This window comes from Equus caballus, chromosome 15, assembly GCF_041296265.1.
Source record: "Equus caballus isolate H_3958 breed thoroughbred chromosome 15, TB-T2T, whole genome shotgun sequence".
Taxonomy (NCBI): Eukaryota; Metazoa; Chordata; class Mammalia; order Perissodactyla; family Equidae; genus Equus; species Equus caballus.
The window spans coordinates 22,363,236-22,507,414 of NC_091698.1; the positions used below are offsets into that span (position 1 = coordinate 22,363,236).

The 144,179-nt window shown below is 41.9% G+C and overlaps 2 protein-coding genes across 7 annotated transcripts; one reads left to right on the forward strand and one right to left on the reverse strand.

Annotated features, from left to right (window-relative positions):
- Positions 1 to 3,424: 3,424 nt before the first annotated feature.
- MFSD9 (major facilitator superfamily domain containing 9) lies at positions 3,425 to 25,882 on the forward strand. Of its 6 annotated transcripts, none has more exons than XM_023618498.2 (6): positions 3,425 to 3,685; positions 8,156 to 8,243; positions 9,442 to 9,485; positions 14,905 to 15,112; positions 17,882 to 18,091; positions 20,997 to 25,882. In XM_023618498.2, the coding sequence occupies exons 1-6, from the start codon at positions 3,509 to 3,511 to the stop codon at positions 21,785 to 21,787; spliced, it is 1,518 nt and encodes a 505-aa protein (XP_023474266.1). In that variant the 5' UTR covers positions 3,425 to 3,508; the 3' UTR covers positions 21,788 to 25,882. The 6 variants fall into 6 exon arrangements, with proteins under 6 accessions (XP_023474266.1, XP_023474267.1, XP_070092109.1 ...); XM_023618499.2 differs by having other exon boundaries at positions 3,426 to 3,685; positions 17,939 to 18,091; XM_070236008.1 differs by having other exon boundaries at positions 3,427 to 3,685; positions 14,983 to 15,112; positions 17,939 to 18,091.
- Positions 25,883 to 33,786: 7,904 nt separating this feature from the next.
- On the reverse strand, positions 33,787 to 121,155 carry SLC9A2 (solute carrier family 9 member A2). The gene is given in 12 exon segments (NM_001163960.1): positions 33,787 to 34,157; positions 35,776 to 35,866; positions 37,098 to 37,229; positions 39,139 to 39,235; positions 46,531 to 46,692; positions 52,620 to 52,690; positions 53,641 to 53,730; positions 64,205 to 64,407; positions 64,895 to 65,112; positions 81,657 to 81,907; positions 88,463 to 88,926; positions 120,861 to 121,155. Coding segments are annotated over 12 exon segments (2,445 nt in total).
- Between the last annotated feature and the right edge of the window lie 23,024 nt (positions 121,156 to 144,179).

A 144,179-nucleotide genomic window follows, 5' to 3' on the forward strand; every position in this document is an offset into this window, starting at 1 on the left:
AGTTATAATTCACTGTTATAATACTGGAGCCCTATTGATATTTTCATAAGATGTTGGGGAGGGGAAAATTTCTATCAGCTTGATTACATCTTAGTATTTTAGTGTGTTTGAGTCCTTGTATTATGACTTCCAGAAGCATTTCTTAGCCTTTTTTTCTCCCTTAACGTGAGAGAAAAATGGTTACAGACTGCTGGAGTGGTCTAACTGTCCTTTTCCCAGGTCAGATAAGACTCTGGTAAAGTAGTTTCCCTTAGAAAGTACACCTTTGTTATGGAGAATGCCCTGGATGTATCCCAAAATAGTTAATTTTTCCTGGATGTATTTTCAAATGGTTATTTTTATCCTCTCCTTGCTGGAAACATGCAGGGCCTTTTCTCAGATCTTCACCATAAGAATCTGGTGGAGCTTCTGGTGATAAATATAATGAAACCAGGAGCATCCCTAAGACTGGGCCACCAAGAAGTTTTAACTCTCATGCCAGTCCACTTTCAGCCTTCATGAATTCATCAAAATCACCATGGAAGTGTTCCCACTGGTTCCAGTAACTTCTGCTCCCGTTATGCTGACCTCAAAGGTAATTCTCTGTATTTGTCTGTCTCTCGAGATTTCCAGATAATGGCTTGCCCTGTGACCTCAATTCTCTGATGCATCTAAGAAAGTTGTTGGTTTTTAGTTTTTCCATCTTTTTTTCTTGTTGTAAGAATGGGAGTAGCAACTTCCAGGCTCTTTACATATTGGAGCCGAAACCAGAGTTCTCTAAAATTTTTATATGAATGGAATCATACAGCATGTATTCCTTCTCATTTAGCCTCTTCAGTCAGCATAATTATTTTGAGATTCATCCATGTTGTGGTATGAATTCATAGTTCTTTAGTTTTGTTGCTAAGTGGTACTCTATTGTATGGATTTACCACAATTTGTTTAGCAAGTCACCTGTTGATGGTATTTTGGTTGTTTCCAGTTTGGGGCTATTACAAATAAAGCTTCTATGAATATTTGTGTACAAAACTTTGGGTATATGCTTTCACATCTCTTGGGTAAATATCTCAGAGTATAATTTTTGAGTTATACGGTAGGTGTATGTTTAACTTTTTAAGAAATTTCCTATCTATTTTCCAAATTGGTTGTGTCATTACACACTCCCACTAGAATTACTATTCCATAGCCCAGCAAATCTTGGTAGAGTTTTTTCATCTGTAACCATCCTAATGATAAACAGTTGTATCTCAACGTAGTGTAATATAAATGAGAATGATTATCTTAATCATATTCAGTCTTGCAGTTAATGATCATGGTATCTCTCCATTTATTTAGGTCTTTTTTCATACCTCTCTGCAGTGTTTTGTAGTTTCAGTGTACAGGTCTTTCTTGGGTCTTTAATTTGACGTTAGCTTATCTAAAAATTAAGTCAGCACACTACACTTTCCTAAATGTCAGGAGAAGATGCACGACTCTTGAGTCAGAGACAGAAGACCTTTATTACTCATGATGCAGTAAGCAGCGTAAACATCAGCATGTTTGCCTCAGTTTCTCTTGCTTCTCCATCCCATTGGAGTGATGCCATGGACCCATGTGGATCCTGCACACGTAGCAGTTTTTCATTGCAAGTGAGGAAGACTGAGCTTGGAGCATTATCACTTTTGTAAGCTGTAAGTAAGCTTTCTCTTTGACCAGTGAGGACACGTTACCTCAGCTTGCCAGGTTACCAGTTATATAATCAGTCCTCAGAAAATGGCACAAATAAAAGAATGGTTAGAGGCCTACCATCTTGGCATACTCACTGAGAAGCATAAGAGTTCAATAAGTCCAAAGAGGATAGTTTCTTTGCACATTTTTTTGCTCAAATGTATCTTTATTTCATATTTAATGTCTTCAAAATGGGTTTCTTTTTAAACTCCAATTTCTAATTGTTTATTGCTAGCATATATGAATAAAACTGTTATTTGTATAGACCTTGTATTCTGAAACCTCACGAACAGTGTACTTTATTTTTGGCCACCACTTACTCCAGGCAAAGTGAACAGCCAAAGTGCCACTTTAAGTTACAACCAATAGTCATTGTCCTTCACCATTATCCTTCAGAGTCACCCCTTTGTAGTACTGTAGCGCTACAGCTGTCTACTTTCAGAAGGTATGAGAATATCATGCAGATCTATTTGTAAGCCAGCCTCAAGTTTTTTCTTCCTCAGTCAGCTGGTGGTAAGGAACTTCCCAAGAGGCCAAGAGACCTCCAAGGTCTCCACTGATTATATATTAGCAGAATCTTTCAATTCTTTTGGTGTATAAGAAATTTCCTCCAAGGTCATAGTGTCTACTTGCCCCCGAGAGCATGCTAAGATTTTACCCTATTTATCTAGTGGCCACAGTCTATGGTGTTGATAGGTCTGGAGGAACACGAGTATCCCCCTTCAAGGCATCTACCCCAGGTGGGTAATCACAAAATTTTCAAGCACAGGAAGGCTAGTATCCTCAGATACAGGAGGGCAAACTACTTCTAGTAGCAAAGGAGGCTGAGTGTGACTTGGGAGTTCAAGATTGTCAGTTTCATCTGGACCCAACCACATGTCTCCATTCTAAATTTCAGTATCTCATTCTTTCCTAAACAGTACCCTACCTTTCACATGAGAAACTTGGCAAGACTGAATTCAACAGACGTTGTAATTCAGCAACCTGCACAATTAAATGCAGATTTTCATCAAAATCTTAGTAAAATCTGACTTTTCTTTATACCAGAGTGAGAGAGAAGTGATGAGAAGAGATAAGTTCCTGAACGAAAGAGGGACTAGTAACCATAGATAATATTCATTAAGTACTTACCACGCGTCAGGCACAGCGCTGGGTCTCCATATCGAGACCATGCTTACGTCACTTGTCAGGACATTTTTATTTATTCTTTTACTTATTGTAAGTTTATTATTTTTTATCTATCGCGTGTCTTTATTGTGTGCTTATTATGATTACTCCAGGAAACTGTCCCCTCAACTCAGGCAGAAACGATCTCGGTCCTGTTCACACTGCACAGCATCAGAGTGCTCCGTAAGCATCTGAAGAAGTCTCACAACTCTGTAAGGTTAGCCCACATTATTTCCTCCTGTTTTTCAAGTTGGCAAACCGAAGCTTGGAGGGGCCAAATGAACTTATTCCCCGTCAGTCACAGGCAATCACTACCCTCAGTCCGCGAGTCTTCCCGCTGGAGGTGGTCCCACCAAGGACGACCCCAAACTCTGCGGTGAAGCTCATCACAGGTCCCCCCCGCTCTCCGACGGCAGGGACAGCAGGAACCCAAGATGACGCAAACCATCATCACGCCCCTCCCATCACCCGCGCGTCCTCCAGGCGCCGGGGACGCACGCGCCCTCCCGGCCGCCCCGCGCCCCGCTCCGCCCCGCCCCTCCCGCGGCGCTCCCACTACGCAGGCGCGCGCGGCCCTCTCCCGCGCGGGGCGGGGCTGGGGCGCCGGGACGTCCTGGCGGCGACTGCTGGCCTCGGTGCTCCCGCCCGCGTCCGCATGGAGCTCGGGCGTCGCCGCGACCTGGGCTCGGCCCTCGGGCTGGCCCCGGCCCCCGCAAAGCCGGGGCAGGAGCCGAGGCCAGGGGCCGGGGCGGGGGCGGGGGCGGGGGCGGGGGCTCCTGGGGCTGTCCGAGCCCGCCGCTTCGTGCTCTGTCTCTACCTGGTGGGCTTCTTGGTGAGTACTGGGCTGGAGGCGGAGTGCCGACCCCAGCGGAGACCTCAAGCCCCAGGAAGGGTGGTTTTTTCTTGAAGCTCTGGGGTGAGGAGGTGGAAGGGGGGCCGGTTGTAAGTCTCAGCCGGGGCTGGGAACCTGCGATCCGCCTGTGGTGCCTCCTACCTGTCACGCCTCCTCTTGCCCCGTGACGCCCTTCCCTCTGCACTTGGCTACTTGGCCACACGGCCTTGTTGCCCCTCCCGCCGTCCCTTGGCCCGGCCGGCGGCGGCCTGCCCCCCGCTGCGGTTTGTGACGCTCCAGCGCAGCCTCACCTGTGACCCCAGATGTGAGAGGTGGGGCAGGTGCAACGCCTGCGGGGCGGAGAGTCGGGCTTCTGGACGAGCTGGGGCAAGGCCAGTTCTCGGGTAGCTGCTGTGTGGTCGCAACCCGCAGGCCTTGTTACCAGGCCGGCCAGGCAGGGGAAGGCGCTAACGATGACCCCACTTGCACAGAATTAAGCGTCTTTTCATTATGGCTCCTGGTAGACTGGAACATTAAAAAATGCAAATTACAATGGATTATACACACCTGCCTTTCGACAGATTGTTGGTGTATTGCACGATGCAGGTTTGGTTTGGTCCTGGTTTGTGTGTGTGTCCTGATTTAATAAGGACAATTATTATTGCTTTTGCACATAGAGTGGAAAGCTTAGAAAGCTGAGTGTATGGTAGGGTAGTCATCCATCCATCCATCCTAGAATTATTACTCCTAGAATTTTTGAAAACCTGCTACGTGGTAGGTGCTGTGGAGCTCCAATCACTAATACACAGCCCTGCGCAGAAGAATTTACAGCCTTACTAGTAAGCTTATGCTGGTAATTTGTGGGCCACTATTTGTGCGAACCCTCGATCACCTCTTCACTCGTCTGTCCAAGTCTAGGCTGGTTCACTTGCCCTGGTTGTGAGCTAAACTAGGTTAGGACAGAATTGGGAAAGTGCCCAGTAGGATTTCCTCTTAGCTGAGCATGAGACTGCATCTTGAGAACAAAAGGACCTGGTCAGGTTCAGTGTCAGTGGGAGGAGACTGTCTCTTGACCCTGTGAAGAGAGTCCCCAGTGGCACCGCAAAGAGGAATTACTGTTTTCTCCTCAGATGCAGGGTCAGACCACCACTTCTTCCCGGTCTCATGCCTCACTAGAGTCTGGATCCTGAGCCATGCTTAGCTAGGAGAGGAAGGGGAGGCAGTCTCCCTTTCGGCTCCTCAGTGCAGGACTTTCAGCTGTCTGTAAAGGTTTAATAATAGTTCTTAAGACAGTGATGAAAGCCTGTTTGCCACATTGCTGTAGGCTCTCTCCCTCCAGTTAACATTGCAGACCCCACCCCCAGGCTCAGTGCCTTGGAGTTGAGAGTCTGGCACTCCTGACCTCTGTTCCTTTCATCTTTTCCTTTGTTCAGTCTCAGGATGCAGGTGCCCTTCCACTCTCCGGTCCAGTCACCCAGAATTTAGTACGAGTGAGTGGGGGTGGCTCTTCAAATTTGGAAAGGGTGTTGGCTGCCATGCCCCCTCTGGAAGGAGATGCAGACCCCAGCTACTGCTGCCCTCCCTCAGGTGGTACTACTGTGTGGTTCTGCCAGATGAAAACGATTCAGGTCCTCACCTGGAAAGTCCAGACTAGAGTTCCTAGACTTTTGGAACCCAACATGACCTAGAATTCAAAATAGTTAATTTGAGTTTTACAGTAAAGAAATTCACAGATCATTCATTATAGTCAGCCTTCCAATGCAGATTTGAATATTCAGAGCTTCTCTTGTGTCTTCTGTGTGCTGTGTACATGGTGAGTCTAATCTAGCAAGCCTGATGTAAAATTTTAATTATTCAAGAGAATCGTTAGGTCTCTAAGTTTTTTTTTTTTTTTGGGGTGAGGAAGATTGGCCCTGAGCTAACATCTGTGCCTGTCTTCCTCTATTTTGTATGTGGAACAACACCACAACATAGCTTGATGAGCAGTGTGTAGATCTGCGCCTGGGATCCAAACCTGTGAACCCCAGGCCGCCAAAGCAGAGCACACGACCTTGACTGCTACGTGACCTGGCTGGCCCCCAGGTCTCTAATATCTTAAGGGGAAAAATAAGATTTCCCAAAAGTTAAAAGAAAGTAGGGATTTTTTGTAATGGAAAATGCTGTAAACAAATAAAATATGTGCAACTTTGGATATCCTGAAGCGTCTAATGGCTCTTTGTTAGGTAACATCTAAGGAATATTATATGTAACTAGTTATAATATTTAATATATTTAGAGCTGTAAAGACCCCTAAGACTTTTGGGAAAATGGTTTCTGATTGGGAGAGGAAGGGAACAAGATTAAAGAAGTCATTTGCCAAAATATTCTGTTTTTAGCTCTTGCCTGTGCTTCCAGGTTTTAGTTTATTTAGGAAGGAAGACAAAGATGACCCTTTAGGCCCTTTTTAGCTGGCATACTAAGATGCTGCTAAGATCTGTGATTTTGATCCCTTTTTTCCTCCAGTTTCCTGGTGTGATTTGAATTCCATTTCATCAGCTTTAGTCAGGTGATAATTTTTTTTTTAGGTAATCCACTAATCAAGAAAAATTTGGGTTCCTACCCTGTAAAAGGTTCTGAAACTTTTGAATGTATTCATCAGTTCTCATTGAGAGATGTAGATGTTCCCTGAAAGGTTTAAGTGGACCCCTCTGGCCTGATTTCCTTATAAATGGTTACAAACAGGTGACCAGTTGTGAAATTCAAAGTGCTCAAAGAGAGCAGTTTTGAAGAAGATACTGGATTCAGAAGAAGAGAGGAGTTGCCTTTTATAGTACAGGAGAAGACAGCTTTAGAACAGAACTTCCCGAGAGGAAGGAACTAGTAGCTGGCATCTTTGGAAAAACATATTTTTCAAGCTCACAAAGTGCTAAAATAATGCTGACCATCAGTTTTCAGATGATGGTCTTAAATAGCTTAGCCTATATGTTCATATTTATATCCCGTAAATTTCAGCCTACCTACTTAAATATTTATTTCCTGTCTTTTATTCAGAATAACTGTTTGAATATTAAATGACATGTGATACTAGAAATTGTTTTAGAAAAAAAAATCTTTGTTGGACAATTGAGTTTCCTTTTCTGAAAGATCCAGAAAACTCAACAGGTAGCTGATGTATTTTGAGTCTTTTAAGTTAAATAGAACATCAGTAGGCTGATGGGACAAAGCTGACAGTTAAGCCCAAAAGAAATTAACTCAGACCCATAAGAAATTTTAAATAATGTTAAAGTCAAACTAATAAACTGTAATTCAGGTAGTGTAAATTTATAAGCTGTTTAAGATTACTGGATATTATATATATGACCATCTAAATATGTCACCATGGAAAAGGGCCACTGAAGAGTATATTTGGAAGTTCACATTTCTGCAATTAGGTGAATGTATAGCCACGAGGAGAAGGGGGAAGCTAAAGATTAATTATGCGCCCAAAGAAAGTATGCTTTTCATGCATATTCTTTTTTTCTATTTGACTAGGATTATAGGAAAAGGAATTCAGGTCGAATCTAAAGAAAACTGTCTATATGCGATGTGTTTTTCTTCTAAACCAGTCATAGTGGGTAACCAAGTGGAGTAGAAATGAGAACAAAACTTAAAGGAAAAATTAAGTCTTTCTGGTAACTCAGATTATTAGCAAAAAGGATCAGTCCTTATCCCCAGAGCTGAAGAAAAGAGAAAATATATTTGGGCTTCTATCATGTGGCAGACCTTTCTCAGCCATTATGTTTCTTAATGTTCATCATTTTTTTACCAGGCAGATATTATCCCCATTTTTTACAGATGACAGCACTGATGCCTGGTAACATTAAAACCCTTTCCAAGGACGCGTGGTTGGGAAGTGATGGAGCTGGAATTGAGAACTGTCTGAGCCAGAGCCCATGCACTTGCTGTGACTTTCCTGCAGAACCTGGCCTTGCCTCACTCCACCAGCCTTCTCTCTCCTTCCTGCTTTACTGAGACTTTCAAGTGTTATTACCTTGCAAGGTGAAAACCATGGATTAGCTGCCTTCCCTAACTCTAGGAGGAAATTCATCTTACTAAGCAAGTGCCACTTTCCCAAGAGATATGCAGTATCCTCACCTCCTTTCTTACTTCATTACCCACAAAAAGATTTTTGGTTTTTGTTTGAGGAACTTCTGTAGCCCATCCTCCTTGACTGTTAAGGAGCAATTCTGAAGAAGCTGAAGTTAAGATGGCTTCTAAGTGAGGGCGATGCAGGCGTTTCCAGGTGGCAGCTGTTATAACATGTGTTTGGAGTCCTTGATAACTTTAGCCTGATGAGTATAGCATACAATAGAATACAATTATTATTTCTTGTTTGCTCAAAATTTTAGATATTGGTTTTATTTTCAAAATCAGTTTATGATTAGGATCACCACTTTAAGAATGCCTAGGCTTCAGTTTCTAATTGGAGCTAATTGGTGTTGTATTGTTTAGGACTTGTTTGGTGTCAGCATGGTTGTCCCTTTATTGAGTCTTCATGTCAAGTCTCTTGGAGCAAGTCCAACAGTTGCTGGCGTAGTAGGTGAGTGGTTGATACTGCACATTTTCAGAGCACTGAATCTTAAACCCCCTGAACTAACTACCTGAAAACAAATCAGACTTACAGGTAAATGTTAGCCAAAGGCAAATGGAAAATGGGATAAAATGGATTTCCAGAATATTGAAAAATATTGCCCTGGAGCGAATGTAATTCGTCTTTTTCTAGACGACCTATTTTCAGAGAGGTTTCGAGGTTTAGCATTTTCCCCGTGCCACCAGGGACGGTAGGACGCTTACTGAGCCTCTGCGAGGAGCCGGCTGGCTGTGTAAGCGTGGGTATGGACTCTGGCTACAGGAGCCTGTCACCAAGTGAGAGAGACCGGAGACCTGTCATCTCTGGACGTGATACCCGGCAGGAAGGGGATTTGGGGAGAGCCTTGGCAAATCGGTTGCAGACTTCCTGCACCACCATCTACTTCTTAGAGGCTGCAGGGTTTCTCCACCTGTGCAGCGTCGAGTCTCCGCCCGCAAGTCATTGATTTACCAAAGAGGCACGAAATAGCAGGGGTTAGGACTGTGCTAATTAATGAGAAATTGTTAAGGCCAGCAGCCCTCGATCATTCACAAGCTGGATAAGCAGATGTTTTGGGACAGTTTGGTACATAATATTTGGTCAGTCCTGGTCCTCGCCATGATTTGTATTTCCCTCGAAAAGTATCCTTGGAATTATCCTGGACCAGCCTGCAGCGAGAAGGGATTTATGAGAGCAGAAGGGACGTGTTAGAAAGGAGGTAACGAGGTCCAGAAAACTCTGGGTTCTTTGTAAAACTAAAGCCTTGTATAAAGCTGTGAAATGTTAGAGACGTAGGAGATAATGTTAACACTTTAAGACTCATTAGAATTGCTCTAGGATTCAGATGTCCCCTCCCCTGAGGACTCTGCAGTCCTCTCAGAGCTACGGGCTCCTCACAGTGGAAGGACTCTCCCGCAAGGCCCCAAGGGCGGCCCTGGCCTTCAATCTCTCTCCTGCTTACCCTCAGTTTTATTTTGAAGGCCTTTTATTAAAAACTGTATTACTTAGACTCTTTCAACTGAGAAAAAAATATGGGGTAATTTCCTTCTTAAAAAAGGTCTTCTTTCGCTCATGTTTTCCTGTTAATTTCTATATGATCGTTACCACATTAATCCCTTTTTGTGATGGCTCTAGCAGACTTTCTTGACACCGTTGATGTTTTCTGCAGGCTCCTCCTATGGCATTTTGCAGCTCTTCTCCAGCGCAGTGGTGGTGAGTAACCCTCCATCTGGCTTCTTGAAAGCGTAAGCATCCACTTCTGAAGGCCACCATCATGGCGGAGTTAAAGCCAGGGCTTGAGGTGTGGGCGATTAAGATACATGGTGGCGTTAGATCAAGAAGGGTCCTGCAGGCGTCTCTCATCCTTATTTGATATCTTAGAAGATGTAGGCCTGAAAGGGTTAGATAGCTTATTCTGGAAAGAACACACTGAGTCCGAATGAGAACCCACTTTCCAAATTTTAACATGTTCTCCCCATGATTCCCTGTAAACTTTTTACTAGGAGAAAAGAATGTAACCAAAAGTTATTACCAGTTTTGTTTTTTTCAATTAGTTGACAAGAATCAAATCCATTTGGACTTCTAGGGTTCAATTTGAAGTTGTTCATTTTGAACTATGTGGCTTATTAATTGTAAAACTTAAGTGTATAGGCAGAGGAGCCATCCGAAGTGGTTGTTTGTATATGGACAACATGGAGTAGAAAGACCCAGAGCTTCTTGTCACTCCTGCTTCTGACCACTCAGTCTTTGGAATTCAGAATTCTTGACTGGTCTGTCCCTGCCCTCTCTGAGCACTCCGCTGTGCGCTCCATTCTGGCCACTCTGGACCGGAGACCTGTGCATCCAGTGTTCAGGCGTTCCAACAGAACGGTCACTTTAGTCCCACCGATTGATCAGCTGCGACCTCGGTTTGAAGAGCTGGCTAGTGGTCGCACGGCTTGTGAACAGGACCTGGGGTCCTCGGTTTCCCTAAAGTGGTTTGCTTATAAAATATATTTTATAATATAAAAGAAGTTTTGTCAGATTCCATAATGAATTCTTAAATAAAAATAGCTACTCCCACATTTATCTTTTTTAAAGTCTTTCATTTACTAAATTTGCGTAACAATGATAGTTTTATTCTCAGGTAACTTTTACAATGACCCAGCAAAGTAGTTTGCTGGAAGGAAATTATATAGGAGGAAATTAAGACTCACAAAGTTTAAATAATTTGGTGAAGTCACCTAGTCTCAGTATCTAGACTCTAAGCCCGTATTTTTTTCCTAAAAGTCATCTGTCATTGCCTTAATGATCTAAAAAAGCAAATAGATACTGAGTATCAGATTGTACGGGAGACTGACGCACTTGCTTGTAGGCAGCGTGTCATATTTCACATTCTCTCATGAGAGAAGAATTTGGACCACATCTTAGTAAACGTCTTCTCTGTTTTATTTGGAAATTCACTACCAGAATACTTGATATATGTGTTTATGCTAGACCAGTTAATTCACAGTGTATTTTAATCATTCAGGCGCCTTTCTCCTACTGGACTCTGACCTCCCTGACAGTAAAGACCAGGCTTGAGTTCTTTCTTTATGTCTGTTACTAGGAGTTATCAGAGCACCTGGCACAGAGCAGCATTTTATGAATGGGAATTTTTATTGCCGGCTTTGGCCCAACCCTCTTTTTCAGATTGATCCTTTGCTTTATTATGCTTGTGCTGACGAAGCATATTTCATATATCTTGTGGCTGTAATTTAATGAGAACCTTCCTTAGAAATTCTTCAGAGAGAGGAATTCCTAGTTAAAATTTTCTTTTTAACCGATACTTTTATAAATACATATTTTAATTATAAGTTTCACGAAAACTTGTTAATTTGAAAAACAAATCTTTATGAACAAAAGCTGTACCATGTCAGATTTGGCTAATATTTTTAAATATATATATTTTAATAAAAATGACTACCATTTATTCATTACTTATGTGTCAGGCCCTGTCCTGAGCACCTTATTACATTTCATCCTCATAATAACTAGTCTCAACCACTAGTCTGGTGGTTATGGGTCTTTAATGACTCATTTTATGTAAAGCACATAGCCAGTGTTGAGGATGGAACAGAGTCAGAGCAGATACTGCTGTTACTCCTGTTTTACAGATAGGGAAACTGAAGCATTGAGCCCTGCCTCTGTATGTAATTACATTAGCTAGTATTATCTCTGCGGTCTGTGGAATGATAGGAGTTCAGAGTTGAACCCAGACAGCCTGGCCCAGGGCCCAGGGTATAACGACCAGGTTCTATCACTGCCCTATGAACGCTAGGAGGCCAGTGACCTCTTACCCAGATTGAGAGTGTACAGAATTTCAAAAATCCATGGAAATGAAAATCGAGGAAAAGGATTGATGACATTTGTAGAAGGATAACACTGTTTTGGAGGATTTACCCTCAAATGTGGAGTTTTATAACGGCTTATATCCTTATGTAAGGAGATCTTTTGGGTCCTTACGAGAAAGATAACACATCAATAAAAATGGGGAAAGGGCATGAACAAGTATAGCTGGCCTTTGGCGAGGAAGAGAGGCAGGCGCAGATGACATGGTGCATTGGGGAGGGAGGAGAAGAGTTGTGGAGCATTGCTGAGGAATGAGGGAGGCTGATGCAGTGTATTGCCCACCTTCCAGCCGGGTGATGGAAGTAGGGGTCATCCAGGATGTCACCCAGCACCAGGGACCCTGTTTTTGACCCTTGTCAGACAACACTCTATCACTATTATAGTGAAGAATGTAATATTATATGTTATAGCATTTTTTATTTTAAGCCAGTTACTTTTTTATGCAACAGCCTCACCCAGAACCAAAAATATATAAAATGAGTCAACGTGGAGATGCTGTCGTTAAGCTGGGCTTGTCAGTTAGGCTCGTGTCCATCTGCGTAGATCAGAGCACTTCCAGAGCATAAGGAGACGGAGTGAAGCCCACTGCCCAGGGCTCCCCACGTGTCTGAGGTGCTGCTGGAGACCCAGTTCCCACCGTCTTCCTGCTCAGCCCTCCTTAGCTGGATGGCCGCCCAGCCCACAGCGCCGTAAGAATGCTCCCAGCAGGAAGAGGGAAGGATGAAGAGGGAAAGGCTGTTTGCCTCTCCCTTCCCCCACCTCTAAAGAACTTTCCAAGAAGCCTCGACCGTGACTTCTGGACGCATCTTTGTGGGCCAGCACTTTCAACCTGTAAGGGTGGTTTGTTTTGGCTAAGTGTGTTGCTCTGCAGTACTGAAAAATATGCAAGTAAAGAATGATCTAGAAAGGTGGCCCTGGAGCTCTGCTCTCTTTGCTGCCCTTTATCCCCTGAGGGATGTCTCTGTGATCCTCCCCGGGGACTCCATGCGGCACACCACCTTTCTCTGTGCTTTTCTTCCCCACTGGCTTCTGCTTAGGTCTTCGCTTGCGTGCCTCTCAGCTTTTGCTCCCTGTGGGTCCCAACGTACTGTGTGCGCCTCGCATTCCAACTCTCAGAGAGGCACCGAGGGGCTCAGCTAGTCACTTTCTGGGCCAGCTGCAGCCTGGGCTGCCTCCGCGGTGTTGCCAAACTTTCTTACTCGGAACAAGAAAGATTCAGAAGGGAGCCCCTGCCTGGCAGGACTCTGAGGCTTCCCAGAAGTGGGCATTGTAACTGGCAGACTTAAATGTAAGTCCGAAACCATAGAACTCATAGAAGAAAACAATTTTTTGGATGTGACAGAGTACCGGCAACAAAATCAAAAATAAACAAGTGAGACTACATCAAAATAAAAAGCTTGTGCACAGCAAAGGACACCAACAAAATGAAAAGGCAACCTACACAATGGGAGAAAAAATTTGCAAATGATATATCTGATAAGAGGTTAATATCTAGACTATATAAATAACTCATACAACTCAGTAGCAGAAAAACAATCCAATTAAAAAAATGGGCAAAGGCATTGAATAGACATTTTTTCAAAGAAGATATTCAAGTGGCCAACAGGTACATGAAAAGATGCTCCACATCACTAATCATTAGGGAAATGCAAATCAAAACCACTATGAGTATCAACTCACACCTGTTGGAATGACTGTCATCGAAAGACAAGAGATACCAAATGCTGGTAAGGATGTGGAGAAAAGGGAACCCTTATACACTGTTGGTGGAAATGTGAATTGGTGCAGCCAGTATGGACAACACATGGAGGTTCCTTAAAAAATTAAAAATAGAGTTACTATATGATCCAGCAATCCCACTGCTGGGTATATATCAAAAGAAAGAAAGCACTATCTCGAAGAGGTCTCTGTACCCCCATGTTCATTGCGGCATTATTCACAATAGGCAAGACCTGGAAGCAAGCTAAGTGTCCGTCAACAGATGAATGGATGAAGAAAATGTGGTGTATTATGTGGAATACCATTCAGCCATAAAAAGAAGGAAATCCTGCCATTCGTGACAACATGGATGGACCTTGAGGGCATTGTGCTAAAGATGTAAGTCAGGTAGAGGAAAACAAATACTGAAGGTTCTCACTAACATGTGGAATCTAAAAAGAAAAACCCCACCAAACTCATGGAAAAAGAGATCAGATTTGTGGTTACCAAAGGCAGCAGGAGGGGGTGGGGGAAACAGAGGAAGGTGGTCAAAGGTACAAACTTCAGTTACACGATAAACAAGGACTAGGGACGTGACGTACAACGTGGTGGCTATAGCTAAGGCTACTGTAGGGTACGTTTGAAAGTTGCTGAGAGAGTAGATGCTAAAAGTTCTCATCCCAAGGAAAAAACAGCATTTTTTTCTTTTTTAGTATCTATATGAGATCATGGATTTTACTGTGGTAATCATTTCAAAATGTATGTAAGTCAAATGATTATGCTGTACACCTTAAACTTACACAGTGCTTTTATGTCAATTCTATCTCAATAAAACAAAAAAGTAATCTGGGCAACATTACATCTCAATGGTAATCAAAGAAATTCAAATTAGAGCAATGAGAAGTCATTTTAATCTGTCAGATTGACAGAATTAGTGTTAAAATTCACAGTTGTCAGTGATGGTGGGGAAGAGACACTTAAGCAAAAAAAAGGCAAATTTTTAATGACATGGGATAATGTTCAGGTGTATTGTTAAGTGGAAAGGCAAGTTACAAAATACAGTGTACTGTATGACCATTTTGTTAAAAATATATCATGTAGCATGGGCCCAGTAGCATAGTGGTTAAGTTCATGTTCTCCACTTCCGCAGCCTGGGATTCGTGGGTTCAGATCCCTGGTGCTGACCTACACTGTGGTCATGTCCCACATACAAAAATAATAGAGGGAAATTGGCACAGATGTTAGCTCAGGGCCAATCTTCCTCACCAAAAAAAACAAAAAGTATTTCAGGATTATGAAGTATTTTTATATTCATTTTGTTTTTCAGTAATTTCTATATTTCTGAACAGTGAATATGGTTACTAAGGATTTGAGCTGTAGAAAGTGACAAGAAATAAGACAAAAATGAAGCTTTATAAATTATACTTCATTTCTCCAGCCATTCTTAGCTACCAGATCATCGTAGATGCTTTCTTTGGTATCTTAGGCTTTTTCTGGGTAAAAATAACATAACGGAATTGAGCATCTAAGGATCTTAAACCAAGTTTCCTGATGTTTTCCACAGGGTCACATTTGGGGGCATTTCCATGGTGGTGGTGATTTTGCAGTGAGTCAGACCTTGGCTGTTCCTTGCTTTCCTCAGGGCTGCTGGAGCGATGTGGTCGGAAGGCGGTCGTCTTTGCTGGCATGCATTCTGCTCAGTGCCTTGGGTTATCTTATTCTTGGAGCATCTACCAGTGTGTTCCTGTTTGCCCTTGCTAGAGTTCCTGTGGGTGAGTTCTTGCCCCTGTGTGTGTGTGTTTTCATTCAAAATAAATCAATTATATGTATATGTATATGTTGAGGGAACCTGTCCCTGCGTGCCAGTGCCTCTTCGATTAGAGTTTGTGTAAAGAGAGTGTAATAACAATAGCAGTTGTGGCCGGAACCCCAGCAGCTGTGTTGATTCAGCACTTCGCCTCAGTCAGGCTCTGCTGACTAGTCCTGAGCTACGAACCTTGTACACGGCAGGGCCTGGAGCCCTCGGCGCCTGTCAGTGGGAACAGCTGTGCTCCTGCGGCGGGGCCTGTCTCCTTCCTGTCGCTCTCTCTCTACGTTCAGTCAGTAAGAATTTGTTAAGTGTCTTTGGCCAGCACTGTGGTTTCTCTTCTCTCCCTCGGTGAGCTTAGAATTTTGACACTGGGCTTCCTGACTTGAAATTGAGATTTACCGCCATAGGTCTCCTGCAGCTGTCTGTAAATCTGGCTATTGCTGCTGGGGATGCTAGGACTATGATGTGGTGGATCCTGGGTTAGTTTTCTGTTTCCAGACTGGTCTTGAATGTTTCTGCCGTTTTGAAATAGCTTTTATTTTGTCCGTTCATTGAAACATTTTGTCTATTCTTTGAGACACCACCTGTGCACGCTGTCAGTGTTCTGGGTAGGCGGGTGCTGGGGACGCTGTTCCTTCTCTCTTCACCTTTCTTAGTGAGTAGAGCCCTGAAGTTTCAGTGTTTCTTTCTCACCTTCCTCATTAGAGCGCTGACAGACTCTGCTGCCTGGTGGACAAGTTCGCAGCACTGGACCTCTGCCCACATTCAGTTAAGCTGCTCGTCTTTAACTAACACCTCAAAGGAACAGAGCATAACACAAGTTGTTTTAACATACAGTCACGCTGATCAGCGTATTTGGGATTTCTGCCCCGTTTCTGTAACATGCATGCTTACTCTGAAAGTCTTTTGGGTTCATCCTCCAAACTTCATGCTGTGCGTTGTTGTTGACTTAAGAAAATGCTCTTGAAGGACTTTGCTTTAAATGTGATCGGTCGTCCTAACAAGCCCCACTACCACACGCACAATCCAGCTGATGGCCGTTCCGTGTGCATCTGGTGTCCAAGTTATTGTTTGCTCTTTGTTTGAGCAGCAGTGTGCATTTCTACAGTATAATACACTCCACCATTGAGTGGTGAGGCTGTTCATAACTCTAAAGAAACAGCTGAGAGGAGTAGAACCTACATTTGTTACAGAATAGGTAGAGATTTATGGGGAGGATTAAAATGATTTTACATAATATGAAATGAGCCTGGTTTAAGTAGTGATAGTTCTGTTATATGAACATCATGCTCTTTGCCAACAGGAGAGCTGTACATAAAAATTCTTTCTTGCCGTTGGCATCTCTATAGTGTTTGGTGGTCCCTGAAATTGAGGGAGCCCTGGAGAGCTTTGCCAGGGTTCTGCTGCACACTGTCCTGTATCCTGAAAGTGAGCCTGAGGTTGAAGTACCAGAATGAGACACGTGCTTTTCCCCTCCTCTCTCTGTCCACCATCCCAACCTCTGAAGGGCAAGAGGAGGCTAGTCTGGGTTGCTCACAGGATGCTTACCACAGTCCTCTTCCCTCAGGTGTGTAAGGTGAACCCAATATCAATATCATTTCAAAAATAATCACAGAATTCCTGTAAGATCTTTTAGGAATCATCTTCCAGCCCATTCCTTTCTCACATTTAAGGAAATGGATCTAAAGAGTCAGTCTACCTAAGTCCAAAAGGGACTTAGAAGTTTGCTTCTCAAAGAGGCTGGTTATCAGGCACTGCCCAGTCTCATCTTGAGGCAGAGCTGGGTGTAGAACCCAGAATTCCTGTGCTCAAGCACACAGGCGCCTAGTGATGTACAGAGTGGTACTCCCTTCCAGGAGATCACCGGAAACCATTGTGTCACATCACCGTTAGGAGCAATTCAGGCAGACACACCAACAGCGTTTATTGAGTTCCTATTGTGTATTGATCAAAATAATGGACAGTCTCTGTCACCAGAATCCATTGGTCTGTGAGCGTGTTCATCCAGCATATGGGTGGAGGGGTGCATACAAGTCAGATACATCGGAAGTATGAGGGATATAAAGCTGTTCATACACTTTACTCTCTTATTAAGTCATGTCACAGCTTTCAGCTTGTTTAGTCAACACATTCACAAGCCTCTTGTCAATAGAAAGTCAGTTGTATTGGTTAGATGAGCATGTCCTCATGTCTTTATGTTTTTGCTCCCTATCCTTGCCTGCTCTAATGCTCTCCATTGTACTTACCACCTTTACATGTGTATACACGCCGACATTTACAGGCTCTTGAGCACAGGGATATTTGTCTTATTTTTTGCCCTCTATTCCTTGCCTTATGCTCAGGGTCAGGGTCAGGGTTAGTGCTGGACATGTAGTAGGCATCAGTAAATGTTTATTCTCTGATTGAATGGACAAAGAAAGATAAGTCTCTACATAGAAAGCAGCATGAATTGCACTTGGATAACAGGGAGGACTGGAGATACGGGGATGTCATGATGGGAGTTGTGCAAGCTGAGGGTTCAGGAGCTTGGTTACCAGAGAGAAGCTGATGACCTAGGGTCATGGGGCTAGACGAGGAGTCCAGTCACCGTGGGCTGGAACCTGCAGGCTGTAGAGGTTCAAAGAAAATGGAGGTCAGAACTCCATCATGGGTAGAAATGGAGTGCAAGATCACAAGCGAGACACTTTTGATGTGGAAAATGTTACAGAGCACGTTTCTTGTCCTCTTGCAGGTATTTTTAAACACACTCTCTCCATTTCAAGGGCTCTGCTTTCTGATCTGGTTGCAGAGAAGGAACGGCCACTAGTAATTGGACGATTCAATACAGCATCCAGTGTGGGCTTCATCTTGGGCCCCATGGTCGGTGGATATCTCACTGAATTAGATGATGGATTTTATCTAACAGCCTTCATCTGTTTTTCTGTCTTCATTCTCAATGCTGGTAAGTTGACATTTAATCATGACAAGATTGTTTGGTTTATATGTTCATGCTGACCAATCTACCTACTTTTCTCTTAGCTCCTTACGATTTGTTTGTCTTAGAATAGGCACACTATTATTTGAATTGCACGTCAGCCCATGCCGCTCTTGCTGCTGACCCCTCGTGACTTCCATCACGCTGAGGTGCAGCCAGCATGGTGGTGGGCGCCCCCGCCCCGCTGTCCCGTCTGTGTGCTCAGCCGCTCTGGCGTCCTGGTCAGTCCCGGGCATGCCAGGCTTGTTCCCCCGGGGGCATGGTCCTTTGCTCTTTCCTCCGCATGCAACATTCTTCCCACACATCTGTACTGGCTCTTCTTATCGTTCAAATCGCAAATATTTGCTTTCTTAGACCTCCCCTGAGGTTATTTTTTGTCTAAAATAACTCAGTTTTCTTCATAACACTTCTGAAATTGATTTTTAATTTGTTTTCTTGTTTATGTTCTGTCTGTCCCAACCCCTCCCCCTGAAAAACCCCACACAATTAGAAAGTCAACTCCACAAGGGTACGGATTTGCTCGCTGCTGTCACCCCTGCCCAGAACCAGTCCTACAGCCCATGTTCAAAAGTATTTGATGACTAAAAGAATACATGTGGGACTGTGAATTCCTCCGTTACAAGACTAGTTTCTCAAAGCGAAGAGGATGAACCTGTGCCCACAGACTGGTACATGGCTGACCCTTAGAAAAACAACTTGGTAAACAAGAGGATTGATGCTGTTCAGTTTTTGTTAAATTTGATGATATTCTACTATACTGCAACTTGTTGAATCTTCGTATTCAAGGCTCCACGTTGAGTGATGAATTCCCTGCTGGGTTAGGATATCAGACTCAGGAAGCAAAGTTCGTGAGTTTAATCTCAATCCTTACAGGAATGCTTTATGATTTTCTGCCCAACTTTAACCTGTAACATCAGCCAGGAGGTGAGGTCTGATGGAGTAGTATAAATCTAGATAAAATGCCTTCAAGCACATGGCCAGCTGGCGTGGCCAGGTACCTTCCCACATAATGGAAGGCGCATGAACGTCATATCACTAGAAGTCGGAAGCTATGGAGTTCTATATTCCCATATTATGGAGTTCTCATATTATGGAGTTCTCATATTATGGAGTTCTCATATTATGGAGTTCTCATATTATGGAGTTGTGTTTTGGATTCCCTAACTTTAGTGCTGTTTAGTATTTTGCCCTAAACTAAGCCTGTGAATGACTGAGTCAGTTAGGAAGACGTTCTGCTGCAAGTGTTCCCAAGTACAATGGCTTAATTTCCCCGTCTGGAAAACAGCGGGGTAGGCAGGCCGAGGCTGATGCAGGGAAGAGCAGAGGAGGAGGAGGAGAGCGATGGGATTGGACCCAGCAGCGCCTCCCGGCGGGCCGCCGCCTCCCAGTGCAGTGAGCACAGGGACTGCTCCGTGCTCCCATTCTGCTGTGCTGGCCTCCTCAACAACGGCGCTGTTTCCACAGCCCTTCTCCCGCTTCAGCGTCTCAGGTCCTCCTTCTGATCTGCCGCTTTGCCTGAGAAAGGCCTTTCATGTCTTTTGTCCATGATTTCTCTTTTCGTGATTAACAGTTCAGACTCTGGAGTGCAACAGGCTTGGGTTCAAATCCCTGCTCTGCCACTTTTCAGTGCAGGCCTTGGGTGAGTTGCCTCACTTTCCTCATCTATAAAACGGGGTACCACCACTCATAGACCTGTAACGGTGACTAGGAGAGTTTGGCGTATAAGCACTTGACCCCACTGCCTTACATATGGTAAGCACTCAATAAATGTTAGTTGCTGTCACATTATCATTTTTACTATTATTTTAATTACACTCTTTGTTTAGTCTATCAGTGACAGTTCTTTCACATTTTATCAAGATTCTGTGAAATGTCGAAGGGCCCTTTTAAAGATAAGAACAGATGAAAAATAAGGCCTGCATTCTCGTGCAGTTTTCCATCATAAACTGCTCCCTGGCTAATAGTCCAGCTACACTATATTTGAAGAAAGCACGTCCACAACTGTAGTTGCTGAAAACATCACGAAGCAGCACTGAACAGCCACGGGTCCAGGTTGGACTTAAGAGCTGAAGGACTGAAAACCCAGTGGGGATAAGTTTGGAAGATGTCCGAGAATGGCAAGCTTGAATTTAGTTTTAAGAAAATTTGGGGGCATGGATTGGCAAGAGGTCATTCTGCTTGGATGGCAGATAAAATACCTGAGGCAGGAACGTGCTGGTCACATGAGGGTGGGGGTAGGATTATCTGAATAGGATCGGAGCTACTGACTTGTGCATGCCCCGCCTCACAACCTCTGGGGGTGCCGCCCTCAGCATAGCACTCACCTTGTAATCTAATTTGTCCTCTTGTCCAAACCCCCTTTTAGATGTCAGTTCCTTGCAGGCACAGATTTATTGGGCCTTGTCTTGTTTTTTAATATATTTCTAGTGTTTAGCATAGGATTTAGCATTTAGAAAGCATAAGTAATCACTGTTTGGATGGATGAAGGATGGATGGTGAATGAAAGGGTAGGCAGGTGGCAGATAGGAAGAGAATTAGAAAGGTAACGAAGCAACGGATTTAAATGTAAAGTGTAAGAATTTAGATGTGAAATGATGGGCTAGAGGAAACCATCGTAGGCACTTGAGCTGGGCAACAAAGTGAGTCTTCTGTAGTATGGGTTTTTCCTTAAGATGAATAGCAGAATTCTTACATCGAAATGGAGCATAAGTAGCTGTGGGAATGGTTAAAAACTGGATTCAAAAATACAGATTAGTAAATTTACTAATACGAAAATATAGAACAGTAACCTAATACAAATAATTGCTTATCCCCCATGGAGATGAATTCAGTGCATTAGCCTACTGTAACACATCTGATGCCATTTTAACAGGTCTCGTTTGGCTATTTCCATGGAGTGAAGTAAAACTCAACAGTACGAAGCATGGCCTGCGACTGGGTAAGAGCCACGCACTTTTGGGCAAGACGGACCGTGAGGTGCAGGAAGCAGCCACCCGCCGTGGGACCACAGTGAGTGGGAAGCCTGCCCGGCTGCCCTGGATGGAAGTCGTGTCAACGTTGCGGGACATGAAGAGCCTGATCGTTTCTGAAATGTGGGACATATTTCTCGTGCGCTTGCTGATGGGGGTGGCGGTCATGCTGTACTACAGTAACTTTGTCTTGGCCCTCGAGGAGCGCTTTGGGGTGAGGCCCAAGACGACGGGCTACCTCATCAGTTACAGCAGCGCCCTGGGGGCCCTGGCTGGCTTCACCCTGGGGCCCATCCTGCGTCTGTACAAGCACAATTCCCACGCAGTCCTGCTGCACTCCAGCGTGCTCACCTTCACGCTGCTGTTGCTCTACTCAACGGCCCACACCATGGGCATTGTCGTCTTCTCCTCCACGCTCCTGTCCTTCTCCACTGCCATTGGCAGGACTTGCATCACGGACCTCCAGCTGACCGTGGGCGGGGCCCAGGCCAGTGGCACCCTCATCGGCATGGGGCAGTCTGTGACGGCCGTGGGCCGGGTCATCGCCCCCCTCCTCTCGGGAGTGGCCCAGGAGGTTAGCCCTTGTGGCCCTCCCAGCCTGGGGGCTGCCTTAGCCTTGGTGGCTATTATCGTAATGTCAGTAAGCAGACCTCGCTGTGGTGGTGATGGGAGTGATAAATTAAAAAGTGAGTAGACTGGATTTGGACAACACAAGGCATCAATCTGAGTGTTGGTGAGGGACAGAGGCTGTGGTGAGAGCGTGCTTTGGGGAGGGCAGGTGGTGTCAGTGAAATCACTTCCTTCCGGGTGGGTGTCCTTTGTTGGTCACGTCCAGGTCAGCCCTCAGCTCTGCATTTAGGCCTGTGCGATGATCAGGAAGTCACAACGGCCCGGAGGAAGATTAGGATTGCAGCAAAGCTTCGCCAAAGGGGAAGGTATTTTATGTCTACCTGAGAGTCTCCTCTTCCCACCTGGGCCGCTGAGGTTAAAATTTTCAAGGGGAAAAAGCTGCCAGCTGCAGGGTAGGGAAACAGTGGTGGGATGACAGAACGTGATATATATGCAAGAGGAGACCACAAGGATTTCCCAACTAGGTAAGGATAGGGTAACAGTTAATAAAATGTCAACCAGCTGGGACACGGGTTTCCTGTTCAATTCCATAAGCTAAGAGGGAGCTTTTCTGCTGTCAGAATCCTAGAGCTTGAAGAAGCTGCCTTATTAAACCCAGCCTGTTGCTTTCACAAGTCCTAACAAGGTTATGAATGGTTCCACCTGGGCAGCTGGTTAAAAATCAGATGCGCGGCCTCACGCCTGAGCCTGAGTCCGTGGGCCTCCGTGAGGCCAGAAATCTAGTGTATTTCGTAAGCGCCACTTCCATGGAGGTAGAAAAAGGGAGATTCTGAGACGTACTAGTTTTGATTAAAGCAAAAGCCAGAGACTTGATTGTTTTTGTTGATAGCTAACTCAGTTTGAACTGTCTGTTAAAATTATGCACAGTGTGTTACATTTTCCCCAGCTCTTAGCAGTTATACCTCGTAACAGGAGAAGCAGGTTCCTGGGGCCTGCTCCCTGTGTCCATTCGCTCTGAGGCCACAGGCTGCGAGGAGCTGAGCTTGTCAGTCTGAGCCCATCTGCCGGGGTGTTGGGCCTGATGATCTGCTCCCAGAAGCCGGCGCTCCTTCGGGCGGCAGCAGCCTGGGGGTGATGGGACCCAGTGGAGAAGCCAAAGCGCAGGAGTGCTTTTAAGATGAACATTTCATGCAGAGTAAGGGGGAGAGTCAGGGGTCATACGACATCAGTGGCAACTTATTCGACAGTGTCGTGTGTTGAAAATCGTTTCCTTTATCTCACTTCACTGTCACACCTGCAAACAGAAGAGCCATGTCATCTACAGGGAAGTGTTTTGGGCCTTGTCCTGGGCCTGAATTGCCACTCCAGAAGCAGCCCCGAGGGGCCAGCCGAGGGCAGCACCGGCTCGCAGGGAGGACGTGCAGGGTACTTGCTGGCTGTTTGGATGACAATTACTAATAAAAATTATTTAGGGGCTCCCTCTCTTTTCCCCACGCAGATGACCAATGCCCAGATTCTTTCAGTCCTCTAATGAGTCCACTGGGATATCATTCCTGTTTCCAACCTAACACGGATATAATTGTAAATGGTATTTTAATATGCTAATTTGTTATAACTTTAATACTGTATGTAAAGCAGAAAAAATATTTCCATAGTTTTAGAAGTTGTATATGGGGTAAACTCAAATATTTGTGATAGAGAATTAATTGGAGGTTTGAAAGTTCTCCTTTTCCTGTCTAGCTACAAGAAAAGTATTAACTTTTTATTAAATATTGTAATTGTGGACTTTTATACAAGTGCTAAGTGCTTTTAAAGTGACCGAAATATGATGTAAAATGGCCTTGCCCTTAAGGAGCATATCAAATTGTGGTGGAAGTTAGACTCAAAAGGACAGTAAATAAGAGTTTATGCAGCAAAGTAGAACTTCAGAAGAATTTTCTCCAAAATTTGTCTTTTTTTCATTTTCAGAAATAGGCAAGTTTCTTAGATGATCTTAAATATAACCATGTTTTTATTTTTAAAATCACAGCACTTTGTGAAGTTAAAAAAAGCCTATAAACTTAGTGAGGCTCTATAATTAATCATACACATGGAAATACTAAGAGCTGAAGATTGATCTTAGTATAAGTAGGGAAACGTTTTTGTTATTTTCCACTCCTGATGTTAGTATTTTGTTCCTGTGATTTTTTTAGATAAATATTTTCTTATGGTTCCTCTTAAACAGCCTGATGTGTTGCTCCTTAAAGTGTGGTCTGGGACCAGAGCGTCAGCTTCTCTGGGGCTTGTCAGACATGCAGACAGGTCCCCCTCAGACCTGCGGGGACTGTTGTCACAAGGTTCCTAGCTGCTTTGTGTGCATGGTAAAGATTGAAGCCCACTGGTCTAATGGACAGTGTTTGTATAGTTTATGGAATATGATCTCAGGGAAATTAAATCTGCTCAATTAAAGTTTGCGTTGTTTTGTTTTTGAAATTCTCTAGAGTAATTTCTGTAAGGGGCCAGCCCTGGTGGCCTAGTGGTTACCATTCGATGTTCTCACCACTATGGCCTGGGTTTGTGCCCCAGTCAGGGAACCACACCACCTGTCTGTCCGTTGTCATACTGTCATAATGGCTGCGTGTTGCTGTGATGCTGAAAACTCTGCCACCAGGACTTCAAATACCAGCAGGGTCACCCGTGGTGGACAGGTTTCAGCAGAGCTTCCAGACTAGACAGACTAGGAAGAAGGACCTGGCCATCCACTTCCGGGAAAATTGGCACTGAAAACCTCATGAATAGCAGTGGAGCATTGTCTGATACAGCGCTGGAAGGGGACTGAGCAGGGTTCCGTTCTGCTGTCCACAGGGGCACTGGGAGTCGGAATCCACTCAACAGCACTAACAACAAAACTTGTGTAATTCTTCCTAATGTATTAGCCTGAGCCACGTGAAATTGCTCTTTTTATAGGTTACAAATGTCTGCAGTTTAATGTGCTTCAACTTAATATTATATGGAATCTTATTTTAGAGGCATTGAACTTGCCTGAGAAGTTTATAAAGGAAATGGTCCTTTTCCACAAAGAGAAGGTGCATCTCTGCCCTCGTGTCCAGAGGGATGAGCAAGATTCAGAAGGGGAGCAGGGAATGACTGGCGGTGGGAGTAACAGTGCAGGGCTCCAAATCCCAGGCCGTGGGCCTCCTGGAGCAGTGAAGTCTGGCAAGAGTTATGCCTGGAGCAAACGAAAAGGGCTAGAAACAGTGGTTCTCTACCCTGGCTGCCATATTAGGGTCCCCCGATGTCCAGAGCCTGCCCTAGAGCTCGGGAGCCAGACTCTGAAGTGCCCCAGGTGTTTCTAATGTGCACCCAGAATTGAGAATCACTGGGACAGGCCATGAAGGGCCTCATCGACCACACTCTGGTGAGCTTTCATTCTGACAGGTGGGGAGCCCCAAAAATTCCTGCCGGAGAGTGCTCTAAGGACCTTCATGCTTGAGAAAGAGCCCTTTGGCCACAGCAAGGAGGAGTGATTGGAGGCCGAGAGAGTCTGGACTTTGGGGTCAGTAATCCAGAGGGGCATGAGGGAGAGCTTGTCCCTGGGATTCAGGGAAGCGGGTCGGAGAGGAGGGAGGGGACAAAATCCGAGAGGCCTGGTGACTCGCAGGTTGTGGCCTCCAGAGAGATTCCCGGGGGCCTGTGGTGACACCCAGGTGTCTGGTCTAGCAGAGCTCAGGCAGGGTAAGAAAGTCTGGTAATGAGTGTTGAGCACATTCTAGCCCCGTCCTGTGTTAGCTGGCGGAGAATGTGTGGGCATTTGTGGGAGTTCATTCCCCGAACATTCAGAACATCAAGAAGGCGTCTTTTCCTGGACACTTCTGTCAGATATGTAAAAATCTGTTGGGAGTGAGAGTCAGTCCACTATAGGGAAAATTTCAGGCATTTGGGCAGCTGCTGTGGGAGAATAGCTCTTGATTTGGAATACACAGTGAGAGCCGATGTGGGATTCTCCATGCCCTGTTCGCCTAGAAGCTAACCTCAGCCTTTACGAAGTCTCTGAAAGAAGGTGACCACAGATCTAGCCAGGCTGATGTATCATGCAGCTCTTCTCGGAACGGTGATGGACTTACAAAACTATTTTTCAGCCTCAAATTTTTTTTCCTGAAGAACTTGCCAGTTATATAACAATTTTCTTTAATAGTAAAATCTCTTTAAAATTGTAATAAAGTGTTATGATTTCTTCTAATAAGTTGTAATTTTTAGAAGTCATTGTTGTGTCCTGATGTTTATTTTAATTCAGGGTCCTGAAGTGCTTGAAAATTTTAACCTCCTTTGTGCTAAAATGTATCTTAATAGTAAACACAACAAGCCTTTGGCATGTAAAACCATATGCTAATACCAAATATAGACATAATCTGAAATTTATTCTACACTGATGTCAAGCAAATAGTTTCAAGATAACATCTCATCATGGTCCAATTTATTTCTCATCAAGTGCACAAATACTAACTTATTTTTAAAACATTTTACTTTAGATCTCTCGTTTTATCCAGATTGTCTAAACTGACCATTTTACAAATAGTTGACTGGGAAAACAATAAAAATAAAATTTCTACTGTTTTCCTGACTCAATATATTGTGAATGAGAGTGCTGATTCTTATTTTGAAAATGGATACTCTCAAACAGCTGCTGTTGGTCCTGGAGGGGAAAGATAATTATAAACATTAAGGACGGAGTGTTAATTACTAACTTATATAGCATAAAAGTGGACTGTAAGGATCTTGTTAAACAAAGAATAGTATTTTGATCACTCAATTTAAACTATACTACGTCTTGATAAATAAAAATCCTTTTTCCAAAGCATACACTGGAGGGAAAATAGTAGTTAAAATACCTATTAATAGTTGCAATTCACAACGTGGGACAGGAGATGACCTTTCTTGGGGCTTATCAAAGAATCTATATTCCCTTTGGAATGGCTGGGACCCAGGTTCTTATCCAGACTGAGAATTACTTTTGTTTGTGGTAGCTTGCCTACCTAAACCTATCCTTAGTTTGCTTAATGAAATTGAAACCATGTGAAATATCCAACATGAACCGAATGTAATGTGTTCTGAGCTGACTATGGGCCTGGCCGTGTGGGTCTGTGTGCACACGGATGGGTGTGTGCTCTGTGTGTGCTGTAGTCTGTCCTTTGGCTGAAGCACAGGCCTGTGCATCACGAAGTCCAGCTTCTGACAGTGCCAGGCAGTGATGCCCCTGACAGGGGTGAGCATTTTCCTCTGGTCCCCTTCAACACACATTCACCGTGCCATCTCTTTGGAATAAACAACACACTAAAACATGCCAAGTTGCAACTGCCATTCAAAATAACTTTCTAGCTAAAGGTAAGAACTTAGACTAGATGCCCAACAGTAAGAGGTAATCATGGTAGCAAATATAGTAAACAGTTTTGATCAGGTGCCAAAAACTGTGTTAGTGAAAACCTAAAATTTGGTGAGTTGATAACATTGCATAATCTTTGAAAACCATTTGCTAAGACAATGGTTGGCATTAACCTGACTTTTCTGTTTGGATTGGCTCGAAAAGGCAGCATTTCATATTTCAGAGCATATGTTATTTTTGAGCCCTCTGCAAGAGCCTATTTACATATAGAAAGTTGATGGACCAATTACAATCTTTATTTCTCTAATCAATCAGGTTCTCTAACACAGTAACAGTGTTAGCCTAGTTTGAGATACTGTATGTATCCGAAACTAATAGAATTGAAATTTTTAAAACTTAAATTCTTACCTCTCACAAATTTCAGCTATTGTGACCTCGTGTGAATGGTTTTGATATATAAATATAAAAATTGGAATTTCTCGAGATGTCCTGGTTTCATGTGATGTATTAATTTTCTCCGTAATTGTTTAATCAAATATTTCCATATGATTCAATATTTAAAGTTTTGTATGACATGTCACTGAGACCAGGAAAAATTCTCCTTCATCAGTGTACATATATCAAATTTCTGTTTGGCAAGCAGAGTTACCATAACTGGATGCAGAGAGCCGCATTTAAATTAGACATTTAGTTACCACTTGTACTTATGACTCAACAGGATCCAATGAAAGAAAAAAGAAAAACATTTGACTAATTGAAAAAATTCTGTCATAGTAGTGAAAATAAAAAAAAAAACACCATCAGTGTGTCTGTCATTCTGGTGTCTGTCATTCTGTCTAGTGGGCATCTCATCGAGGGACATTTCTATACCCTACAAGGATAACAGAACCCCATAAAACTACTGTAACATACAGAAGTACCCACAAGTCGGTTCTGAACCATTCAAAATCATATGCTGTCTATACTGAAAAGTTGATAATCTCTTTGCATTAGGTATGTTAACTATATGCAAAAAACTCATTCCCTGACGGTACAGGTAAGAGAACTGACCCACAGTTTATTCTTAGAGGCAGTAAAATTCTATTTGAAAAAATTAGAAAACAAAACAAAAGGGATTGAAAAACTATGTGCCAGCACAACACTAAAGATTTTCAAAAGCCATGTGGGTGTTTCATCACATCTCTGTGGTGCCAGAATGACATTGGAAAGAATTCTAAAGGGAAGTGCGATTTCTCTTGGACAAAGCTGTGGTGACTGCTGGGCAGCAGTTACCCAAACAGAGCTCTTGCTTGCCTGACAAGTGGGTTGAAGAAAGGGCCTGGTTAAAATGAGGACTATAAAGTACCAGCAAGCTACGTGTTTGCTCTAATAGTGAAAAAACGAACAGAAAAACTCCTGATCGCCAGACAGTCCTGACTCATGAGGCTTTCTTGTTCAGGTTGATGAAGGGAATCAACATACAGTACTCAGGTCTCAACAGATGATGCTAACAACTCAACTGGACAAAGAAATCTCTTGAATCTCACTCTTTAGAAAATAAAGTTTTTTCCTCTAAGATCAGGAACGAGACAAGTCTGTATACTCTCATCACTCCTAATCAACATAGTACTAAAGTTCTAGCTAGAGCAATCAGGCAAGTAAAAGAAATACAAGTTATCAGAATTGGAAAGGAAGAAGGAAAATCATCTCTATTCGCAGATGACGATTTTCTATGTAGAAAATCCCAAAGAAAGACTCAACCAAAAAACTTAGATCTAATCAATGAATTCAGTAAAGTTGGATACAAAATTAACACAAAAATCAGTAGCATTTCTATACACAACAACATTTCTGGAAAAGAAATAAAGAAATTGATTCCATTTACAATAGCATCAAAACCAATAAAATACTTAGAAATAAATTTAACTAAGGAAGTGGAAGATCTCTATGCTGAAAACTACAAGGCATTGATGAAAGAAACAGAAGAAGACACAAAAAATGGAAAGGTATCTTGTGTTCATGGATTGGAAAAATTAACATTGTTAAAATGTCAATACTACCAAAAGCCATCCATAGATTCAATGCAATCCCTATCAAAATTCCAATGGCATTTTTTACAGAAGTAAAAACACTCCTAACATTTATATGGAATCAGAAAAAACCCTGCATAGCCTATGAAGTCATGGGAAAGAAGAACAAAGCAGAAGGTATCACACTTCCTGATTTTAAGCTATACTATAAAGCTACAGTCATCAAAACAGTAAAGTACTGGCATAAAAACATGCAAGTAGACCAATAAAACAGCATCGAGAGCCCAGAGATAAATCCAAGCATATTTGGTCAACTAATACTGGACAAGGGAGCCAAGAATACCAATAGCCAAGAATTTCTCAATGGAGAAAAGATAGTCTCTTCAATAAATGGTGCTGGGGTACTCGGATAGTCACATGCAAACGAATGAAACGACCCATCCATATCTTACACCATTCACAAAAACTAACTTGAAATGGATTAAAGACTTAAATGTAAGACCTGAAACCATGAAACTCCTAGAAGAAAACATAAGAACAAACTCCTTAACATGACTCTTCATAATGATTTTTTGGATATGACACCTAAAGTACAAGCAACAAAATAAAAAGTAAACAAGTGGGACTATATCAAACTAGAAATCTTCTGCACAGCAAAAGAAACCATCAATAAAGTGAAAAGACAACCTACAGAATGGGAAAAAATATTTGTAAACCATGTATCTGATAAGGGGTTAATATCCAAAACATATAAAGAACTCATACAACTCAACAGCAAAAATCAAATAACCCAATTAAAAAATGGGTAAAGGTCTTGAATAGACATTTCTCCATAGAAGATATACAAAAGGCCACCAGGTACATGAAAAGATGCTCAACATCACTAGTCATTAGGGAAATGCAAATTAAAACCACAATGAGATGTCATCTCACTCCTATTAGAATGACCATCATCAAAAAGACAAGAGATCACAAACGCTAGTGTGGATGTGGAGAAAAGCAACCCTTGTGCACTGTTGGTGGGACTGTAAGCTGGTCCAGCTATTATGGAAAACAGTATGGAGGATCCTCAAAATTTTAAAATAGAAGTACCTTATGATCCAGCAATCCTACTTCCGGGAATATATCCAAAGGTAATGAAAACACTAACTCAAAGAGATATCTGTAGCCCACTGTTCCTAGCAGCATTATATACAAAAGCCAAGAAATGGAAACCACCGAAGTGTCCATCGATGGATGAATGGATAAAGATGTCATAGTATATACATACGTGTGTATATGCACACACACACACAATGGAATATTATTCAGCCATAAAACATGAGGAAATCCTACCATTTGTGACAACATGGGTGGACCTTGAGAGCATTATGCTAAGTGAAATGTCAGACAGAGAAAGACAGTTACAGAATGATCTCACTTATATGTGGAATATAAAACTAAAAATAAAATGAGCCCATAGATAAAAAAACAGATTGGGGTTGCCAGAAGTGGGAGCTGGGAGTAGAGACAGTTGGAGAAAGATGGTCAAAAGGTACATACTTCCAGTTAAACGATAAATAAGTGCTAGGGATGTAATGTACAACATGATGACTATAGCTAACGCTGTGTCATATACAGGAAAGTCGTTAAGAGAGTAAGTCCTAAGAGTTCTCATCACAAGGAGAATTTTTTTTTCCTTTGTACATCTTTCTTCTCTTTTTACTGTGTATAAGAAAATGGATGTTAGCTGAACCTATCATGATAATCATTTCACAATATATGTAAATAAACCATCATGCTGTATGCCTTAAACTTAGACATGTATAAGTTTATGGTGTATGTGATGTATATCAATTATTTCTCAATAAAACTGGAAAAAAAAGAATAAAGTCAAGTGTGAACTTTGAACTAACAAAATATTACAGTTCTCATAATTGTTTATGAAATGCCGGTTTTAACATAAACATGATTTGGGCAGTGCAACAAATGCAAAACATGCTGAGACATGTAATAAATAACTGTGCTTCTCTATGCTTTTTATATAAATAAATGTTGCCTCTTTTTGCTTGAGGCAGATTGTCACTGAGCTAATATCTATGCCAGTCTTCCTCTATTTTACATGGGACACCAGCACAGCCTGGTCTATATGCACGTCCGGGATTCAAACCTGTGAACCCTGGGCTACCGAAGCAGAGCACTCAAATTTAACCGCTACACCACTGGGCTGGCCCCCAAAACACGTTTTTAAAAAGTATCAGACTTTGGGGCCAATTTCTAGTCGTTGGCTAACTGACGTAACTGTTCCCAACAGTCGGTCCTGAGCATTAAATATAAAGAAATAAGCCCTAGCTTTGCACTTATAGGTCGTTCAAATCAAATTTGTTACAACAAACACCAAAGACCCATCAGAACTCTATATTCACACGGGAACTTGGGGTGGGTCAAGTGTTGTTTGAATGAAGGGAGCCATTTACAAAGGGTTGGGGATGTTTCTGTGCTACAGAAATTTAAATTGTCATGATAGTTAGTAAAGGGTTTCAGCTCCAGCGTCCACAGTGTCTAGAATTTGATGATTTTATAAAAAAGAAGAAAGTATAGAGAAAAAGCTAAATGAAGTCAAATTTATTTTTCATTGCTTTTGTCATTCAACAAAGAAAAATTTAAACTGATAATAAAGATAAAATGACAGAAGTGCTCCTTTTTAGAAATTTACACGTCATCCAAATTCTTTATCTAACTTTTAATTAGCAAAAGCTGAATTTCGTTTATCTGCTTAACAAGAAGAAGTGTTAGAAAAAATTTTCATGTTTTCTCCTTCAGTTTCAGAAAGTCAGACTCATAGTATTTATTAATATAGGACACCAGGAAAAATCAGAAAATTTATCTTTAAGGTCATTTTCCATTTCAACCTTCCTTTTTAGATTTCATAAACTACAACTTCTGAAAATTTAGTTTTGGCATTCTCAAAAATATACATCATATCTCTTGATGAATCATATTCCTATAATAAAATTCTAAATTAAAAGTCAGTTTCTTTTCAGCAGATGAAATATATATCTTTACATATTTTTATTTAAAATTAAGATTTTTGGCACAGAGTTCTAAGCTTGTTGTTTTCAAATTGTGCCTACACTGCTTTCCACTAATCAGCTTGGGAGAGTTTGGGAAAGAAACGGTGTTCTTTACAAATTTGTGCCTTGTGTTTATCCATCCTTCAGTCCCATGCCCAACAATCCAGCAGTATTCCAAGATTTTAGAACTTGAGAAAAAAGGCTAGAAAATTTACTTCTCCACATTGTGGGGTAGAAGTGGGGATAGAGAGCCAGTGACAGGAATCTCGAAGTCCTGTATCGTTTTGTTTAATTATTTCATGTTTTCCCACCAATAGTACTGTGGTCACTTGTGTCCTTTGCTGTATCCCCAATGTGAATTCAAGGGACTACATGAGTGGCTTCATTTCATATCTAAACTCAGAAATTTAGTCTTGTTCTAGTCAAGTTTTAAAGAAGGGTTTTCAGAAAGAATGACAGGCCAATGAAATCTACAGTTTAAGAGACAGAGATTCAAATACTAACCTTGAAGGATTATGTTCCACATCTTGTCTTTCTGTTGTACTTTTAAAAAGTGCTCAGATGAGTAGAATCCATTTTTACAGGACGAATCTGAGTTACTACTTTATTGAGGGGGTGAGGTAACAAATCAGAGACTAGTGCAAAAAAATAAACCTCCCACATTTTCCAAAGTGCTTCCTGAACAAAATCCAAAACCTGAAATCTCATCAATTTGTTACACATTGGAATACTGCTTATATAAAGGTTCATCCTTGTCTGCTTAAAGCCTCTGACCTGGGTTCAAAGTTCTAGAATGTTCTACAGAAAAATTCTAAAGTAGGTGGTCGTAGGTAAGCATGAAAGGGAATCTCCTGCATCCTCCTCCCAGTATTGCACAATATAAAACCTGCCAACAAGTTGTAAGCAGGCTCTGCCCTACCTCTCCCCAGGTGGAACTTCATCAAAAGCTGCCACCAAGTCTGTTACACACCTTAAGCTGGTTTCACCCAGCCTTTCTATCTGCCCCATTTAAACACAAAAGGAAGATGGAATCTATCTGTCACCCCCAAACACATGGTAGAATGAGGAACAAATTAAAAAGCAGCTGAATCTTTTCACAGGAATCTGCACTCTGGGAGCCAGGCCACCTCACCTGCCTCCATGTTCCGACTGTCTCCCAGTCTGAGTCTCGGCTCCTTGCTGTGCCTTCCTTTACCAACTGGTCATCAGCTCAGGAGAGGAAAATGCCTGACTCTGAGCTGGTGGCCCACCAGCCCCCCAGGAGCCGCCCTTTACACCTTGGAAAGATGTTCTGAGAATTTTTAGTGCCATTCACTTAAAAACTAATTTATAGTTTTTATATTACATATACATATTTTTTCATAAATAAAATTTGACATATATGTATATATTAAAATTTTCACCAACAAGGGTGTGTTAAAAATTTCAAGTTCTGTCATTCAAGTTCAATAAAGGCACACATTTTTTTTTCTTTAGGCTTGCAAAGAATACAATTTCTAGCAACAAATCATAAGACACTTTCTTTGAATTTTCTTCTTCTTGGAATAAGCATTCGTCCCTTAATCAACGGCATGACTCTACTACCCAAAGTATTTCGATGCCTAGAGGGTTCTACGTGGAGTCCACTGCTGTATCAGGCTGCCGAGGGACCAAGCACAGGCGCCGCTCGGTCACCCCGCCCGGGCTGCGCTGGCCATTTCCATTAAGGCTTCTCACTCCCGAATCGGGCTTTCCGGTTTCCAGGCTCCGACGCCCTTCGGACCAGCCTGGGTGGCGGCTTGGGGGGGAGGCCTTCAGCCTCACTGTCCTCCCCCGCCGGGCCGATGTCGCCCTCGGAGAGGAGGGGCTGCCGGAGCACTGCGGGGGTCTGCGTGCCGTCGTCTCTGCTGCGGGCAGCGGGGGGAGTGCCGGGCTGCCGGCGGCCGGCATCCGCGTCCACCTCGTTCTTCCACTCCATTTTGTAGGACTGGGGCGCTTTCTTGGAGAACTGTTCTGGCAAGAAGCGCCTCGCTCGGGGCTGCAGGTTGAGGACGGTGGTCCCGGCATCCGTGTCGGAGTCGCTGCTGTTGCCATCTGCCACAGAGCAAAAGAAGGACGACATAGGCTAGCATTTTAGGGAGATGGTGCTACAAGAGACTGACTAAGCAACACATCAATGGGTCCTGCAACAGCTGTGCCCTCGGGCTCTGGGGTTGGGCGTGAGGGGGCAGCGGTCAGAGGGCCCACCAGAACTCTAGCTGAGAATAATCTCCCTGAGCATTTTGTCCACAGAGTGTGTTCATACTAATTTTGAGGCACTTACTATGTGCCAGACACTGTAAAAGCACTTCAAATGTATTAACCTATTTAATCCTCACAATCACCCATTTTACCGATGAAGTAACTGAGGTTCAAGAGACAGTAGCACGTGGTGGAACCGCATATCAAACTACAACTATGTGCGGCAGCAGCTGTGCTCTCCCCGCCCCACAGGCAGGACCCCAGAAGGGCTGAGCTTAGTGTCTGGCACACAGGAAGCAGGCCAATAATCAGCTGCTCTTATGAAGATTCTTGTCTTGATCTGGAATCTCATACACAGCCTTGTTTATTTCCTTTATGTTTTCATAAAAGGGTCAACACAACAAGGTGCACCTTCCAAATATGGAAGGAGGCGAGGCATGCTGAGAACCAGGTGATCGTCAAAATTGAAGTCCTCGAGTCCTGTGGGTAGGAGAGCGATGGGTGCTGGCCCGGGACCTGAGATTCTTGGGAACCGAGAGCATTTTTTATTTTAGAGATTTTATTTTTTTCCTTTTTCTCCCCAAAACTATTAGTACATAGTTGTATATTCTTCATTTTGGGTCCTTCTACTTGTGGCATGTGGGACGCTGCCTCAGCGTGGTTTGATGAGCAGTGCCATGTCCGTGCCCAGGATTCAAACCAACGAAACACTGAGCCGCCTGCAGCAGAGCGCACAAACTTAACCACTCGGCCAAGGGGCCGGCCCTGAGAGCATTTTTGATAGACACACGGTGGTAACATGACCCACTGTTCAAATAGTCAGTGCTCCCTTTTCCTCCCTTCTCATTTGTCATCTCACCCTCCAATACCACTAGCCATCATTAGACTTTTCTCTTCTTGGTTAATTAAATAAACAAGTAAAAAAAAGAGGGGAGGGCTATTATTCTTACATCCCACATTTTAATAACATGATACCCTAACATGTCTTCTGGGGCTCACATAAAATGGGTTGGAGTCCACATAAAGATTACCATCAAAGAAAGAGGTCTTAGCAATCATGTCAAAGCTTTAATCATTATAGCCAGAAGTAAAATTTATGGTTGCCTTTAGGAAAATACGTTAGAATTATTGTAAACATTTACATTAGAAATATTGTAAGAATTATTGAATTAAATTTAAACCGTTGAAGATTTAAAACTTTCTATCTACCTGTTCACTAACCACATGGTGACAATATTTGCTTTTGCTCTATCAGATAGAATCATCATGGAAAATAAACAACTGAACTATTTATCATGTGCACAGAACTCCACTCAAAAATCATGTAATGCTAATAAAAGGTCACCATATTATTATTTCAGATTTGCAAACTACTGAAGTCATTGTCCTTAATGAAGAAGAAGGGGGAAATTTTTTTATTTTATAAACATTAGTAAAGAAGTTTAAAGTCTACTCTGACTGTATTCATTACCTGCATTAGAAACGTTCTTTTTCTTCTGTAGCTTTTCTGGAAGCTTTGTATTTTTTGGTAAGGATAAATACCGGGAGGTCGAAGTGGAAGCCTGTAAAAGAAATAGAAAACCTTATTTAGACCATGCAGATGTCATTTATCATTTAATTTTATTGTTAATTTATTATTTAAAATTTTATGGCAAACGTTGTTAAAAACTAAAATTTTAGTTCTGATTCCAGAATTATTTTGTGAGGGGCTGTAGGATGAGGAATAAAGTTTTCAGCAATAGCTATTTTATTTAAAATAACTAAATCTCTTCTAAAATATAATGAAGATCAGTCCTAAGGAAAAGGGAAATAAAATGGGACCATTAGAAACAAGGTGTGAAAACCACTGGGTTTTCTTCAAGAAAAGCTACGGAAACACCTGTTTACAGGAGTATTACTAAAAAAGACTCCGAACCTGTATGTATGGGGAAGAAGATATATGAAAAATGTAGCATAGTTAAGTTTTATTTATTTTGTTCTCTTGAAAATCAAACAAAAAGTATTTCTATAGCTAACTCGCTCACATTTCTAATACCACAGTCTCCAGAAATTAATTTTTAATGGATGCTACCACATTTCACACATAAAAAGAGGATAATCTTGTTGACACATAACCTCTTTGATCTGTGATGACCCAATACAGAATATTATTAAAAAGGAGATGCAATGCCTGCTATGTTACATCAGTCAATCATAGTATCATTTTGAAAGGGCTTTCCTCATCTATTGACGATGCCCTGGACCACATGAAATGCTGAGCAAACTGCACTGGGAACAGCGCTCCCCCAGGCCCTGGGGCCCTCCTGGAATCCCACCACATGCACGCCGGCTGCCCCGCCTCGGGCTGGACCTCGCCCTGGAAAGCACAAATATCACTTCCCAAATGAAGCTTGGCCCAGCCTGTCTGTTTAAAACTGTAACTTCCCTGCGCTCCCAACTTCCTTCCTCAGCTCTTTTTGGTTTGTTTTTCTCCAGAGCACTTACCGCCTTCTAACACAACAGATAATTTATTTATCCTGTCTATTGCTGATCGCTTTCTCCCCATTAGAATATGAATCCTACAAGGTAAGGGATCTTTGTCAGTTTTGTTCACCAAGTATTCCAAGTGCCTGGGCCAGTGCCTGGAACACAGTCAGTGTTCAAGAAATGTCTGAACAGACTTTATCATTAACCCCATTCCGGAACTCCTGTGAATCAACCCTCAGCAGCCATTCTGCCCACACAGCCTCTGGCACAGCTGCGGGCTCTGCTCTTGGACGCCGTCTCCACCCCAGAGGCACAAGCTCCAGTTACCCTGTGCTGCCGGTTCAAGCTGCTGTCTTTCCTAATGCTCTCTCGCAAACTGTGCCTTCGGCGGATCAGAATCTCCTTGGCTTGTCTCTCACTCGTGTCGGCCGTCAGATTGTGTCTGTTGTAGGACAAAGTCTGAAATGAAAACACAAGCGAAATGTTACAAAGAACTGATCACTGCTCCAGAAATTCCAGAATCCACTATGTTTCTGTGGACTTGCCCCTCAGCTAGCCACTTAACAACTCACGTGCAGAGCAAAGAAAAAGTATGAAAGTTCACATTCTTTCAAATTTTGAAAGCATTCATCTTCTAATAAAAGTCAGTGAATAAGTTTGTTTTTCATTGAAAAGTATGATCTTTATAAATGAGAAAAGCAGTTGAACTCATCAAGCACTTCTGTCTACCCGGAAGTACTTTATATGTATTGACCCATCATTAGCATCTGGGGAAAAATGATACAAGCGATCTTCATACATTCTCTGTTGAATAGTAATTACTGACATAAAAACAAACCACTTTGAACCACTTGGTGGAGCCATGTCCCTTTGATTAACTTCTAAGAACATTTCCTCTTCTCAACGGGGTTGTCAAATTGAAAAGGCCGCTGCCACCACCAGCAATGACCACGTCCTAGTATTTGAAGCAGCAAAATGTATAAACTAGGGCTGTCCATAGCATGCCTTTTGTTTTATAAGCTATATAGAAATCTCTTTCCTATAATACGTTATAATTAGTAACTAAGTTCATTTTCTGATAGAATTAATGTCTACTTCTTGGAAATATCCACGTGTCCAGAACTATCTTAGGCCTAGTAGAGATACCCGAAAGTAATATAGAACAATACTCAATTCCTGCCTTGAAAAATTGACTATCTAGTTGGGCATCTAAAGCTAACAAAATAGTATGAACTCCTGAAATTGAGCACTAAAATTATGTGATACACCACAAGCTCCAAGTGCTATCGCATTTATTCCCCAAGGCTGGCAGCGATATGAGGGTGTTCGGGAAAGCTTAACAATTGGAGAATATGGATCGGCTGACAGGAAGCAGTGGGACATTCCAAGTGGAGACAGAAAAGAGAGCAACACAGGCCAAGGAATGAAGACAGCACCCTCCACGGGGTTTGGGGTGGGTGGGTGAGGGAGACGTGCAAATAAGGTTGCATAAAGTGGAACCTGGAAATAGAGATCCCAAACTCTGAAAGAATATCTAGCCTGGAAGCCACAACTGTTGTCCTGTTTCATTTTAAGCAGGAGAATGCTGCCATTAAAAGGTGCTTTAGGAAAAGGGTGGAGCAACAGTAATGTAGGATGGAATGGGGACAGCCTTTGGGGAGATCAGATAAGAAGCTACAGAAATGACCCCGAAAGGAGTGAGGAGGACTCCTGACAGGTGATATGGCCCTTGTGCCACTGAATGTCTCTGTACCCCAATTTCTTCATCCATAAAAAGGAGACAATAGAAATACCACTTGTTAAGGATTAAACGAGTTAATAGACGCAATGCAAGAAACGGGGCTTAGCAAAAGAAAAAAAAAAACCCACCACTCTCTACGTGTTAGCTAGATTACTAGCAAATTATTAGAATGAGGTGTTAACAATGGAAATGCAGGGAAAAAAGTGACTCAGAAGATACATTAAAGGAAGAAACTATAGCATCATACAAATAACAAAGAAGATTAAATACATTTTTAAAAGTCTTCCAAGCTATAAAGCTATTATATCATTAAAAAAAAATAAAAAGAGCAATCAATTACTTTCTTCGCCATTGGTTAACACATTTTTTTTTGTATCTCTAAGCCAATAGTAGCAGAACTTCAAGGCAACTCCAGGTTTTACCCCTGGAGTCTGGGAGGAGAATGGTACCCTGACGAGACAAGACACTGTGAAGCGGAGTCTGATAGAAGAGAAGATGCCTGGTGAGGGGCCTGCAGAGGATGGCATAATGGTTGGGCAATATCCACTAAAATTGGATAGTATGAAATCAGAAGACAGATTTTCAGCCAAAGTTCAGTAAACATTTCGCTAAATAAAATATTCTCACTCGCTGACGGATTTGATAAAGATTTCTTGATAATATCTCTCGAATTTCATCCATTTCACCAGGTGTGAGCTTCCTTATTTTTTCTTCACGACAGTCACTGTGAAAGTTTAGAAGAAGAATATTTTACTATTCCACAAATATTGGAATCATCAGTTTTCTTTCTTAGAGATATAATATTATTTAAGAAAAAGAATCAGTTTAAAGAATAACATAGGAATTATTCAATATTTTAAAGTAATTCAAAATTCTAAAATTTTTATTTGAGTGCCAAAATTATTCACGATAGGTTTAATCATGGACAAGTTTTCAGAGTCTATTTATGCAACTTTTTTTTTCTTTCTTTCTTTCTTTTTTGGTGAGGAAGATTGGCCCTGAGTGAACATCTATGCCAATCTTCCTCTACTTTACATGTGGGTGTCCACCACAGCATGGCTGATGAGTGGTATAGGTCTGCACCCAGGATCTGAACCCATGAACCCAGGCCGCAGGAGCAGAACATGCTGAACTTAAGCACTGGGCCACATGGCTGGCCCTGGTTTTTGGTTTTTTTTTTTAGATTCCACATATAAGAGAGATCATACGGTATTTGTCTTTCTCTGTCTGACCTATTTCACTCAGCATAATGCCCTCAAGTTTCATCCATGTTGTTGCAAGATTGCATTCCTTTTTTATGGCTGAATAATATTCCATTGTATATATACATACATACATATATATATATATATGTGTGTGTGTGTGTGTATACACACACACACCACAATTTCTTTATCCATTCATCTATCAATGGACACAGGTTGTTTCTATACCTTGGCTATTGTAAATAATACTGCAGCAAACATGGAGGTGTGTATACTTTTTTGTTAGTGTTTTCATTTCTTCCAATAAATACCCAGAAGTGGAATTGCTGAATCATATTTTTAATTTAATGAGGAACCTCCTTACTATTTTCCATAGTGGCTGCACAAATTTACTTTCCACCAACAGTGCACAAGGGTTCCCTTTTCTCCACATCCTCATCAACACCTGTATTTCTTTTTCTTTTTGTTAATAGCCATTTTAACAGGGGTGAGGTAATATCTCATTGTAGTTTTTATTTGCATTTCCCTGATGATTAACGATGTTGAGCATCTTTTCATGTGCCTGATAGCCATTTGTATTTCTTCTTTGGAAAAATGTCTATTCAGATCTTCTGCTCATTTTTTAATTGGATTGTGTTTCTGCTATTGAGTTGTATGAGTTTTGCATGTCTTTTGGATATGATTTGCAAATATTTTACACCATTCAGTAGGCTGCCTTTCCGTTTTGTTGATGGTTTCCTTTGCTGTGCAGAAGCTTTTTAGTCTGATGTAGGCCCACTTGTTTATTATTGCTTTTGTGGCTCTTGCTTTTCACGTCAGATTCAAAAAACTGTCACCAAGACCTATGTCAAAGAGCTTACTGCCAAGGTTTTCTTCTACGAGCTTTATGGCTTCAGGTCTTATGTTCATTTTTAATCCATTTTGAGTTAATTTTTGTGTATGGTATAAGACAGTGGCTGAATTTTATTCTTTTACATGTGGCTGCCCAGTTTTCGCAACATCATTTATTGAAGAGACTGTCCTTTCCCCATTGTATATTCTTGGCTCCTTTGTTGTGAATTAATTGCCCCTATATGCTCAGGTTTATTTCTGGGCTCTCTATTCTGTCCCGTTGATCTATGTGTCTGTTTTTATGCTGATACCATACTGATTTAATCACTATAGCTTTGTAATATAGTTTGAAATCAGGGAGTATGATGCCTCCAGCTTTGTTCTTCTTTCTCAAGAATGCTTTGGCTATGTGGGAGTTTTTATTATTATTATTATCATTAATTATTAACTATTAAAATTATTACCTATTAAAATGATCATGTTATTTTTATCCTTCATTTTGTTAATGTGGTATATCACATTGACTGACTTGCTGACGTTAAACCATCTTTGCATCCCTGGAATAAATCCCACTTGATCATGGTGTATGACCTTTTAAATATACTGTTGAATTCCCTAATATTTTCTTGCGAGATTTTGCATCTTTATTCATCAAGGATATTGGCCTGTACAGGCAGACCTTGGATATATTGCAGGTTCAGTTCCAGAACACTGCAGTAAAACCAACATCACAATAAAGTGAGTCACACAAATTCTTTGGTTTCCTAGTGCATATAAAAGTTATGTCTACCCTACACTGTAGTCTAAGTGTGCAATAGCATTATGTCTAAAAAAACAATGCACATATCTCAATTAAAAATACTTTATTGCTAAAACATGCTAACCATTATCTGAGCCTTCAGTGAGTCACAATCTATTTGCTGGTGGGGAATCTTGTAAAAAATGCAATATCTGTGAAGCAAATCAAGCAAAGCACAATAAAACGAAGCAAGCTTGCAATTTTCTTTTGTTGTGGTTTCCTCGTCTGGTTTTGATATCAGAATAATGCTGGCCTCATAAAATGAGTTTGGAAGAATTCCTTCCTCTTCTATTTTTTAGAAAAGTTTGAGAAGGATTGGGGTTTATTCTTCCTAGAATGTTTAGTAGAATTTACCAATGAGCTGTCTGGTTCTGGACTTTTGTTTATCGGGAGGTTTTTGATTACAGATTCAATCTCCTTACTAGTAACTGTTTGTTTGGATTTTCTATTTCATCATGATTCAGTCTTGGTAGGTTGTATATTTCTAGGAATGTATCTATTTTTTCCAGGTTGTCCAACTTGTTGGTGTATAATTGTTCATAGCATTCTCTTATGATCCTTTGTATTTCTGTGGTATCAACTGTAACACCTCCTCTTTCATTTCTGATTTTATTTATTTGAGTCCTCTCTCTTTTTTTTCTGGTGAGTCTCGCTAAAGGCTTGTCAATTTTGTTTATCTTTTCAAAGTACCAGCTCTTAGTTTCATTGATCCTCTCTATTGTCTTTTTAGGCTCTATTTCATTTATTTCTCTGTTCTAATCTTTGTTATTCTGCTAATCTTTGCTATTCTTTCTAACCTTTGTCCTTCTGCTAACTTCAGACTTTGTTGGTTTTTCTTCTTCTAGTTCTTTGAGGTGTAAAGTTAGGTTTTTTAATTTGAGACTTTTCTTGTGTCTTGAGGTAGGCATTTATTGCTATGAACTTCTCTCTTAGAACTGCTCTTGCTGCATCCCACAAATTTTGGTATGTTATATTTCCATTTTTGTTTATCTCAAAGTATTTTTTAATTTCTTCTTTGACCAATTGGCTGTTCATGCAAACAAACTGTATGTTTTTTAACCTCCATATATTTGTGAATTTTCCAGTTTTCTTCATGTAATTAATTTTTAGTTTCACATCATTGTGGTTGGGAAAAGATGCTTGATATTTCAATCCTCTTAAATTTATTAAGACTTGTTTTGTGGCCTAACACATGGTCTATCGTGGAAAATGTTCCATGTGCACTTGAGAAGAATGCATATTGTGCTGTTTTTGGATGGAACATTCTGTATTTAAGTCTATCTGGCTAATATGTCATTTAAGGCCAATGTTTCCTTAATGATTTGCTGTCTGGATGCTCTATCCACTGATGTAAGTGGCGTATTAAAATCCCCTACTATCACTGTATTGCTCTCTATTTCTCCCTTTAGAGCTTTAGGTCCTAAGCATAGTTCTGAAGTGCTGTCTAATGTTCCTAAGTGAAAGAAGGCTGTGATGTGCCTTCTGGAGAAAATGTGTGTTAGGTAAGCTTTACATGAGTTATGGTGCTGTTGGCCATGAGTGCAATGATAATGAATCAACAGTATCTATTAAATAAGGTGTCTTTAAACAGAAATATATATAAAACAAGATTATGTATTAATCAGCTGATGAAAACATTGTGACTAGAGACTCACAGGATTTTCTGTATTCCCCCTAGGAGCAATCACTCAATAGTCACAAGTCAGTGTTGACAGAAACTTGGTAGAATATAACTACTGTAAAAAACCCAATGATATTCAACTGTATTTATATAGTTTAACTCCTTCAAAAAGGCTTTGAGGGGGCCTCCAAAAATATATAAATAGATAAAAATAAAATAAATAGATAAGAAGATAAATTAGGAAAATAAATTAAAGTTAGGAAGGTTAATATATATAAATGCAGATCTTACAGAAGATGGGCCAAGGACACACAAATTAAGGAGCATAGTTCTCTTACATTTTTTTAAGTGCAAACTTGCTATTACTGTGTACCAACTATAAAACTAATTACTTAGGTGCAAGCACCTATGCACAATGGGTAATGGATACACACAAAGGAATGGACACAGAAATTTCTGGCTTCAGCAGGACAGACTTATCTAGATATAGATCATTCATTTTTGCCTCAACCTCAATTGCTCAGATGATTTTTAAAAAGCTTATTTTTAGATTGAGACATTGTTGTTTAGACAGCTTTCCGGCTTTCTAGTAAGGTTTTTTGATTAGCAAATTTAATTCACAGAATTTTAGAGTTGGAAGAAACAAATAAGGTTAGTACATAACAATCTTTTTGGCATCTGATTCTTTTGTACAATGTTCCCATCAGGTCTTTGCAAGCATATGTTTGCATAACTCTACTGATAAGTGCACAAGTACTTCCCTTGTTTATACTTAACACCTTTTTATTAGAATAAAATACAAAGAAAGAAAAGTGCATGAATCTTACATGTACACCTCAATGAATTGTCACAAAGTGAATGTACTTATGCAACTACTGCTCAAGCCAAAAAACAGAACATTAACTAGAATCCCAGAAACCACTCGTGGTCCCCTAACCAATCACTACTCCCTCTTTGCCAAAGATAACCATTCTCCTAACATCTAATTTCATAGATGTGTCTGAATTTGAATTCTATATAAATGGAGTCTTTTAAATACAATATGTGGTCTTTTAAATTTACCTTCTTTTGTTTAGCACTATGTTGGAGATTCATCTGTCTTATCGCACATAGCTGTAGTTAATTCATTTTAATCATTGTATAATATTCCAATACATGGATATACCAAATTTATCCATTTTACTGTTGATGGGTATTTAGCTTATTTCCAATTTTCAGATATTAAAAACAATGCTTCGATGAAGATATCTCATATATATATTTTGGAACACATATGATTATTGAACATTTGAATATCCTATTTTGTAAAATGCCTGAACAAGTCTCTTGTCCATTTTTTTTTTAGGATTGTCTTTTTTTTTAGACCTTTGTCAGTTTTCTGTGAGGCAAGTATCTTTTCCCACTTTGTGGTTTGCTTTTTCATTCCTTTAATGAAATCTTCCCCTATCACAACATTAAGAGGACATTCTCTATATAATCTTCACTTTATTGTTTCACTCCTCACATTGAGATATACAATATCCCTTGACTTGATACGATGTGAAATACTGTTCAATATCATTTTACTTCCTAATTATCAAATGACCCAGGACGATTTTTTTTAAAGCCATCTTTTCTCCACTGCTTTGTACTGTAGACTTTGTCATTAATTAAGTGGCCACATACAGGTGGGTCTCTTCCAAACTCTTATTTTGATCTGATCTGTATGTCCTTTTGTCTTGGCCCAGTATCACATTGTCTCAATCATGGTAGCTCTGTAGTAAGTCTTGTTACTTAATAGAGTAAATCTTCCAAATTTGTTCTTCAAAATTATCTTGATTAACTTTGGCCCTTTACATTTACAGAGAAATTTTAGGACAAGATTGTCTAATCTCACACACACACACACACAAACCCTGGGATTCTGAATGGAAGTGCTTTGAATTCATAGGTCAACTTGAAGAGAATGGAAAATTTTACAATATTGAGGCTTTCTCTTAATCTTTAACTTATCTTTTTTGGCCTTTCTGTGAGAGGTTTTGCAAATATTCTCTAAATTTCATGTTGCTGTTTGGTGTTTTTTGATGATTGTTTGATGCTGATATACATGATGTTTCATGATGTTATTCTACATTAAGCATTTTTTTAATGCCATCTTCTGTTTGTTGATACTCATAAAACTACCCCTGATTTGCTTTCTTGCCATGTATTCAGAAACTTGGATACATTTGCGTATTATGTCTAATTATTTATCTGCAGGTTCTTTTGGATTTTCCGTAAAAACGATCAAGCTATTTGTGAATAACGATAGCTTTACTTATTTGTTTCCTGTCCTTAATCTTTTTATTCTTTTTCCCGCCTAGCATTGGTAAAATATTTATAGAAATAGTAATAATAGTCATCCTTCTTCCAGATCTCAGGTTAAATCTTTCAACATTAAAAACTATATTTGCTAAGATTGTGTTTTGTGAATAAACTTTATCACCTTAAGAAAGAGTTTCTTTTATTCTTTGTTTAGACATTTTTTAAAATAACTAAGACGATATTGAATTTCATCAAACAATTTTTCTGCCTCTATTTCAGATAAATGATAACCTATGATTTTTCTTCTTTATGCTATAAAAGTGGTGAATAACTTTGATTTTCTACCATTAAGCCATCTTTGTATTTCTGTAATAAACTGAAAATTATTGTGATTCATATCCTTTTTAATCTATCTCTGGATTTGGTTTGCTAATATTTTGTTTAGAATTTTTACAGACATATTATATCTGCAATTTTTCTTTCTTATAAGTGTCTTTGTCAGGTTCCCTATCAAAATTATGGTGGTCTAATAAGGCTATTTGGGAAGCTTTCCTTCTTTTTCTACTTTCTGAAAGAGTTTGTGTAAGGTGGTATTGTTTCTTTCTTAAATTTTTGGTAGAATTCACAAATGAAGCCATATAGTCTTAGAGTCTCAATCCTGGCTGTGAATTAGAAACATCTGAAGAACTTATAAATATGCCTATTCCTGGGCCTCAACACCAAAAGATCCTGATTTTATTGGTCTGGCTGGAGCCCAGGCATCTGTATTATTTAAATGCTCTCAAGGTGTTTCTGATGTTCAGCCTGGGCTGAGAACCACTGCAACAGATGATCACTAATGTTCTTTCCAAGCCTTAAACTATGATTCTGTGAATAATCTATGAGGAAATAGCTATATAATTACATGCATATTTGAAATAACAAATATAACACATCTTAAAATATTCCCTTTCAAAATGCCTGCTAAAAAGGCTTTAATTTACTTTCAAAAAGCATGGAATTACCCAAAGCAAATATAATAAACGCATAATTATCCTAAACATGACAAAGTATTTTCTGACTAATCAATTCTAAATGTAATGTGACACGAAGTGACATGACATAACATAATATAATGTCCACATTTCTAGGCTTTCACATTTTAACCAGAATCTCATTCTGCTGTGAGGTCATCAGGTATCTCTCTTGGACATAGGTCAAGTTTGTTATTATTACTGATTTTGAAAGATTATAAGGACATACTTAGTGATACTAACTTTTATTTACAAAACAGTACTTACTTTAGAGATGCGTAAGACGGGACAGTACTTATCATCCCAGTCTCTGCCATCTCAATGGCATGTTTTATTTCAAGCTTTTTATATAAGGACACAATGCTTGACTTGGGTTGGTTTTCCCGAATCAAAAGCTTACGCAGGTATTTGTCATCAAACTTCTTAAACCTGGAAATAAAGATAATCAAAGCTTCAATGAATTAACGCTAAACTGACTAAGAAAAAAACCTGTCTTTACCAATAAAATCATTTCCACTATTCCCAGGGAAAAAATTTAGTAGCACTGTTTAGTTATTCCAATCATTATACATATATATATATATACACACACACACACACACACACACACACATATATGTATATATATATATATATATATGTTTGCATACCAGAATATATGTGTATATATAAAATAAGTATACACACACACACAGACACACACACACATACAGATATACACACACCACATACATATGGCACATATTGGTACAACTTTGTATATAGCCATGACATACATACGTCTAAAATTCCCTAATTATAGATTAAAATACATATATTTCTATATTTCCTATTTCTCTGCTTCCCCTTTCAGTAAAATGACTCAAAAGTGTTGTTAATACTCCCTATGTGCAATTCTTCTCCTCAGATTCTCTCTTGAACATCCACAAACCAGACCTTTGCCTCTAATACTCCACTGAGGCTAGCATATGGTGGTCATCAGTGACCCCCACCATACAAATCCAACAGCCAACTATTAGTCTTCACCTTTCCTGACCTCTCCTGCTTAAAGCATCGTCTTTCAGGACACCACATTGCCCTGGGTTCCCTGCCACTTCCTTCTCAGCCTCTTTTTTGGGTCTTTTTCTTCTTTCTGGTCTCTTAATGTAGGAGTGCCCTGGGGTTCAGTTCCTGGTCCTCTTCTCTACCTCCACTCATGCCCCTGGCCATCTTGCCCAGTCCCATGGATTTTAATAGCATCTCTATGCCAATAACTCCCACATTTGCATCTCCAGCTCCAAACTCTTTCCTAAACCCCAGAAACGAATCTTCATCTTCCTACTCAATATCTCCACTTGGGTATCTAAGGGGCATCTCAAGCTTGACATGCTCAAACTGAACTGATCTTCTCCCACAGTTTTCCCCATCTCAGACAACGTTACCAGGTCAAAAACGCTAATTTCACCTTTGATCCTTCTCTTTCTCTCATATTCCATGTTATGGCCTGAAATGTTCCTCCCTCCCCCCACCCCCCCCCAAATTCACATGTTGAAGGACTTCAGAATGTGACTGTATTTGGAGACAGGGTCTTTATTAAGTTAAATGAGGTCATGAGGGTGGGCCCGGATCCAGTGTGACTGGTTTTTATATAATACGAGGAAATTTGGACACAGACACGTACAGAGGGAAGACACTGTGAACAGGCAGGAAGAAGAAGGCCATTTGTAAGCCAAGGCGAGAGACCTGTAACAGATCCTACCCTCACAGCCCTTAGAAGGAAATAAGTCTACTCACACTTTGGTCTTGGGATTTCTAGCCCCGAGAACTGTGAGAAAATGCATTTCCATTATTTAAGCCGCCCAATCTGTGGTGCTTTGTTATAGCAGCTCTAGCAAAGTAAGACTCATGTCTACTCCATCAGCAATTCCTGTTGGTTCCACCAGCAAAATATATACAGGATCCAGCTGTTTCCCACAATTCCTCTGACATCACCCTGGTGCACCATTGGCTCCCAATGGATTCTTCCAGTGGGCACCTAATTGGTCTCCTTGCTTCCACCAGTGCATTCCTACAGCTTATCTTCCATACAGAAGCCAGAGCGATCCTGTTAAAACGTCTTCACACTATATCACTCGTCTGCATCTCACTTGAGTAAAAAGTACAATGACCTGGAGGCCCTCCACCATTTGGGGCTGCACCTCTTGGTACTGTGCTCCTCTCACTCAGGTCCCGCTCATCGGCCTCCTTCCTGTCCTGGAAACTTGCAGCCATGCTCCATCTCTGGGCCTTCATACTTCCTATCCTTTCTACTAGGAACACTCTTCCCCCCACACACACCTGCAGGGCCCATTCACGGACCTCCTTTAGGTCTTTCCTTGACAGCCATTTTCTCAAAAGAGCCTTTCCTATCCATCCCATTAAAACTGCATGTCACCCCCTGCAGCACTTCCGATTCTGCTTCCCAGATATATTTTGCTCCATAGCAGTTTGGTTTTGTTTTTATTTCCCCGTGTCACCTGTGCCTAAACTGAGCCTAGCACACTGTAGGCATATATGGGAGAATGGATCATTCGGTCCCAATTCCCTCCCTATATCCACACCCTCTGCCATATTACTTGGCAACATCCTTCCACCATGGCCTAGGTGACCTGCCTTGTCGTGCTTCCTGCCACTGGGCTCAATAATGTTACTTGCTTTGGTCAATGGGCTACTAGCAGACATGATGATGGGAGCAGAGGCTTAAAATGGGACTATTCATTAGAGCTTGCCTCTTGTGCTTTCACAATTACCACAAGAAAAATATACATGGAGTGAGTCATCAGTCCAAGGACAAAGGTGAATGTCACATGAAGCAGAGTTAAGATATTCAGTCACATCAGAGAAGGCCAGCCAGGATCAGCTGACAACTAGCCAACCACTGAAACATGAGCAAGACCAGCCCAGATCAACGAAGCCCAGTCCAGACCAGTTGACTCTCAGCCTCTCAACTCATGTACTTTTATAATAAGTGACTGCTACTTTGAACAGCTAAGGATTGGGGTGGCTCGTTATGTAACATTACTGTGCCAATATATAAGTGAAACAGCATGCAATAAATATTTGTTGAGAAAGAAATAAGTGTATTACAGCGATCATCATAAGCCCAAGGAGGTTTATAGACATACCTGTCTTATGAAGAAAACAGCACTAACCCATATTCTTGATGCTAGTCCTTTGTTCTAAATGCTGGAGGGCTATGAATAATTAAAGAGAGTCACCCTTAAAGTGCTTTGCTATTGACTGGCCAGGACACTAAACAGTGGGCCTACTTCTTTCTAAGTTTATTTTAAATTTTATGTTAGGTCCATTAAGCCAGGACTTCTGGCAGCAACACGACATCTTTTTAAACTTCTTTTATTATTATTATTGTTTTAACTTTTCACAAGTGATAAACAAAAGGAAGAATAAACACTAAGGACAATGACATCTGATCTATTCAGTGTAGGAACTGTGCACCCTCTTTCTTTGCTTTATTGCCACACCTTTCATTTCTGCGCCAAGTTACAGAGAGGCGCTTCCTTTTCCATCATTAGACTCTTTTGCCAAGTTCGAGGAACGTCCCTACAGCATGACCCTCCCATTTCATTCTCAAAGGATCAAATGCCTCAAGACTTCTCTGGCAGGACCACCAGAAACCCATAGCAGAAGGATTTCAGAGGAGAGGGAAAGACACCAAACACACCTAAAACAATCACTTCTATTTTATGTCATTTCTAGTAACATCAACAATTATGTACACCCCAGAAATGGGATCTGAGCAGAACTAATTTTATAAATGGCGTGTGCCAGCACCAAATCCCTCCACACCAACTTCCCTGCTCTACCTGCCATATACAGTGTACCTGACGATTCAGAACATTATTTCAAATTTAACCGGAAAACATCATGAATAGACATATATAAGGGTTATGAAATTACTAAATGAAGTATGTACACTGCAGGGAAAAATGTTAGATATGGAATAAGATTACCTTTCAGATAGGGCAAAGTTGGCTCTGCCGCCTTTATTTATCATGCAACAAGCCTAGCAGCCTGTGGATGTTGGCCTGGAACAGACTCACGTACCTACAGATAGACTGTCTCTGCTTAAGATACAGAGGACGTAGCCAGACTTTCTCTGATGTTCTTTCGCCTGAGTTCCAGACCAAATCCACCAGACCACAGGGTCCATCTCTCCCTTCTGCTAACGCTGCCCCAGGGCCTGCTGACCTGAATCCTACACCTACTCATCCCTATTTTTTTTCAGGAGGCAGAGGACGGGTATAAATCTTTAGTCCAATCCTCACTTTTGAAAAGGAACAAACCATTCTGGGCTACTACTCTCCCTTATCACTTCAGGGAAGGCCAGACAGGATGCCAGAGATAAGGAGACAGTGACTGAGTTGAAAGTAAGGAGGTGGGTGGAAAATAGGCATGACTATGAAAACAATAGAGAACCAGGGGCAGAGAGCTCTGTATCCCCGGCGGGGCACAGACCAGGATCCGTCTTTGTTAGGAAGGTCCCCGGGACATAAAGTTGGGTAGCACAGAAAGTCACGAGGCAGACAGATGGTGAGGGTTCTCTGGTCTACCTCCTGCCTCCAAAAACACGACTACTGCCCAAGATTAATGGTCATTTTTTTGTGTGTAGTTTTACAATGGAGATTTTAGTTTGCCATATTTTTTTTACTTTTTTGCCTTCGTGCGGCAAATTGGGTACTCTCCATACAAATAAAATATTTTTCCTTTACTTAGGAAGTAAGGCTAGATCCAAGGGACCTTTCTACATTAGTAAATAGTGTGGTCAGGCTTGTAAAAGTTTTTCTAGCCCTAAAAGTCTTCATAACTCATTTTATTACTTAATGATATCACACACACACATACACACACATACACACCTGTTTGCTGTGTGACTGTTTTGTTGCCTTTATTATATTGCAAAATTGTAGAGGCCTGAGTGTATCTGCCTTCTGTAGACAATATCAGGTCAGAACATGTGAGCAAAGAGTAAGCACTTGAAGATTCCCTTATGTGAAATTACATAAATTAGTAGTTTGGGCAACTTCAAGTAAATCAGCAGGAGGGGAAAAATCTGTCAGCAAGTTAGGAAAGAAAAGGCAAGAGGACTAAGAGGAATTCACTATCCATGGTTTAGAACCTGTCCCTCTGTCTCCAGGGACCAGCTGAAATGCGGCCTCCTTCAAGTCTTTCTTAGCCAGTGATGTGCTGGTAAATGTTTACAAATTGCTTTATGGAAAAGAAAAAAAAAAAGGCCCTGATTTTTGAGGCATTTGCCGGTTCCATGGTACACTCTGCCTTGGCTGATCCAAACTACCAACGTGGACGGCACTGAACATAGAGTCAGGGGGAGAGGCGCACAGTCAGCTGCCACCAGCCAGTGTGAGCTGGCTCCTGACCCACTGTCCCAGCCCTGCTGTCAGAATTAGCCCTTACTTCTTGATCCTGTAAGTCTGTTTTTCAGTGTATATTAAAGCATGGACCTAATCCTGCCCGGCTAGCCTACCTTTTCCACTTCAACTATAAGATCCTTGAAGAGAGACACTGAATCTTATTTATTCACCACAGAGCCTTTAAAGGTAAAAAAAAATACATATAGACAGATATAGCTGGATAGATAGAAACATTTATATAAACGCACACAATCTTTCAGAGAATGTAGCTTTAAGAACGTTTGTTATTTCTCTTTGTATGTTCACACCCTCGGGTGCTCTGAAGCTCTGTGTTTGACAAAGCCCCTCAACACGTGTGGCAGAACCAACAGGAATGAAACCCCCAGTTTTTAAGCAGACTGCATTCCTCAGCTTCCTCTGCAGGGAAAAATGCCCATCGGACTGAGTCCTGGCCTTATAGAGCCAGGCCCTGCGATATAACCCCAAGAATTGTGTGGAAGCTTCTGAGAACTCTGGTTAGGAGGAAGCTAATACGTATTTTTTGCCTCTTCATTATCTTTATTCCTACATGCATGCAGCCTGGAATGGGCACATGATGGCTAATGCTGGAGCAGCCATTTTGTTCCAAGAGGAACCCTGGGAAATGGAGATTCTTGGTGGAATCAAGCAGACAGAAAGGTCCTGACACCACGAGGAGTCCATGGAACATAGGGCATCTATTAACCCACAGTGCCACCTCTGGCTAATTACAAAAGAGAGAAATAAGCTGCCATCTTGTTAAAGCTACTATCGTTCCAGGTGTGTTATAGCTGAAATTTATCTTGAAGGAGGTACTATGGCACAACATAAGAAAGATTTGCAACTCTGAAAAATACCACAAGTCAATAAGTCTCGCTTCCAGAGTGATCCAGAGCCACTTCACAATATAATGGCACAAGGCCTTCTTACTTGTCTCTCCAAAAGTTGTGACCCCAATGTCCACAAACATCTTCAATCCCAGTCTTCACATGATCAAAAAACTAAAACAGAAAAAGCAGGCTAATTGATTAATTTTTACCTGAAATCAGTAATTTCCACTCTATTTATATCATGTCTAAATTTCAAAGAGCCAGCCCTGGTGGGCTAGTGGTGAAGATTCGGTACCCTCACCGCAGCAGCCTGGGTTCATTTCCTGGTCAGGGAACCACAACACTCATCTGTTGGTTGTTGCACTGTGGCGGCTGCCTGTGGCTGTGAAGCTGAAAGCTCTGCCACCAGGATTTCGAATACCAGCAGGGACACATGGTGGGCAGGTTTCAGCGGAGCTCCTGGACGAAGACAGACTAGGAAGAAGGACCTGGCCACCCACCTCCAAAAAAACTGGACATGAAAACCCTGTGAATAGCAGTGCAGCATTGTCTGATATAGCGCCGGAAGGAGAGAGGATGGCGCAAAAAAACCAGGCAGGGGTCCGCTCTGCTGTCCACAGGGGCGCTGCTGACTCGATGGCACTAACAACAAAAGACACTTCAAAGACCCTGATAGTTTTTGCTCTTTGGTTTTTTTGTTTGTTTGTTTTTACTGAAAGCAATAAAAAACAATTTCTCTTCAAACAAATTGATGTTTTTCATACTAATATTATGCAATTCTTAGATTATTTTTCTCATCATAACAATTTGTTCATAATTTTGGAAAACATGAACTATGGTAATAATGTTCAAGTACAAACATTTTCAGGTGGAAAGAAGCAGTAAAAGGGGGTTCCTTGTCCCTCTGCTCGTGTGGGAGTTGGGCAGGCGAACCTGGAGAAGCCAGTGTGGGGCCCCCTCCACTCTCCTCCCCCAGTGCAGGCCTTTCTCAGCCTCCCTCTCTCGTACCCTCGGCCATTTCCCTCTTCTTTAGGAGATGAGCACCTCGGTGCCAAGCTGTTTGACTTATTCCAACAATTTTTCTTTTCTCACTTAAATAGTTATTCCACATTAACACCTACCCGACAATGGATTTCTTCACTCACAGCTTGCTGTTTCTTATTGGACCTCTTCACATCAAGAAACTCCACCAGTGGTCGGATAGTTATTCCCTTCACAGGAAAAAAAGCGAAGTTTCTTAAAAAATAAAATTAAAAATTCAAGAATAACTTTTATTCTCCTAAGCTTTGATAACCAACAAAAAATATCCTGCTCCCAAGATTTAAGACAGTATATGCAACATTTTGTTAATTTTTTCTTCCTCTTTAATAGCTGGCATATCTCCAGAGGGCCATGTCCCAACACCTGCTATTAGAAACAAAATAATGGACAATATGCAGGAGAGTGAAAAGTAATTCTGAAAAATAGAAAAACAAAGCAATTCTAAAAAATCATAAAGTACTATCCAAGTCAGAGGAATCACCCACTTGTTGCATTAGCCATAGAAAACTTTTCAATGATTCTTTCATTTATTAGAACAATTTTAATCGAGCTGCTTCTGCATACATGTCAGCAGCTTGAGGATAGGGACACAAAGCTGGAGAGCTAAGGACCTCAGCTTCAGGACCTCGCAGTCTTATGGGAAGAAGGACTTAACCAAAAACAGCTACAAGTGGGGAAAGGAGGAATGAGAGAGATGCACAGGGAGGGTCCACAAAGGCTTCGTAGAGAGGGAGCACTGAATAGGAGTCTTAAAAGATGTCGGAAGCATATCCCAGCAGAGACCAAACACCAGCAAAAGATGACAAGAGCACAGAGTGGTGTGGGCATGTTCATCGTGAACTTAGAAAGGGGAGAGAAACAAGCTTTTCAGTAAGGTAGGAAGAGGAAAAGAATTCCTTAATAGGATAAAAAATACCTGCCAGAAATCTATAGTGAACATCCGACTTAACAGTGAAACATTAAAATTACTTCCTCTAGAACTGGGAACAACGCAAGGACACTCCCGATCTGCGGTCTGACCCAGCTCTGCTCGTCCCAGCCAATTACATAAGAGACAAAGGCAGGAGCACAGATACCGAAAACAGATGACAAGATTTTTGTGGCTCAGGGATGACCTATTTTTGGTCCTAAAAAATCTACAATTCTTTTTCATTTAAAAATAACAACTTTAGAGAAGTAATGACATAAAATCAACATGCACAAATTCATCCCATATACTAATTTAAAAAAAGAAACAAAATAAACACCTAAACAATAGCAATGAAAACTGGATAGAGAATATATAAAATAAAATACTAATATATAATAGTATACTAGATAGATACTAAATATCTATTTATACTTATACACTCTCTCTACACATGTATATATATACATAATCCTACATGAAACGCAAAACCCTTTACAAAAAGAACCATAAAACTTAACTAAATTAAGATATTAAAAAGATTTGAGTTTTAAGAAGACACATACAGTTCCTAGACGGGATTACTTAACAATATTATGATGAAAATTTTCTCTCAATGTATATGCAATATAATTCCAGTAACATATTCCAAAGTGTTTTTAACAGAACCTGAGAGGTTAGTTCTAAATTAGTCTGGAAGAGTAAATGTAATCGGAAAAATTTAGAAAAAGAATACTGATACGGAACTTCTAGATGTCAAAACAAATAATCAGCTAATATATGATACTGATATATGATACTGGCACTAAAATGAGTGAGAATGTGGGGTCAAGGAAGATCCCCCAAGTTTCTTGCTTGGTTGGTAGATGGCTGCCACCACTTGGTACGAAGAATCCATGTATCAAAGGGGTTACCGGACTGTGGCGGGTGAGGTGAGAGACCCTCCCTGCCATGCATTTGATTTCTGTCTCACCTTTCTGCATGTCTTCAAGTTTTCAAGAATGCTTTGATAATATAAACTAACTGTGATACTCACGCACACATTTTTTACAGGAGATCGTCATTTTGTTCCATCAATCTACCTTTGGGCCTTTTTCAGCTTAACTTTAGCTTTCTGAAGTATGAACTGATTTTGACCAGTTTGGGATAAGACATACCTTGTGTTCTATTTGCATTTCAGTCTGCCACTTTGAAATAACATAGGAGGTAATAACAGTTTTCCAACCAACACATATTCTGTAATTTTTCACTTATGTAAATGAAAATGGGTCTAAACATGGGGTTTATGGAGATGGGTGATTTTACTGAGTTCCAGATTCCATGACGCCACCAGTTTAATAATAGCTCCAGGAAAAAAATTAACAAAATCAATAAAATTTTTAATACTATATAATGTGTTCTAAGGACACTAAGTATTGTTTCACATGCTTTGTTTCTATCAATATTCATTTAGTAAGTAATAATGAGTGCCTGGTATTTGTAAATATAGGAGATAAAAATAAGGAAAGGACATAGGGCCTGCCCTAATCCTTATGTGGATTCCTTCCACTAGACGGATAATCTAGAAGTGAACACACTGTCACACATAAAACTAGACTGATCTACTATGGAAGCCAGTGTGGCCTGGTGCCCAGATCAATCGAGTTTCTAAAAATACCACATATTTTAGTTTATAATTAATAAAACATATTGATTATATGCAATGGAGATTGACACTGTCTTTTAAAAATATGTATTTGTTTAAACAGTTCCTTTTAATAGTCACCCCTTCCTCTGAGTTATTTACTGTCGTCATGTCATGCTCAGTAGGACCTAGGGGATGGCTTCTGCCTTCCTTCCTCGCCCTCCCTTCTCCCCTTCCTTCGTTCTTCAAGCTATCTATAGTGGCGGTAGAGTGCGTGGCATCTGTGTACATTATAGAAAGTTCCCCAAGCTCCATGTTATATTCTAGGAGCTTGTGTGTCTGGTTGGGAGAGAGAGAAAAAAAAAACCTTTGAGAAGTCACCTTATTTTACCACGTTGGAAAATTCCTAATTTAGGTCACCTGGGGAGAAACCTGATAAGGCTTAGAAAACAGCTTGTAACCATCTACATAGGTCAAAAATATAAAGAAACCCCTTAGTTTTCCATCAAACCACTGAAAAACATATTTGCAAAACACAAGTTAAATTTTCAGCATTCATTCCGCTTCGGCACAATAAACAGAGCACCTGGGAGCCAGGCCTGAGGGAAGGGGCTCAGCCACCAGCCGGCCCCGCCGCGCAACAGCCAGCCAGGAAGACTCCTTTTCTACCTTGTTCCACCTCTACTTTCTGCCCACCCTGCACCCTTCTGCTCTCAGTAACACGAGGAAGGACAAAGAACTGCCATGAGAACAGACACTGAGCCTTCTTTCGGAAGACAATAATTTCTTCTTTTGTTTTCTTTGGCATTAAATTTTGCAAAAAGAAAAAAAAAAGAGGTGGGAGGAACTGTCTTATATTTCTTTGCTGACTTAGTAGACAATTTCCAGGAAAACCTAAAGAAACTATTTTATTAAAAAATATCACTATCATTGCTATGCTATCCTCCACAAGGCTTTTCTCACATTACAAAGCCGGTCACAGAGGTCATGAGCCCAGCGGTACACTATTTGTTTTGGAATAGGGGAATGGAAGGAGAATCATAAAAGCGTCCCCGTGGGTGCCCACACCCCTCACTCCGTGGTCTCAGCCCCCTCTGTCTCTCTTTCTTTCAGGACTTATCATCTTGCACAGTCACCAGCTGTCATATGTCTGTCTCTTCCCCTAAACCATGCTTTCCTTTTACTGTGTCATCAATGTCTCTCTCTCTCCTGTACCACCAGTGTTCAGACACCCTGCTATGGCTCCCATCTGCAAAAACCAGAAACAAAAGCCCTTTTTGGGCACGTATTCCCTCTGGCTACCACCTCCTTCTTCTATCAGATCTCAACAGGGTTGCCCGGATCTCCCACCCCCAATTTCTCTCTTATCCTTCTCCCTGGAATCCAATCAACGGGGGTTTCGTCCTCACCATCTGCCACAAGTGCTCGGTGACATGGCCACTCATCACCCAGTGCTGCATCCCACAGTCCCTTCTCTGTCCCTAGCTCACCTGACCTTGCCGACGCATTTGTCACAGTTTCTAGCAACTTCCTTAACACTTGCTTCACTTAAGTGCTGCATAGACCCCCTGATCTTCCTCCCACTTTATTCTTCACCTTTTCCAGTCTCCAACGCTAGTTCCTCAACATTTTCTCGACTTCTAAATATTGGCATGCACTCTTTACTATGCTCTTTCTACACTCACTCCCTGAATAGTTTCTTCCAGACTCATGCTTTTAAAACCATCTATATGCTGTTGTTCTTATTGCCATCAAGTCCATTCTGACTCCTAGCGCCCCTGTGTATAGCATAGTGGAGCCCTGCTCAGTCTTTCTCTGCCATCCTCTCACCTTCCGGCACTCTATCAGACAATGCTCCACTGCTCTTCACAGAGTTTTCATAGCCAGCTTTTTTGGAAATGGGTATGTGGTCCTTCTTCCGAGTCTGTCTTAGTCTGGAAGGTCCACTGAAACCTGCCCACCATGGGTGACCCTGCTGGTATTTGAAATACCGGTAGCATAGCTTTCAGCATCACAGCAACACTCAGCTGCCACTGTATGACAAGTGACAGATGGATGGTGTGGTTCTCTGATGGGGAAACGAACCCAGGCTGTGGTGGGCTCTGAATCTTAACCACTAGACCACCGGAGCTGACTTGTGTATACTGATAAGATTCAAATTTATATCTCCCCTCTGTCTTCTCCCATAAATTCTTGACCTATATATACATTTGCCTATTCAACATCTCCATTTGACATCAAATAGGCAAATATGCATGTCCGAAATGTACATGTCCAAAACCAAACACCTGATTTCTCATCCTTCAAACCCAACACTCCCCTGGTACAAAATTAAATTTCACCTTCTGTTACCTAGTTGCTCAGTCAAAACCCCATAGAACTATCATTTATTGTTTTTTTATCACATCTTAAATTATTTACCTACATTTTTCCATCTTAAAAAAATCCTTGCCATTTATTGTAGGAACAAAATAAATTTTTCTGAATTCCAGGGAATGCTACCTAGTAATGGTTTATGTTAATTAAATATAGAGATTTTTCATTATATATATATATATATAAAACAAATGACCATTTATTTAACAAATTAAAGCACATTTGAAGGCCCTCACAATGTCTATAAAATAGTTGGCATCATCATTTCAGTTTGAGAGGCTAAGTCAGCAAAGTGTATTTGATTGTTGGGAAAGGCCACCCCACCATGTGTCCTGAGTGTTCCCACACATTCCCACAAGGGGCACCCCATAAGGCAAGGCCCTGACTGCTGTTTACCCAGGCTATTTCTCAGGGCTGTGTTTGCAATGAAGAAGCTTGAGAGATGAGGCAATATCAGCCCCAGACAAAGAGTGACAGGTCCTCCAGCTCAGGGTCTGTCTCCTGTAACGCAGCCCACTGCATATGCAAACATCCATCATGGGCCCATGATGTCACCCCCACGGGACAAGGAGTATGGAAAACAGACAGAAACCAACAGGAAGGTCTGGCTACTGCTTTTGCCATGAGTAATAAAGATGAAGTCCTTTGTCTCCAACCCAGGTGTCAGGTGTCTTCTGAAAGCATCCATGAAAATTTAACAGGCTGATTTGTTAACTGGCAAGTGGGGTAAGATCCCAGGTGCCTCCCCATTTTGGAGAATGAGCTAGAGCAGATACAACACTACTGTGCCACGGAGGCAAAGAGCGACTGCCGGCTCTCGAAATCCAGTCAGTCTTGCTACTCAAAGGACTTGATGGACTTCTAGAGGACCACTGAGTGGATTTCCTGAATTCTGAGCATCTGCTATCTGACACAGCGATAAATGAAATAATAACTAACGTATTCTAATCATTCTTCCTCTCAAAGAAAAGCGCATTGAAAGCCGTTAGCTTTTTTTTCTTCTAGTACCATTTTACTTAATGTTATCATTAAAACACAGTAAATCATCAGGTTAAAACCTTGCATCAGGTACTGTGTTTACATACACTATTTCCTCCCTACTGCCTGGGAGGGAGGAACCATTATCCAGATGTTACAGCTCAGTAAACTGAGGCTCACAGAGGCTATTGGGGAGCTGGACCGGGATACCAACCCAGAACAGCCTTACTCCAATCCAATGCCTGAGTTCTCTACTAGTGGCCTCTACCTCGCTCCCAATCTTGAGTATTATTTTAAAATAAGACAGACAGCTTATATTTTCCATAACATCACCAATCTTATTTAAAAGAAAATGAATTTACACGTCCAAGGAATCAGAACTGTTTACTCATTCTGTATTCCACAAGCAAGACAGTATTCTAGGAATAGTTAACGTGCCTCATTAAGAGGCCACTTTCTCTAATTATCAACGTGATTCAAAGAATGTTAAAATTCTCATTATAAATCTTGGTATCTGATAATCAACCATGCGTCACATGGGATTCTATTTCAGAAGATAGTGCTAATTCAACAGGATCAGGGTGAGAGAGCTTATCGTATAAGAAATAATGAAATAAGGGGGAAAGCCATTTTAAAGTTTAATGATAGGCCCATCAACATAAAAGTTGTCATTGGAAGAAGAATGTATAGCTCTTAATCAGAAGGCAAAATTTTACACCTGAATTATAATTAATTATTTCTACTATGTTTGTCACCCATTAGGTATCTCCTTCCAGGCTTTCTTCCCTGAATTTTTTTTTTAAAGATTGGCACCTGAGCTAACAACTGTTGCCAATCTTCTTCCCACCCCTCCGACCCTGCTTGCTCTCCCCAAATCGCTCCAGTACATGGTTGTATATTTCAGTTGTGGGTCCTGCTAGTTGGTGCACGTGGGACACCGCCTCAGCATGGCCTGACCAGCGGTGCCATGTCCGCACTCAGGATCCAAACCGGCAAAACCCTGGGCCGCCAAAGTGGAGTGCATGAACTTAACCACTCGGCCACGGGGCTGGCCCCTGAATTTTTAAATTATTGATGTGTCCTGGAAAAAAGATCCTTTTTGAGGGGAGCATATGTGTATTTGCATGCGTGTGCATGCGTGTGTTCACAATCTCTTAATAGCCAATGGTGGGTGAGAGAATGAGAGGGAGAGAAAGGGGTCAGAGTTAAGGACCCAAGCAACATCCCTCAGTCTCCACTCTGTACACAAAAGGGTGGGGCAGATGACAATGAAGGGGAGAGGGCAGAAGGTGTGCAGCTACAGCAATTCCTCTCCCCAAGCATCACAGTGAGCTCCGCCAGCAGATCCTTCAACCTAATCAGAGGAGGACTGTTCACGAGGTTTGCTCGCACACTCCAAATACTGACCCCCCAAAGTCTCCATCACCAAAGAGTTAACTTGATATTTTTACAATACAAAATACAGACAATCCATGCTAAACTATTTCATTTGTTGCCTTTGCTGTTTTTAATTTGTTACATTAAAAACTTTGTTAATGTCAAATATTGATATACATGGTGTCCACTCAAAGCCGGTGTGTAGGCTTTAAATGAGGGGAATCAAAAATTCACTTATATCTTTTGGTTGAGTTATGGTTCTAAAAAACCAAAACACTATGAGTGTAACGTTCAATGAACAATAGTATATTTTTTGTAATACTTTTCTTTTCTCCTATGCTATGTTTGTTCTGATTGTAGAAATGTAATTTTATGTCTTGAATCTAACAACTAAAAAATTTGAGCTTGCGTTTGGTATATCCTCTCTTGCATTACATCTTTCTTATAAGCCATTTTTATTGTATTTTACCAATGCACGTGTACACGACATTGGCGGTGGGGGCGGGGGGCTTTGGTTTTGCACTGAAGACATTTGAGAAGCTCTCGTGTAGATAATAATGGCTGACACAGTCATCTCCAAGTGACCCAGTTCCTAGTCGCATTAGATTGACATGGTTCTATTTCGTATTTGATACTCATATGTGACACCTTAAGTTCTGAGAGCATGGAGAGGAGTGCAGAGCACTGACCAGGCCTTGGCAGGGCTTGTTGTGGCTCATAAGGACAGGGTAGCCTAGGAAGAGGTGCTGAGTCACTCACCCCTGCCTGACTTTCCCTCTTAAGCACAGTGCCCTAGGATGCTCCTGAGAGATTAAAATGCTCAAGGCAAAATCGATTCACTTCCCAATCTTGCCTCAGGCAAAGCACGATAGTAGCAAACTGGATGAATTGTTACAAGATCCTATAAACACTACAGAAACAAGATGAAGACAAGAAAATTTGCTTCTCCTCACACCCAGGCATCTCCCTGAGCATAAGAAGGGAACTCAAACCAACATGGGATGGTTGAACCAAAACTAGTATATATATCTATAACAAACTGTTTTCTCTCTTTAAGCCTCAGTTTCCTTAGCTGGGGTAACACTGGTCTCTTTCTCATAGATTTGTTTTAAGGATGACATGAGATCGTGCATATAGGAAAGCCCTTGTCTGAGTGCTGACACCTGGAAGCCATCACCATGGGGAACGGCATTATAAAGGTGTGAGGACAAAGAGGAGGACGGAAAGTGGTCATTTCTAAACTTAGAGAAAGTCTCCAAAGCATCCTTCTCCAGGATTCCTTGGACAGGACCACCCATGTTCCTGGTGTTGGGAGTATAAATGAATGAACTGCTTTTTGGAGAATTGACTAGAAGGAGTGAGGAGAAGCACAATGAGTTACAAATCTGAGTACTTACCATGCACCAGGCACTCCACCAGACACTTGACTTACAGTGAACACCAAACTAGTTTTGACTCCCTGCTCCACCTTCTACTGACTGTGTAAACTTGGGAAAAGTACTTAACCTCAGTCTCCTCATCTATGAAATGGGAACAATAACAGTGACTCCTCCTAGAGTTTCAAGCCAGAGAATTGTTAGGAGGATTAAATGACTTAACTTGAAAGGTGCTCACACCTGAGTCAGGCACTGAGCAAGCATTCTGTGACTGTTAAATTAAAAAAAAAAACTCCTGCTTTTCCTCCTTCCTCAGTCATCCCTCGTTCTCAGTCCCCTTGGCTGCTCCCCTCTCCTCCCCCATGTCTTAAGATTGGGCTGCCCCAGAGCCCACTTCTTGGTCCTCTGTTTTGGTTTCCTCAACATGTATTTTCACTTGCTTGGCAATCCCTTCCAGTTTCATGGCCTCAAATACCAGCTGTTTGCTGAGGACTGAGCTCCTTCCCGACCTCCAGACTCACAGACCCTGTCTTTTCATCACCTCCCGCTGTGGGTGTAACAGCCACCCCTAACCCAGTGTGCTCAAACTGAGCCACCCATCTCCTGCTCCCATCTCCTCCACCCACAGCCTCCCCCTTCTCACTGGAGGGCAAGTCCATCGTTCCAGCTGCTCAGACCAAAAGCCCTGGAGTCCTCCGTGACCCCTCCTTCCCTCACACCCGACGTGCAGCCCATTGGGGAATCCTGCAGGCTCCCCCTCAGAATGTATTCGAGGCTCTCACCCTCTCTACTGCCACCACCTGGTCTTGCCTGATGACTGCATCGACCCCACACTGCTTTCCACTTCTCCCCCTTCCTCTTAACAGACTCTTCTCACAGCGGCCAGGGTGATCCTTTTACGAATAAGTCAAAACACATCACGCTTCTGCACCAATCCTTCTGATGGCTTCCATTTCACTTAGAGAAGAGCCAAAGTCCTGCCACCAGCCTGCATACCCCACAGGACCAAGGACTCTAGAGTATCCCTCACCTCACCCCTCCCGCCCCTCCAGCCACACCAGCCAAGCGCGCACTGCCTTCACACTTGGGCCCTTTCCTCCTATTTGCCTGGAATGGATTTTGGCTTAGCTAATTCCGTCACCTCCCACAAGCCTTTGCTCAAATGTCATTTTTTTCATTGTTGTCTTCCATGACAACTCTATTTACACTTGTAACCCCCTCTCACTACTCCACCCTCACCATGCCTGAGCCCCTACCCCTTACTGTACAGCACCGTTCACCCCTACCATATGCTATCATTTACTTACTTATTATGTTTACTGTCTGGCGTCTGCCTTCCCCCCTGAGATGTGAGCTTTGCAGGAACGGGGTTACTTCTCTGTTTTGGATCCTAAGCTCCCAGAGCCCTGTCTGGCGCACAGCAGGAGTCCAATACATATTTACTAAATCAATATCTGCAAAATGGAATCTCCTAAGGGCTGGCTTATTAACTTAAAGAGATTGATTAACCTGCAAAGTCGGGATCCTGACACAGACCCACGTTCTTCCTACCACACTTTCTGCCTCCCAATATTAAACTTGTATTCACTCATCCCACCGTGCCAAGGCACACACTGCTAAGCATCCATTCATGTCAATGAGCTGTTGGAAGGTCATCACACAACTAGCATCTAATGAGTACATTCACTAGGTCAGAGAGTAGGACAAATGACAAGGATTAGCAATCACAGTTTGTAAGTTTCCGGTGCTAAGCTTAGATCATTTAGCTGAGTTTCCTTAAATAATAATTCCTCTATGTAGGTCAGGTGGCCAAATTGGACCCTCTTAGGCCCCTGCACAATCTAGTGACATGAGGAAATACCATTTTCCCTAATATCATAACTACCAAAGCTTCAACACACCTTTGCGATGCTGCATCCTTTAAAAGGAATTCACTGAGATAGTCTGAAAGATCTTGTTTCCTCCTGGAAAGGGAGAGACTTTGCTGGCAGAAGACCTCTACTCACCAGGATGAAGACAGTAAAGAAAATGACTACAATCGCAGCCGTAATGAACAGCTTTTTACGAGGAAACACGGCAGCAGGAAGGAGAAACACCAGCGCAAAGCAGATGGCACCTCGCAGCCCTCCGTAGGCAATGATGAACTGATCCTTGAAGGTCAAGGGAATTGTCCGGAACCAATTAATGACCTGAGTCAAGACAAAGACACCTGAGAAGAAAAACAAAACCAAAGAGAACAGACTGTGAGGCCAGAACATGAAAACACGGAGACTCGTTTGACGTTCCTCTGTGACAGGGCAAAGTCTTTAAGAAGAGCCCCCAAGATCTTTTCCCTTCTCCCCTGCCTTACTAGTATTACCAGCCCCTGGGCCTTTGTTGTTCCAGGATAGTGGGTGAAAATGTGGAATCACAGAAGCCAAGAGGGGTTAATTTGATTTGTAGCAAAAGCATGAAGATACTGAGGGAAGGAAAGAAGACACCAGGAAGTGGGGGAGAGGAGGAGAAAGAGGAGAAGAGGAAGAACAAGTTAAGGAAGACGAGGAGGAGGAGGAGGAGGAAGAAGGAGATCAGGAAGAAGAAGAAACAAAGAAGACGAAGAAGAGGAAGCAGCAGCAGCAAAGGGGAAGGACGAGAAGCAAGCCGCATCGTTTACTGAGCGGTGCTGAATGTTTCCTTGGGAAATAAGAGCTCGTTACCCAGTGCTCGCCAGATCAGACAGAAGGCCAGGGTGAAGCAGACGAAGGCCCAGTTCCACTCGTGGTTCTTCCCAACGGTGGACACGCCCATGAAGATGAAGATCAGGGTCTCGCTGACACTGCTCAGCATCTTCATGAAATACTTGATGGTGGTGTAGGATTTTTGAGATACATTTTCTTCCACGTACTTATTCATAGTCATTGCACATGCAGTGATTCTGCAAGAAGGGATACAGCTTCTATTTAAACATGACAATGATCCTAATCAGAATATCAGAGTCAGCACTTAAGAGCTAAATTACGGCTCTACCCTCTGCCCAGGATTACAACATGATTGATTGATTTTTTACAAGCGAATGTCATTTGCATCCTTAGAAACCCTACTATTTCTGGAGTTCTTCATCAGTACCCATGGCTTAAACTATTCAAGTAGTTCCACCCAGAACTAGAGAGCAGGCTCTACCCAGCTTTTTAGTCCCCCTCAGCTCTTCTTACCGCAGAGCCACATTCTCAAAAATCTGTGGACATTGGCACCATCAGCTATGCTCTCAGCAACACAAATAAAACAAATACATAATAATTTTAAAACCCATTATCTGCCTATGAAACCACTTCCATATTCTCTATTCCTCTATCGCCTAAAATGCCAAGCTATTGCCTAAAATCCTAAACTTCAAACTGTGGTGGCGCTGGACTTCTCCTCCCTGCCACGTCTCCTCAGTGCCCCCCCTCCATCACCGTCTAATTGGTCACCAATTGTTTTTGATCCCTCACCTCGAATATCTTGGACCCACTCATTCTTTTTTTATCCCAATGCCTTAGTTCTGGGTATCATTTCTATTTTTCTACTGTATCTGCTTCTGGGAAATTCAAAATGAATTGGTAGGCTCTGAGAACTCCTAAAGGAAAGAAACTCTCTTGCTCGTTTTCCCCAGTGTTTCCCAAACTCTGGAACCACAGAGCTCTTGCTTTCCCCTCCCATGAGATCTACTGCAATACAGCACCTGTGCACACTCTGTGAAGGAAGGGCTCTAAGATCAAGTCCACACTCCGAAGTTGGACACCTGAAGCTCTTCACACTCTTCCCTCAGTGGATAATCCAGCTTCACATCCTCCCCTCTCTTCAGCCCGCACACACCATGTGCCTCGACTGTCTGTAATGGCCCAAACGTGCCCTGCTCTTTGCTGTCTTCCTGCCCCCTTGCACACAGACACTCCTCTCTGTCTGGAATGCTACCCTTGACCAACTCAAATGCCACCCACAGAGGGAAATTTAGTATGAGCTGGGTGATAGCTCATACTAGGTTCCACCAAAAGAGACACAGTTACTGTAAGGTACCAAAAGGACTTCATTATCAGAAGGTGCTATAGGATGACACAGAAAGACAGAATGCTAGTGAGCCTCATGCCCTCCACTGAGTGACAACCATGCCATAAACCAAGTATAGGTCACCATCTAGGAACTCTTCCACATTCTCATCAGGCTAGGACTACAATGTTTCTGAGAGCACTCCTCCTGCTGCCTCCAACCACTAAGGGTGGCTGCAGGTAAGTCAGTCTCAGGGTAAAGGAGACTACCTTACCCTGAGATTCCTGATGTTTCACGAAAACCCCCTACTGTGAGCACAAGGATAGGCAGAAGAACGCAACCTAAAGGCTCCCTGAGTTAAGATCTAAACAGGTCACCACCAGGAACAGACCTATTCCTTACATAGAAAACGTGTATATTTATTTTTGTGTCCCCATTAAAACAAAATAAAAATCTCACCAACCCAAGGACCATGTATTTAGCCACAATGTCACTGTCCCCGGAATGAGCGGGTATTTCCTTTAGATTTATATAAGAATGCATAATTCATGTGGCTCCCAAAAGAAAGAGTGCCTTATTAAATGGGTTAATACAATTCAGCAGCCACAAGCACACAGCAAAGCCTTTGAATAGCTGAGGGCGGAGGCAGTAACAGTCAACGTTTACAGCACCTCTACTCTGTGCATGTACTGTGCAAACACTTCACGTGGATTATGTCAGTTCAACCTCATAACAAGCGTCTGAGGCAGGCTCTACTACCATTCCATTTTACAGACAAGAGAACAAAGGCAGACAGGGGTCCACTCACTCAAGATGACAGTGCTCATAAATGATGGTGCCAGGATTTTAACCCAGGCAATCTGACTCAAAGCCAGCACAGTTGAGGACTTAAACCTTGCCCTTCCCAAACTCTCAGTGAACCCGATTATCTCAGGTGAGAGAGAGGTCTTAATCCCCTGCCAAGCCCTTTCTCCAGCACAAGCCTGTTTGTATGAGTTTCCTTCAGCTTCTGTAAGAAATTAGCAAGAACTGAGTGGTTTACAACAACACAAATTTATCATCGTATACTTCCAGATGTCAGAAATTCAAAATCACTTTCACTTTCTTCTTGATTTGGGGCTAAAATCAAGGTGCTAATAGGATTGTATTCCTTCTGGAGGCTCTGGGGAGAACCTGTTCCTTGCCTTTTCTAGTTTCTCGAGGCTGCTTACATTTCTTGGCTCGTGCTCGTATCATGCCAATCTCTGCCTCCCTGGCCACATCTCCTTCTCTGACTCTGCCTCCCTCTCCAGAGGATCCTTGTGATTTCATCAAGCCCACCTGGATGACCCTGCCACCTCCCCATCTCAAGACCCTAACTTAATGACCCTGGCTAAGTCCCTTTTATCATGTAAGGGAACAGATTTGGAGGTTCTGGGGATTGGGATCTTTGAGGGCCATTATTCAGCCAACCACACTGGTGCTGGCATTGATCTCCCTTGTGTGGTGGCCACAACCAAGTGCTTGTCCCCAAATGATTGTGGCCAGAGCTGCTCACATGTGCTTGGTGACAGAAGCTAGTGGGAGCTCTGTCACACTGATTTGACATGAAATAGTGGCATCTCCACTAGCAGGCACTAGAGCTGGGGAGAACAGAGTGGAGAGTGGCACTGCTCTGAGCGAGCCCACACAGGCCATCTCGCCAGCCCCCACCTGGATGGAAACCATTCATTAACTACATTTCTGAACATCTTCATCTTTTATATTTTGGTTTAATTTTTCTTTAACCAGTCTTTACAAAGTAAGATTTGCACAATACAAAGCACTGAGGGCAAAAGCCAGATTAAACTGATTAAGAATCTGAACTATAATAAGTTTTATAAAGAAAAGACATATACACAGTAACACAAACTAATGAGCTTTTCTTAAATGGTGCCAAGTTGAAAATCTGTAACAAAAACAATTTATAACAGCCATATTACTTCCTGAAATTCTCTAATCCTATGGAAAAGATGCTCAAAAATCTTTTTATTATAAAGCATTTAAGCTTTGAGACAAATGCGGAGAATGGAAAACACCACAGTACCCTCCACCCAGCTTTTTCCAATCACTTTTATTTTTTAAAATAAAACAACTATAGAGGTGAAATCCCTACATTTCTCATACGAATCTATTTCCCTCTCTCCCTCTTGGCTTTGGATTTTTTGGTTTATCAACCAAAGAAGTGATTTTTAAAAGGCTGGAGAGTATCATTTTTGTGAACATGCCAAACTTTTCCCCCTGAGACAGTGTTCACTTCAGTCACCGGGTGAGACGCAAAGCATACAGGCAAAAAGCCATCTTCCGTTCGCCACATGAGCCATTTAACAAAAATTTCTATTCAGAAATGACTGAAAAATATAGCTTTGGTGTCGGAACAAAAACTAAATGAATTTTACATGAATGTCTACGGGATCAATTTCTGTTGCTTTGTATCCGAAACACGACCCCAGGAGTGATTGCTCGCAGCTGCGGGCGGGCCCTGCGCTGTAACGGAAGGCATTTCCTACCAGCACATGTGAGATACCTGAGGTAAGAGTGCCCTCGGTGGGTACGGGAAGCCCCGGTGCCTGGCAGGGCCCCGTTTAGGAAGTGTGAGCATGACTGTGACATTGATGTACCCTACGGGCTGGGGACAGATGTTCCAAATGTCCCATTGTCCCGTTCTGATCTGTCCTGTACAGTTTAACACATGTGGCCTCTCAAGCAAAAGCCAGGAGGTGTTTTCATTGCAAAGAGGTATTTTGCTGTGTGACTCTGACCTGAAGGCAAGGCACCTCACTTCAACAACATCACAAGTTCACAAAACTAGAAAGGAGCTAGTCTCCCTCCAATTAGGGAGGTGCACACCTGTCAGGAATTGAGAAGGATAAAACCTTCTCTGTTCCCTTCGTAGATCATGACTACATCTGACGGTCTTAACTATCACCATAAATTTGAGTCTCCTTCAGTTTCCTAAAAGAAGCACAAGAAACTTACAGAGCTGGGGAATGGTGCAGGCTGGTGCCTCACTGTCCTCAGCCTCACTGGATTTGGACTATGTGGCCAGGAGGGTCCTTGGGTACGAGGCCACATCCCATCACAGCAGCACTGCACATTACAGAGAGGTGAGCTTTCTTCCTCCATCATCATGCGAACAAATGAAGATTTCACGCCTGAAGTCCACAGCCTCTCATCCTCATTCTAAACATCAATATGATAATACCCAACGAAAATAACCTAAATAGACTCATTACATTTTAGAAGATTCTAGTTGAATTTCTTAATTCTAAAGTTCCTTCCAACATAAAACTATCAGCCTTTAGTAGTCTCAGTGTGACCTTACTTTTATTAGTTTGTGTCATTGAATCATCTTTTTTTCTCCCTTTCCATGCATGTCTCTCTTCCCTAATCATCATATTCAGTTAATATGATTGGGAATAACAATTTAATAGCAACCAACATTTTCTTAGCATCTACTCTGGGTCAAGTTCTGTGCTAGGATCTAGGAAGATGCAAGCAAATAAAATGCAGCTTCTTATTTCAAGAGTTCACAGTCTAAGAGGAGAAAGAGTCACGAAGAGATCATTGTAACACAACTCTGCAAGTGCTCTAAATGGGGAATGAAAATGATGCTTTGGGAGTACAAGAAAGGGAGTCACTACTTCTGCCACAAAAAAAGGGGCCTTTTGAGCAAAATCTTTATGGATAAGTGAAGAGCTCACCATGCAGGAAGAAGAGGGAAGTAAGTCAAGGAAAAGAAGAGCCATGTGCAAAGGCATGAAAGAAATAAACAGGATGGCACATTCAGGCAATGGCGGAATGATTCTGTTAGCTGGAGAGAAGGGAATGATAATGTTAAGAGATGAGGACAAAAGAAATGAGGGGCCAGATAATGACAAATGACACTGTTATATGTTATACTTCGGAGGTTAAATTTTATTCTATAGGCTAGAGGGAAAAATGAGAGATTATATCTTTGATCATATATAGTTAATATCTATTTCCCCAACCCGACTGGAAGCTTCATGAGGAAAAAAACAAGTGTCATCAATGCTTAGCATAGTGTCTGGAAGGTCATTAGTGTGTTTCGAATCAATGACATGGTGAACTGTTAACAGGCATGTGGTGGGTACAGACAGATCTGTGTTTTAGAAAGAAAACTCTGAAGGACATCTGGTAGATAGATTTGGAGAGACATGAACCTAGAGGTCGGAGTAAATTTGTTTCCCGCAATGGTTTGTCATTTTGTTTTCAAAATCCGTTGCAGCATCTGACCCATATAACACTCCAAAACACGTCCATATTAGGTGCTAGGTTCCATTCCATGGGACCACATAGAGGTACCATACGTATAGAATTCACTGGTGCATTCTGCTTTGTTATTATCGTGCCTCACGTTATATTTTAACATAAATGTATAGTGATTATCATCAATTTAGAGATGGAGAAGCTAAAGCACTATAATTAGTGGTTTTTACATTCGTCAGCACTTGATGTTTTCTTCATCATTATGTTACCCTAAATTCAGCACAGAAAACATTCAGCCCAGCTAATACTATCTCAACAGAATCTTAAGGGGGAAAAACAGTTCTACTTAGAAGATCTGTCATCTGACTATTTTGTGAATAGAAAATGCCAACAAATACTTTTTTCTAGAGTACTCCATGGCTGCGTTGTGGCTGTCAATGAAGCCTGCCTTCTATGGATGTTCATTTCCTTTCCATCAGGATGTACGCTGTGAGAGAAGAGGGGCTAGCATTCATCCAAGCTTAGCACGGCTCCCTGCATACAGTGGCACCGAGCATGTTGAACGAATGCTGGCTGAGTCTGGATTAATGAAGACCCAAAGCCCTTCATCCAGACGGTCATGCTCTCTAGAACCAAAAAGACGAGGTATGCACAGAGAAGGCAGGGGTGAAGGCAGATGTCTGGTTGTGAAGATGAAAAATATATCCATCCTGTCCGTGTTTACATACCTATGTGAAGCCATGCCTCTATTAATTCAGTTTATAAATACAAGTGTTTTTATCTTTTTAAAGAGTGGTCAATTTAATCTCTAATCCCATGTTAAGAGACTTTTTCTGTAATCTGAACTGCTTAGAATTAAACTTAAACTGATAGAAAGAATGTTGTAAAATTCTTTCACTTTCATTCATTCATTCATTGCAGGAAAATACAGCCCAAATACTAGTTGTATATTCTCAATAAAGACTTTGCCCAATATGAAAGCATCTTCCACTAATCAGCGCCAAGCCCTAGCAAGGACAAAGAACAATTAAAAAGCTTTCTCTGTGCTGATTAAAGCCGGGTCTTGTGGTGACTCAGGGTACACTGCGTGTTCTCAGAATAAAGTACTCATTCATGTGAGGTAAATTAATTATTCCAGGGGATGAATTTACCATATAACGGATTGCCTCTTCCCAGAAACCTGACAATCAAAAGAGTAAGTTTGACATATGAGAAAATGTAAACAAAACTGTTTTTCAAAGGAGGATCCAAGCATAGAAACTGAACAACTTTTCTTAAGATATCAAAAATGAAATAAAGTAAATTCAAACTATTATAGATGCTTGATTATTCATGTGGTCTTGCCCATTCATGGATTTTCCACATCTTTTGGTTTGTTCTCCTTATAAGCTTTCAATTCAATTCAACTACTCTGTATAGATCACGTACTGGCACCTAAAGCAGTCACGGTTTTGTGGAGAGACCACATAAAGGATCAAAATTCACTGTCAAAAGTGCAATGAAATGCAAGGCACTAAGGGACCCATGGAGCCCACTGACTCTAGTTGGGGAGTGTTGACAAAGGCCCCAGAGGCAGAAACACCAGACCAAGATCATGACGATGGAATTAACGTTTTCCAGCTGGAGAACTCCTTGTGTTGGGGGTGGGCTGCGGGAGGGACCTGGGTATGAGAAACGGCCATGAGACAACACTACGCCGATGAACGTCCAGCGTATTTTCAGGACTCGACATGAGCACAGGCAACATCAGTAAGAGTCACTGCATTCCAGAAGTTCTTACTGCTCCCAGCACGAATATCAGAGCAGTATTTTTAAGGGTAAGGCTCGTGAACTACATAATTATGAGAAATCCTTGGAAAAACACAAATGCCTGCACCCTATCTCAGACCTATGGAATCAGAATCTCTGGTGGGGACCTGGGATTCTGTATATGGGACAACCCTTCCAGGTGATTCCTAAATACATCGAGTTTGAGGAAAGCAAGTGGGAGTACAGGCAGAAGGTTCAGAGGAGGAAGAATGAATGAGAAAAAGAGCTGAAACTTTAATCATTTTATTTACAACTTTATTGGAGAGTGAAAATAAGGACTAATGTGAAATTTGAGGACTCTGGTGGGTTTCACTACATTTTGCCGGCTATTCACCTGCCCTTCTCTCCCTCTTGAGACATTACTCAGTTCTGGCTGTAGGCTCCCATCTCCTCTTGCCTAGACTAGCATGCAGGTGCCTTCACACATCCGTTTTTCCTGCCCGAGTCTCCACGGAGGCCCCTTGTCCCTGCTGCCAGCAGCTCTTCCCTACCCTCCAGCCCAGACAGCGACCCCTCAGCCCTGGGGCGTCCAGTGAGCCCGGGGCCAGGACCTCCAGCCTTTACCCTAGAGTAAATATTTTTCACCCCAGAGTAAACTATTAAAATATCATCCTTTTTATGTGTGATGGTGTAAAAAGGTTTCAGAAGCACACTAATCACGTATTCACCACAAAACAGAAATGAATTGTGTCACCTCTCGGCTTACAGTGTCCAAAGGCTCCTGACTGCCTACAGAACCAAACAGGTGAAGACTAGGCAGCTGCCGTTCTCACCACCCTAGAGCTCAGTTCCTTGGATGGAGCAGAGCATTTCTTCTTGGAGCTACACTTCTTCTACCCAGAATGCCCTTGTCTTCATCATTGAGGCTTCAACTCAGGCCTCACCAGTCCCACCCCCATATACTTTACTATAAAGGACTGAGTTTTCCTTGGTAACTTGCAGTCAAGACAGATTGGGACGGCAGTCTCACTCCAGTGAGCCTAAGTTCACTGCCTTCTGGTAACAGACCCTACTTCTCATACAACAGGGCTGGTCATGTGACACAGTCTGAGCCAATCACAGTTTTCCAAATACCTGGACCAATCACAGTCCTTCCTTTGACTCGTCTTTCAACAACAGCTGGCAGAGTGGATTTCTCTTTATAGCAACAAGGTTACAGAGATATAAACCCCAACTTGCCTGTGACCTTTGTTTGATGTTTTAGAGATGGCTGGCCTAAGGAAGTCATCACATGGAGGAAGACAAAGTTGAGAGAGAAAGATGATCCTGGTGACATGGATGCCCCTGGCCTCATCACCCCAAGGCCAAATCTACAAGTATTTATTTATATGAGCCAACAAATTCCCCTTTACGGCGTAATGTGGTTTGATGTTGGTTTCCCTTACTAACACAGAGCCTCTCTGTACAGTTTAAGCTGGGCTCCTGGGTACAAGGACCCCCGGAGACTCAAGCTGTCTCAAATAATCAGAGATTAACTGTGAGAACACATGCGAAAATAGAATCTTGGCCACTTAGCCAGCTCCCCTGGTAACACTGAAAAGGTCAGACCTCAGGTTTGACTGAGGTAAGGAAAAACTGGCAGCAGAAAGAGAGAGTACACTAAGAGACACACTATGGCATCAAGAGGAGCCGCTCACAGCCTCTTCTTGCCAAGGAAACCAACAGCGGAAGTCTCTGGGTTCATGGGAGGCTGGCCTCCTCTCCTCCACAGAGACCTGCTGAGATGTACGCAAAGATCTGTTAAATCAAGGCCAAGTCGTTACAGGTTTGCCTTAGAGCACCCATCCTGTTCTCAGAAGAGCAAGCCTCGACCCCTGCAGGTGAATTCCTTGTTCGAACACCCTCACGAAAGGAACGGAAAATGGATTTTAGCCATGTGTCCAAAGGTGTCATACTCAGAAGTACTAGCTGGGTGGTGACTATACACTTCATTTCAGTATCAGTTTTCTGAAAAAAATTTCATTAAAACAGAAAAGGTCATTTTTTCTCAGCAATTATACAATATTGACATTTCTGATTTATAATCTTGTTTGACATTTAGGCCTACACATTACTAGCAAATAATTTTAGCCTTACTATTGCAACTCGCTCATACCTGAGAGTCTAAGAGAGGAAAATGCCGCTTAAAATAGTAAGCGCTGGACCAAGAGTAATCTACTGACGATTTGATCATCAAGTCATCTTCCACAATATATCTGAAGCATAGGCCAGCAACGATATAATCGTTTTATATAAACACAAAGAATAGTCAAGAAACAGTCAAAAGAGCAGTGACGACAGAACCAGTATTATTCAATTATGCCACAATCTCCGTTCTTGACACAGATCTCGGGGAATCAGTTCTTGACCCAGGAGCAAACTATTAAAGTTTCGTGGAATTTAAATTTAGCAGGCAAACACCAAATATTTTCCTGCCCAGGAATTCCCAACCCACCCCTAAAATCTACTCTATTATATACATTAACTGAGAAGATCTCTACCACAAGGAGTCCTCAAGAACAAGAAAAACAACGCTGATATTCTCTGTCTTTTAGCTAAATGTCATTCTGAGAATGTAATGAATTGATTTTGATAAGCCGGTCAAATACAGCATTTATTAGATTTATTATACACTGTATCCATGCTTCCTAGAAAATTAACTTTTCTGTTTGCTGTTTCACTTAAACTAAAAGGATTATTCCTTTAGTTCAAGCTGATAAACCCAAGAAGAGACTCAGAAACACGTTCGGAGACTGAGTAGCTTTAAAAATCTACCCACGATAATCTTCAACAATGGAATATCTAATTTTACTTAGAGGTTTCTGTTTGGTTTGGTTTGGTTTTTCGCCTCCATCAAAAATCAAGTATCTGGAGGCCGGCCCTGTGGCCCAGTGGTTAAGTTCGCGCGCTCTGCTTCGGCGGCCCAGGGTTCCACCCGTTCGGATCCTGGGCGTGGACATGGCACCACTCATCAGGCCACACTGAGGCAGGGTCCCACATACCACAACCAGAGGCAGTCACAACTAGAATATCCAACTGTGTACTGGGGGCCTTTGGGGAGAAGGAAAAAAAAAAAGGAAGATTGGCAACAGATGTTAGCTCAGGGCCAATCTTAAAAAAAAAAACAAACAAACAAAAAATCAAGTATATTTTGAGACTATCTAGAATAAAGCTGCCTGGAATGACAAACCTGAGAAGCTACCACAAACCTTTGGTGAGGAAGGCCCCAAATTATATCATTTGCTCTTAAAAAGAAATCTGTAAAATGCATTCCACAAAATGAAACGCCTTCACGGTGGCATCTATTATGATAGCTATTTTAAATTTTTAGACTACTTTTTTAAGAACTACTATGAAATATTCCATATGCTGTTTCCTAATTCTTAACATACCTTAAAGTACTTAATTACAAGCTAACTGAATCATATATGACTCGCGTAATTGAGAATTCACAGGCTGTATAAATTAAATTCCCCATACAGGCTGCAATATAAAGGCTCTATTGGTTTTTTTCAGTTAGTCTGCAGAGCAAATACAGACAAAAACACAGGTTAAAATAATGCTTTATCTCTAAGAAGATGAGGCATGAAACTATACTTGTTTGAACACTGAATATTACGATTTTAGTTGGTGAAAAATACAAAATACTCAAAGCCAGGAATCTATTTTAAGGGACTTGGCTCATTATTGTAGGAGGACAACTTTTCCTCAGGGAGAGTCCCACCCCTCAGCCAGGCTGTGAAGATGTTCACATCAAAATCCCTAACTGCGGATCTTGGGGTGACATTTTTCCTTTCCTCACAGAGGCTTTGACTTTTTTTTTTTTTTTTTTTTGCTGTAGCTCTGTCAGCTCTGTCACTTCCTAGAGATACGACATCAGTCTCCTCAGTCCAGGCTGAACAAGGAACTGTAGCATCCTGGTGACTGCCCTCAGGACAGCCTTCTTGGGAGTGAGGCCTTTGGGAAACTCCAAGGGAAGCCCCTACTGGGAGCCAGGATGGATACCTGCCTTAGAAATTGTTACAAGCTTTGTTGGTTACATTTTGGATCTTTGTAATAATTGATATTTTGTATAACAGAGTGCCTCTCTGTTCATTTCAGCCTATATTGTTAGAAATCAGATTATACTTTGCTTATTTAGAATCAGTTTCTGTTTATCCCTACACTAAAAAATGTGAGACTGTTCTAAGTTCTAAAGTGCTATGGAGAAACACTGCTCGGGGAGGAGGAAGGTGGAAGGACATGTCAGTTGGTGCGTAAGCATGGAAGCCTCATGGTACCCAGACTTGGGCCTGTGCTTAGAGCATGCTCCATCCATGCTCTACCTGACACACTTCAAGAGTTCCAGCTGGCCTGCCTGGAGGCCAACAGCTACTTTGAAGCGCTGCCTGCAGGATTAAGCCAATTCTTATGCAAGTGACTCAGTCCTTAATGGCCATTTCCTCTAAAAATTTTGTGTGTGTGCCAGGGAGCATGGCGGGGGGGGGGGGGGGGGGGGGGGGGGGGGGGGGGGGGGTGGGGGGGGGGCGCTGTGAATTTGAGGTTTAAAGTTCAAACTGGAAATAAGCTGATGTGGTCTGCTTGCTCTCTGTTTAAACAGGTTTTAAGACCAACTGGATCTACAGGTGGCCAGGCCAGAGAGTGTGTGATACCTGATGATTTGTATGCAGACAAGCATTCATCCAGCTTGTTTATCCAGATTGTTTTGTTAAAGCTCCAGGTCACATTCTCACACTAAGAAGCACATTAGCAAAAATTAATAGAAAACCTGTCTTACGCTCAAAAGAAACAACCAAACATGATGCTTTGTGTAATGTGTTATCAATGTCCTGCACTGTTACGTGCTCATTTTTCTCAGTCTTTTGAGAAGACTAGTAGCCATGGACTAACCATTGTGGCACATAGGGTTATGATTGCTATGACTGCATCTTGAAGAGACGGTCTCCTCAATGCTACACATGCTGGGCACACCAAAGGGAACCAGGATAGACGCTACAAGATGACAAACGAAGGCATGCATGGCTACTTTGCTCAAAGTTTTAAATAGATGAGAATTAGCAACTCATACAAGGAAAAACAGAAGAAAGAACACGATCTTCACATCTTCGGCAGTGACTGCCTCAGTCCGGCTAGCTTGGTCTGCTCCCAGACTTCATTCCTGAGACTATTGTTCTGGAAATTCCCGTGGAAGTCTCATTTTAAAAATTTCATTGAAATGTGCTCGGTTTTATTTCTAATGTGGACATTGAGACATATCCTGGACTGGCCTGACAACTGGAGACACAGGTACAAGTCCCACTTTCCACAGAGTAGCCCTACGGCCATGTTTTTGCCCGTCTGGGCCTCAATTTACTCATTCATGAGATGAGGCTAATAACGACCATCTCCTACTTTCTTTGTAATAATGCTGCTAGAATAATTGACACAGCAAACAGAAAATTCTGAAGTACGCTTGAGGGAAGAGAGACTAGGAATTATTAATCCATGAAAACAAAACTAAGAACCATTGGGTGCCAACTGTCCCGTCTGAAGCAAGAGTTGGCCAGGTTTTGAAGTTCCTGGAGCACGTCAAAGAGAAACAGCATCTGCTCGGCAGGCTGCAAGCTGCTGTGGAGACCAAGCACCCCACTTTTGGAGACAGTGTGTTTTCAACGTCCCACTGACTGGAGCATGGGGCACTGTGTGGCATAAGGTGGGGCCCAGAAGGTGCCTGATGTCCACAGGGGGCAACAAAGCCCCCTATCAGTTCAGTTCTGTGTGGGTCTGCTTTAGGAATCATCTTAGGCATCTACTAGTGTCCTTGGGGACAGAAAGAGGGCAACGGGGAACCATTAGTGCTTTATCTCTGAGCACTTTCTGAACATAAAGCCCTAAACACACGAGCCAAGACACGAATTTCTAAAATCATTAGCTACGAGCCACCTCTATGGCCTCTACTGCAGTGCTGTGATCCTTGAAGGTGTCCGGTGCTATGGAGATGTGACCTTTCTTGTTCCCTTACCTTTAGCTCTAGTGCTGTGGAAATGCACTCTGAAACACACGCACACGCACACGCTGTGCCTACTGCAATGAGTTATGCCAGGATAGAAAGGAGAAGAATATTAGAAAACGGGGAATTTCATCTCTCTTAGTGTCTGAAGATAAAACCCTCCTGAACGCACAGGAAGACATGAGCGTAAATAAGTCCTTAACATGAAATTAGGTTTTGAAGTATTAAGAGAGACCACAAAAGAGAAACCAAATCTAAGGATGCCCAGAAGTCAGCTGTCCCAGTAGCTAACAGGACAGAAGAGAAGACAGATATAACTCCACCTCATTTTGAGTAAGTTACTTGTCAGTGAAAATCGTATCAAACCACAATTTCATGACATAAAATAAACAGCAGCAATGGTAGGCTTTGTGAATGCCCGAGATACACGACTTCCAACATCTTTCCAAAGAAATCACAATGCTGAAATCCCGCCCAGTACTTTCCTGCCTAAAAGACGGATGGTGGTTTGAATGCAAAGCCAGGTCTTCTCTTATATAGAAGGATGTTTCATTTTTAATCTAATTTTTGTATGAACTACTTGCTCATTAAGTGATCTCATTCTAGGACAGGCTACCCAAGAGTCTACTCGAGACAGAGTTGAAGCAGAGGGTTACAGGATCTGAAAAGCAACCAGAGGGGCTGGCCCAGTGGCGTAGTGAAGTTCACGCGCTCTGCTTTGGCAGCCTGCGGTTCATGGGTTTGGATCCCGGGCGTGGATCTACATACTGCAATCAAGTCACGCTGTGGTGGCATCCCACATACAAAAGAGAGGAGGATTGGCACGGATGTTAACTCAGGGATAACCTTCCTCAAGCAAAAAAAGAAAGAAAGAAAGAAAGAAAAAGCAATCAGAAGAAGGGAGAAGAAGGAGAAATGGATGGAAGAAGGTAGTGGTGAAAGAGGGAAGACAGCACGCAAACCCCAGGTGGACAAGCTTCACAAGTCTACAGTGTTGTACAAATTCTGAGAGATGTTTCATTCTTCCTCCCAGCTCACCAGCTGCCTAACCTCTCTGCCTGTTTCGCTTTCTAGATGGCTGCCCATTTCTCTGAAACAAACAAGGGAAACTACCGAGCATGCTCAGCACATCACATGCCTTCACTCCCATTAACCTTAAAATCTGGTTTTAAATGGCAAAAGAAAGTGAAATTAGCAATGAAGTATGACAGGAATTTCTAAACTCGGTACAATTTAAATGCAAAAGTAATTACTAGTTCTATAAAAGAGGTGCACATGGATGTGCAATTTTAATTACATCATTAACTGGATCCCCTGGACTAACATCCCAAGGTAACTACAGTAATTACAACGTGGAAGCGCATACAATGCACTTTTCAAAGAGGGCCACGCACATCTATGAGGTGTCGCACGTGGTCAGGCTTTGAATAGCATACTAATCACCCCACGTTAGAAAATGGTGTGACTTCTGACAACAAACTCACTCCACTATCAACCTGTCCCTTCACTGGCTATCATAGGATAATGGGTGTGCGTGGTAATTCCAAGTCCAAAAATGTTTAAATGTCCTGTACTGCCTTGTTACATGGTTATTTTATTATTTTAGTGCACTATGCGCAATGACAATATTAGTTTGAATGTAATGAAGGACTTTGCTGTAAAATAAACGTTCACTCTGAAGTTGGAAACAAAGGCGATATTTGTCATCCACCAACGAACCACAGCAGAGAATCACCTGTGCTATTTACCAGGAATGTGTGGCCCTACTTATCCCTGATTTCCTAATTCCCAGAGAAGCAAACCCATGGTCTTGTCCTCACAGCAGGTCGGGGACTTGATGCGGCACAAGCCTTCCCACCTCTGTGGACTCTGATCCTCAGGGACATTTCTAAGCAGAGCTGCACCAGGACTCCAACCTCATCTGACACCTCAACTATCTCCCCTACTCTGGATCGTCTCGTCCCAATTCCTGCCCTTGAGCATCAGGCAAATCGAGAAACACGTTAGATAACTGTGTGGGTGTTCTAGAACTTGTATACATGCATGCGGTTAAAATATATTCAAGATTCTTCCACTGTTGCTAGAACGCTGCTGGGAAACTAGACACAGTCTCGCCCCCTATATCCTTTTAGAGACCTTGTAAGTAGCTGATCACACACTTCCGGTGACACTGGTCACAGAACAGTGAGGAAACTGGAAGTCATACAAATGATATGAATAGCAACCAGGAAGATGCAGGACATTTCATTACTGGGTCAAACTGGATTAATATGTTGCTTTATTTAGGTTCTCTGTGAAACCGAAAACTGCACTGCCTTTAACCGACGTGTTCACTACAATGGGCTCCAGTCTCCTCGTGGAGAGGCATTTGACTCCTTCCACCACAAACCTAACCTGCGTCTGACATGAAAGGGCTTCTGGGAGGCAGAAAACAAACAGTCCCTAATCAAAGCACCACCTAAACTGGCTTACAGGAGAAAACTTCAAGAAGAACTAGCCTATGTTTACAACACCGAAACTCTACATAGGTATGGCACACCCTGGTATAGAGTCTAGCATGCATTAAGCTATAGATAAATATTTGTCAAAAGAAAAACTTCTAAAGACAGTCCATTACTCAGTATTTCTCACCATCCCTATGACGGTGCGACCATAATATAATAGGCTTGTTTTGAGAAGCTACAAAAATAACACACCCAACAAGCAGCCTCCTTCCGAGTGACCCTCCAGAGGCTAAACCTGGAACCAAACTCCATCGCTCTCAGCCCCCTTGCAGACCTGTCTCAGGATGTCCTTCTGAATCAGTCAGTGAATGATACACTAACCGTACCTTTAATAAATGACAAATTTCTTGCTTTAGATATTTCTGGCTTCATAATCATACCTCTTCATTTAAAAAGCTACACTACAATTACATGACTACATGCCTTATTCACTGAGCTTTGCTTTCAATGACTTAAAGCTGTTATATCAAACCAAATCTCTCATACAAAGTGAAGGTTTTCTATAAGTCCTCACATTATTCAAAGGCACACACACAAGCAATTCCAGAACTCCAGGTGCAGTTTGGGTGACAATCTTATTGGAACAAGTTTACAGCCTCCCACATGGCCAACACTGAATGGGCACCAAACTCGGACAATTCTTGGTGCCCAACAGTTTACCGTCATATTTCACATGAGACCAAGGGGTAACTTTTAAGTAGGTTTCCATCTTAGCACCAGATCACTTTAGTATAAATTTGGCTGATACATATTTTCATTTCTTTGAAACAAAGAGTAAGGAAAACTTACTTTTAATTTTTTTTTAAGAATTTGAGAAAACCTACTTTTTTTTATAACTTATTCAACTTTGACATCTTAGCTTAGAATACGTGAATTCAATGAATGTCATCAAGAAGTGCTCTTAACAAAGAATTCGATACTTACGCCATGATACCCGAGAGGTGAAACATTTCGGCTGTTATATAGGACAAATAGCTGTACAGGAAGACAAAGAGCGGCTCGATCACTCGGATGTTGTGTGTGAACCGAGTCGTAAACGCCGCTATAAATCCCAGGAAGACACCAATCAACACCCCACCAATTCCCACAACAAAGAAGTTCGCGATTCCAGCAAACACGTCAATGGTCTCAATGGTCTTCATCTGGCAAAAAGACTTGAACAAGTTGTACAGGACCTGTGGGAGAAAGGCAGCACACTGTCAAGACCCCTTCCAACTTCCCCATGTTCATGGTGGCCACAGAAACATCTACCTGGCCTTCTAATAAGGACATTTCTTCTGTGTACTAAAGTGATGATCAGTGTCAATAACTGTATATTTACTTGTCTCATATTTTATATTGTCTTTAATACCTTTAAACAAAAAGCTTAGGTAAAAGTGTGCTGTCAAGAAAACTATTTCTAAGGTTGAGGGAGAGGAGACTTCAAAATTATTATACGATTTACTCCTAAAACCTTATTTTTAGATACCATCGAAAAGATTATTTTAAAAGACTTGGTTGCCATCAACACACTCTGCTTGCATTACCGATGCTTGGGAAGTCGTGTGTCACAGAGAAAGCTGGTCAGTGTTGCTGTGAATTTCGTTACCTTTCAAGGCCCTATTGTGGGGTCACACCATGAAAGGGACTCACCCATCAGTACAGGTACCCCACCTGAAGATACCCTCCTCCCAAATCACTGAGATCCTCACTCTTCACTCCCCTCCTTACCTCACCGACATATACTCCTGTCTGCTGTAACATGAGACCTGAAGGAATCTTCCTAAAGCAAAGAGACAGGAACCTGTGCTGTGTGCGTGTGTGTGCGCACATGGTGTAACTTCATCCATATTTTGTCCCTCTAAAGTAATGAGCCTACCTTGTTGCCCAGTTTTTTAAAATCAGCACAGCCTTTACATAGTCCTGGTTTAATTAAGGCTTCAGAAATGCCAGGCACTTCACTCTGCTGGGGGATACGCTTTCAAACTGGCGTCTAAGGGTCACTGTACCAACCGAAACGGGGAGTGATGGCTCATGCTCTACCACTTTTTTCACAAAATCAACAAGTAAAATACAAGCCAAGCAGGTGCCCTGCTTCTTTTCTTTTCATTGTGACATTTACAGCTGGAATCTTCAGGAAGGCCAGTTGACAGGACGTTGGGGACAAAGGTGTTTTAGGGTGCAGGCTGTGCTACACCTTTATTTGGGTTCTGAGAAACTCAGCATGGAACCCATTTGCCCACAGTCACATAAAATGTCAGAGGCGATATCAGAATCCAGTCTCCTGACCTTCCAGGTAAGCTGTTCAAGGTTCCACCGTGGAGAATGAGTCAGATTCTGCTCGCTCACCAGAGTGTGTCCTGGAAACGTCACTCACTCACTTCTCCTTCACTTACGGTCCCTTACAGCCCACTACATCGCAGCTTTTGTGTAATTTTTTCCTCTTTTCTAGAGGATCATAAACTCCTGATGGTCAAGGATCACACCTATCATGACTGACGTCTCCCCTGCTGCCTAGTAGAGACAATAAATGTCTGCTGGGTTTGAAAAAAAGCGGTGGATTATTAGTTAGAAACAAGCGAGCTTTTCCTTTCTCCTAATTGTTGGGGTAACACTCAAGAGCATTTGGTACTGTACCACCAAGAGGTGACTTGAGGAAGAGACAACAAAAGCAACTCGCTCCCCTGAGGACTTAAATATCTTGACGGTATCATCATTTGCCAGCAAAGAAACTGGCTTCAAGAAGCAGCTGCTTCCTACATTCAACCAGGGGCTTGCTGCACATGCGGGATTTCATAGCATCAACATGCCACAATTGCTTCCTGAGAGGGGATCAGAGATGCGCTATATATACCCCTTGCCTCCAAACAGCCAAGGCCAAAAGGTGGCAGTCACCTGCTCCGCGAGGAGACAGATTTCCTGGCCGACCGTCTCTGGTCTCTGCACAGACAGCCTCCTGCAGGCCACTTGAGCATCACAGTTCTGTCTCCAGATTCCACAGCTTCTGCTCTCCCTGCCTCCAGCTTGCAGAGCACATCTCACCTCTCTGTTGTTCTAATGTCTCCTACAGCCACCACAATACTTACTTCCTTTAAACACTACTGTTCCATTTTTCACTCTCAAGTTTCAAATCTTTGACTGCCTGACTTTGGGAACGTTCAATACACCTGGCACATTTTTTTTCACTGCTTTCCAAGCCCCTTCAGACCAAGAGAGGGTCTCATCATTGCTCCGCAAAACACACCATATTTATTCATCTCTGCCCCTGATTTCCCTCCTGTGGTCTCTCTCGGCAGAAACCCAGCCCCTAAACCTTAAGAAACTTTATCTGTCTTCCATGGCCCACCTGAAGCTGCTCTTCTCTCAGGAGCCTTCCCGGATTCCTACAGCCCTTGCAAACCGCCCTTTCCTCTACCCTCCCACAACACAGAGGATCCCCCAAACCATTCAGCATTTGCTGATAGGCAACCCTGTATTGTTGATGCTGCCTCTGGAGCGCCTACCTCATTTCCAGCAAAATGAGGAACTCCTCGTGCACAGAACCTAAGCCTCCTTCTGCTCCCCTCTTGCTTAGCTCCCCAGCCCTGCCCCATCTAGCACAGTGAGGAGGCCTCCGAAGGAAGCTCAGGAACTCAGGCCTAAGGGACAACCAGCAAATAGTCATAATCTTTCCAGAGCCATTATCCTGGCAACTCGATCCATCAATTCTATCAAAGGTACATTCTGTGTTTAATACCCCTTTAGGTTTTGCCAAAAGCAAAGCTGAGTCACAGGCACTTGACTCTCAGTGCACCGATCAGAAGCTCCACTCGATGGCTCTGCTGCCTCAGATGCCAGGGCAACATTCTGAGGAAATATCTCAGGGAGAGACGTTACCTTGACAACCAGAGAGCTTTCTACAACCTCCCACCTGTTTTACACTGAACCTGATACCTAGTAATCTACACAAGGTAAAATTCTTTGAGTTACAACTGGCCATAACCCATAGTTGTTCATTCCAGTTAAACTGTTTAATTGTACATAAAGGAATCTATAAAGCGCTTGTGGAGTTATAATTTATATATGTATATGTATATGCATATGTACATATATATGTATTATGTATGTTGGCTACAGTTATGTCTTTAGTGGGTCTGTGCAAAGTTGACCTCAACTTGACAACTGTATTTTTGCAAGACTGAAATGCCGGGATGCCTCACTGCTAAATTCTGTAATGGGCTCATTTGACAGCTGAGTACCTTTAAATCTCTCTAGTCATTATTTTAATTTTTAAAACACTAACATACATTAAAATTAGAAATTATTTTAAACTTTGATTTCAAAGATGCAATAATTCAGTGAAATCATGTACCACAAGGATGCACACAATACACTTTATCAGAATAGCTTTGCTCCAGAAAAACAGCTTTCAAGTCACTTTTTGTGATATTAAACACAAAGAAGAATAATTTTTGCCTAAGGAGTTTTAAATCTATTCTGCTATTTGCAAGAGCAAAATTTAAGTTGCACCTGGTCACTGTTCACCTTCCAACCTCCTGAACTTAACTTCCACTGCACAGCCTGTGATGGCCATTAGGGGACATCCCTAACCTCTTTCCACAGAGCCTGCTCTCCTTAACCAAGCCTACTTCTCATGACAGAGTGAGGAAACTCTCTAAGCGCTCTTGGAAAATGTACTAGAATATTCAATGGTTGCATTAACATATTCTAGAAACGACGCTGGAAATTAGCATGAGAGTGTGTCATTTGATTACGGACTACCGTGGAAACAGCAGGGCTTCTCAGATAACTGAGAAGCTACACAAGCTTTGCCTAATAGGAGAAATTTTGAAAAATTTTCCTAAAATATTTGTTATAAGGGAAGGCACAATAATCCTATTTAAAAGTCTCACCTTTATTTTTTCAACTGTCATTTCTCCCGTTAATCACAATCTACCATAGCCCTGGACCACAACACAAAGAGTCTGACTGTAATTTATATCTTATCAATTTCTCTTTGCTTTGAGACATTTTTACGGTATGTTTTCTCCCCTTCAACTCTTCTAGCTCAATACTGAATTTACAATGATTTGGGGAAGGAATTTAAACTGCACTGACCTACTATTTCACTCATCCTCCAGACTACATTTTTAACATTAATTGTCTCTGTTTAATCTCTGCTCTCCTAATTGCAACTCCTAGTGACTCATCATCTTCATTGTACACAGTGTGGTCCATATTTTTCATACCTTTCCGCATCCCATGAGTTCCTTACACCTCTCCTGGAGATAGGGCCAGATAATTGAATCAAAGAATCTCCCATAAAACATTTTGACCTCTGTTCTTTGAGGGTTCTAGACTAGGAGGCAAAATTATAATTTTTTACACCATTGTTCTAATTATGCCTAACACCTGGTCAATTCAGTCCACTATTCAGCTAATTCAGTAAAAGAAATATGGGGTGGTTTATTTTCTGCTGTTAGGTGGGCAAACCCCCTGGGCATGCCCTGGTATCTTGTGGGTGTGGCTTGGAGGGTCCACAGCTTTTAGCCCAGGTACAGAACCTAGGGAGGAAGGCTTGTCCATGTGAAACCCTGCAGGGTCCTGACTTACCGGCTTTGGCCTTGTAACCAGGGCTTCCCCATCTACAGAGCAGCCATACCCTTTCTCTGTCCTTGTCCTCCTTCCTGCACTGGAATGGCAGGCTCTCAATTTGGCCCACTGCCCGCTCTGAGTCAGCCCTCCCTCCATCCATAAAACCACATTTGATGGCTTTGTGCCTCTTGAGAGGAAGCACAGGATGTGCCTCTGGGAGGCCTGGGGCCCTTGTGCACTTTAAACTGGAGTTGAGCCAGATCCTTTCCTGAGATCGACTCTTGACAAATTCAAAGAATGGACCACTGAGGTGTGCGAATGAGCGCTCTTACAAGAGAAGCAGCAGCAGGGTAGAGGCGTGGTGTCCCACTCTGAAACTGACCTGACTGCTACACTGCCCCGGGAGGAATGCGGCATGGTGTCATTATTTCATTGTCAAGTTTGCTTTCCACTACGAGAATTCCACACTGAAGTGTCCACAATCTCCCTCAACAAGGGTAAAATGTAATATTAAACATAAGTCCCAATGGAAAACTTGCTGCCTCCGGACATTAGAATGAGTCATAAAATGTCTTCATTGCTATGGCAGTTTCCCAGTTAAAATTTAATCTTGGTGAGTTAATGACTAACCACTGCTAATGAATAATGGAATAAATGAAGTGGATTTTGTTACTTGAGTGAGGTGACTTAGTTGTCTTAACACAGTTGTCTAAGCAGCTATTCTGAGATACGGGATTTCCTTACCAACAAATTATTTTCTACACATAGTTTTCCCTAACTACATATGGAGTTAATCGACATCCTTAAAGACGATATTTTATTCCATCCGAGGGTCTGAATATAGGCTGTCAGAGAATAATGTTGGTTTCTATGTTAACTTTTAAATGAATCAAGAATAACATTTCAATGATAGGAACTAAGGCAGAGGGTAATATAAATTACTAAAGTTACTTAAATACATTCTGATTAATCTTTCTCTACCTGAATTTTCTTATCTGCAAAATGGAAAGAATAACTACTTCCTAGTTTGTCATAAAGACCTGGGCACAAGGTAAGCATTCCCAAAAGCTTATGGCTATGGTTATATCACCACCACCACCACAGAATCTTGGCGAATGTGAAACAGCGTCACCGATGCGCATAGTGGTTAACCTCCCGGTGACCCGAATGTCCTTCACAGTGCGGGGAGCTCTTTGCAGGCCTGTGAGTGAGGGGGAGACTGCCTCACCCCTTCTCTCCACACCTTGCCTGAGCTCAGAAGTCAGGGTGGAGGTAACTTCTGCTAACATTAAGATCACAACAGCCTCTGACTCTAATTACGTGTTAATTAGTGAGAATTAAAAATAATTTGCATTTTCTGAACAAATATCCACAGACAGGGAAATAGTGAGGACCAGAGATGCTGGCTGAATAGTAACAGGAAGTGAGCGCATGATGACAAATTTGCCTAAAGTCACAAAATAATAAATAAACCGATGGAGAATGGCACCTAGTAGGTATTACCACTTCACTTGTATTACAGACATTGTACACGACAGAATTATTTCTCAAGACGAATTCTGGGACCTGAAGTCCTTTAAATTCTTATCAAAGACCATTACTTTTGAAAATGCTAAATGAGCAATCCTCAGACACAAAGGTCACGATCAGGTTCATGCTCCTCTGGCATTAGCAGAGCCTTGCAAGCAAAGAACAGTTACATAGCTGGTGCAATCCAGTGCAAAATGAAAACGAGGGCCCACTGTATAATGATAAATAAATAAGTAGGGCCGGCCCGGTGGTGAAGAGGTTGGGTTTGCACAATCCACTTTGCCAGCCAAGGGCTTGCAGGTTCAGATCCCGGGTGTGGACTTACACACGGCTCATCAAGCCATGCTGTGATGGAATCCCATATACAAAATAGAGGAAGATTGGCACAGATCAATAGCTCAGGGCCAATCTTCCTCACACACACACACGAAACTAACTAAATAAATAACTGAATATAATAAATTAAAAAATTTACTAAGCATTTCAAGACAGTGACCATAGAGCATTAAACCAAATAAGGAGCCCTTCTAAACACAGGGCTGTGTGACCACACAGGTGCATGCTCTGCCTACAGGGTCTCACTTAAGGCGGTACTGTCAGAAAGCTGATGCAAATCGGTGGGCGGCCCCCATGTTGGAGTTACTCACCACTGTCACTGCATCATTCAGCAGGGACTCTCCAAAGACCAGGATGTAGAGCTGCTCGTTGACGTGAATGTTCTCAAAAACGGCCAGCACAGCCACGGGATCCACAGCGGAGATTAAGCTGCCAAAGAGCAGATTCTGGAGCAAAGTGATGTCACTCAGGCCAAAGGCTTCAATCTGGCAGATACCAAACAAAGACACCCCAATGCCAATGGAATTCCACAGTGTCCCCACCACAGCATACCAGAAAATGGTGCCGAAGTTCTCAAAGAACGGGCGCGTGGGCATGAAGTAGCCCGCATCAAGCACGATGGGTGGCAGGAGATATAAGAAGAACACATCAGTCTTCATGGCAGGGGGGGACTTTTCATCAACTCCGAAAATAATCCCGCCTAGCAGAAGTCCAACCATTATAAGAAGGCAGCTCTCAGGCACGATGGTGGGCAACTTGTGATAGAGATGGAAGCCTATTAAGGAACAAATAGACACAAGATTTAGGATATGCAGGAATCATGTGGAAGATAAACTGGTTCTCTCCGACAGACCCAGTGGATCCTATTTCCAAATCTCCCCCTCAGCATAATTGATCGTAGATGGCTTTACAGACTTCGACGTAAAAGTCAGATGATCCCCTCAAAACTAACCACAAAGCACACTTAGGCACAAGTGTAACTATATCAGAAGTTGAGGGCTCTAAGTGCACAGTATTTATACAGTACGGTTTGTGTCTAAACTCCCATTAACTTTTCTTAAATAAGAATGCAATTTTATATTTGAAGCAATTTTGTGATTTCCAACACATTTTCAAATGTAACATCTCATTTCATCCTCATAAAAACCTGAAGGAGTAGGCAAGGCAATTACTCTCACCCCTTTTTAATTTAAGTGGAAACTGAGGCTCAAAGAGGTACAAGGTCTTGCCAAGGTGGCCAGATCACATGCCAGTTTTCAGACTACTGCTGTCACCCCTAATACTGAGAAGAGTTCGTAACTTATTTAATAGTCTTAATTTCAGATTCTTTCATTTGGAAGGCTAAGTTTAATTTTTCAGATGTCTGCTCCTTCAGAGACAGCCAAACCAATTCATCAAAGGTACATTGGGGGCCTACCACATGAGGGATATAAACACGCCATGATCGCCAATCTCGAAGAGCTTCCAATGGAAGCAAAGGAACAGCTGTGGTTAGGACCGACTCTAACCCACGGCACCGCGTGACAGAGCCCCAGTCAAGTGCTACAGGACTAGAGAAGGAGGAAACCTGGTGAGGACACCGTGGAGGAGGCAGCATCTGGCAGGGCTTCATAAAGGACAGACAGGCATGAAACACATAGAGGAGGCACGAAGACCCCCTAGAAAGGGAGGAGATGGAGGAAAATCCCTGTCTCCTACTTGGAGGTGGAGCCCACTGTAGCTTTAATGCAGAGACTGTGAAGGGAGGGCTGTAGCAGGAAAGGAGGAGGGGAACGTGGGTTGACCAGCACACAGGGCAACGTGGGACGCAACTCCACACACGAAGGCACTTGACAGGCCTTTGCTGAGGACAACCCTTATTTACAAGGCAACGGCGCGTCATCCTGAAGGCGTTTCACACGTTTTAGAATTAAAGCAGCATACAAAAATTATCTGAATTACAGGAACATAATATTAAAATGACAGAATAAGTCCTTAGAATCTTACAATTCCATAAGTTTTAATAAGTAAATCCTTAGAAGTCTATAAAATGTACTAAACTTGCAGCGTGAAATAGTTTGTGAACCAAAAAAATGTAAGCATGATAATTTGAAGAGATTTAAAGAACTAATTTCTAAATAATACAGTGGACTTCTTTACGTCGGTATTCAAATCATCACTCCAGCTTTGGTTATTTTATTATTCATATTATAACAGGCTCCAGTCACTGTTGGAGAATAGATGTATTCAGCTCTTTGGGCCTCTCTTTACCCACAACCTCTGGCCTGCGACCCTCTCTGTTAAACAGAGAAGTTAAAAAAGCTCAGTGAAAACTGTATCTTTGTAACTTTCCTCACGCTGCCTCCTGCTTCTACACGTGACTTTCCCGTTAGGATGTGCTCCAGCAGCCTCCCTGGTCCCCCAGGCTCCGAGCGCAATCAGCTCCTTGGCTGCCGTCTGCGACTGCTCCCTGGCTTCGGATCCAGCTCCCCGACTCGCTGCCTGTGGCGGTGTTTGGGTTACGAACAGGCCGAGGCCCAGTCTGCTCATCTGCAGAATGGCGACAGGTGCACCCACCATGTGAAGAACTTTAACAATAACGGAGCTGTCGGCTGCACAGCACTAACCACTGTGCCTGCAACATCACAGATGCCCCCAAATTTTTGTTTTCTCCCCCTATTCTACATGAAAAAGCAAGAGAAAAGAGTTCTAAAGAAATGCACAGAAGCAAGACAAACTGAAAATGGGTGAGGCCAGTTCAGGGCGACTCCCACTTCCTCTTCTTTTCTCTTTCTTTCCTTTTCCTGCCAGCCAGTCTCAGGTTCCCAATGCTCTCACATTGGCAAGACATCTCTCACTGTGTTGAAAGGAGATTCTTCTTCCAAAGAACGGAAGATGGAAACCAGGTATCTGGGAGGTAGGATAAAAGAGAGATGGCTTAAATGCACCATACAGGCCAATGACAGCCTTGCTCATGCAGTGTGACTGATCCTGACCAGGAACCCAGGCAAGCGAGCAGGAATCCACCCAGTAGAAGCCAATGAAATGCAGCAACATCAATGCAGTATGCAGTTAGACGGAAGAGCCACCAAGACAGAGGGCTGAAGGAGGCGTGGTGGAAATGAGGAGGAGAAAATCTGGTAGTAGCAAATATCAGAAAAAGAACAGCAACAGACTGAGTCATTTGTTTAAGAAATCATGTGCTTATATTTTATCTTTTAATTATTTTATTGAGGTCATATTTGCTTATAATATTGTGTAAATTTCAGGTGTACACTACTATATGTCAGTTTGTATATAGATTTCCTTGTGTTCATCACCAACAGTCTAGTTTTTATCCATCACCATATGCGTGCCCCTTTACCCCTTTCGCCCACCTCCCACCCCCTTCTCCTCTGATACCCATTAATCTGTCCTCCTTTTCTATGTGTTTATTTATCTTCCACATAAGAGTAAAATCATATGGTGTTTGTCTTTCTCCATCTGACTTATTTCACTTAGCATAATACCCTCAAGGTCAATCCATGTTGTCACAAAAGGCATGATTTTGTCTTTTTCATGGCTCAGTAGTATTCCATTGTGTATATATACTACATCTTCTTTAGATATTCATCCCTTCATGGGCACTTGGGTTGCTTCCACATCTTGGCTGTCGTGAATAATGCTGTGATGAACATTGGGGTGCAGAAATCTATTTGAATTGTTGACTTAATTAACAAGACAAGAAATAACAAACATTGGAGAAGATGTGGAGAATAGAGAACCCTCATACACTTCTGGTGGGACTGCAAGCTGGTGCAACCACTATGGAAAACAGTGTCCATATTTTGAAAAGGCTGTTCTCCTTTCTTTTATGAATGCTTAGGCCATTCGGAACTGGTCTGACTGACCCTTGCTTGAAATTGGAGAGCAGTTACTGGATCTGCCCAGTTGTTCCACAGGCAAGAAGGGATTAAATTAAGGGTGGTCACAAGGGATCTTAGTTCAATGTTTTTTGGTGAACATAAAGAGAGACAATGAATTTTATAACACATTCTCTGCTGGCATCAAAGGTTTTGTATATAGGTGTCTATGCTTTTATGAATGACAGAGCCAAACTTATCAGCAAAATAAATAGTCAAAACAAAATTTTAAAAAGCTTCTTAAAATTCATTGTTCACAGAATAAAACAAATCAATCAACATTTACAAATATGCATGCATTTATGCCTCTCCCCTACCCTACCAGCAAGGATTTCTTGATGGGGAAATGAACTTGAATAGACAGACTTCGCCTTTCCAGGGTCATTATCCCACCCAATATTATTGAGAAATATGTCAGTTATTGGGCAAAAAATAAAATGAACTTTTCTTTTTGGAGGAAGATTAGCCCTGAGTTAACATCTGCCGCCAATCCTCCTCTTTTTACTGAGGAAGACTGGCCCTGAGCTAACATCCGTGCCCATCTTCCTCTGTTTTGTATGTGGGATGCCTGCTACAGCATGGCTTGATAAGCAGTGGGCGCATGGGTCCGCACCCAGGATCCAAACCTGCAAACCCTGGGCCGCTGAAGTGGAACGTGCAAACTTAACCACTGCGCCACCGGGCCAGCCCCAAAATGAACTTTTTGATGATTTTTACAAGGCTGAACATGAGCTACTGCGGCTGAACATGAGCTACTGCAGGTACAATCTACTGTTTGGTCCAGGAGTCAGCTTTTCTCTGCAAAGGGACAGACAGTAAACGTTCTTGGCTTGCAGACCATACTTTACTGTCTGCTGTGGTACAAAAGTCACCCGAGATAACGAGATAACACCTAAATGAACGAGCGTGGCTGTATTCTAACAAAATTTTATTTACGGACATGGAAACAAAAATACAATTTTATACGTCACGAAATATATTCTTTTGATTTTGTCTAACCATTTAAAAATGTAAAATCATTCTCGACCCCTGGACCATACAAAACGAGGCTAAGGGCCCCATGTGGCCCCCAGGCTGTGGCTACCCCCAGCTTAGTCTGTTCTTTGTATTTCCTGCTAACTTCCATTTACAGTGTCTGGGGCATTGTACTTGTGTCATTCACTTTTCATTACTACCACATAAAAGTCTGTGAGAATGGATGCTTTAAAATTTATTTTATTTTAATCGCAATAGAAATTCACTCAGTGGGAAGGCAGGCAGGACTAGAGGTCTCTTGTACAAAATACAGTTAAGACATTCCCCTTTTAGAGGGAATCTGTCTTAATTTCTCTCTGCATACATTGTGGAAATTCACTGAGCTTAAAATCTGTAGATCTATGCATAACTAAGGGCAATACAACTAATTCACTACATTTTCTCATTATACTTAAAATAAGCTATTTGTTAAATTCTGGGAAGAGAGCAAAGTGAGAAACAACACAGGAAGCTTCCAGATAAGCAGGATCACAAAAGAGCAACAATGTAAAAATCTGAGTCAGAGAAAATCATCACCACCACCACCAACAAAAACCATACAAAACAAGTCTCAATCAAAAAAAATACAGTTTTAATTCACAAGTAGTAAGGAAAAGGGACCCCAGCAGAGGTGAGGAAGGACAAACCCCGGGAGAGAGAGCACTAACTCTAGGTGAAAATAAACACAAACCTTCTAATTGATACTCCATATTTTATAAAGGTTAAAGAAAAAAGAATGACATTTATTAGATCCATAAATATTTGCCAAGCCCATGTTAAGTGGAGGACAAGTACCCTTGGGAGCAATGTCAGCACAGCCAGCCATTCAGGCTACCTGACCCAGAACCAGCTTCTGGGCTGGTCATTCTCCAAGCAACTCTGGGAAAAGCTGGATTTCAAGTAAAGTGTAGTCCAAAATAAGTCATGCCTATTTGGCTGGGGGCAAAAAGGTAAATATTTATGGAATACATTAAACTTGTTTTGAAGTATTAAGAGAAATAACAAGTTCATTCAAGCCTAAAATTGCTGATTTTATGTATTCCAATTCACATAGCACCAAATATACATTTTAAAAAATAGAATGTTAATGAGCAATAGATAGAAACAGAGAGAAAATAGTAAGAAATACCGTTTTGATCACATACATCAATAAGCTGCTATCACTGCATGATAACTCTAGTGGACAAAGACAGTGATAGAATTAAATTCCAAAATTAAATAGAATCGAATTGAGAAAATAATAAAAATAAATAATAAAGATAAGCAAATAAATAAAATAAATAGAATAAGATTCAACCAATAAAGTAGAATTAACTGATCTATGTCAATAACTTACTAACGTGTGAATATAGATTTCTCACAACATTTAGTCCTATACGCGGACTGAAAGATAATTTAACATTCACCACACCAAAAACTAGTGCAGCTGTGAATATAGAGGTTTTAAAAGTGTTCCACTTATATGGTTTGCAAAAGACTTAATAAAATAATTGAAAATGTAAATGAAACATCAAAAATTTATTGGGATTATTCCAAAGCAGAACTTACATGGTATTTAATATTTCCAAATGACTTGACCACTTGCAAAGAAAAAGAAAAACATAACGAGTGCAGTCTGGCCATGAAGAATTTTGGAAAGGAACATAGTTAGACCCTCAATCGGATACTTGTTGAGTAGCTTCTCTGTACAAGGCACTGAGCGACCCAGCGTTGGATGAAGTGAGAAAGAGGAATCAAAGATGAATTCAAGGTTTTTGGCTCAAACAACTGGGTGTAGAGTGGGATTATTCAGTGAGATAGAGAACAATGAGAAAAGAGAAGATCTCAAAGGAGATAATGAAGATTATAAACGCCAATCAGAATCTCCTTGAAAAATATCATGGAGGTTAACAAATTGATAGCAAGATTTAGCTGGAAGAAATGGCAGACAGTTTCTACAGAACGAATATTATAGAAGAGCTGTCTCTTCTTAAAGGGTATGATGTCAGACTTGCCCTACGCCACTGCCAAAAATATTGCTGCTTGTTTTCATTAAGCCCAATAGTAAGTCCAGACAATGGCATGTAGTGATACAAGAATATCATATAAAGTAAGAAGCTATATAACCACGGGGAAAGAAAGCAAAATTTAATCAGTGGTATTGGAGGAGATAAAGAAAAATCACACACCTACGTGTTTCTTTTTTACTTTTACAACTGTGAAAAGTTCTGTGAAGGTCAAAGAGTTTAACAGTTTTTAAAAATCTATTAAAACAGAAGGAAATCTTATGCTGTAATCATCTCACTTACAACATGATAGAATCAGTGACCCAAAAATAAAGTATATTAAGGTAGAAGACAGGTTTCTTCTTCTGAATTCACCTTTTTAAAGTTTGTGCAGAAAAACAAAAAAAAGGTAAGAAAATGAAGAGAAACCAAAAGAACTGACTTTTGCTTCTAGGAAGATGGAGTATTTATTTTTCTCTATTCCCACTCTAGGAAGACCCTGGAAGGCGGAGAGAAGAAGGAAGACCAGCTAGGGACTCCAGATCTGGAGAACGACATGACAAGGAATTTCCCAGGTTTTCCTTTTGCCTCTAAGATCTCAGACTTGGAGTCGAAGAAGGCAGCAACCTGGAAACGCCAATGGGCACACACAACAAAAGCCTGCTCTCTTTAGAGAAAGACCAGGAGAAAGCCAGCCTAGCAAGACAGAAACCTCTTAGATAATCACAGCTGCACTCCAGGAAAACACCACAGAAGAAGCTGAGGCCCCAGCCCCAGCAAAGTCTGAGTGGGGAGTCTAGACTGTAAGGGACACCTCAGCCTCCCTATTAGGGTGGTGTCAGAAAAGAAAAAGCAGGGAGGTGGGACTGTCTCCACTACTGGGTGGTAATGACACCCCTCTCCCTCCTGCTGCCAGTGAAGACTACGTGGGAAACCTGGACTTTCACCACCCTGTAATAATGAGGCACCACGCCCTGCCCCTGGTAAGTCAGAGGCTTAGTAGCGAGTCAGGACTTTCACTTCCACCCAACAGTAATGAAGCCAGGCCTTCCCTGTGGTGTCAGTGGAGGCCACAAGGGAGCAGCAAGGAGGTGTCAGTGGAGACCTGGTAAGGATCCAGAACTCCCGCCCCATGCAGCACCAAGGAGGAGCATCCCCCTCAGGTGGTCAATGGAAGCAAAGTGGGAAATCTGAAAACCTACCCCCAGCTGGCAGTAATGATACGGCATCTCCCTCCACCCCACCAGCAGAGTTGTGTCCTAGGAGGTCATTTAAAACAGGAGGTATGAATAAGATCCAGGGTCTCATAATATAAGACCTGAAATGTACATGCTTCAATAGAAAATCACTCATCACATCAGCAACAAGGAAGATCTCAAACTTAATGAAAAAAGACAATCCATAGATGCCACTGTCATGATAACAGAGATGCTTGATTTATCTGGCAAAATTTTAATACTGCCAAGATAAAAATGTTTCATGACCAATTACAAACACACTTGAAACAAATGAGAAAAAAATAGAAAGTTGGAGCAAAGAAATAAAACACCTGTGCAAAGAAATAAAAGATATAAAGAAGAACTCTATGGAAATTTTAGAACTGAAAAATAGAATAATTGAAATAAAAATTTCAATTGTCTAGGCTCGACAGCAGAATGGAGTAGACAGGAAAGAATTAGTAAAATGCAAGATAAAATGATAGAAATTACCCAATGTGAACAACAGAGAGAAAACTGACTTAGGGCCTAAGGGACCTGTGGAACTATAACAAAAAATCTAGCATTCATGTCATCAGAGTCCCATAGAGAAAAAAAGAGAGAGAGAGAGGCTGGAAAAGTACTCAAAGAAATAATAGCTAAAACTTCCCAAATTCGGCAAAAGACATTAAGCTACAGAATCAAGATGAGTGAGCCTCAAATAGAATAAACCCAAAGAAATTCACATCAAGACACATCATAGTCAAAGTTCCAAAAATATAGAAAAAGAAAAAGCCTTGATAGCAGGTAAAGAGAAAGGACATCTTATCTACAGGAGGGAAAACAGAATGTTAGCAGATTTCCCATTAGAAATTAGGGGAGCTATAAGGAAGTGGCACAATATTGTTTATGTGCAGACAAAGGAACTGCCAGCCCAGAATTCTATATCCAGAGAAAGCGTCCCTCAGTAATGCAGAGGAAATCAAGACATTCTCAGGTGAAGGAAAACTAAGAACATTTGTTACCAGCCGACCTGCCCCAAAATAATGGCTAATGGAAATTCTCATGGAAAGCAATGGAATCTTGGAACATCAGGAAGTAAGAAAGAAAGGCAGAAAGAGTAAAAATCTGAGCAAATTCAATAAGTTTTCCTTCTCTAAACTTACTTTCTAAATTAAGTTTGACTGCTGAAGCCAAAATTCTAAGACCGTTTGATATGGTTCTCAAGGTATATAGAGAAAATGTTCAGGACAATTATATTATGAGTGGGCAAGGATAAAAAGATGTAAAAGGAGGTAAGGTTTCTGTAGTTCCCTCACACTGGTAAATGACTACAGCAGGAAACTGATATTGTTATGTATATATAATGTAATATCTAGAGGAACCACTAAAGAAGCTATACAAAGAGATACCCTCCAAAACACAATAGATAAATTAAAATGGAGTTCTAAAAAGTGTTCAAGTAACCCATGGGAAGGCAGGAAAAGAAAACAGAGAAACAAAAACAGTGAACAAACAATACAAAAAATAAAGGGGCAGATTTAAACCCCAACATATCAATCGTTACATAAAACGTAAATAGTCGAAATGTATCAATTAAAAGACAGCTGTCAGCAGAATGGATTAACAAAAAATATGACCCAACTTTATGCTGTCTACCAAAATCCCACTTCAAACACAATGACATAGGCATGTTGAAAATAAAAGAGTGGAAAAAGTTACATCATTAAAACATTAATCAAAAGAAAGCAGGAGTGACTACATTAACATGCAGTGAAGTAAGCTTCAGAGCAAAGAAAATTACTAGAGACAGGGAAAGACACTACATAAGGCTAAAGGGTCAGTCCACCAAGGAGACAGAGCAAGCTTAAATGTGTATGCACCAAACAACAGAACTACAAAATACATGAAACAAAAACTGATAGAATGAAAAGGAGAAATAGACAAACACACAACTCCAGCTAAAGACTTCAACACCCCTCTCTCAATAATTGATGGAATAACTAGACCATCAACCAACAGCATCGAATTCTATAGAAGATGCCAACCACCAACAGATTACACATTCTTGTCAAGACTCCACGGAACATGTACCAAGAAAACATATCCTGGGCCATAAAAACAAACCTCAACAAACTTAAAAGAACTGAAATCAAACAGAGTATATTCTCTAACCACAACAAAGTCAAATTAGAAATCAATAACAAACAGAAAGCAGCAGAATCTCTAAACTTGGAGACTCAGCAACACACTTCTAAATAATCTATGAGTCTTCACATCCATCAGGATGGCTGTAATCAAAAAGACAGATAATAACAAATGTTCGCAAGGATGTGGAGCAATCAGAACCCTCATACACTGCTGGTGGGAATATAAATTGTACAGCCACTCTGGCAAAAAGCCTGGCAGTTCCTCAAAAAGTTAAACATAGACTTATCATTTGGCCTACAAATTTCACTCAAAAGAAATGAGAATCTGTGCACGCAAAAACTTATAGACAAAATGTTCATAACAGCATTATTCATAATAGCCAAGAGGTTGGAAACAACCCAAATGCCCATGAAATGATGAATGGATAAACAAAATGTGGCAAAACCTCACAAAGGAATATTTGGCCATAAAAAGGAATGACACACTGATAGATGCAACAACGTGGATGAACCTCAAAAACATTGTGCTAAGTGAAAGAAGCCAGTCACAAAAAACCACATACATATGATTTGATTCTATTTATATGAAATGTCCAGAATAGGCAAAACTACAAAGACAGAAAGTAGATTAGGGATTTCCTAGGGCTGGTGCAGGATGGGGGAATCACATAGTCATAGCTAAAGTATATGGGATTTCTTTGGAGGGTGATGAAAATATTCTAAATTTTATTGTAGTGATGGTTGCACAACTGTGAATATACTAAAGACCATCAAATCGCATTCTGTAAATGGGTGAAATATATTATGCAAATTATAACTTAATAGTGTTATTACAAACAAATAATCCATGGGTCAAAGAGGAAGTCTCAAGGGAAACCAAAAAGTACTCTGAACTGAATAAAAATGAAAACATAACATATCAAAATATGGGATCCAGAGGCCAGCCCCATGGCTAAGTGGTTAAAGTTCTGTGCACTCTGCTTTGGGGGCCGGGGTTCTCGGGTTCAGATCCTGGGTGAGGACCTACTCCACTCATCAGCCATGCTGTGGAAGCATCCCACATACAAAACAGAAGAAGACTGGCACGGATGTCAGCTTGGCTAATCTTCCTCAGGCAAAAAAAGAAGAGGATTGGTCATGGATGTTAGCTCAGGGCGAAGCTTCCTCACAAAAAACAGAACAAAAAAAACGTGGGATATGGTTAAAGTAGTGCTGAGAGAAATGTATAGCACTAAACGCATTTATTAGAGAAGAGGAAAAGTCTCAAATCAATAATCTAGCCTTCTACTTCAAGAATCTAGACAAAGAAGAGCAAAATAAACCCAAAGGAAGCAGAAGGAAGGAAATTATAAAGAAAACAGCAGGTCAGTGAAATTGAAACCAGAAAACTAGAAAAAACTTCAATGATATAAAAAGCTGTATCTTTGAAAAGACCATTAAAATTGACAAACCTCTAGCAAGACTGTTAAAAAAAAGAGAAGACACAAATTATTTATATTGGGAGTTAAACAGCGATATCATTCAGACCCTGGTGACATCAAAGGGATGATAAGGGAATACTAGAAAGTACTCTACACACATACTTGACATCTTAGATGAAACGGACTGATTCCTCTAAAAACACAAACGGCCGCAACTCACCTCATATGGAGACAATTTGAATAGCCCAATAACTAGCAAAAAGAATTTAATCTGTAACTTAAAACTCCTCACAAAAGAAAACTCTAGGCCCAGATGGTTTCACTACTGAATTCTACAAAACAACACTAATTCTACACAATCTCTTCCAGAAAACAGAGGAGGGAGGAACATCCAGTTCATTTTATGAAGCTAGTACTACCCTGATATCAAAACCAATGACAGTATAAAAAAGAAAGCAACAGACCAATGTCCTTTACTATGTTAATGAGGTGACTTTGGAATGTCCCTAGGTCACCTAAGGATGGGGCTGGTTGCCAGGAGAACCAGCCATGTGATTAGAGGGTTGGAACTTTCAGGCCCACCCACCCTGACCTCAGGGAGGGGGGAGGGGCTGGAGACTGAATCACCCACCAATGGCCAGAGATCTAAGCAATCGCGCCTGCATAATGAACCCTCCATAAAAACCCAAAAGGACTTGGTTTGGAGAGCTCCCAGGTTGGTGAACACGTGGAGATTCGGGGAGAGTGGCACACCCGGAGAAGCATGGAAGCTCTGCGCCCTTGCCCCATACCTGCCCTGTGCATCTCTTCCATCTGCCTGTTACTGAGTTACAGCCTTTTATAATAAATGGGTAATCTAGTAAGTAAAATGTTTGTCTGAGATCTCCAAACCACTCGTAAATTAATCGAATCCAAGGATGGGGTTTGTTGGAACCTCTAATCTATAGCCGGTCAGTCAGAAACACAGGTGACAACCTGGACTTGCGGCTGGCATCTGAAATAGAAGGCAGTCCTTTGGGACCAAACTCTTAACCTGTGGGATCCGATGCTCTCTCCGGGTACAAAGTGTCAGAATTGAGTTGAAGTGTGGGAAACCCAGCTGATGTCCAAGAATTGCTTAGTGGTGTGTGGGATAAACCCACACCTTGGAATTGGGTGCAGAATTACAGTGCAGATGCAAAAATCATTACCGAAATATTAGCAAAGAATTCAGCAAAATATAAAAAAAATTATACACTATCACCAAGTGAGGTGTATTCCAGGGATACAAGGCTGGTTAAATATTCAAAGACTAATCAATGTAATTCATCCTATCAACGTACTAAAGAAGAAAAATTACATGATTATACCAATCAATGCAGAAAAAGCATGTGGCAAAAGTTCAATCTCCATTCATGATAAAAAGCCTCTGCAAACTAGCAACAGAAAGGAACGTCCTGAACTCGATAAAGATCATCTACGAAAACCTGACCAATTCCAAATGCCAAGTTTTAACTACCATGCACAAAAGTGCTCAGATGGCACAAAGGTGGCCTGCTCACTTTTAAAACCCCAAGTTGGTGCTCAAGACACATATGTTGAAAAAATGATTGACTAGCCTATAAATCATTAGATGAAAATCGTATATATTATGGGAAAATCATTGCAAAGAAAATACTCATCCTTCCTAGAAACTGATAAATAACTTATATCATTACTTACTCTTTCATTCATTGACTCACAAGCATATCCAAGCACTCACCATCAGGAAGCGTGCAAGTCACTAGAGACACAGCAACAACCAAGACAGACATGGCCCTGTCCTCAGGAAGTTTACCATCTATGGGGATGAAGGATGTCAAGGAGGTCATTACAAAAGTAGTGCTTATTATAGAGAGGGGAAAGTCATGATGGAACCACATCACAGGGTCCCTAATCTTGTCTGCCCCATGAAGGAGGGGCCCCTGAATGAAACAATGCTTCACCAGAGAAGAGAAGAGAATCAGAAATTGTCAAAGCCAAGAGGGGTATGAGGCTCTTCCAGGCAGAGGGAACAGCACATACAAAACTCACTAGAGAGGGCACAGGTGTGGCCCATCGGAGGTGCTGCAAGAAATCCAAGAGACAGGGTGAAAGTAACTTATCCTGGGCCTTGTCACCCACAGTTTGGATTCATCTGAAGGTAGAGGGAAGTAATAACACCCAACATGGGCAAGGATATGAGAAAACACAAACGTTTTTCATTGAAGACATTCACTCAGTGTGTTGAGTGGACAGTGAGTGACCCATGTGGCTCTCTGCCCTCAGTAGCACTGTGCCAACGTCTTTAGCAGACACTGAGTGTCTAAGCTCAATGAGTGTCTAAGTACATAAAGAGCACCTATGGCACTAGAGTCCACAGATCCCCCTGAGGGTCTGTTTCACCCACTAGAACACGTTCACAGGGCTGTAGCAAGTGTTACTCACTTTGCACTTCCATTGCCCCATATAGTGCGTAGCAGGTGGACAAAAATGGCAATAAAGAGAAAAGCTCTTAACCTTCCCTTTGATCCGGCTATCCTCCACGCTATGGAGAGACACACGGGGAAAATGCATCGGGGGGCGCATTATCACTGGGGGTTCCGAGACCTGAAAGCTAAAGATCTGTGCTCGCCTTTCATCACAGTCCTCGCATTCCTACTTCCAACGTTTCTGTTTTCTTCAATCTTTAATTTTACTCTTTTATTTCCCAATGGAATGTACAATCAACTGGTTTGCATCGAATTGTGCTAAAGGTCTATGCTTTTATCACTGCTGGTAATTTCCACGTTTGTCTCAGTTTCGTTAAGGCTGTAAAAGTACACTGTTCCTCCTTAAAATCTCCACTTTCACCAAACACAAAAGAACAAATACTGTACAATCCCACTTACATGAAGTAGCTCGAGCGGTCAAATTCATAGAGACGGAAAGTAGAATGGCGGTTAGCAGGGCGGGGGGCAGGGTGGGGGAGCTATTGCTTAATGGGCACAGTTTCTGTTTGGGAAGATGAGAAAGTTCTGAAATGGATAGCGGTGATGGGTGCACAACATTGTGAATGTACTTAATGCTACTAAATTGTACACTCAAAATGGTGAAAATGGTAAATTTTATGTTATGCCTGTTTTACCCCCATGGAAAAAATCTTCACTTTCATTTTTCACTCTCCTACTTATTCTTATAAATTAATTATGACAAAGTAAAATGAACTATTGACATAACTGCATAAATACTACTAAACAAGCACAAAAAGATGACGTTGCTAAAACTGATCTCTGCTGCCAGGCACTGTCACCATGCATATCCCCCAAAACACTGACTCATCAACTGGTCCAGGCCACCAAACTGGGCCTCGAAAAGGCCTCTCTGAGTGGTCTTACAAAATGTGCAAAGCACGGACTGTTCACAAATAAAAAGCAAAAAATCAGAATTTTCTGAACTTCGAAGGGTAAAATAAGTAATTTTAACAAATATGCTCATAGAAAAATGTCAAGAGGAAAACAGTTGAGCAAATTATAGCATGTTAACACAGTGCAACAATCTACCACAGCATGTTTAATATATCAGTACTTTTAAGTGTTTATTCAAAATAATGTTCAGTGAATGAGCACCAGAACAGTCACAATAGTGTCTTAATTATATTTAAAACTGTTAAATCCAGGGCTGGCCCAGTGGCACAGCAGTTAAGTTCGCACGCTCCACTTTGGTGGCCCAGGGTTCGCCGGTTCAGATCCCGGGGGCAGACATGGCACCACTTATCAAGCCATGCTGTGGCAGGTGTCCCACGTATAAAGTAGAGGAAGATCGGCATGGATGTTAGCTCAGGGCCAGTCTTCCTCAGCAAAAAAGAGAAGGATCAGCAGCAGATGTTAGCTCAGGGCTAATCTTCCTCAAAAAAAAAAAACTGTTAAATTCATTGATTTTATTCATAGATATATTTTTTTAAGAAAAGTGCCTCTTTTATGGGACCTGAGAATCTACTTAGACTCTAAGACCAGATATGATATTCTTATTTAAATTGACAAAACAGAGACATTTTAGTGAGGGTCAGTAACATTTCATTAGGATATCAAGCACCGTCAGGATGACACTGGTTTACTCGTAGAGTTTACCTTTCGTAGATGATGGAGTTGCTGAGCGACTTAACTCCATGCCTGAGGCAGCCTCTGGTCTCTGCCAACACTGCTTCCCACGCCTGTGCTCCTTATTCAAGGTGTAAAACATGAACACTTCCACTCAGACATCCCATGACAGCCTTCCCACGTTTATCAACGATAAGAGTATGTCACCATTTTTCTTTCTTTCTTTCTTTCTTTTTTTGTGAGGAAGATTGGCCCTGAGCTAACATCTGTTGCCAATCCTTCTCCTTTTGCTTGAGGAAGACTGTCCCTGAGCCAACATGTATGCCAATTTTCCCCTATTTTATGTGAGATGCCACCACAGCGTGGCCTGACGAGTGGTGCTAGGTCTGCATCCAGGATCCGAACCTGTGAACCCTGGGCCACTAAAGCCAAGCACACAAACTTAACCACTACGCCACTGGGCCGGCTCCTCTTTCTTTCTCTTTTTGTACTAGGATCACATTCTAAGAACGGTATATTAACTTGACAAATTCCTACCGATTCTGAGTGCATAAGTATCGCGATCCACAGACTCAGCTCCCTGACATATAACCAGGTATAAATACTGGAAACAAAATTTCATGCAACATGAAAAAGTCTGGACCAGAGACTGCAAACTGGCAGGCCACCGGCCATTACGGCCTATACACCTATTTTGTTTGGCTTATCTGGTGTTTCTGAATATTGAGCTACTCTTCAGAAACTGAAAGTTTTCACATTCTTCTGTCTGGTGTATCTTGACAGGTCAGCAGACTGCGCCCTCTGTCCCCACTCACGCCAATTTGTGCAAGGTGGCAATCAGCCGGGCAGGGGTTCCTCCAGTCAGGGCAGGTGCTGGTTCTGCAGCTCGCCTGCCAGCTTCCTGCTCCCCATCCCCCACCACCCTCCCCCCATCTCATGGGGCACGCACACACACTGCTAGGCCCATACTGTCTGCTACCCGTCTGGACCTCAAGTCCAAAAGCCAATCTTCAGATGCTACTGAGACTGCAGTGGACACTGGGGTGGGGGAAGCTTCCGTTCTGTTTCTCATCACTGTTCTTTTTACACTCCTGACTTCAAATCTGAACCACAGCAATGAGAATACAACTTAGGCACTGGGATTCCATGAATTACAGGACTCGCCTCCCATCACTTAAGTAAATGAATGAGGACTTAGCTCCTCAGGGGCTGGGGCTGCCTCCCTGTCTCTTCTGGGCCCCATGGCTGGGTTCTGTCAACGGTGCGAGTTCTCTGACAGGTCCTAGGCAGCACACAGATTTGGTGAGTTCACGTCTGCAGGCTGAGAGAATTTAGAGGCTACACTGCCAGGTTGGGCGTTTCCTCCTCATTGGAAACAGGTGAATGCTAATCTGATCCCTGAGCCAGGGCTGGGCACAGGATTTGACTCATGCCCTTGCCTTATTACCACCTGCATTAAAATCCTTTCTTCAATCTCAGCTTCATCATTTCTATTCCAGGGCCATCAGCAAGATAACATCAATTCTCAGTATATATTTTTCTCCCCACAAGAAGTTGGGCCCAAAGAATTAGCCTACATCTAATGAGCTGGAAAAGTATTTTTGCTGGGGAAGACTTGCAATCATCCATAAGTAGAAATTTCCTATTAGATCTTAACTAGCATCCTTGTAATTACTCATGACAACTTAAAGTTGTAAGTGTATGTGTGGGTGTGTGCAGCAGTGTGCATCACACATGCAGACTAATACACACACACAGAGTCATCCATAAACCCTGCTAGTTCATGGCGCTTCAAGAAAGATGCTGTATCCATGGTGACAGGGAGTTTCCTGTCATACAAACAGACACATCTCCTGGTGCCAAAGGCACAGGTGGCCGGAGAGGCTGCTCTCAGGAATTTGATATGAAGAAAAAAGACCATATCTGTCTGGATTTCAAGGAAAGTCACATATTGAAAAAAAAAGCAAGCTATCCCATCAAATGATAGAAAGAGTTCTTTGGTTCCACACTTGGAGTTGTTCTATAGGAACCACGCTCTAAGCAGGAATCAGGGGCCTGGGAAGATGCTCCTGGCACAAATCCTGAGGCTCACAGCGACCTGCAGGGTGAACAAACAGGCCCAGAGTCTCTCAGTTTTCTGCTGTCCGAATCAACTTTGGGCAGGCCAGTCACAAGAGAAGTTCTCCTGGCTTTAAAGAGGCTGAGCTACAGCGGTGAGCACACGAGGCACAGTGCGAGATGAACAACTCCACTGATGCTGCTCCCATCTTGGATCTAATAGCATCTCTATATTCCTCCAACATCTCTGCAAAATCTATTCCAATGAAGTGACAATCACAGGCTACGGCTGCTAGATGGCTACTTCTGTAGTACAAAACTCACTATTTTTCAAGGAATTTTCAAAGAGATTGACATGCAAAAGACTGACTAATGAGCACCTATGTAAAGCACACACATCATAATTATTTTGCGTATTGCTCTTGTAAAAAACAAATCAATTTCTTCCTTTCCAAGACAAGTTTGAGGGAAGCCAGTGAAGAAATAGAAAATAAATAAACACTGTACTTTTCTGTAAACGATATTTCTCAGTTTTTATTTAGAGTTTTTCATGGTTTGGAACTTTACATTAGATCCCTTATCACTAACCGGCTTTCAAAAAACCAAACCAATTATGTACTCTACTGCCGTGGCGACTTCCTGCTGAAGTAGACCATCTTAGATTACTCTGTTAAAGGGTCACATTCTCCTTTCTGAAGCTACAGGTGGCACAGGCCGGGAGGATGCATTCCAAAGATGTTCAGTTCTTGCTATCCACACGCTCAGATTCTATGGCAGCCAGCAGAAGAACAACGTGAGGTTTGTGTCACGAATTTTTGCAACACACTCCGTGAGCCAAGGGCAACCAAGATGGAATACACACACTGCACCGTCCAAATAGCCCAGAAATTATAACTGGCTCATAACTGCACCCTCACTGCCCACCGAGGCAGCAACTCTGCCCTGGAAATAATAATGACATCGGATAGTTTTCTAAGCATGATTTCAGCATGTATTACGTCTGGGTGTGAAATATGTGCCTCCCCAAGCCCAGTAAGGTAATCCACAGATGCCAGGGGAATTTCTAATACAGCTAGGTGGGAAACAAGATCCATGCTGTAAAATGCTGAGTGCGGCCCTTGGACACACCGAGTATTCTTATTTAGAAAAGTCTTCGACTCATGTTTCATGGGAAGCACAGCGTAAAGTCGTCACAGAACTCGTTCTGAGCCTGTCAGGACTGCAGGATGAGATTTCCCAGCGAAGGAGCCGATTCAACGGCCGTCATCTGATTCTAAGTATCTTTAACTTTATTGAGTTTCATCTCTGCGTGCCTCTCAGCCCCCACCTTTTTCTTTTTCTTCTTTTTCCATTTTAGTAACCGAAAGGTTTTGACCAAGAAAGGATTATCATTCAAGAAAGGAGATCATTCCAAGGGTAAGAACTTTCCAGTGACTAGGCATTATTTAGGAGGAATGACAGATCCAGGGAGTGGTAGGTGACTATTTCTGAATAGACCCTTCGCGCAGTCAAGCTGACAAGGGCAGGCGGGGAGCACTTGGCTGGGGGAGCGGTGATAAGGACTCTGGCGTACTGTCACCTAGAGTCGAAACTTTCCACGCAGGCCAACAGTTGAAAGCCATTTTTACTCCATCGCCCCAGGCTAGATGTTAAATCCTGGGATTTGTCTTTGAACCCATGTGTTAGTAAATGATTTATGCCAATTCTAGTTTCGTTGTTTGCCCACTGCTATCATTAAGCTGTACCACGTTATCCAGGCAGCCGACCCCACCCACCCCACCACCTTGTCTTGGAGCTTTATTTTCTGTTTGGCTTTTATTCTTTTAAGAGCCTGCCTTCTAAACAAATTTAGCACTTGCTTAAAATAAATACATCAAAGTGTAGTAAAGGAACCCACAATGGCCAGTAATCGCTACCTAATTTCATTTTTCAAATAAGTGGTTGCTAAGACTCAACTGCAGTCACCAGTGACTTACTTGGAGGGGAACTACTTGCATGCTGGTGGCTTGGGCTAACCTAAAAAACTACGCTATTTGGTAAATTACACTTATTTTCTAAACTTCCTAGAATCATAACATTTCCATTCACTTTGCTTCCTTTCTGGCTTCTGATTACCAGCTCAGTGGTCTCTGTACCTCCACATGTCCCCATCACTGCAAAGACCAAAGGGGTTTCAACGGGTACGAGGATGCACACGTCTTAAGGCTTCTTATGTAGATTCTTATGGTTCTACCTTTATCATACTTATTATGTTTCATTAAAATAATAGTCAAACCTACTAATACATTTAGCGGAAAAATGGCGGACTGGAGTCCTGCCAATTATATGCGTTTGTTCAGAGATTTGTCAGAATACTAACAGCTCCCCTGGTTTCAGTGGCCTCAAAACACAAAACTGCAACATCAAGACGAAATGAAAAGAAAAAGACAAAAAAAAAAAAATCACCGCAGAGGGAGTAAAGTCATTAAATACATAAATTAGCTATCTTATCAACCCTTAGCGCTTGTGAGCTGAGCTTAAGAGTGTGAGCCCATGAATGAATGCCAACAGTAAAACAAAACAAAATAAAGACTCTTCTGAGAATGAAAATAGATTACAGATGCAGATTACAACTGAAAATATCACACAGTATTGAGCTTGTAGACATCAGTAGCGTTAGCTGTGTGCATTCTCAGCTCCACAGAGGCACACCTCTCAGAAACACCAGACCCTGCCCCCAGAGCCTCTCCTTGAAGAGGGAGGGACGTGAGCACACAGCCCGCAGACCAATAAAGAAACAATCACACGTCAGACAGTGATAAAAGCATTGAAGAAAGTAAGCCTGGGCACCAGGGCACAGAGAGATGGAGGCAGGAGCTATTTCAAGCAGGCAGCCGTATTTTCGAATTCCCTTAAAAATGTGAGCTCCTCAAGCTAGAGGCAGCATCTTCACACTCTTCCAGACAACTCACAAGAGAATACACAAAGAAAAATGCCATTCTCCTAAGAGGACTAACTGACACTCAGAGTGAGGACATCTCTACCAACCCTGAGGACCAGAAATTCCAACCAGATAGAAAAGCAGAGGCCACAATTTCTCATTATCATTTCTCGTCATTGTTTTAGTGTTTAGTTAGAGAAAATACACCCAGCAATGTGTGATTCTGCCTTAGAATACAGGTGATGAAGAAAGCCAGTTAACAGTTTTAAAATAGCAATAATTACTTTTGGCAGCATTTTGCTGTAAATTTCTTTCCTACCTAGTTCCTAATAAAAGTCCATTTGGACAAAAAGTACAAGGGGACTTGGAAACCATCTGCTGAAAACCGCATCTCTCCTGCCTGTGCGTGAGTTGACATGTCTGGGGACTGATGACACTGAGTAGAGACCCAGCAGCTCAGGGGATCAGCAGGACGGTCCAGAAGAGGGCCTGCTCCCATGGGGGGTCTCCCCTGCCTGGGAGCCCCGCGTGCCGAGCCTTCTCTGCTGCCCTCTACCTATTAGGTCCGGCTGCTGGCCCTTCAGCATCCCATCAGGAACTGGGATAAAGCAACGAGTCTGCACCACCTTTCATTTTCCTTGCAAACTAACTTAAAAAGGCAGGAAGATGATTTTTAAATTTATGCAACACTGGAAACCCAAATATGTATGACATAGAGAGAAACCTACACATGACAACAACAGCAGGAGACAGGAACTAGACAATCTGACAACTTGCTACGGAGCAACTGGGCAAAATAGACTTTCATGGTATAATGCTATTACGCTTTGGGGAAGGAAGCAAGACATCTGTTCTCATCCAAGGGCTGACCAGATTTGCAAGGCCTATAAGATAGCAAGTTTTCTAAGTGCATTAACTTCATCCTCACAACAACCTAATGAGGAAGCTACTATTATTATCCCATTTTACAGATGAAATAACTGTTAGAGAAGTTTATTAACTCACCCAACATCCACAGCTAAGAAGTGTCAGAGCTGGGATTTTGGACTACAGAGCTTAAGTTAGCACTCCAAGTATACATAATAATAGCATATGCACGATAAGTACAGTGACCAATAAATTATCATCCAAACTAGGATATTTGAGAGTGAAAGGGCATACTATTGATTGATATGTTGCTAGGACAGAAATGTAAACCATGGATATAATGGACAAACCAGGAGGTATGGTTACCTTAATTACCATATGATTAAATTGAGATGAAACAAAAAGTGTCTCTAAATATTCATTTACTCAGTAATTATTTATTGAGTACCTACCACACGTCAGGACATAGAGTATCTATGTGTTCTAGACAGTAAGCCAAAGAGATAAGAGTGCCTTCTCTCACGGAGGTTACGCCCTGATGAATGTCATTTATGAGTGCATGTGTGCGTGTGCAATTCAATGTGTGTATGGCTGTGCAACAGTGAAGCAGATTAAACAGCTTTCCTTCTGTAAATCTGTTGGGGTTGAACTTTGGCCTATCAAAATTTACATGGTAGCCCAAGTTATATGTGTTGAACCTTTAACCTATGAATTCTTAACATGTCAAATATATATATTTCAAAAGCATTAGAACTCTACATTCTCTAAGGTGTGGATGGTGGAAAAGACTAGACTGAGATTTAGACATCTAGACTCAAGTTCCAGCAGATACCACTTAGGTGTTATCCCACCTTGCCTTTTCCTTAGCTCTTTCTGTCCTATCCAGCTTCCAGAGTTGTTGGGAGGTCCTGCAAATCTTAACTTTAGAGTCACAATTTGCTTTCATATATTATTTCAGTGGTCCACACAGCGCTCCTGCGAAGTAGGCAGGGTGTTCTAATCATTATTGCCTGATTTTACAATGGAAATCTGAGACAGTCAAAATGAGGTCATAAGGGTCGAGCACAAGATTCAAGTGCAGGCTTGTGGCTCCAGGTTAAGAGTGGGTGACCCAGGCACATCCAGGCACTCTGGAGACCACAGACAGATAGCTAGAACTTTACTCTCCAGGAGAGGTAGGGTGGCAGGGTGAGACACAGCGGAGTGATGAAGGACACTAGCCGAGGACCCCATCTCTACCACTTAGCAGCTGTGATGCCGTGGACAAGCTACTTAAGCTCTCTAAACCTGTTTCCTCATGTATCTCTTAAAACTGGGAATAATCACGGTGCCTACCTCCCAGGGTGACTGCGAGGACTAAATAAGACGATGGGTGTCAAGCACGTGGCCCAAATACGTGGTATGGGATAAAGCTCTGTCTTTACTAGCTATTATTATTTTACTAAAGAAACCGTAATAGAGGGATTACCCAGTCTCACCCATCTCCACCCTCCAAGGCCACAATACAAGACTTCACTCGGTTGCATTACACTGCTCAGGTTTCCCAGCCTGTGGATCCCCGGGAAACAAGCTCAGGAATAGGGAGGAGCAGGATTGCCAGTGGCGGAGTCGCAGAAATACGGCAACAGAATTGTTTTGCTGCCTTGTGACTCCATGAGGAACCTTCTGTGGATAACAAAACCTCAAAACTTCTTTAGAGTGCTTTCATATGCAGGGTGGGCATGGGAAACCTGGTTCATTTTCAGTTGAAATTTCTAAATATAATTGTGAATTTGATTTTTCTTTTCTGTCTTTCACATGTGAGTTTCTGTATGCCAACACTAAGCAATAACATGAAACTCACATTTAAAATATGATTCTGCCACAGCCGCATGGAGAGCTCTTAGAGGAGTTCTCGTGCCCTCCCCTGTATTACTGGAGAGAGGGAGGAATACACACATCTTCAAACAAGGGATGAACTTTAAAAATCAAGATTAGAAAGGCCTTGGACAGTGATTTGCAGGATTGTTGCAGGAAGTACATCAATTATGATTCATTACATTTAAAGATGTAATTGCAAGAGAGTAACCTATAATTTTGCATGTCTCATTTAGAATGACAATAAGCCCCTGTCTACGCATCACTTTAATATAATAAACACATGCTTCTCTTAGCTTAAGTTCCTTTTGCTATAAAAGTAAAATCTTTGTTATAAATGATTTCCTCCACTACAGAGTATCTCATATTATCCCTACGGAGATATTAAACAGATGGAGCTGATATCCAGCCCTGCTTCTACTAATCAAATGCAGGTACCAAGCAGATGAAGACTTGTCAGGTCACAAGACAAAGTTAATGGCAGAACTGGAATTGCAACAGGGTCTTCCTACTTCTAATCTGGGGATAGCTTTTCCAAAACTTAGGTCCAATAATTCTTCAACTGCTGACCTATTTCTCTTCTATCGGAGCATGAAAACGTAGAAGATAAAACAAAGGGAGAATAGTCACACCTCCACATCCTGCAGATAGACAAACTAGGAAAGTAGGTACTATTTTCACCTTAAACAGAATCCATTACAATATTCTACTAATATCATAGAACATAGTCATGGAGTTTAAACATTACATAGAAAGCATTTCTTTAAAAAGGTGGCCACGGAGCCATCCAACAACGTGGACACAGATAGAGCCTCCTCTCATTACAAACATATAATATTAACAGGTAGCCATGTTCAAAATACAGGAAAATGTCTAGGAAGCCAGAAACAAGGAGAAAAATCAAAGCAAGAGATGTCAGTAGGATTTCAAGCCACCGTGAACCAGGGTGATACCACACAAGATACCTGCCTCATGGGCTAGGACCTGACATTGGAACACTTACATGAGCACAAGAAATCTGACCTCAGACCAGTAAGGGAAGGACTCATGCATAAACTCCTGAGCCTCAAAGGGCTACTTTATCATAAGTAAATAAAAAGTAAAAGATGCATATAGCCAGAGAAAAATGGAAGGAAACCTATCAACTCTTTATGGCCTTGGGCAGAGGGAAAACTCACCTGTGAAGTAAAAAATTCCCGGTCTACATCACATACAGGTATAAGGTCGATTACAGTACTTGCATCATATGGGAAACCTAAACGAAGAACCAACTAAAACCAAGCTAATACTAAAACCCAATCACTGAAACCCGGGGTCTCAGCAAGAACACTCAAAACTATTTTGCGAGAACCTCTCACAACTTAAGGAAAACAGACCACTACCAAGTAAACATCCTTTGCTGAAGCTAAGCTTACAAGAGAAAATATAATCCATAAAGGAAGTAAATATCCAAAAGGGAAAGTCAGTAAATGTGGTAAACATAAGAAGTAGCAACCTAACAACTAAAAACAAAAGAAAAGTCTGGAAAAAAAAAGACTATAAAATGAATATAGTTTAAGTAAATTAAAGAATGAAAGGAGGAATAAAAACTATAATTAAACAGTAGAACACTACAAAAAAAATGCAGATAGACTTGAAAAAGAACCAAAAAAGCTTAAATGACATAATTAAACATAATTAAAATCAAAAGTCCAATGAGTAGGTTAACCACAGATTAGAAACCCACTGAGAGTAATATGGTAGGCTGGAAAAAAATCTGTTAAAATCACCAAGAGATATAAGGAAAAGGAAAAGAGGCTAAAAATATGAACCAGCAGATAAGAAATATGAAAGCATAACAAGTTCCAAGCAAGAAAAATAAAATAAATCCATATACAATGAGGAAAGAGCACACTATCAGAAATAACCAAATAAAAAATCTTAAATACAAGCAGAGAGAAAAGTTAGGTTAATGCCAAAGGACAATGAGGGTAAGGAGATAATTCTCCCTAGCACAAAAGAGGACAGAAAGTGATGAAATAATATCTCCCAAATTATAAGTGGAAACTCCAACCTGTTATATAATCATTCAATAGAATAATCAAAATAAAGACATTTTAAGACAAAGACCAAGAAAATTTATCATTCAAAGGCCCTCCCTGAAGTACCCAGTAAAGGACATATTTCAGTAAAAGGAAGGCAATCTGAAAGAAAAGGAGAGACAGAAGAAGTCACAATGAAAAGACCTGGTAAGCACGTTTCCAAATCTATGTAAACATTGCTTACAAAAATTAAAAACTAATTTGGGGGAAATTAAATATAAACCAGGTCTAAATTACAAGGCAAAAATTAGAATTCTGAAACAGGCAGATAGCAGTTAACTTTTTTTAAAGTTTAAGTATTATTCAGGAAAAAAATAAAACAATAATAAAAATAACAAATATTATGTTTACTATGTTCCAGGAAATTATTTTAACATTTTACATATATTAACTAATTTAATTTTCACAACAACCTACGACTTGGTACTTTTATTATCCCTATTTTACCAACAGGGCAAATGAGCCCAGAGAGTTTAAGTTACATACCAAAAATTATACAACTGCAAAATATGTAGGAAAATGTACCTGGGATGTGAGCCAAAGCAGTCTGTCCTGGCTCCTGTTAAATTAGGTAATCATATTAAAATTGAAAAGTAACCACAAAAGGGATAGAAACAGATTGTATAATAATGTAGAAAACATAAATGAAGAAAACAATTGACTAAGCCAACATACGGCAAGAAAACAAAACTAAAGACACCAAGCAAAGCACAGTAAACAGAGAACAAAGTAAATGTAAATACATCGTTACTCACAATAAACGTAATTACACTTCTTTTTAAACTACAGACATTTGAAAATTTAAATTAAAGATACAAAATCCAGCTATATGTGACTTAATGAGATACATCTAAAGGAATAGTATCCAGTTGATTTTATAGTAATGGTATAAGAAAAGATACGTCTGGAAAACACATATGTGGAAAGACATAGAGAAGGAAAAAACATATGTGCAAAAGCCAGTTTTATTTTGAACAGCAACAGTAATAAAAGAAAAAATAGACTGAGCCAGAAGAAAATTACTGAAAATAGATAAGTTAGTAACTTAATAAATTAAAGGAAGAATTTACTCAGAAGATATAACAATATTGAATTAGTTTGTACCTAATAACATAACATCAAAATATATAAAGCAAAAATTGACAAAGTTATAACAGTTATTAACTTACAATCTTAGAGGTTGATTTTAATGTACCCCAGAACCTAACAGATAAAGTAGCCTAAAAATTTGGTAACGCAATTAAAGATTTGACCACCATAATTAGAAATTTGAGCTAGTCTGTGTATGTGTGTGTCTGTATATGTGAACAGGTGCCTGCATAAAATCCTGCACCCTATAAACAGGGAATACACAATCTTTTTCAAGCAAGCATGGAAAATGCAGTTAAAAAGTGGCCACATATCAAGCCACAGAGGACATCCCAATAAATATAAAAAATCAATATCAGGCCTATCTAACCAACATGTAATAAAATATGGATAGATTAAAAAGTAACTGCATCTCCATATGTTTATTAACCAAAAACTACAATTCTAAATAATTATTGGGCTAGAATAAAAAATCACAAGGGAATTTAAAAATACTGAGAACTGAACAGTGAAAACTCTATGTATCAAAATTATGCAATGCAACTAAAGGAGAACAGAAATATACATTTCTGGCCTTAAATACATATATTGTCATTCCTCTACGATGTACCCATTTGGATCATGGGAATTCATCTTCAAAAAGAGTTTGATTTGATATTCCTATTTCAGCTCATGAGACATTCCTTTGATTTCATAAAGACCAAATTGGATGGTATAAACATTAAGTTGGTGGCTGAGCACCTTGATGAGATACACTAAGCAGTCATCTTTCCAGTTTATCACTGATATGTTGTGTTAAATTCTCCTTTCAGAATACAGATGGTTTGCTAGTTAATAGCAAAAATGATTTCACGCAATCTATTAGGAAAGTATAATTTCATTTGCATCATCTCCCTGAATTCTTTAGTCTTTAGTCCTTGCCTTTCTCTTTATTGGTATTATTATAATTCGCAATAAATGTGAATTTACATAAACCTAGAGTATCATGAATATGTTTTGTTTGTAACATAGGTTTAAGTGTCAGTTTATCATAGCTTTGAATTCAACAAGAACAAGTAACTAACCATATTTTGGAGAAATTTATGAAAGGAAAATGACTTATTAGGAGTTATGATAACTACATTATTGAAATAATTTTGTCCATTTTAATAAGACTAATGTTATTTTAGCATAAGAGCATGCCAATTTTGGAGCTCAGGATTTCATAAAAATATTTACCACAGAAATAACTGAAAATAATATTAATTATGTTTTCAACTATAAGTGTTTTTTCAGGGATTAATGACCCTTGTAAAGTGGGAATCAACATATTAGAAAACAAGTAAATTCAATAATTAATGAGCTAAGCTTTCTATTCAAGAATTTAAAAAATAATAGAATACACTCAAATAAAGTAGGATTGAGCAAATAATAGAGAGCAGAAAGTGATAAATTAGAATCCAACCAAAATCAAATTCTTTGAAAAAGTATAAAATGGATAAATTTCTGAGAATTTTGATCAAGGTAAGGAAAGGCAAAAATAACAATATTAGGATAAAAAAGTAGAGTATAAATACAGACAAAGTAGAGATTTTTAAAATCATAAAAAACAACTTTCTTCCCATAAGTTTAAAAATTCAAATGAAATAATGACTTTCTAGAATAGCAAAAATACAAATACCAAAATGACCTAAGAAGATATGGATATGCCAAATGGAACCATAAATTTTAAAGCAATTGAATCATTGGTGAAAATCTATCCACATACAAACCATCAAATTCATTTGGTTTTACAGGTGAGTTTTTACAACCCCACAAGGAACAAACAAGCTCATACAAAAGGTTCTTTGTATACTTCTTAGGTCTTCAAGACTTGTGAAAGAACTCGGTAAGAAATAAAGCATCCCATTAAAGATAAATATTATTATCATTGGTAAAGTTGATACAAAGAGTAACATTTTTTTGGTGAAAAATTATCTGCTATTATTTTTAAAGGTACGAACATATTTCTGTGATACAGTGATAAAATTCTAGAAGGCATCCGAAATGGTCCTTAGAAAGAATACGAGAAAGCTGTTGAAGTCATGTTTCAGACAGAAAAGAGAAAATGTATGGTTAGCCCAATGGGAAGAGATGGAGGCTTTGAGCCAGGAAGGAATCAGAACTCTTTTAGCTGTATTAGGAACAAACACACGCCATTAAGAAGACTTGGCTTTCGAAGTGTGTTTGAAGAGAGATGTGGTTCAAACAACAGGGAAGATCATAAGCCTCATTCACTGACTAACTAGCTGTTGAATATGCTCCAGGAAAACCAAACATGACAAAGAGAAACAGATCAAGGACAAGGATAGGTTTTTCCAGAGATCAATATCTTGCTAATTCAGGAAGATATTAACCAAAGAAACTCTCTGGTTTCCTATTTCACATTCAAGATAACCCGGAGCCCAGAGGAGAAGGCTTCATGAACAAAATTGCTTTCTGTCTTTCCCTTAAAATAATAGTACAAGTTATCTAATTTCAAGACAACAGATGGAGGGAAGTGAAAAATCCTGCATCCCAACCCCAAGTTTGAAGGCAAGGGAAATGAAGAGGGCAGGGTGAGTGCTGACACCTGGAAGGCAAGGCACATGGGCCAGCTCCACAAGACCACAAGATAAGTGGGGGGGGGGGGGGGTCTGGGGAGCCACTCAGGACAAAGAAGGGAGTTCTGTCACTTTAAACACCAGGAGACCGGTGCTCTGTCCCTGAACCTTGAACAGAAACAGAGCGCATGCCCAAGTCCACCCAGTTTAGGACGAATCCCACTGACCAGCTTCATGGCCAAGGAAATCAGAAGAGGCCATCTTAGAACACTCCAGCAAATTCTTCTCTTCTGAATTCTTCTGCTACCTATTATTGCAGGCTGTAGAACTCCATCCCTGTGTACAGGATTTACCAAGCAAAGCATGCATTTACAACTCCAAAAAAAGTCAAGTCACTCAAAATACAAAGAATCAAAATGAAAGAACAAGAGTTCACGCGTATGAGGATCTCAGTGAAAAACAAATTGGGAGATCTTTCTTGCCCAAATTTAAATTGGCTACGTTCTGTTATTTATTTCACCTACTTCACATACACATACACAACATCATTGTTGTTGTCACCATCATTTTAGGAAAATTTAAAACTTCAGACCTTTCTTTTTGACCAAATAATTAGGATGTCGATACTCCTTGATAATCAGCTAAAAGAATGAAAAGTTAAGTTGAATCATTCAACACTTGGCCAAAAATGTATTTTCCCACTTCTGACTGTAATATTTCTAGGATTATATTGTGCTTCAATCTAGAAAATCATTCTGAATTCACCATCAAGCATGATTTAAATCTCCTAGAAATGTTATTAGGGACCTCCATTTGGGGCAATGTGCTGTCCTTGTTAAATTAATCACTAGCAATGTTTCTCCATGTTCTCCGGGGGGAGGTAAGTTCAGGTACACTAGGTACACGGCATAAAAGTGTCCCAAACAGAAACCATGGCATTTTGCAGGAGTTAACCCTTCTGCTGCCTCATAGCCTCACGTCCCCCTGCACAGCTCAATTTAGCATCCTACTTAAATATGAGCAAATTAAGTCCTACAAGCAACCCCAAAATAACAGTTTTTCCAGTGCAAAAGTTAAAATAGAATTTGAATAACTAGATGACTGTTTAATGGGCTATAAAAGTGTCCCATGGTACCAGGAAAGTCTTGCCAAAGCCAAATAGAAAGTTTAGGGCCTGGGAGCCAGGGTGTGGGGGATCTCTGGGCATTTCCGGGCTCCTGAGGAACAGAGCTACAGCAGGACAGGGTTGGACTATATTCAGGAAGAACCTAGAAGACCCCAAATACCAGTTTTGGGTCTTTAAAACTACACTTTCTGCTCTCAGAACTATACCCTTCACCCCACCCATGGCAGTCTCCACTCAGACCCCTCTCTGCTCAGACCCTTCTGGCCAGGGGACATGGATGTCTGTCTGTGTTTCTGTCTCTGTGCCACCCTAGATGCAGGAAAGAAAGAGGGAAGAGTAGCCAAAGAAGTTCAGAACTTGGGGGAGGCAGACAGATGGGAAGAACAGCAAGTGCCAGGGAAGATAAATACAACTGGGTAAGAAAACTGCCAGTGGGCAAATCAGTAATGCCCAGCACTGTTCTAAGAATGTTACACATATCTACCCTCATTTAATCTTCACAAGAAAACAAGCATCCAAGAGAGACATGAAGATGAGACATCGGCCAGACCTGGGTGGAATTCTGGCTCCCACACCCCAGCAAGCGAGCCTCCCCATCTCTCAGTTTCCTCCTATATGAAACGCGGTAACCATCCCTACCTGGGATGGTTGTGAAAATTAGAGATAATGAACTTAAGTGCCTACCAGCGGCTGTTATTAGTGTAATTAATCAGATTAAAATAATCAGAAGTGAAGAACAGAAGAAAGAGTTGTAATTGAATAGAAATGGCAATAAAGAAGCAGTAATGGAAACAGGGCACAAAAGCACCCACCAGCAGGCACTCACTCCGGGAGAGAAAGGGAGTGAAGAGAGCCTGCATTTGGCTCCCCACTTTGTGTGTCCCTGGGCAACTCCTGTAAACTCTCTGAGTTTCCATTTCCACCTCTACCAAGCGGGAGTGCCCATGTGGCAGGATGGTTGTGAGGACCATAGGAGGAGATGGCACCTGAGTTTATGCAAATGTGCGCATCTGCTTGGTAGAAGGGGAAGTCCAAGTCCCTTGATTCCACTTTTCAGGGGGACTTAACACTCAACGAGAAGAACCATGTCAAAGCCAGGCAATTACCGACTGCAAAATCATTAAATAGCATGTGCCTCCTTTGGTCACCATTAACAGAATCTAATTAATTCAATCTGACATCGAAGGTTCGCTTCAGGCGAAGCTCCCACAACTTCCACCCTTTAAACCATCCCTGTACCTGCTTTGTGCTTCCCTCCCAATTTATGCTTCTGTTTATTCCTCTCTGGAATGTTGTTGCCTTTCATCTCCAACTGACCATATCCTGGTCATCCTTGAAAACGCAGCTGAAATGCTGCCTCTGCATGAGGAAATGATTCCTGCCTCCCTACACTACTGCATTATCCTTCCCAAACTGCTCACCCTACCGGGCACTTTCCTGTATTATGATGGATCACTGGCGTGGATGCCCTCTCTCCCACCAAGCAACAAGCTCGAGGATGACAGGCAATGTGTCTTCTCATCCTTTATGGAGACCTGCCTCACCTTAGAACTCAGGGCCTTTCACTCGGCAAATGTATAAAACGTATGTAATAATGCAAAAATTCTTTTGACCTAATATCTTTTTTGAATCCTTACAACAGTAGTTGACATATTTTAAGATTAAAAAGTATTTGAGATACAAAGTAAAAATAATGTAAAGCACTATGATCATAACACAAGTTTATGTGGGGGGAAAAATGAAGATGAGAAAATACATTCTGAGGCTTCTGCTTTCCAAAGGAGAGTTAACTCATTAAAGGTGGACTGAAAGTGGGTTACTTATTTTTTAAAATGCATTTTGCCTCACTGGCCTCAGTCACCTAAGAAAATGCTTCCTGGAGAGGGACAGCCTCAGCCCAAAGGAAGGAGGACACAGGGCGTTCCCGACGCAGCTGCAGGCACTCAGGTGTCCCTGGTCCTCTTCCACGCACCTCATGAGTCAGGGGCGCGCCAGGGTCTGTGCCACTGCCAAGGCGCATCTCTCTCCTCCAGCATCCAGGGCTTTGACCATTTTAGCCTAGGAGCTCGCCTGCGCCTCTCTCCCCGTGGGTGAGATCAATCAACTTCAGCCTACTCGCCTCCTCCCTCAATAAACAGGCCTCGACTGTGGCAGAGGGCTGTCTCACTTGGCATCTGAGGCAGAAATAAGCAGCAAATCGCTAAGTTCCTATGGGCTAACACCTAGGGGCAATTTCAAGGCCAATGCCCGCTTAAGAACGAAAGCAGGAAACTGATCCTCCAGAGGTTCCTTTTGACCAGAAGAAGCTGCTCTATCTGTTGCCCCTGTCCTGGTCCGCGACCAGAGGTCAACTCGCCCACCCGGACATCGTCCGGGGCCTCCCCTCCCGATGGCCCCCGCCCCACCCCGCGGGTCCACCTGGCTCACCTATCTTGGCCAGGGAGGCCAGCAGGATCCACAGGGTGATCTCGAAGGGGATCTGCACGTGGGGATAATCCAGGGTGAACACGGGTAATCGACTCTCCTCGAACGGCGTCGTTCCGGGAGCCACCACGCTCGCGGGGCTGGGCGGGCTGGAGCTGGTGCCCATGGCTCTGGGCGCGTCCAGCAGGGTCTCAGCCAGGGTGCCCGCCGGCCCCGCCACCTGCAGGAGCAGCAGCAGCAGCAGCAGCAGCGGCGGCGGTGGCGCCCTCAGGCTCCGCCCGGTGCCTGCCGGCTCCATGGGCTCGGCTCCCGGCGCGGACGACGAGTCGGGCGCTCTGCCCTCCGCGCGCTCAGCGCATCGCCCCGGGCAGCGCCGCCCCTCGGGCCCGCACCCTGCGGGGCAGCGACAGCCCCCCGCCGCCGCCGCGGAACCGGGGCTCTGCAGCCGAGGGGCTCGGGCCGCGCTGCGAGCGGGCACACTGCCCGGCCGGGCGCGCACGGCGACTCGAGGCCACTGCGCGGACGCGCGGCCGCCCTCAGCCACCCTCCGCCGCCGGCCGCCGGCCCATGCCCGGGGCGCGGCTCGCCGGCGCGCTGCAGGCCCGGCCCGGGCGGCCCGCAGGCGGGCGGGGGCGGGCCGGGGCGGGGCGGCCCGGCGCGAGCCGGGGCCGGCGCCCCGCGCACCTGCCCGGGCCCGCGGGCGGCGCGGAGCCCCGGTGGCCGCGGGGGCGGCGGCCGCGCTTCCCTGTTGCCAGCACAGCGCGCCAAGACCCGCCACCCCCGGAGCCAGCGAGTTCTGGGCGGACTCGCCGGGCCGGGCGCAAGGTGGCCCGAGCTGTCCCCGCCCCGGAGGCAGCGTCGGGCGTCCATCCAGTGAAGGGGCCGGCGCGCCCCACGCGTCGCGCCCTTTTCCCCGCAGGCTCCCGCGAGGGGACACCCCGGTCTGCGGGCGCGCGGGGAGGCGCCGCGGGCTCGGGTCGGGAGGAGAAGCCTGGGCCGCGGGGCGGGGGAGCCACCAGCCCAATCGGGACACGCTACTGAGCTCTGTGGATGGTACAGAAATTGAGAAAAGCCTCATTTTGTTCCCCCTCCGAGTTATCAAATCGCGTACAAGGCATTCTCTCTGCGCGCTGAAACTCCCTGTGCAGAGCTCAGGGTTCCCACGCTCCCGCGGAACCCTTTCTTTTCCACCTTGTGCCAGTTTCGCTCATTGTCCTCACTGTCGCTTCCACTTTACTTCTCCCTGCCCCCGGTCACGGAAAAGAAAAACATCTTTCTCCGTTTTCAGGCTTAGAGGTGTACATGCCCGACAGCAACAGAAATATAATTATTTTGTGGAAAACCAGTGATTTGCCTAGCTCGGATTGACTTGCTCCGCTAATTACAGGACGGCTTGTGGTTAGGAGAGGCAAGGGGAGGAAGCGCGATTCTCCCTGGATCTAAAAGCTGGGTCTTCCAGCGCCAACCTCCTCGCCTTCCCAGCGCAGCCTCCTCACAAGGGCGTCCTGTACTTCCCCGGTGGCCGTCCTGTTGTCCCAGCATCTTTATCACCAGAAACTGAAACGAACATGATAGCAGACCAGCTGTCACTCAACCGAAACAGTTTTCCTTTCGATATTTCGGAAATAAAATCCTTTTCTTTTCTCAAATTTTTAATGTATCAAAAGATGGCTCCCCCTATTAAACACCGGGCAGTTCAACATTCAAAGCAGGTGTTTTTTTCAAAGTTCTAATACAGGGAATCTATGAGACGTCAGCAGAGGGTCCAGGAAAAAAATCCTCCACCTGAATGGAAGCGTCAGGAGCAGTCATCTTGGACCTTGACATTAATGCAGGGACAAGTCCAGGGTAAAATGGCAGAAGGATTCCGGGAGATGACACAGAGCCTCTCAGGTAATATTTTATACAGCATCAGCGTTTCAAAAGTGCAAGAGAATTGAATGCAAGTGTGCTCTATCTTCTTAAAAAGAACCATTGAGCCATCCAAAACTCCACCTCCCCTTCTCTCTTCCCTGGAAATGTTCACTAAAGGGATGTGCATGTGCTCAGCGTTCCCTGTGAGAAAGAAGCAGCGGACAATAACTGCTCTTTTTAATTGCGTATTTCTACATGGGAGGCTCCATGCAAGGCGCTTTACTTGTATTTTCTGTTAATCATCACAAGAATCCAAATAAATCGACAGACATTCTTGTACCCATTTCGTAAGTGAAGAATTATAGACAAGAAATGCCTCAAAATGAACCAGCAAACAGAGGTACCCACGTTTACAAGTCAAAGAAGGGTCCAGAAGGAATTCATGTCAGGCCTGTCCATGCTAACACTGGTTCCATCCAACTGTCCACCCCAGGACTAGTTGCCCAAAAACTGCAGGTTATTTTCTCAGGTGCTTTTAAATAGAATAGTAGAGAATATTTTAGGAATTGTCCACAAAGCCATAGCAGAATAAAGTTTTATTTACAGTAAGTGAATAAGGCCAGTTCTGCAAGTTTAGTGAAATAATGGTAGGACAAGGGCCCATTCAGACAGTAATTTCTAGGAGTTTGAGTCATGTAAGGCTTTTAAGACTGACAGTGCATCATAAACAAGAAGATGAATGACAGATCTGTGTTTTTGGGTCCTTTCTCCCCAAGTGGCTGTAGAGAGTCCAGACTCTAGTGTCACTTTAACTTTATAAATCTGTGCTGTTGTAGTTAGAGGCTATCAACTTTTTCTTAGATATGGAAAAATTCTTTTTTGTTTATTCTTATAAATGGAAGATGAAGGACTTAGTTTAAAAAACTCTTTTCATCTTTCCCCTAAAGCAAACAAGAAAGAGTTAAATCAAACCCCAGGCTGACTAGGAGCTCAGGCTTTAAAAGTGACAACACCGCCCATTACTGTCCCGGGGAATGACTGGAGGCAAGATCATGTCTCTATGAAGTTAAAATTCTGGAGTGGCTTCTCAGGGCCATTTGGAAAGACTAAATTCCTACACTGACTTACCTGACGACCTCTGCCTTCCCCACCCACTACCTCACTCACACACACACTCACACAGACACACACACACACCCTGCCCCCCTCCTCAGTGCTCCATTTATTCTGACCAATGTTCCAGGCTCCCTCTCACCTCCGGTGCTTCGCACATTCTGTTCCCTGTGCAGGGGAGCCTTTTCTCCTCTCCGCCTTTCACCTTGTTAACTCCTCCTAGGGTCTCAGTCAAAGGTGACCAACTCAAGGAAGCCTCACCTGGTCCCTGCCTGTCTGGACTAATTAGGGTCCCCTTTTACGCCCTTTGATGTCTCCCATACCTTTCTTCTTAGCACTTAATCATTTTGCTTTTCTCTGGCTACACCCAAAGCTCCGCAAAGGTGAGGACCATCTGATTCACTCTTTTATCCTTAATTCCTAGCACTGAGCCTCGAGCACAGTGAGTGTGCACCAAGTGTGTGTTGGATGAATGGCTGTGTGCTTTGACCAGGGATTAACAGCTCTCCTGCCTTGGGGACCTGGGCTGCAGGCCTTTCTCATGGTCGCACCAGTTGCAGGATATCTATGAGAAGTTCCACACGAAATGCTTCCCTCCAATGGTCCCTGAGTCAAAATTTGAGATCTCACATCTCCTTTTTTCCTTTCTATCCAAATGATGTGGAAATCCATTCACATGACAGGATTTCTAAATATTTTCCTGCATAATAACTGCCTGATTTGAGACTGAGCTTCAGGTAGTAGCGTAGAAGTGTTGACTAGGAACTCATGAAGCCTCTCAGAGAAACTGGCAAATCTCCTCTTCTCCCTTTCATCTAAAGTGGTCTGTTAGAATTTTAATGTGTGTAATGGAATCCTCTCACAGGAGTAAGTCTCCTGAATCATCCAGTCATCAGGCAGAACAGGATCTCGGGTGTCACTAAAAATCACAAAAGGTTTTGGAATTTAGCTTCAGAGGAAGTGCACCTTAAAAAATAAAAATATGAACTCTGCAGAGGAGATTAGGATCATTGCCCAGCGCGAGGCTGGTTTCAAATCTCCCTCCCGCCCTGGAAGGCTCGGGACGACCTGGGATTTGACTTGGCGTCTCTTGCCACACAGAGCTTGGATCTTAGTGACCTTGTTGACTGTTGAAGCCCCAGGAACTTGTGTGCGAAGGAGCAGGCAGGGATCTAACCCTGCTAGCAAACAACTCCAGAAGGCTTAGTGTATTATCCCTATTTTGCAAATGTAGCCTGGAGGCTGACAGAGAGCAGTCATCGGTGCGTAAGTGGCAGTGGCTCCCCTGCACCACAGGGCGGCGCCAGCACCCTCTCCAAGCGTCGGCGGCTCCCTTAGCATCCAGTGGGCTGTGTGCACTTGATCAGGAGATAGGGAGGGCAAATGGCTCCATCATTAGTTACTAGGTTAATGTTCAAGGGAGTACCTAGTAATAGAAAATAGTTAGAACTGATATTTCACACTATTTTTAAAAATATTCATATTGTAACTCCCCCTTCTTTGAAATCTGCATTGTACAACCACTAACACTTAGTTTTGTATAGTAATGATATTTCAGTTCAAAATCCTTGCCTATGAAAAGTCGGCACTCATAGTATTGTTGACTTGGTGATTATATTATTATATTGGAAAGTCTCAAAGTCTAAATAAGCCTCATTTTTTTTTAAAGATTTAGTCCTCAGCAAAAACCTGGAGCCCTGTTCTTAGAGAGCAGCCCTGTGAGGGAGCAGGCAAGGCTGTGAAGGTCTTATTGACGTGCAAGGAATTAAATGCTTTTCTCTCATTTTAGCCAGATATATTTGTTTCATCTCAGCAGAGAAGTGTTTTGCTGTCTGCAAAGCTACTTTCTGCAAATTCAAGCTTCTAAATAAGAGTGGTACTTTTAATATTGAAATCTAGTATATTTAAAATAAGGTACTGTCTTCAGATATTCAGCCACTGGGTTTTTCAGAGCCTCAGTTTTCCTCCATAAAGTAAGAGACTTGGAATAAGAAACTTTGTATTTCTTTATAAAAGGCTTCACGAAGCTAGAATTTGGATCCAACACATCTGCGTAAAAGGGACACACACCTACATTCTCCTGGTCACCTGCATCACACACCTGCATCACGCTCCTCAGGCATTGTGATGTCACGTGTGGGAGGAGAGACTCTTGTCCTTTAAACTCTGCCACATTGTCTCTGAATTCTGATGCGCAGTACAGTGAGAAAGCAAAAAGACAACACCTAGGAACTTCTGAACAGTATCTCCTTAGTACATACAAGGCACACTCATTCAGCAATTCAACAAGTGTTTGTAGAGTTTCTACGGTTGGTAGGCACCTGCAACTAAAACTCTCTTTGTACCTTTGGGGACCCGATAAACAAGAGTATTTCAAGTGATTGTAGAGGAGGAAGAATAATTTTCCCTCTACCCTTCTGAGTTTCTAGCTGAGTTGTTGTTAGTGCCGTCGAGTCTGTTCCAACTCCTAGGACCCTGTAGATAGCAGAGCGGAGTCCTGCCAGGTCTTTTTGCTCCATCCTCTCACCTTCCGGTGCTGTGTCAGACAATGCTCCGCTGCTATTCACAGGATTTTCATGGCAAATCTTTTTGAAAGTGGCTGGCCAGATCCTTCTTTCTAGTCTGTCTTAGTCTGGAAGTTCCGCTGAAACCTGTCCACCATGGGTGACCCTGCTGCTGTTTGAAATACCAGTGGCATAGCCTTCAACATCATAGCAACATGCAGCTACCACAGTATGACAACCCAAAGACAGGTGGTGTGATTCCCTGACCTGGAAAGGAACCCAGGCCGCAGCGGTGAGAGCGCTGAATCTTCACCACCAGACCCCCAAGGCTGGCCTTGTAGCTGAGACCCCTGTAATAAAAGGTTAACGAGAGGAAAACAGAGGTTTATTAACATGTATTCCTCATGTATACCTCGGAAATATCCAGGGGAAAATGAGTCTCTCTCCGGGACGGCTTAGAATTCAGGATGAAATATCCTCTTTGTCGGGAAGGGGAGGGGTTGTAGCCTCTTAGGGAAGAGTAAGTGACTTTTAGGAAAGATGAATGGGCCCTGAGAAGAATAGATGGGAGATATGATAGTTTGTGACACAGCTTGTCTGGTGCCAACTTCTGGTCTCCTGTTCTGTGACGAGTCCATCTTTCCCGGGTGATGAAACTTCCAGGGAGAAGATTTATGAGAGTCGAGTACTTAGGAGGGTCTGTCTTTGGGCAGAGAAGGGGAGTTCTGAGACAGCCTCTCCCTGAATTTGCTGTTTTTCAAGTGCCTACAGCTCAAAATCATCAATACACCAAAGTGGCATATTTTGGGGTGGCATATTCCGCTACCCTTCAGGATCATGGCAAAGACATTTCTAGAAACAGTTTAAAACAAGGAGTACTTTTGCAAATGTAGATTTTGTTTAGTATTCTTGAATTTAATCAACTGCTACAATACTGGAAATAGACAGAAATCTGACCAAAGCTGGAAATAAAGAAAGCAGAGTCTAAACTACCAGTCTTCCTCCAAGCGTCTTAATTCACTACCTACTGCTTTTTGCTCTTGAGTAATTCCTTAAAGCTTTTGAGTTTCCATTTATCTGTCCAAAGGTGACTAAAAAGCATGCTTGCGAGACCTTATTTGAGAAGAGTTCACTCTGAGAAGATCTTATCAGCTGCTTCAGTGTGAACTCTGGCCCAGACTGCTCACAGGGGACTGTTTCTATGGTTGCCTTCCCCAAGGGGGAGGAGCAAAATATATATACCTCTGAATCTCCACGCTTCCTACAGTCCTGAGCTTCTATAATTCTTTTTATCAGTCTTAAAACCTGAAAAAAATCTTGAAGAGACAACATTAGTTTAAACTAGAATGTGCTAAGCATTCATTTTTGCAGGAGTTACAGAGATGGACCATATGAACCTTGCCCTTGAGAACTACATAGTGTGATAGAATAGACAGAATAATAACAATAGGTCACATTTACTGAGCACATGGAATGAGCAAGGTTCTTTTTCAAACACTGTATCTATTGTCTCATTAAATACTCATAATACCTTAAAATTATAGATATTATTAATACAGCCCATTTCACAAATGGGGAAGCTAAAGACAGAAAAGTTACGCAACTTGCCCAAGGTCACACAGGTGATCAAGCTTTGAATACAGGTAATTTGACCCCAGAGGCTACACCGTAAACACAATACTATAGAACATTGATGATGATGATGACAGTGATGGTGATAATGGGGATGATGATTGTGGTGGTGGTGATGATGGTGATGGTGGTGATGGTGACGGTAGTGATGGTGATGACGATGGTGATTATCATGATGGATGATGGTGATGATCCTGATGGACGGTGGTGATATGATGATGATGGTGAAGAATGATGGTACTGATGATGATGATGATGATGGTGGTGGTGGTGGTGGTGGTAATGATGATGGTGATGTTAATTATGATGTCAACGTGAATTTAGAGGTTTCAGTATGTCTTTTTTACTCACTAGTCACCAACAATTCTACGTGATGAGTGTTATTTCCCACAGTTTAGATATAAGAAATGTGAAACTCAGAAAAGTTAAGAAAGGTAATCAAAAGCTCTTCAGCCTCTAACTGACAGAGCTAAAACTAGAGCACAAGTTCCCTTCCACTCTTCTAGGCTGTGCATACATAGCCATGCCTCGAATGTGATAGAAGCCACAAGAGAAATGTCTATGAGTGGCTGTGGGAATAGGGAGGAAAGAGGTGCCTTTGCACAGAGGGCTCTGGGGGCCCTGACAAGGACATTGGCCTTTACACTTGGGTGGGAGGTCTTTGAAAAGTTTAAGCAGAAACAAATGAGAGGATATGGCTTTCATTTTAGCAGGATTCCTCAAGTTCTTGCCTTGAGAATGGACTTTAGGGGAGCAAGGACAAAAGCAGATATGCAGGTTAGGAGGCTTTTAAAATAATCCGGACAACAGATGATGCTAGTTTGACTCAGTGTATTGGCAGTAGGAGTGGTAAGAAGTGGTTGGATTCTGAAGATATTTGACTTCTGGATGTATTTTGAAGGTAGAGCTAACATTATTACCTGAAAGACCAGATTTGGAGAGTCAGAGAAAAAGAAGAATCTAGATTAACTTTAAGCTTTTTTCTCTGAGCCACTGGAAGAATGGATTTGCCTTCAGAAAGTTCCATTTCTTTAGCACAGACAGGGAAGGCTGTGGAGGAGCTGGTTTAGGGAGGTGTTTCTCAGGAACTTTTGGAGATGTTAAGCTTCGACTGCCTCTTAAATCTCCAGGTGGAGATGCCAAAGACAGTGGAACATCTAGGTTCAGGATTTAGGGGAGAGGCTTAGAACAGATACATAAATCTGTGAGTCATCAGCCAATAGATGGGTGTATTAATTAAGGTAATATTGGTTGTTATTACAGAAAAACAGAGGCCCCTAAGTGACAGAGCTGAAACTCAAACCTAAAACCTTACTGGCTTAAATTAATAGAATTTTCTCCTTCTTTTAAAGCCCAAACCACAGTTGGGAATGGGGAAAGCTCGGAGGAGGGGTTCACATGAAGTCATTCAGGGACCTAGGCTAATTGAGGTTGCCAACTGGTATCATCACCCCACTGGTACTGAGGAAAAAGAAATAATGCCCACAGGAAATTTTGAGGAGTACAGATTATTTCTGCTCGTATTCCGTTGGCAAGAACTAGACTAGTGGTCACAAATAGATCTGAGAAGACCTTGGAAATATGATCTCTAGCTGGGCAGTTTTTTCCTAAGCAACAGCTGTCGCTAAGGAAGGGGTGCAGTAGCCTTTGGCAGTTAGCTGGTCACCTCTTCCATGGTAGCACTGAGGCCACCTATGCAGAGAGTGTAGAAGGAGAAAAGAAGTGAGGTCCAAGGACTGAGCCATAGGACGTGCTAACACTTGGAGGTTGGGGAGCTGATGAAGAACCTGTTAAAAAAAAAAAGATCGGGAATGAACGTTGAGAAAATACGAGGAAACCCAGGTGGGTGCTATATCCTGGAAGGCAAAGGAAGAGAGTATTTCATGACAGGAGCATGATTAACTGTATCAAATGCCACTGATGCATCAAGTAAGATAGTAAGATAAGGATGAGGACAGGGCCTTTGAAAAATAAATATGGAGGTTTGGGGACCTTGAGAAGAATGATTTTTGTAGAGCGGTGGATGTAAAATCCTGACAGTTTCAAGAGAGAAGTAGCGAGAGAAGTTGAAGGTGGTGAGTTTGAACATCTGTTTCAAGAGATTTTACTGTATTGGGATGGAATAAATAGGACAGGAGCCAGAGGGAAACACTGGGCCAAAAAAAGAAAAATCTGTAAAGATTCGGTTAATAACAACATATTTACATATTGATGGGAATGATACAGTGAAATGGGAAAAGAATGACTTAGCAGAAAAAAAGGGAAATGCTGAAGCACTGTCCTGGTGAGACGAGAGGATGGTATCTAGTGTGCCGGGAGAGCGGTTGGGCTTGGCTGGGAGCAAGGAGTTTATCCACAGCAGCAAGAGAAGAAGGGCACAGATACAGGTCAGCGAGCATTTGTGATGAGAGCGGCTTACGAAATGCTGGTCTAATCGCTTCAATTCCTCAGCGAGAGTGAGGATGGGGAAAGAGGCACTGGACATATGAGGAGAAAAATGAAAATATGAAATATTTGTCAAGAAGAATGGAAGAGAGAATGACTAGGCATATAAATTATGACTTCCAAACAGAATTAGAACATACTTGAGGTTAATAACCATGAATATAAAATGGGATAAGTCAGCTCCATGGTGTGTTTTCTGTATCTCCACTCTTGTACAGGTGCAGGCATGCAGTGGGCAGAGATCAGATTAACCGACATGGTAGGTTCATCAGGCATATAGGAAAGAGCAAGTTGAGTGCTTGTGCAAGGGCATGGTGTAATGGTGGGTCACGTCATTCAAGTCAGGTAGGATCAATGGATTGCAGGTGCCAGTGGAGGCAAAGAGTGATGCAGTTGGGACATTAGAGGAAGTGAACTGGAAAGATAAGAAGGTGGATTAAAAAGTGGAATGTTTAAAATTTGAATTTATCTATTTATGAATTTGTTTATTTTAATGAATACTTCGGTTTATGACAAAAGGCCTGCAAAATGTTGATGTCATTAATTTGTCAAATGTGTCCATCCATGGATTTATTCATTCAACAAATGATTATTCAACTGAATTTTTTTAACTTTGTGATAGACAGCAGGATTGTACAACATGAAGTATTTTAACTAACGGAGCTCACTTTCTCATCGGTTGGCATAAATCTTACGTGGTGATTCAAGTTTGAAGAGATTTCTGACTCTAAAAAGAAATGAACAGCCTATAAGATACTGGCCTGGAAACTCAAATCTATAAACTGATGTAAATCACAATTGCCTTTTGCACAGGGACCCAGCCTGGGATTTCTTAAGAATTCTGTACTTGAGTAAAATGTGCTATTTGTGTTGAATAGTAACTTATCCCTAATATAAGCATTTATATTTTAAGAACTATACAAATTTAGAGCAAGATTTAAGTACCATAAAGTGCTGAATTCAGTAAAGTATTTCCAAATAATTTCCCATGTTTAATCTGAGCTAGAATTCACCCAGGCTGTTTAAAAAGATATCACCCCGACATTGCTCTAGGAACCTACTTCCTTCTGGGTCATAGACATTACTTACAGACAGTTTTGTCAATTCTGGAATTCTGAGGAATATTATACAGAGAAAAATCCTTACAGAAGGCATGATACAGCCCTTAATTAGTTGCTTACAAGCTAACCCATGGCTCTCTTTCCTGTATTCCTCCATGACACTTGCACATTCCCATCCATCGATGTGTGGGCCTCCTCTCTAAAGTGGGAGCTCCCATAGAGCAGAGGCCGTGGGGTTTGGTGGAAGGGTCGCACATTGTGGATGCTCCGTCAGTGTTTGAACAAGTGAAAAGAATCAGTGAAAACCCTTGATTCGCCCTCTGGTCATTTCTTACTTAATTCTCAGAGTATTCCTTTTGATTGTTTATTGTTCTGTCAAATATTTGCTCCTTGCAGTTTCGTCTAAACTCTCCTTCAGTCTTTCTTACATGTTTTTCTCATCCTTGTAAAGTATACAGATGAGAAGGGGAAATTGAGCCATATGATATGCAGTTCCTGGCTTGAAACTGGCTTTTTCTACTCAGGAGCCCTGGGAACGTCCTCACAAATTCTAACTGTCCCAGTCATGGCTTCCCTCCTTCGGTGTAAGTGACTTTGTGGAATGCCAAAGAACTATAGTGGTCTACTTCTGGAGTGGTGGGATCAGTCTTCTTCAAGCAAATGACGGGTCTTCCAGAACATCCTTCTGTTCTTTTTCATATGATTAGTAAAATAATAGGAGTTTACAATGTCATATAGAGTAGGTTCTTCAAAGCAACACTGCTTGGTGTGTCGTTGAGTTTGCCCACAGTCCAAATCTACTATGAGGCAAATGACCAATGCCATCTCGAGTGAGGCTGAAGGTGAGCAAAGATTCTGCAGTCACAGCTGTCCTCTTCGCTGATCCAAGACCAGGGGCTCGGCCAAGCGCTGCTCCACTTACACCCCAAGGACCAGGTGGCTTCTCTCTTCTTATCCTCAGGAGGGCCAACACTAAAGTTTAGGTTTAAGATGCCAATTGAGTAAATTAAAAGGAAATGAAAGGGTCAATTTATGAGAAAACCTCAACAAAAAGTATAAAAGCAATTACACACAACAATTCAGGTGAATACCTTTGCCCCTCTCTCTATGTTATCCTTTCCAACAGAGTTATTGCAAGGCTTCCTTCAGAAAATGACACATCTTCAATTCAAAATGCAACCTCTCCAATCCTTCTAAAATGAATCTGCTATTGCAATCATCTCTTTATCGGCTGCCTGAGTTCCAGGACTGTGCCTTCTGGGTCTCAGAGGCCAGGACGGTGCCTGTGGTAGGGTAGGTCCTCACAGATCTTTCCAGATGAGTCAAAGCCTTGATTTTAAATATTAAACATATAAAAATTAGATCTCAAATTTATTATGTCAAAGGGAGAAACAAAATGGATGAACCTCATAAATATAAAATCAGGACCATAGGAAACCAGAACAAGGATGTTTCCTGCCATCTCATGTAAGGGTTCTATGTGTTCCCTTTTGGAAAGAGAATTGGAAATTAAGGCAAAACCATACTCCACATTACTTCTAATTTGATTAATATGCTATCTACATCTTCAATTTTTACATTTTTAGAAAACAGCATATATTTCCTGTTTATGCCACAATCTCAGGGAGAGAAATTTTGGTCATTCTGGGTTTAGAGAATTGAGGTAATTCAGATACATGGTTTGCAAAGATATACAACATGGCTTCCACACAAATTATGCTTCAAATGTCAAGAAAGTTTTACTCCCTAAAACCACCTTCAAATGCGTATTTTGTGATGTGCGTTTAATATATTTAATGTTCTTCTAGGTTAGAATATAGATTTAATTTTATGAAAAATACTATAATAGCCTTGAAGAGATAACTGTAACTTAGGCCAAGTAGCAGATGTATGGTTTCCTGTATTAGAAATAATGATAACAATAATAATAATGCCTTTCTAGTGGATTGTAAAAGTATGTGTCCAATAAACTACACAAACAGGCTATAAACACCCAAAGAGTGATTCATTTATGAAAAGCAATATGGTATCATCAACATAAATGACTCAAATATGCATGCTCACTGGCCCTGGAAATGAAATTTGACATCACAGCGAGGCTCCCTGAGAACTCCACTGAGGCAATAAATTCATCCTTCTGTAAATAGTCCCTTTTCTGGAATAATTGACCAAGTATTAGACTTGGTTGTTTATCAGTGCTTATTATTGTGACCTTTGACCATTCCTTTGATGATTCAACATAAATTTTATACTTATATTTATCATATTTTTGTCTGAATTGTTCTTTAACTTTCCAAGTGTGAATATCTTTTTTATCCTAGAATCAGTTGAAAAAAAAGTGACACACATAAAAATGAAGGAATGGCAAAGAAAACACAGTAGTTGTCATGAACGTGCCTGATTCCTATGTGGGTCTTTATGTGGGCCCATTTCTACAGCTTCCCAGGCCTTGATTTCTTTATTTCTTTATGAAATCGGAGTAAAAATGTCTACTTTAGAGAGCTGCTACAAGGATTGATTGTGAAAATGCGTGTTTAAGCACCTAGTGTAGGTCTGCACAGGGTACAAGTGTCCCCCATACTTGGTCCCTGGAGGTCCCTGCCAGCCCCAAGATTCTCTGTATCACCTAATGCACTGTTTAATGACCATCGATATTGTTCAATAACACTTGGGTCCCATATGAATCCCAGGGAACCATAAGAATACACATTTAGACTAGGCCTCATTGCACTTTCATAGGGGGTGCCAGTCTGAACTGGTGGAAACATAACTCCTTCACAAGTGTGATTAGGAAATGGAATGCTTTATCTTTATGGATTCAAGGGACTTAAATTGTCAATCATTCAAAATTAATTGTGATTGTGATCTTACTTGTATTTTTCTAATTACTTAGGCACTTATGGAAGCAATCAGATGGAAATCAAAATAATGGTGGTGAGGGGCAATTGGTCAAAGCACTGGTCTATACCGTGTACTCAATCTACCATTTTCCTTTGAATCTATAGGAACATTGGACATCAAGAAAGGCTAAATCTTATTGAGTACGTAAATACGAAATCAATTTCAGTTCTACGCGACTTAATTTCAGGTCTATTTAGTTTTAAATTCAGATCTATTCAGGTTTGAGTTCTAGATTAAATTCATGTCTACTCAGATTCATTTCCAACTGTTGGAAAACTCTGACACAGTTACTAAGCTGAGGAGTTCCAGGAACCCTGTATAGTCCTTGCAATTAAACGTTAGCAGCAAGGACTTTCAACAAAAACTTATTGGAATATGTGCGCTATAGCCATCAAAGGGGCTGAAAGTCCCCCCGGGCCTGGGACACTGTTTTCCCAGATGTTCATGTTTAGTTACTACATCAAAGTGTGAACCAGACGATCCAGGCTTATAAACTGAAGCCAAATGAGTCGCTGAAACTGACAGGGCTTAGATGCCTTTTTAGTCATACTAAGAGTGGGGTTGACAGTCTGCACTGTACTAAATCGTAAGAAAACAAGGAAGTGAAATGTCCATATGCCAGTCCGAGGGAATAGCATCTTCATGTCCTCTGCTTTCATCAGCAAATCTCTGGGTAACTGACTGGAAAAGGAAGAGACTGAAAAAGAAAGAGCTGGGTCTTCCTCTTCAGGGGGAAAATTACACACACACACACACACACGCATGCACAATCTTTCCGTTCCAACACCTGAAAGAGAATGCGGTCCTAAAAAAATGCACTGACAATCAAAATCAGTGCCATATCCAAGTAAAGAATTCTGACCTCCTGACTCATAGCTTGGTCTCTTCCCATTCAGCTTACTGATCCTGGTAACTTGATGGTGCAAAAGGCTAATGTACCTTAAACATTTCCAGGTGTCTGTCTGGGATTGACTGGGAAATTCTCTGTATAAATATGTGGTCTAAATAAAGACTCTACATGAATAAAACAGAATCACAGATGTTGTTTAGATATAATGAGATTCCACACTCCTGGAATGTCATTATGATATATTTTTATCAGGGGAAACGAGATTTAGGAGGAAAGAGCTAAGGACAGAAGAGAAACTCAAATGATTTTTCTCATCCCAAAGAATACGGGAACAGCCTGGTCTATACTCCTGATGGACAGAAAAGAAAGACTTCTGAAAAGTTCTTGTTGATTTTCCACAAAAATATAGACTCACCCAGAAGCTGAAATAAAATCTAGCTAAACCCAAGAAACTTTATTTTGTAACAGCCACACGTACACACACACGCTCACACACACACACCCCCCTGGCTCAGCCGCGGCCCGGATTCTCAGCAGGGCAGCCAGGCAGGGCCTCTACTGACAGCAGCACCTGCTGTCCTTCATGCCCTGTCTTCTAGCCTCCCACAGCCCTGCCCGCCCCTCCGAGGGAAAACAGCTGCAGAGGCGGCGGCAGTGACCAAGCGCCACAGTTCCCATGTGGTAGAGCTTAGGAACAAAGGTCAGCTGTGAGAGGAAGCTTACAGTTGTTGATAAGGAGGAGACGGAATTCGGACAGAAATCTCAACCCAGTTTTGTCCCCTGTTCTCTGTTTACTCACTTAATGATGTCCCTACTATTTTTTAAACTTCAGGTGCCTGTCCACTAAGTGGAAAAATTTAAAATTACATCTGGACAAATTCAAGTAAAAGGAAAGAAATGGTATGCCAATTATCATGCTTTTCCCCCCCTAAATTACCTGTATAATTAGCTCATTTTTCTATTAAGTTTTTCTGATGGAGACCTGACCTCCAAGGTCACCCCAGTAAAGGGAGTCACTCCCCTGGATGACTCTAGTTTTGTGTATGGTCCATATCACAAATTGTATTTAAGTGCATAATACAGGTTCTTACATTACTCATTTCTTCATCAATTCTGTATGTTTATGTGTTCTGTCTTCCCCTTTATAGTTTTTCAAAAGAGAGTGAGGAAACTAAAACGATCCTTTACAGTAGGTAGGGACCACGCTATGTGCTTTTCATAGATTTTTCTCAAGGTAAGTGTATATCTTCCTCCCCCTCCCTCTTCCTCTTCCTTTTGCTCCTCCTCTCTCTTTCCTTTCACACACACATGCACACAGACACATGCACACACCTCAGTCTGAGCCATGTATAGAGAATTAAATGATTCTATCTGATGAGAATATATCGATATCTGGCTTACTCCATCATCTATCTATCTATCTATCTATCTATCTATCTATCTATCTATCTACCTATCTACCTACCTATCTATCTCCATCCCCGTAACTTTTCCACCTTTCAACGAGGAGGTGAGCTTCCTTTTCTTTATAATCCAATCCAAGTCTAATGTGCTCCAGGGTTTTACTGTATTTTCTTTTTTTTTTTAAAGATTAACACCTGAATTAACATCTGTTGCTAATCTTCTTTTTTTTCTTCTTCTTCTCTCCAAAGCCCCCCAGTACATAGTTGTATGTTCTAGTTGTGAGTGCCTCTGGTTGTGCTATGTGGGACGCCGCCTCAGCATGGCCTGAGGAGTGGTGCCATGTCCACGCCCAGGGTCCAAACTGCTAAACCCTGGGCCGCTGAAGCAGAGCACGCGAACTTAACTACTCGGTCACCCACCGGGCTGGCCCTTTACTGTATTTTCAGCTGGTCAGAAAGTGCCCTCAGATTGCTCCCAACTTCTTCATATAAGGAGTTGATTTTGAGCAAAATAAATCTAATATCTTCAAATCTCCCGCTCCATTGTCCTTCTGGCAGGCACCACGCTTGGCAGAACCCTTACCTGGATCAAGCCAAACGTCTGCTTTCTCTGTAGGTGCGCCCACAAGTGGGTGGAAAACAGCACAGCTGTTAAGATTTGGGACACGATCAATTCACAATATCCCACTCCTCCGGGGCCCTTAATGCTGCCAGGACAATAATTCGGTTTCTTTTCCAGTTTTTGTCGGATTTTTTCAGCTTTCTCTACTTTCTTCAAGAGTGATACTTCACCTCCTCCCCATAACACTCTACCTTCCTTTTTTTTTAAAAAAAGGAAAACCATCAACAAGAACTCTCTCACATAGACCAGATGAACCATTTATTTGCTTCTGTCCCCATCTTTTTTCCTACTGACAAGGACCTCAGTTCCTATCTAAATGCTGTTCTTCCACCTGAGCTTCAACTCTCATTCTCTTGGGTCTTGCTGAAAACATAACTAGGCTGATTATTCCCTTGCTCTTTGCTGCTCAGTCCCTCCCGCCCTACAAGCGGGCATCCACACTTCCTCCGTCGCCTTCCTCTCGTGGCTTTGACTGCAAGGTCTCCTCAGCTGTCCACCCTTTAATTGTTGAGCTGTTGATTGGTAGCCGTCATCATCCTGCCCTCTTCTTATATTCTCCGTGAGTGTTTTCACCCTCTCCCTTGGTGTTCAAATCTGACATTGCTTGTGGTATGTAATTCTACCACCAGCCCTGAATTCTCTACTGAACTTCGGATTCGTAGGTACTGCTACCTGCAAGACAATGCCTCCTGGATATTTCACAGGTGTTAAAAACGCCAGGCCTAAAATGGAGTTGCTTATGGTGAGCCCCACATCACCAAACCAAGACTTAACTTGATTACAGTTTTGGCTCTCCCAGAAATGAAATCTTAAACCAGTCAATCAGGAATCACCTGATCAACACTAATTAGAAAATCCACCTGATAGACTCCTGCCATCCCTTAACAGAGTATAGTATATGCATAGTGTAACTTCCCTGTTCCTGCTCCGTTCTGCCTGTAGAAATCTTTCATTTTGTACAGCTCCTCGGAGCTCCTTTCTATCTGCTACATTGGATGCTGCTCGATTTGAGTTGATTTCTGCTCAAGCAAACTCTTAAAATATTTAATATGCCTCGGTTTATTTTTTAACCCCAGTTCACTCAATACTTTTAGAATAAAATTTATTATCTATTCTTCCTATCAATCCTATGTAGCCTTTTCCTTTGATCCTTTTTCATTAAATGATAGACCAGTCATTTGATTGATCAAGAAACTTTGGCATTATATTTTATTTCCTACTTTCCCTTACATCCTACAGAAAACCAAACTCCAAGACTCCTTTTTTAAAGACACACAGATTTTTTTAATGTATTTTATTTGCACCTGAGCTAACATCTGTTGCCAATCTTCTTTTTTTTCTTCTTCTTCTTCCCAAATCCCCCCAATACATAGTTATATATTCTAGTTGTAGGTCCTTCTGGCTCTGCTATTTGGGACACCACCTCAGCATGTCTTGATGAGCGGTGCTAGGTCTGCACCCAGGATCTGAACCAGTGAAACCCTGGGGCACTGAAGCAGAGTGTGAGAACTTAACCACTCCGCCACGGGGCCAGCCCCTCCAAGACTTTTCTCATTGTAACTCGCTAATATCACTGGAATCCATTCCAATGGCTCCATCCTTACTGAATCCACCCCAGTTTGTTCTCCCATCACCTCTAGCCTAGATACTGTGATAACCTGCCTGACTCCTGTTTCTCCACTTCTGTGATCCACTCTCCATTCTGTGCTATAGTAATCTGCCCACTCAAGCTCTGTGCCACATCTAACTACTTTACCTTCTGTCATCATGCCCTCCAACACCTCTTGCACATGCCAGTGAGCTCTTCTCCACCTTTGTCCTTTTAACTCGTATTTATTCATTAAGCTTAGCTTAGATATCATTTTCTTTGTAAAACCTTCCTTCATACCATAAGCCTAGGTAAACTGCCCTTCCAGTGGCTTCTATAGGATCCTAATGAATTGAAATTTCCTACTTAGGTGCCTGTATCCTGTCTGAATTTCAGAAACTCTGCCAGTCTTTTTCACTGCTATGTTTCTAGAACCTAGCACACAGTACCTGGCATATAGGAAATATTCTAATTATTAAATAAATTCATAACTTCATAAAGGAGTGAATTGTTTTAGGACTAGTTAAGACTAAATGGAAATAAATTGGGTTGAGAGGGAAATCAAACACTCAGCAAGGCAATGAATGAGGGTAAAATATTCTATAAATTATTCATAATGTCTATTTTCTACCATAAATTCTTTAAAAATGAATTTATAAACTTCTGACTTTTACATGTTTATAATAAACTTCATTAATTTCCATTCTTCACTCTTCTCTGTATCTATGCCATTTTTCAAGTAATTTTGCAAAGGTCTGTAATTGTGGGCAGAGCATGTTTCCCCACCTCTTAACTCTGCTCTCAACCATGAGACATAATTTAGTCAATAGATTGATGTGAAAATAGCACTGTGTTGTTCTCAGTCTGAGACTCAAGAGGCCTTGCATGTTGGTCCTTTCACATGCAAGGCCTCAGCCATCACCATGTGAAGAATCTGGCTGTGCTAACCCACCAACTCCAGGAGTGGAATGAGAGACTCATGGAGCAGAGCTACCCCAGCCAAGATGCTTCAACCCAGCCTAGGTCAGCTGATGCCAACTGATCTATACCCTTGGCTGGTATATAAGTGCTTATTGTTTTAAGCCATTGAGTTTTGGGGTAGTTTTTTATACCAAATTTTTGTGGTAATAACTATTTTGTATGTCTGGCACTTGAATGTTTGGGTGTAGGTACACAAGAGAATGGCTTTGTTATATACTTGCCATTGTTCACTAAAAAATAAGGAATTTTTGAAAAAATATTTACAATACATATATCTGACTAAAGAGTTGAATCCAGAATACATAAAGAACTCACAGCAAGCAGTAATAGAAAAGACAAACAACCCAATGTAAGATGGGAAAAAACCCTCCACTCTTGAATAAACATTTCACAAAAGAAGGTATACAAATAGCCAATAAGCACAGAGAAGGTACTCAACATCATAGCCATCAGGGAAATGCAAACTAAACCACAGTGAGATAACATTTCATGCACACTGGTGGGGCTATTATTAAGAAACCTGACAAAACAAATGTTAATGAGGACGTGAAGCACTGGAGCTTTCATCTATTGCTGGTAGAAGTTTAGAAATGTCCAACCGCATTGGAGAACTCCTTTGCAATTTCTCATAAAGTTAAACTTACCCATGACACAGAAATTTCACTCCTAGGTATTACTCGAGAGAAGTAAAGACCAAGTGTTCACAAGAAAGACTTAGAGAAGAATGTTTATAGTAGCCTTATTCATAATTGCTTCAAACTGGAAAAAACCCAAATGCCCATCAACAGGTGAATGGATAAACACACTGTAGTATCTTCAGGCAGTGGAGTTCTTCTCAGTAAAAGGAAAGGAACTACTGCCACACAACAATGTGGGTCAATTTCAAAGACATTATATTAAGCAAAAAAAAAAAAAAAAAAAGGCTCAAATGGTATGATTCAATGTATATGAAGTTCAATATAGGCAAAACAAATCTAGATGATAGAAGTTAAAGTAAGAAAAATTAAAGAGAGGTTTTTGGGGGAAGAGGAGCAGAAGTGACTAGAAAGGGGCTTGAGAGGATTTTCTGGGGTTTTAGAAATGTCTTCTATCTTCTGTGGGTGGTGGTTAAAGGGGTGTATACAATTGACAAAACTCTTCAGACTAAATAGTCAAAATCTATGATTTTACTGTATGTAAATTATATGTCTACATCAATAATATGGCCCCTTATGGCCAAAGAGGGTAGGGTGAGATGAGAGAGAGACAGAGACGGAGACAGAGAGAGAGAGAAACACACACACAGAGAAAAAAAAGAATCAAAATTCAAAACTACATTTCAGGGGCTGGTCCCATGGTATAGCAGTCAAGTTTGGTGCTCTCCTCTTTGGCAGCCCAGGTTCACAGGTTTGGATCCCGGGTGCAGACCTACACCACTCGTTGGCGGCCCTGCTGTGGCAGCAACCCACATATAAAGTGGAGGAAGATTGGCACAGATGTTAGCTCAGGACTAATCTTTCTCAGCGAAAAAAAAAAAACCACAAAACCCCAAAACCAACTATATTTCAGGGGTGCAGTGCTCTGTGTCGCAACCATATGATAAGGGAGGGTGCTCTCCCTACACAAAAAGTAATAACAAAAAGCAATAGTGCTTTCACACATGGCCTCTGTGAAATGGATGAATGCTACAAATGGTCCTGGGGTAGCCACAGCGAGATCTTCCGAAGACCTGGTGCTGCACGAAGAAGAACACTGAGGCACATGCAGGACACAGAAGACTACGATTGTGGCACAGCAGACCCTGCAGGACAAGGTAGCAGGAGCTAGGTCAAGCTTTGAGGCTGCCAGGCTGCCGCGATGCTTCCCCGCCCATCACTGCACACATACAACTCCGAGCCTTCAGGGCTCTGAGGAGTAAACGGCAAACCTCTGGGCGCTGCGCCTGGCAGAACACCAGACCACAGGGGCCCCATCTACTGATTCAGGTGCGGATATTTTTACTTGAAACAGTCTTTACTCTGCTTGTTCACTTGCTAGTGTAGAGCAGGAAAAATAATTTCCCTCTGCTCTCCTAGGTTCTCCAGCTGGGGCCTGAAAATTAGACTGACAAAAAACAGATTAACAAGAGAAAAACAGCATTTGTTAACGTGTGCAGTGCGCACACATGCGGGAGAAACTCAGTGGTGAGCAACTCAAGGAACTTGGACTTAAATAGCATCTTAACAAAAACCGATAAATTTGTAAGGAAGTGACAAGAAAAAAGAAAGAGGTTTTTAGGCTTCTGGGGGCTGCAAACTGTGGGTAGGTGAATATACAGGAGAAACTAAGAGGCGATAAGGGCTGTCTTAACAAGGTGTGTTTGCCAGTCCATTTCAGCGCTGACTTCCCCGCTTCTTCATGGCTCTAACACTTCCCCAGGAGAGGGGTTTACGGCAGTTCACATTTTCAAAACTTTCTGCTTTGTCAGGTAAAGGGGGCTCTGAGAAGCCCTCTTTCTGCCTTTGTTGATTCTCATTTGCCTTGTACTCAAAATAATCCTTATGCCAAAGTGGGTTTTTGGGAAAGCATATTTTGAACCTCTACACTAGTTAATAAACTGAAATTAAAGTATTTATATTGAGGCCCAAGTCCTTATTTTTACCAATCTTGGAACCCAGAGATCAACAAACTTTAGTTCTCATCATTCTGTTCCATGTTCTAAACCTTGGACACCATTGTGTGTGTGTGTGTGTGTGTGTGTGTGTGTGTCCTCCTCCAAATTTATACCACAGTGTAATTTTTTTTTTTTAAGATTTTATTTTTTCCTTTTTCTCTCCAAAGACCCCCGGTACATAGTTGTATATTCTTCATTGTGGGTGCTTCTAGTTGCGGCATGTGGGATGCTGCCTCAGCGTGGTTTGATGAGCAGTGCCATGTCCGCGCCCAGGATTCGAACCAATGAAACTCTGGGCCGCCTGCAGCAGAGCGCGCAAACTTAACCACTCGGCCACGGGGCCAGCCCCTACAGTGTAATATTTTTGTCAAAATATTGCCCCAGTCCTTAATGAGAGCTGATATTACTGTCCTCTAGATGGGTTCACTCTAATAATTCTTCTCTTATAATCTAGATTTACTTTGCTGGATACCATAGATGAATTCCTGAGAAGTTGAATATAACCAATTATCAAATCATTTTCATGCACTGGAAAGACAGTGTTTAAAGGATTCACTCTTTAGAGGAATATTATACTGAACCTCTATATAATTGTGGCAGCGTCCCTGGTTGTGAGCAGAAGGAATACACTGATTTTTCTCAAAGAGGAAGTGAATGCATTGGAAAGATATCTGGGACTCAGAGCAGTAACAGCTTACTTTCCAAACCAGACCACGGCCACAGAGCTCAGGAGCATGTAAGCGAAGAACCCAGCCAAAGTCACAGTGCAGGCTCCGGACACTCACACAGTAGCTGCCACTGTGATGGCTGTGGCTTCAACTGGTGCTCTTGCCCTTGGGTCGCTCTCTCAAGAATCAGCATCCACCACAGGTTCTGACCGTCCCAGGGATAGTCCCCCCACCTGGGACCCCCTGCTTTGCTGGATGACGAGTAGGGGGATCTGGACCTCACAGTTTCCACAGAGAGATTTGGGCTCTACCTCCTATGCCAAAGACACAGGATGGCACAGTCCTGCACAGGGTGATTCTTGGGTGACTGGGAGGTGTGAGAAAGGACTGACATTGGGGGATGGATGCTGGGCAGCCAAAAATGGACAATGTCAACTACAGCTTCATTTCTAACTGATGAATTTCAAATTGATTCAATACAGAGATGTAGTTTCTTTTACCTATAAGACTGGCAAAGATGAAAACGTCCATAGTGAGGATTGTTACTAAGGGTGATAGAAAGCAGTCTCCTATTCTGTGGGTTGGCAGGTAAATTGAATTTATTTAGGGGGAAATTTGGCAATTTCTGACAAACTTAAAACTGTAATCTCTTGGACCCTACAATTGACTTTCTAGGACTTTGCCTATCCTAACACATACCTCCAAAACGGATTTGCAAGGGTGATCTCAGCAGCATTGTTTATAAAGCAGGAGAAACAATTTACATTGTGTTCATCAATAGAAACATTGTCAAGTAAATTATGTGTACCTCCAAACAATAAAACAATATATACCTTTTAAAAACTTTTGTAGGTATGAAAAGATCTTCAAGGAATTTCTGAAGTATTTAAAAAGCAAGTTGGGGGGTTGGCCCCATGGCCTAGTGGTTAAGTTCAGCATGCTCCACTTTAGCAGCCCAGGCTCGGTTCCCAGGGGTGCACCTACACCACTCATTGGCAGCCATGCTGCGGTGGTGACCCACATGCAAAATAGAGGAGGATTAGCACAGATGTTAGCTCAGGGTGAATC

Bases quoted from the DNA above. Each gene is read 5' to 3' on its own strand.
- MFSD9 (XM_023618498.2), top strand. From the start codon at position 3,509: ATGGAGCTCGGGCGTCGCCGCGACCTGGGCTCGGCCCTCGGGCTGGCC. The intron at 15,113-17,881 runs GTGAGTTCTTGC...GTCCTCTTGCAG, and splicing joins CCTTGCTAGAGTTCCTGTGG to GTATTTTTAAACACACTCTC. The intron at 18,092-20,996 runs GTAAGTTGACAT...CCATTTTAACAG, and splicing joins TGTCTTCATTCTCAATGCTG to GTCTCGTTTGGCTATTTCCA.